General features: G+C 44.6%; 2 protein-coding genes across 4 annotated transcripts; one reads left to right on the top strand and one right to left on the bottom strand.

Moving 5' to 3' along the window:
• Window positions 1-44,528: 44,528 nt before the first annotated feature.
• Window positions 44,529-71,025, bottom strand: ACYP1 (acylphosphatase 1). Of its 3 annotated transcripts, none has more exons than XM_069208467.1 (4): window positions 70,900-71,008; window positions 65,288-65,342; window positions 61,327-61,419; window positions 44,529-44,985 (listed from the first exon to the last, which is right to left on the bottom strand). In XM_069208467.1, the coding sequence occupies exons 2-4, from the start codon at window positions 65,288-65,290 to the stop codon at window positions 44,770-44,772; spliced, it is 312 nt and encodes a 103-aa protein (XP_069064568.1). In that variant the 5' UTR covers window positions 65,291-65,342; window positions 70,900-71,008; the 3' UTR covers window positions 44,529-44,769. The 3 variants fall into 3 exon arrangements, with proteins under 3 accessions (XP_069064568.1, XP_069064569.1, XP_069064570.1); XM_069208468.1 differs by having other exon boundaries at window positions 65,288-65,430; window positions 70,900-70,996; XM_069208469.1 differs by lacking the exon at window positions 65,288-65,342 and having other exon boundaries at window positions 70,900-71,025.
• A 41-nt stretch (window positions 71,026-71,066) lies between these two features.
• ZC2HC1C (zinc finger C2HC-type containing 1C) lies at window positions 71,067-122,488 on the top strand. The gene is made up of 3 exons (XM_069208466.1): window positions 71,067-71,173; window positions 85,555-87,104; window positions 120,724-122,488. The coding sequence occupies exons 2-3, from the start codon at window positions 85,575-85,577 to the stop codon at window positions 120,991-120,993; spliced, it is 1,800 nt and encodes a 599-aa protein (XP_069064567.1). The 5' UTR covers window positions 71,067-71,173; window positions 85,555-85,574; the 3' UTR covers window positions 120,994-122,488.
• The last annotated feature ends 19,274 nt before the right edge of the window (window positions 122,489-141,762 follow it).

Below are 141,762 nucleotides of genomic sequence, written 5' to 3'. Positions count from 1 at the left end.
ACGACGTGGCATTCTAAACAATGGTAGATTGGCATGCCAGGGTAAAGAGGGATTCTTGGACAGGTAATTTGGAGTCTTCAAAGACATAAAAAGGAACTCTAAATTTTGTAGGATCAAGTTTAAGGTGGTGAGTTGACATCCATGTTTGATTTCTTACCAGGGTGTTGGACGGTAATATTATCCAGGAATGAGACCTTCAGGTAGATCACGATATTGTAACCTACAGGTGAAAGAGGATCCAATAGTTCCTACGGGGCTCATAACATGGCTCAAGATAAAGGTTAATTATGGTTGATGAAAGGATTGAGCTTTTAGAAACCCCTTGACTTCATTAGAGACAGAGCTCCCAGTTGTCACTGTTTTGGAACTGTTCATTAAGTAGTAGGTAAGACAGTCAAGAAACACCCCTTTGATGCACATTTGATTCCTCAGAATACCTATAAGACAATTGAAGTGAACGAGAGGACATGAGTTTCTTGTGTCAGCTGTAGAGTGAGTCATCAAGAATTGCAGTCTTGGTGCAGTAGCACTGTCTGAAGCCGGATGGGGGAGTGTCTAAGAGGGTATTTGTACGGATGTGAGATGACATTTGAAAGGCTTCCCAGCTTTTCATTACCTCACCTAAGAAGGGTACTAGACTAAATGGAAGTTGTTCAGGGCATTGGTGTCCAGAGACCTTATTTTTTGTTTTTCTTAAAGAGGAGAGATTTGGCTAACTTTTAGACAGTCTTGGATAGTACCTTGTTAAAGAAAATATTTGACCGGGGTGGGCCGAAAGGGGAAGAACTGTATGGCGAGATCTTTACTGATAGAACCAGGAATAGAGTCAGGGAGGTGGTTTGATGGTTTACCCTTAGTTATAGTCTCTGGTACTTTAGACACTGAAACTAGGCCAAAAAGAAACCAGAACGTTGCGCTTAGCAAGTTAAATCATCGTCGGCTATATTGTCAGAGGTGCCTTGTAGGCATTTACTTTTTTGTTGAAAAACTCCACAAAGTCATAGCACGGGACCTGAGAGGATAGGGTATGGTTTTACATGATACATTGTTTGCCTGCTTGATTACTTTGAATAGACATTTACATCCGTTCTTTGCCGTGTCTGGAAGGGATCTGATATTCATTGACTTGGCTGTAAAAATGTAGTCTTATAGCTTTCGTTCATAAGTCTAAGCCTAGCTGGACTCACCAGAGAGGGTCACTGACTCCATTCTTTGTGAAGCTTTCTGAGGTACTTCCTTTCCATATCAAGATCTTTTGAAAACTAAGGTTGAAAAGGTTTGTGTCTGTTGTGCTTGCTCTTGGGAAGCACATATTTATTTTTCAAGAATTCCATGCAGTTATTAAATTTTCTGTGATAGCATTGATGTCAAGCTTGGGAACTATAGAGATGAGATTTGGGCGAGCCTTGTTACCAGGGGCCTTAATATGTATGTTTCTTGTGTCCTTAAACCAGACTTTCTCACTCTTTGGTTAATCAGAGGTTTTAATGCCCATAAACATTACTGTGAAGGAGATTAGAAGGTGATCAGACCAGTGTACTGGGATGGGATGATCAGTTGTTAGGTGAAGACCTTTAGATTTGATCAGATCCACACTGGGTGCCTTGCAGGGTGTGGGTTTCTGGCACTGTTGCAGGAGATCATTATCGCTGAGAAAAGAGAAGAAAGTGTCCATTGGTTAGCTGCCCTTGATACCCCAGTGAACATTGACTTCACCTAGGAAGATAATGTTGTCAGTTCTAATCAATTGGGACCTGCTGTACTCCATTCTTCAACAAAAGTGTTATTTTTATCTATAGGTTGATAAATAAAGTTCACTTAGAGATTGAAAGTAGTGCAGGAGGAGATTTCTAGGGACATGCACTCAAAGGGGTGATAGCGATTCAAGGGAAGGAGCCTGCAACTTAGCCAGTTTTTGAGAATGTTTGCTAAACCTCCTCCATGCATTTTTTCCTGGTTGCAGCAAAGAATGGAGTAGAGTAGAGGCAGAAGGTTGAGTATATTTAGTTACGAAGTATGCATTGGACAGAAGAGCTGGAGCGTTGGGCACAGGGAGGTCAGGTTGTTCACTGGGCACTTGGATAAAGTTTGTGTGGATTTTTGTGGCTATATGAGGTGAGGTAACCTGTCTGCAGTCCCCCTAACTGAGCTCCTGGCGCAAATGGGAAGATGACTACAGGAGAATACTACATGATAAAGAATGGCTACAGGCCCTGGAGTTTCCCCAGTGAGTCTTGCAAACTTCTCACTTTAAAAACATACCGCAAGGTACCGCAAAGAAATTAAAAAGACTGTGTTATGTTTTAAAAGGCTTTGTTTGAGGCCGACTTTAACAACACAAAAGGATGATGGATGGAGTGCTGAAACTTTTCAAACACTCACCCCCAGTCACAGATCTAGGTTAAATCCATCTTTCATTTGCTCACCATGCCACCCCAATTTGGACCCATCCATATGCAAATCAGTCTTGACCCTGCTCCCATAGGAACAGTCCATCCTGAATTGCCAGGCCAGGTCCTCTCTGGACCGGAAACAAGCATCCTGGGACTAGTTTCGGGATATCACTCCTCATCAGCCAGGCTAGCTTGACTCCAGTGGCACAATGAGCAAGAGACCCACATCTGGGCATACCTAGGCCACTTGAAGTGACTTTAGCAACACAAAAGGATGATGGACTGAGTGCTGAAAGTTTTTAAACACTCACCCCCAGTCACGGATCTGGGTTAAATCCATTGTTCTTTTGCTCACCATGCCACCCCAGTTTGAGGCCGACCAGTCCCTGGAAAAGCACCTCTCACCCTAGGAGCCCACCACCAAGGATCCCTCACTTGGGAGAGAAACTCACCCATAGTTCCTGGAACCTCTGAACCTCAGAGGCTCAAGAGTGCCACAGTACAGCCCAAAGATGAGGTTAAGATGAAATAGGACGATCCCAATCACTTAGACATCTTTAAACAGCTCTGTGATGTCTTCCTGAATAATTATTGTGCCTCCCATGCCCTCTGCCCTGCGTCCAGGAGCCTGGCAAGGCAACTGACCGATCCATAAGGAAGAACTCTGACTTGTCACAGAAGGAATTAGGGCCAAGGTGTCCATGACATTTAGCCCAAGTAAATAAGTGCTCCCAAGTGGCCACCACAAACCCAGGGCGAAGTTCAGTCATGTTAGGACCGAAGGACTTTTTGCAGCCTCGGTCCTCGGAAAGGGCCCTGGCAAATAAGGTGGCTCAATATATGGGCAGCAGAATTCCATGAACCTCTTGACAAAGAAGTTAGGGGCCATCTGCAGGTCCACTATCATTGTCTCTCTCTAAAAGACAATATGGCACAGACACCTGAGCTTGATGGCAAAATAGCGACTTTCCTGTCAATATTTGTTAGTGACTCATGGAACAGCATTGACAGCTCTTGGAAATCTTGCCAAGATAAGCTATTAGATGTCACTGGGCCTTTCATGAAGACACTCAAAATGGCGAAGGTGGCCAGTGTGTCCTATAGCCTTATTTCACTGGATACTTTTTCAGGATGGAAGCAGCAGGCTGTTTGTTACCGAACAATGCCTGCTGAGTCCTGTCCATGAGACATACATATTCTTTATGCATCAGTGTGGCCCCATGTTATGGGCACCAGCCATGTGTAAAGCTAGAACAATTGCAGGGGTCATGAAGGAGGTCAGTTAATGTCTGTTATTACTTACATATATAACAATGCAGAGGAATTAGAAAAGCTTTTGTGGCCAAGTTTTTGCTGGGGCCAGGCGAGGCAAGGAGTGCTCAACTAGCCATCCTAACGTCCAAGACAACCAGAAGAACCAGGGCTTCAAACATAGTGGCCACTGTCAGAACCAGAAGATGTATGGGCAATAAACCAGAAGTTTAGGTGGTTCTTCCGCATTAGCTGCAGCTGTCGCAGAGGAGGCTGAAGCAGATGCAGAGGAGCAGATAATTTTTCAAGTGTTTTCTCAGTGAGGACTATACCTTTTTCACAACTAAAACTGGGTAACGGCTGGTGGAGTTCTTTTGTGCGTGGCACAAACTAAAGGGATGCCTCAGTGCTATAGATGGTGTTTGGGCTCCACTCAGAGGGCTACGGTCCACTAAAGCAGCTGCAGCAGCCATGCCCTTTGTCCTTTTCACAGGAGGAATGTAAGTTCATAGATTTAGAGGTTTGGTAGCTGGAAGCCAAAAGGGCTGTTTTTTACTTGGGGAATTGTGAGCTATTTGGTTTTGGTAGAGAAGAAAAAAAAAGGACTTCAGCTGTTGATCAGCCTCAGTGAATTGAAGGAGTGGCTACTCTACTACCATTTCAAGATGAAGGGGCTACATCTCCAAAGACGTGCTCTTCTCTCGAATAGCTGGACAGTCAGATTGGAACCTCAGGATGCCTACCTAATGGTGCTCATCATCGGGCCCTCACCTCTGTTTCGCGCTGTTTCAATGGCGGACCTGTAGGAGGCTGGCCTGGCTTGAAGTGGGTACCAGAGGTACTTACACCTTGTGCCAGGTCCAGTTATCCCTTATTAGTGTAGAAGAGGTGTTTCTAGCAGCTTAGGCTGATAGAAGGTAGCTATGGCAAAGCAGCTTAGGCTGAACTAGGAGACATGTAAAGCTCCTACTATACCACTGGTGTCATATGCACAATATCATAAGAAAACACAATACACAGAAGTACTAAAAATAAAGGTACTTTATTTTTATGACAATATGCCAAAAGTATCTCAGTGAGTACCCTCAGTATGAGGATAAGTTATATACACAAGATATATGTACACAAACCAAAATTATGCAAGTAATAGCAAGAAAAGTAATGCAAACAGTGTAGAATGACAATAGATTGCAATAGGAGCACATAGGTATAAGGGCAAAATAAACCATATACTCCAAAAGTGGAATGCGAACCACGAATGGACCCCAAACCTATGTGAGCTTGTAGAGGTCGCTGGGACTGTAAGAAAACAGTGAGGGTTAGAAAAATAGCCCACCCCAAGACCCTGAAAGGTAGGTGTAAGGTGCACCTACTACCCCCAGAGAGCACAGAAGTCGTGATAGGGGGATTCTGCAGGAAGAACAAACACCAGTAATGCAACAACAGTGGATTTCCAGACTTGAGTACCTGTAAGACAAGGGGACCAAGTCCAATAGTCGCGACAGTGTTGAGAGTGGGCAGGAGCCCAGGAAATGCCAGCTGAGGGTGCAAGGAAGCTGCCACCTGTTGGAAGAAGCTTGGAGTTCTGCAACAAAGAAGAGGACTAGGAACTTCCCCTTTGGAGGATGGATGTCCCACGTCGCGATGAAGCTTGCAGAGGTGTTCCCATGCAGAAAGACCGCAAACAAGCCTTGCTAGCTGCAAGGGTCGCGGTAGAGGTTTTTGGGTGCTTTTGTGGCCCAAGAGGGACCAGGATGTCGCCACTTGGAGGAGGAGACAGAGGGGGCGCCCAGCAAGTCAGGGAGCCCTCACAGAAGCAGGCAGCACCCGCAGAAGTACCTGAACAGGCACTTGGGAGAACAGTGAACCGGAGTCCACGCAAAGTCAAAAAAGGGAGTCCCACGACGCCGGAGGACAACTCAGAAGATTGTGCACTGCAGGTTAGAGTGTCGGGGACCCAGGCTTGGCTGTGCACGAAGGAAATCCTGGAAGAGTGCACAGGAGCCGGAGCAGCTGCAAATCACGCGGTACCCAGCAATGCAGTCTAGCGTGGGGAGGCAAGGACTTACCTCCACCAAACTTGGACAAAAGAGTCACTGGACTGTGGCAGTCACTTGGACAGGGTTGCTGAGTTCCAGGGACCACGCTCGTCGTGCTGAGAGGGGACCCAGAGGACCAGTGATGCAGTCTTTTGGTGCCTGCGGTTGCAGGGGGAACATTCCTTCGACCCACGGGAGATTTCTTCAGAGCTCCTGGTGCAGAGAGGAGGCAGGCTACCTCCAGAGCATGCACCACCTAGAAACAGTTGAGAAAGCCGGCAGGATGAAGCGATACAAGGTTGCTAGTAGCCGTCTTGCTACTTTGTTGCATTTTTGCAGGCGTCCTGAGCAGTCAGCAGTCGATCCTTTGGCAGAAGGTGAAGAGGGAGATGCAGAGGAACTTGGGTCAGCTCTTGCATTCGTTATCTGGTGAGATTCCCAAAGCAGAGACCCTAAATAGCCAGAAAAGGGAGGTTTGGCTACCTAGGAAGGAGGATTGGCTACCAAGAGAGGTAAGAGCCTATCAGAAGGAGCCTCTGACGTCACCTACTGGCTCTGGCCACTCAGAGCAGTCCAGTGTGCCACAGACACCTCTGTTTCCAAGATGGCAGAGGTCTGGGACACACTGGAGGAGCTCTGGGCACCTCCCCTGGGAGGTGCAGGTCAGGGGAGTGGTCACTCCCCTTTCCTTTGTCCAGTTTCAGCCAGAGCAGTGCTGGGGGATCCCTGAACCGGTGTAGACTGGCTTATGCAGAGATGGGCACCATCTGTGCCCATCAAAGCATTTCCAGAGGCAGGGGGAGGCTACTCCTCCCCAGCCCTCACACCTATTTCCAAAGGGAGAGGGTGTTACACCCTCTCTCAGAGGAAGTCCTTTGTTCTGCCTTCCTGGGCCAGGGCTGCCTAAACCCCAGGAGGGCAGAAACCTGTCTGAGGGGTTGGCAGCAGCAGCAGCTACAGTGGAGACCCCGGAAAGGCAGTTTGGCAGTACCCGGGTTCTGTGCTAGACACCCGGGGGATCATGGAATTGTCTGGCATTGGGGTGACAATTCCATGATCTTAAACATGTTACATGGCCATGTTCGGAGTTACCATTGTGACGCTGTACATAGGTGGTGACCTATGTACAGTGCACACGTGTAATGGTGTCCCTGCACTCACAAAGTCCGGGGAATTTGCCCTGAACGATGTGGGGGCACCTTGGCTAGTGCCAGGATGCCCACACACTAAGTAACTTTGCACTTAACCTTCACTAGGTGAAGGTTAGACATATAGGTGAGTTATAAGTTACTTAAGTGCAGTGGTAAATGGCTGTGAAATAACGTGGGTGTTATTTCACTCAGGCTGCACTGGCAGGCCTGTGTAAGAATTGTCAGAGCTCCCTATGGGTGGCAAAAGAAATGCTGCAGCCCATAGGGGTCTCCTGGAACCCCAATACCCTGGGTACCTCAGTACCATATACTAGGGAATTATATGGGTGTACCAATATGCCAATATGAATTGGTAAATTTAGTCACTAGCCTGTTAGTGACAAATTTGGAAAGCAGAGAGAGCATAACCACTGAAGTTCTGGTTAGCAGAGCATAAGTGAGACAGTTAGGCATCACACAGGGAACACATACAGGGCACATACTTATGAGCACTGGGGCCCTGCCTGGCAGGGTCCCAGTGACACATAGACTAAAACAACATATATACAGTGAAATATGGGGGTAACATGCCAGGAGAGATGGTACTTTCCTACAGTGTTCAGAGTTTAAAATCCTTCCATTTGGCTTCTTATGACGATGCTTTACAAAACTCTACAGTCCAATCTCAGAGTACCTCAGAACCACAGGTCAGAGATTGATAGTTTTTTAAATGATCTAGTATCGAAGGACCAATACACAGGTTGCTTGAAGCCACTACTGGTAAACTCAGTACACCTTCTTAAGGGTCTCAAGATCGTCATGAACCAGAGTTGGTGCTCCGTCAGTCCCTGATATTTCTAGGATTTGTGATAGCCTCTTACTCAGACACCTTTCATCCCCCTTGATAGAAGGAAGGAATGGAGGAAGTCTTTCTCAAGCACAAGATTCTGTTGCACCAGCTGTAGAGGCTTGTGTGCCAGCTTGCCAGGTAGGTGAACCTCATATGCTTGTCTACTGGTGATTTTCCCAGGCCCCTCCACCATCAGGCCATTCAGAAACTGAGGCCCACCCGTCTGCAAAAAGATCTCAGCAGAGCTCCAGTGGTAGCCAGACTACATAAAGGCCTGGTATTGATGGCAGTTTTTGGGAATGCTCTGGACCTCATCTTAGAGTCCGATGCATATTGAGGGGGTTGGTTTGCCCATTGTGGGAATGTCTCCACCAAAGGATATTGGTTCGCTGAAGAATTGAAGATACACAACAGGTGTCTGGAGCTATTGGTCTTTCATGTTGAACTGTTTGAAGAAAGACAAGCTGGCCACTTTCTGTTGAGTATAAAGAACTTCTTGATCAGGTACAGCAAGCACCTACGACAGACCAGCTCCAAGCAATACAGTTCTGCCTGGACAAGCAGATTTCAGTGGTAGCAGAAAACCTATCAAGCTCAAAGAATGCTGCAGCTGACTGAAGTTAGGACATTTACAGTATTCCAGTGAGTGGATGTCTGTTAATATTACACAGCCTTATGACTAGGTCGCTGCTCTGTGAGATGGACATCTTCCCAAGGCGCTTGACTCACTAGTTACACAAGTATTTTGGTAGATGACTGATCTGGAGGTCCTGGCAGTAGACACAAATAGCTCCAAAACTGAGGGAAGGGCTTCAAATATGCCTTCCCTCCATTTAGCAATGTAGTAATGATCTCAAGAATGGCAGCCGAACTGAGGAGATAGAGGATGCTGTGATCATTGTGAATCCATTCTGGAGAGCGCAAGGCTTTTTCCAGTTGTGCTGGAAATTTCTTTGGACTTTCCAGTCCTTGACTCCCAGTTCCAGGGCATCTGGATTGATTGTTGAGGGCAGTTCAAACCAGTTGGTTCTGAAAGGGAATATTTGTCTGGTGGTGCAGAGAATTACAGGGATCAATGGTTGTCCCGAAGGTTTTGAACCAGTGTGTGAGACACTTGTATAGTGGGTGTGGTGAAACCACATGTTTTGCTTTCCTTATCATATGACCGAGCTGACAAAACTTCTCTGGAATGCACTTCTTAGTTTAAAGAAGACATTTATTATTATTACTTTACCACGAGGTTCCTGAGAGATGAGATTAGTAGGTTGGAAGCATACGTTTAAAAGTAGTCACAGCAATGAAAGCAAAATATATCAAAGTACTTCTCAATTGCAATGTACACAGCAAATACATGTGATTATATTATAGCATAACTTCAAAGCAAAGAATAAAAGTAAAAATTCATCGCCGTAGGGCCTATCACTGCTCGTAATTTTTCTCATGCCTGCAAGTTGATGACTCCTGTTCAACTGCGAGAAAGAGATTTTCCACCCAAACGGGAGGGCAGGCAGCTGACGTCCGCTCCTGACTGAAGTCCTAGAAAATTCCCCCTTTCTGCTGCCCAGGGACACCGTAAAAAGCCTGCTAACAGGCCCCTTCCTCTCCGAGTTGGGAAATAAACAAGCCATTGGAGATTGGCCAGATCTCCTAAACCTCGCCTCTTCCCAAGGCTGAGTAGAAAGGAAAACACAAAATATACGCCCTCTTATCACGCTAGGGTTCGGTGTGAACACAATAAGAAAAACACAGCTTGGTCTATCATGTGGAAAAACACAGCTCATCTGCAATGTCTCAAATGTAATGTCTAATGCCACGTTAAAGCCAATAGGCAGCTAAACTGAATACAACATTTAATGTGCTACTGATGAACATTGAACAACTAATATGCGCAGTGGTGAAACACAAAGTCATTGGTCAAACACAATTAATGGCATAACATCTCCAACCTATGACCAACGACTTTTGTTTACCTTCCTCTTATTTCAAACAAAAACAAAAAAAACATTATAAGCAAATCAGATTTGAATGATAAAAACAATCACTATAAAGCAATGGAAGTGGATTAACACATTGATCTCATAACCTTTCAAATCAGATACACCTACAATGAAAAGACTGAAGCTTATATACTCTGATTGGGATAATAACTGATTGAATAGTGTCTCTAAAACAGCAAGTTGATGTAGCATGAGTTCTACTCATGTAAAGGTACACGGTCCACCTGAAAGGTTTGCTGGAATGTGAGTGAAGGTCAGGTTTACACACGAAAAACAGACAGTTAACTGGCAATGTTGCTTAGTTCCAGTGGAAGAAAGTAATCAAACAAGTTGACACACTATATATTGATCCCATGTAGAACTTGACCTGAAGGCGCCAGTTGCGCAAAATGGATCCATGGGGTTTGTACTTTAATCAATCAGGTTCAGGTTGAACCTTCCCCGACCCCACATTCAAACACCCAAAGGGAGACCACACAGCACACTCATGGTCAGTGACGAGTCGTGGTAGGATCTGCAAAAGAAAAAAGTATGACTTTTCTTGCAAATACCATTTGTCATCTGGAATATGTTCCCATTTTTCCTGTCCTGGTTTCATGATCAACAGAACATTGTTGGGACCCTTTGCTATAATTTCTGCAGGTTCTGAAGGGTCATTTGGGGATTCAACCCACACCTTAGCATTGAGGTTTTTATCTGCTGCACCACAGCTTCCCCTTCCTTGCACTGTCAGAAGGGCTGGGCCAGACTCCTTCCTTACCAAACCTCCATTCACTGCACTTATGACAAGTTTGGCAATGCTGTCTCCAACCTGTATGAATAAATCAGATTCTTTTCTAGTTATCAGAATAACTTTGATTTCGACTTGGTAATCTGCAACAATCACTCCCCCTAAAACCTGATCAATTTGCCATATCTGTCCTGGTAATTTTCCTCTCTCCAACTGATCTTTGTCTGTTTGTGGGACAGATCTCTGTTGCTTGTGCTGACAAATAGGACATTGCAAAATCACAGTTTTTATCAAATCTAGGGGAATGTGCATCCCTCTAATCTCTCCCCACCTGTAAGTGGTTTTTTTTCCCAGATGTCCACATTTCTGGTGCGCCCACTTAGTCATCCCCACCAAGTCAGAATTCTGAGTTGACACTTCTGTCTCTGAAATTTTGGCTTTATCACCATCCTCTGAATATATCAACCAGTTATGTACAAGCCATGTGGAAAACCAAATGGCTAATCCATTGGCAGTGAACCAAGAATCAGTGTAAAAATTACACGTCTCAAGCAGCTCTTGCTTTAAAGTCTGACACACATTGTACAACTCTGTATATTGGTTATTTATTTCCTTCTCCTGTGGTAGACAACAACTTTTCAGTAACTGGATTGTATAACACTGCTTTCCATTGTCTTTTAGTATCCATGCATTTCAATGAATCATTAGTCAAACAAACATGCTTTCTATCCTCAGGGGACAAGAATTCAAATGGTGCTCTCCATTTCACTGGTGTCTCTTTTACCTGTGGTACCTTTTGCACTCTCTCCTCATCCTGTAAAGGGGCTCGTGACACCTGTTCATGTAGGGCTGCAGTGACTCGAGCCCTGTTTTGTATGTACCAGATCCAGTGTATGATACTAGCCTCCTGTGCCTGTCCTATACTGAGAGATTTAGGTGAACTCATCACCCACTGCATGATTGATAGTTCAGGTTTCAGAATTACACTATCCTTTAATGTCATTTGCTCAGTATTCACTAGTGCCCAATAACAAGTCAAAAGCTGTTTTTCAAAAGGAGTACAGCGCTCCACAAAGTCAGATAGTTTTCTAATCCAAAGTTCCGGGGGCACCCTTGTCCTCCCCTGTTCCTGATTTACATGTAAATCAGTATTTCCCTCTTGCACTGCGCACAAATTAAAATCTGTTGAATTATTTAATTTGCCAAATCAAAAGCACACAGCTGCTTGTCACTCCCTTCAAACTCATGTTTTTTTCCTAGTTACTTTGTACCAAAGTGTTAAGATTTTACTCAGATGAGGGCTATACTGTTTCCAAAAATCAAACAATCTTGTGAAACTCGGTGTCTCTTGCTTAGTGCAAATAGTAAGAAACTCTAAAATCTTTTGTTTTACCCCTATTTTCTGGATTCCACTGAATTCCCAGAAACTGCACATTTTGCGACAGTACCTCTGCCTTGTCTGAATTAATTTTACACATCGTACTTTGCAAAAGCGGTCTGAATATAACATTCTCAATTTTGTGCTCAGTGCTTTTAAGGAATGCACTTCCACTGCCAAAAACTGTGGGCTTCTCTGCGCACGGGGATCTCCGCTCTGCTCATGAGACTCACACTGGCCCCCACCTTTTTTAACCTCCTCATTATTGGCATGGGAAAAGCCAGATTCCCCTGCAACAGCTTTATAAATTTCAGTTTTATCTTGCAACAATTTGTTCTGGCTAATTTGCTCATGTAAATTCAAATTTTCATGTTCTAACTGCTTACATCTCTCATGCATTTTTCTGTAAGCAGACAAAAGTATCCAAACCCTTCTGTCAAGAACAAAAGGGACATCATTTCTTTCAAAAAGCACGTTTTCTAAGTATGAAAACACTTTTGCTTTATCCAAGCACTCATCCCAAGATTCACAAAGTCCTGATAAACAAGAAAGCATGTTTCTCACAGCACCATAAGGCAGTTTAACTTCACATGCATTTCCAAACATGGTCTGCTGTGCTTCTTTAATTCTCTAAACAACAAAAACAATTACACTTTCAAATTGTGCACCTCCAATCTCCAATTCGACTCCCAGACTGACGACTAACGCCAAAATGTTTTGCTTTCCTTATCTTATGACCGAGCTGACAAAACTTCTCTGGAATGCACTTCTTAGTTTAAAGAAGACATTTATTATTATTACTTCACCACGAGGTTCCTGAGAGACGAGATTAGTAGGTTGGAAGCACACGTTTAAAAGTAGTCACAGCAATGAAAGCAAAATATATCAAAGTACTTCTCAGTTGCAATGTACACAGCAAATACATGTGATTATATTATAGCATAACTTAAAAGCAAAGAATAAAAGTAAAAATTCATCACCGTAGGGCCTATCACTGCTCGTCATCTTTCTCATGCCTTCAAGTTGATGACTCCTGTTCAACTGCGAGAAAGAGATTTTCTACCCAAACGGGAGGTCAGGCAGCTGACGTCCACGCTCCTGACTGAAGTCCTGGAAAATTCCCCCTTGCTGCTGCCCAGGGACACCGTAAAAAGCCTGCTAACAGGCCCCTTCCTCTCAGAGTTGGGAAATAAACAAGCCATTGGAGATTGGCCAGATCTCCTAAACCTCGCCTCTTCCCAAGGTTGAGTAGAAAGGAAAACACAAAATATACACTCTCTTATCACGCTAGGGTTCGGTGTGAACACAATGCGAAAAACACAGCTTGGTCTATCATGTGGAAAAACACAGCTCATATGCAATGTCTCAACTGCAATGTCGAACTCCACGATAAAGCTAATAGGCAGCTAAACTGAATACAGAATGTGATGTCTAGTACCACGTTAAAGCCAATAGGCAGCTAACCTAAATACCAATTGTAATGTCTAATGCCACGTTATAGCCAATAGGCAGCTAAACTGAATACAACATGTAATGTGCTACTGATGAACTTTGAACAACTAATATGCGCTGTGGTGAAACACAAAGTCATTGTTCAAACACAATTAATGGCATAACACCACATGATTAAACGATACAGGTCTACCTAGACACAGTGTTCCAGTTGATGTCTGGGATGATGTCTGGATCCTTTGGGGGTGCAGAGATTGTCCATATTGTGAATTTCTTGACAAAACTAGCAAAGCTGATTTGGCAGACAGATCCATCAGTGCCTTTTGCTTTACAATTTTGGCTGATCATCTTACCCTGGGAGGCTCCCTGGTGGGGTATCACCATCTGATTTGTAAGTTGTTATGAGAGATCAGACTCTCGAGACTGCCAGTACCTAAATATTCACACATTATTTTCATAGTCGATTTATTCATGTTGGGCACAAAACAAGTTTTTTGTTCAGAAAATACCTTTTGGCTAAATCAGCAGTGTTGTGCCTAGTCCCATTCAGTAGAGAGTCAGATGTAGTGATGATCGATTTGTCCAGCAGGATGTTTACCCTGGAAGGGGTAACATTTACTATTGCCAAACAGACCAAATAAAAATAGCCATGACATATCATATCCCTGTTTCATAGGTTTATCTAAACTTTGTGTGGTGTGGTGCATAAAGGCTTATTAGAACATGTCTGTGCCATTAGGAACATTTCCAGTTCAGCTTCTCATTTTGATTAAGAAGTCCTTCAGGTTACTGTCTTCCTCAGCATCGCTGATAGGTTCAATGGGCCATGGCTGATGCTGGAATGGATCCCTTGTCGGTGGGCCTCTATCGAGAGTGGCATTGTGGGTCAAACACAATGGATTTGAATGCAGTTCTGATCAATCCCCAATGGCTGAGTTTAAATCAAGCGTTCCATCAATCACAATGTTGTTGTTGCAGGAAATTCCAAGGAGCAAATATGATGACAACATTCTGATACTTACAGACACTTAGACCACCTTGTATCTAAATGTATTATGAGTGTTAATGTTTAATTCTAGGCCAGGCCCTCCCTGACCCGTAACACAACCAACCTAGGACCGGTTTCGCCCTGATTAGTGCTCATCAGCCAGGTGTAGCTTGGTTCCAATGGCACAGTGAGCATGGGACACATGTCTGGGCATTTCCGTCACGCTTAAGGCCTCAAATGCAACAACAACAAAGGTGATGGACGAAATGCTTGAATTAATCTCAGCCACTGACAATCGCTCGGGCTGTATCTCATGCCACAGTTTTTTGCCTACCATGCCACCTCAGTTTCGACCCAGCCACATGCAAATCAATCTTGATCTTGCGCCATTGGGAACAGTCCAGCCCAAACTGCCAGGCCAGGTCCTCCCTGATCCTGAACACAAGGAACCTAGGACCACTTTTGCCCTGATTAGGGCCCATCTGCCAGGTATAACTTGGCTCCAGTGACACAGTGTATACCTAAAACAATAGACTCCAGGGGGATGAATCAAACAACTGTTATCTCTACAATAATCATTTAATCATTATTGGCACAGTGTGTAAAAATTATATCAACTTTACTTTATTGTATGTCCAATGAACTTAAACATTTCTTATGGGGAGAGAAAACACACCTGTTGTCTCATTACACATGTTCATTCATAACAAGATGCCACAAAAACAAATAATTGTCCATACATATATGAAACACCAGTCCTTATATATTATTCATTTCATAATCGGACGTCCTTTGTAGATGATCCCATCGCCTAAGGTCCGTCGAGAAAAGGTAGTCCTTTTTAGAAAGAACTTTAGCACCTATGTCCCCATCCTTATCTAGCGGGAATTGTGGCTGCCAAACTTCCTATTTGAACATTTATGTAATACTTCCTGTTTTTAATGATGGACTCCAAGGGAAACAAAATGTTGACGGGTTTCAGTCTACTCATTAATGGCCTCTTCAGGACAATATAAGAAGCTTGTGTTCCCAAGCATCCAACTAAAATGAACAAAAACATATATACACCTAAATCGATGTAATTTCCTACAAAGCATCATTACAACACCAAATCAAATGTGCACTTAATATAATGGGATAGAAAAAGGTGCTAAAAATGATTAAAATGAAGCAAATACTTTGTATACTGTACATGCTTCATTGCTTTTAGAACCCATATAGAGAAATCAATATAACAAATGTTGTGCTGCACCACACTACGTAAAACATGTAGAGCATAAATAGTGGAGATTATGTACCACCCTCTGCACCCCCTCCATCACCAGGCCAAGATATACATTTGAGGGCAAATCTTACCTTTATTCTGTACGTGTTACGGCATCCTAAACGGAGGAAACAAACTCTCTGAGGTGTAGGGCAAACCCAAAAGATAACCCCAGGAAGGGTGAGCGCTAAGTAGTGGCGGGATACTGTGGCTAAATACACGTATCTCCAATAAACAAATGAAAGCATTACGTACTAGAAAGAAGATGGGAAGCTTAACTTATAAGCTTTTCCGGGGGGGCTTTCTTTCATAACCACCTCTCTCGATTGTTACAAAATGACCGGGTGCTTAATTGCCATGCCAAAATCACCAGGGACAACAGAATGCTGTTGAGGCCTCCAACTTTGTTAAATGAATGAGGAAAAACTCAAGAACCCACCGTGCCTGGCGTGTACGTCCTCCTGACCTGAATCGTACTTTGTGCCACTAAGGCCATGTCCTGGTTCTACGTGAAACCAGAAAGGATGTAATGCATTTCTCAGAGGAGGAAAAAAGACTGCACCGCTCAAGGAGAACCAAAGTAAATAAATACGTCTAACACCAGACCTGAGGCAATGATTGTCCGGAAATGTTATAGTCATACCCTCAGGGGAGGAAGGTTGCACCGCTAATCGATTAACTAACTCAACAAGGGGGACATATTGGCATGTATATGGTTGGAGCAGCACACATTTGAGTACAATTTCCCACTATCAGTCATCCACAACTGGAAAAATGAACAAATCCTCCGACAAAAAAATATAAATATACATACCAAATTATAAATCTATGCATTTTAGACATACATACAAGGTCTATAAATCCATCTTCATGTACCTTTTTAAATATATGCAAGATACCTGTGTGACAGGAAAATACAAATCTTAAACATTCAAATTTCAAAAAAGTAAGCATCACATATGCGTCACACCATCTAAAAAGAGAAAATCTATGCTTAAGGCACTTATGAGGGAGTTTACCAATCACTGTCCTCTATTTATATTACTTCTCACTCACTGATCAAGATCCCTATTCTTGTACATAATAGATCTTATGCCTAAGAAAGGTCTAGCCTTTGATATTCATCCTTAGATTCTTAATTCTCACACATAGGAGGACCACTATTGCTGTATTGTATGAATCTTATGTATATAATAATGACCAAGCTTCATCATGATCATTGAGGTCTTGTATTGCTGTGTGTAATTGTGCAATCAATCTAGCTTCAGCTCTTAGAATACTTCTTTCAACATGTGTTATAGTTACAGACTTGGAAAGGACATAAAAAACTGTCCGTTCAATGTCATTTTCACTATGTCCAGCCTCTTCAAAATGTTGCACCAGTGGGGCCCCTTGTACTTTGCATCTAATACAGGACCTGTGCTGCATGATCATATTTTTGAATGGCTGAGTCGTATGGCTAATATATGCCTTATGACAAGAGCACAATAAGGCACAGACCACATTCTTAGTATTGCAGTTAGAAAATTATTTTTGGTACCATTTCTGTCCATTAATCACTACATCTTTACTATTTGTAGTGAAATTGCATACCAAACATTTTGTGCATTAATAGTGTCCTCTCATCGGGTGTAATCCTAATAGTTGTGTGAGCCTTGGTTCCTTCTTTGTATGGGTGGCCCTTACTAAATGTTGGGGTAAGGTTTTGGCTTTTTTTAAATGCAAATAATGGTCAGGGAATCCCTAACAATTCAACCAATTTAAAGTTGGAACTAATCACTTTCTTAATTGTATTGGTTGTTGGAGAGTGTGTAGGAACGCATGTAAGCGTTTTTTCCTGAGGTTTCTCTTTGAGTGGTAATAGACATTCTCTCTGTGTAAACCATGCCCTTTTAAGTGACTGTCTCACAAGCTTTTTAGGGTACCCTCTTTGTTTCACTTTGTGTTCTAATCTTACACCATTCTCAAAGAAGTCTTCCTTACGTGTACAATTTCTGCGAATTCTAAGAAATTGCTCATAAGGAAGATTCTCCTTGAGGGCCCGGGGTGATTACTTTGAAAATGAAGAAGAGTGTTTCGATCTGTGGATTTAGTGAAAAGATTCACAGCAAGTTGATTGTTATCAGAATCCACAGATCCAGAAAGTTACATTTCTCTCGGTTCATAGACTTTGTGGAATTCAGATCACCACATCTGTTGTTCAACCATTGATGGAATTCAGTCAGATTCTCAGAAGAACCTTTCCAAATGAAAAAGATATCTTCAATATAGCCATGACATGTTCTAAGGTACTTGTATGGATTATTGGGACCATAGATCCACTTTTCCTAGAAATATGACTTATATATATTTGCTATTTGTGGTATAAAGGCACAACCTGTAGCTACTCCTTTATTTGTAAAAACAGATCCTTTTTTAACTGAAACAAATCTTTTTGAGACATAAAGTGGCAAGGTCAATCAAACATTCTGTAGGAACCTGATGGGGAGTGACTCTTTTATCCAGGATATCTCTCATGACTGCTATAGCTTCATCCTGCGGGATATTAGTAAAAAGTGACTCAATGTCCATGGAAACCATTATTTCTTCGTGAGGATCAAATGTTAGATTTTCTTACTTAACAATTAAATCCATTGAGTCACAGATATTTGCTTTAGTTTTCACTACAAAGGGTTTAAAAAAGAAATTGATATATCGAGCTCGTGGTTCCAAAACTGAGCCGCACCCTGAAATAATCGGGCGACCAGGGGGATTACAATGATTTTTTTTTTTAACCTTATGTAGTATATCAAATACTAGTGTCCTACTGTTAGTGGTATTAGGAAATGTAAATTATTTTTCTTGTATCCAGCCATTATCCAAAGCCTGTTTAGTGATAACACTAATCTCTTTTATAATATCTATTATCGAATTGTTTTTAATCTTCCGGTATTGGTTGATGTTATTAAGCTGGTTATTGACTTCCGTGTCATATTTTTCACAGTCCATTATTACTATCCAACCTCCTTTGTCTGCCAGTTTAATCACTATTTCAGATTCTCTGGTCAAAGTGCGTAGTGCTTGTTCTTCCTTTTTTAGAGGCATTTTTCTTTATAAATCACTCTATCTCACGTACCTGGTCAACCTCCCACAGTATGGTTTCTTCACATGTATTTGTGGAGGCAAAGAAACAGATGGAGGACAAAATGTAGATTTAATACTTAAGCCCGTAATACTATCTGTAGTAGTTTCTTTATTAGCTAAATAGATCTGTAATCTTATTTTGCGGAGAAATTGTAATTTTTTTATTTTGGATTCTACTAGATCTTGTTGTTTCGTAGGTACAACTGACAACTCTCGATTAAGTACAGATATTTCCATTGGGGTAAGCATTCTCCTAGAAAGATTTATATAGGTATCTCTGCCTGTTCTACCATTTGTAGGTTTTCATTTGCGTTTGGATCTCCCCCGAGAAGGGAAAGCATTTCACTTCAGATCGGGGGGGCAGAAAAGGCCTAAGAACAACTCCCCTTATCCACCCCCCCATTCCCCTCCCCGGGAGCAGCCCTTGCCCAAGGGGTTGCTCCTCTTATATGTAAATAAACAGACACTGACACAAACTCCCTGGTGTCTAGTGGGCCCTATTTTAATTAGGCCAATCTGCCGCCGGGGGGGCAGAACTCACTCGACACCAGGGATAATTTTCTTTTTAGTTTTTTACGTGTGGGGAGCGACCTCTTAGGCAAGGGTCATTCCCCTGGTGGCAAACTGTTTTTAGGCCATTTCTGCACCCATTGGGGGCAGATCGGCCTATTTTTCTTAGGCCAATCTGCCTCCAAGGAGGGCAGAAACCACTAGACACCAGGGATTTTTTTTTACATCAGTTTCACGCAAGGGGAACAACCCCTTAGGCAAGGGTCGCTCCCCTGGGGGCAAATTAATTTTAGGCCATTTAGCCTATTTTAATAAAGCCAATCTGCCCTCAAGGGGGGCAGAAACCACTAGGCACCAGGGATTTTTGTTTGCACCAATTTCACACAAGGGGTGTGACCCCTTACGCAAGGGTCGCTCCCCTGGGGGGGCAAATTTATTTTAGGCTATTTCTGCCCCCCTTGGGGACAGATCAGCCTATTTCTGGAAGAAACCACTTAGGCACCAGGGATTGGTGTGTGTGTATTGTTTTAGGGGGGGGGGCAGCCCCTTCGGCAAGGGTTGCTCCCCATGGGGGCACATACTGTTGGCCATTCGGCCTATTTTTGTAAGGCCCATCTGCCCCCGAAAGCCCACCAGACACAAGTGAAGAGTGTTTTTTAAAATAAAGAGGGTAGGGGTATGGCCATACCCCTACCCCAAATAAATGGGGGCAAAGGTGTCCTGCCCACCAGTGGGCAGATGGGGCAATTACCCCCGATCCACTCCCCAGGGGGGACGGACATCTGGGTGAGTACAGGGTGGTGTGGTTCACATGCACCCCGCACCATTTTCTTACCCACAATGTCCTGCAAACCTCCAACTTTGCTTGAAATCACAAATTATTCCCAAAATTTTTAGATGGAATCTTCCAGGATCCACAGAATTCCTACCATCCAGCATTGTCGCATCTGTACAGGTAAAATTCTGTCCTTCTTGTCAGCCTAAAAATGTTTTTTGCCAAACTGCCCTTTTGGACCCGCTTTGGTTCCACCTCAATTTTGACATGTTTTTTGCTCTTCCCTGTCACTGGCACTTGGCCCACCTACACAAGTGAGGTATCATTTTTATCAGAAGACTGAGGGTAATGCTGGGTCATAGGAAATTTGTGCTGGTGCGGTGAGCCCACACAGAAATGTGATTTTTTAGTTAATTTGAGGTGTGCTGACGATTCTGGGTAAGAATACACTGGGGGATCCACACAGGTCACACCTCCCTGAAATCCCTCAGGTGTCTAGTTTTCAGAAATGTCTGGGTTTGCTAGATTTCCCTAGATGGCTGCTGAGCCCCGGACAAAAAACCCAGGTGCCCCCGCAAAAACATGTTGTTTTATATTTGATAATTTTGATGTGTCCACGTAGTGTTTTGGGGCATTTCTTGTTGCAGGCACTAGGTCTACCCACACAAGTGAGGTACAATTTTTATTGGGAGATCTGGGGGAAATCCTAGGTGGAAGGAAGTTTGTCGCTTCCCTCAGATTCCAGAATGTTGCAGCACTGGAATGTCAGGAAAAAGTGTATTTTTGCCAAATTTTGAGGTTTGCTAAGGATTTTGGGTAACAGAACCTGGTAAACGTGCCACAAGTTACCCCATCCTGGGTTACCCTAGGTGTCTAGTTTTCAGAAATGTCCAGATTTGCTAGGTTTTCCTAGGTGCCGGATGAGCTAGAGGCCAAAATCCACAGCTAGGCGCTTTACAAAAAAACAGGTCAGTTTTCTTTAGGAAAATGTGATGTGTCAATGTTGTGTTTTGGGGCTTTCCTGTCGCGGCCACTAGGCCTACCCACAAATGTGAGGTACCATTTGTATTGGGAGATCAGGGGGAATCCTGGGTGGAAGGAAGTTTGTGGCTCCTGTCAGATTCCAAAAGGTGTTTTGGTTTTTATTCCCCAAATTTTGAGGTTTGCAAAGGATTCTGGATAACAGGACCTGGTGAGAGTGCCACAAGTTACCCCATTCTGGGTTCCCCTAGGTGTCTTTCACAAAATGCACAGGTTTGGTAGGTTTTTGTAGGTGCCAACTGAGCTAGAGACCAAAATCCACAGTCAGGCACTTTCCAAAAAACACGTAAGTTGTCAATGTAACAATTTAATGTGTCCCTGTTGCGTTTTGGGGTGTTTCCTGTTGTGGGCACTAGGCCTACCAACGCGTGTGAGGTACCATTTTTAGTGGGAGACTTGGGGGAATGCTGTGCGGAAGGAAATTTGTGGCTCCTCTCAGATTCCAGAACTTTCTACGCTGAAATGTGAGGAAAAAAGTTTTTTGGGGCCAAATGTTTAGGGTTGCAAAGGATTCTGGGTAACAGAACCTGGTGAGAACCCACAAGTGGCCCCATTCTGAATTTCCTTAGGTGTTTAGTTTTAAAAAATGTCCAGGTTTGCTAGGTTTTCTTAGGTGCCAGATGAGCTAGAGGCCAAAATCCACAGCTAAGCACTTTGCAAAAAAACAGGTCAGTTTTCTTTGGGAAAATGTGATGTGTCCATGTTGTGTTTTGGAGCATTTCCTGTCGTGGCCACTAGGCCTACCCACACAAGTGAGGTGCCATTTTTATCAAGAGACTTGGGGGAATGCTGGGTGTAAAGACATTTGTGGCTCCTCTCAGATTCCATAACTTTCTATCACCGAAATGTGAGGAAAAAGTGTTTTTCTTTTGTTGCCGAATTTTGAGGTTTGCAAAGGATTCTGGGTAACAGAACCTGGTGAGAGCCCCACAAGTCAACCCATCCTGGATTCACCTAGGTGTCTACTTTTCTAAACTGCACAGGTTTGGTAGGTTTCCCTAGGTGCCATCTCAGCAAGACGCCAAAATCCACAGCTAGGCACTTTCCAAAAAACACGTCAAATTTCAATGTAAAAATGTGATGGGTCCATGTTGCGTTTCCTGTCGGGGGCACTAGGCCTACTCACACAAGTGAGGTACCATTTTTATCGGGAGACTTGGGGGAACACAGAATAGAAGATCAAGTGTTATTACTCCTTGTCTTTCTCTACATTTTTGCCTTCCAAATGCAAGACAGTGTGTAAAAAAGACGTCTATATGAGAAATGCCCTGTAATTCACATGCTAGTATGGGGACCCCTGAATTCAGAGATGTGCAAACAACCACTGCTTCTCAACACCTTATCTTGTGCCCATTTTGGAAATACAAAGGTTTCCTGGATAGATATTTTTCACTCTATATTTCACCAAATGAATTTCTGTATACTCAGTATACAATGAAAACCCATTGCAAGGTGCAGCTCCTTTATTGGCTCTGGGTACCTAGAGGTCTTGATGAACCTACAAGCCCTATATATCCCCACAACCAGAAGAGTCCAGCAGATGTAACAGGATATTGCTTTTGAAAATTTGACGTCGCAGGAAAAAGTTAGAGAGTAAAATGTGGAGGGAAATGGCTGTTTTTTTACCTCAATATCAATATTTTTTATTTCAGCTGTTATTTTCTGTAGGAGAACCTTATAGGATCTACACAAATGACCCGTTGCTGAATTCAGAATGTTGTCTACTTTTCAGAAATGTTTAGCTGTCCGGGATCCAGCATTGGTTTCACAACCATTTTTGTCACTAACTGGAAGGAGGCTAAAAGCACAAAAATAGTAAAAATGGGGTATGTCCCAGTAGAAGACCAAAATTGTGTTGAAAAATGTGGTTATCTGATTCAGGTCTGCCTGTTCCTGAAAGCTGGGAAGATGGTGATTTTAGCACCGCAAACCCTCTGTTGATGCCATTTTCAGGAAAAAAAACACAAGCTTTTTTCTGCAGCCCTTTTTTCCCATTTTTTTAAAACAATATTTTTTGCTGTATTTTGGCTAATTTCTTGATCTCCTCCAGGGGAACCCACAATTTCTGGGTACCTCTAGAATCCCTAGGATGTTGGAAAAAAATGCAAAATTTGGCGTGTGTAGCTTATGTGGAAACTTTTATATGGTTGATAAGACTGTCTTGCACCTGATACCAGGTTCCAACCCTGCTGACATCTATCGTACAGTCTGTGTGTCTTGCGAGTATCTATGGTTGGAGCTGTTTAAGTGCCCTTTTTAATTAGTCTAATACATCTACTTGCAGGCCAAAAATATGCTTACCCTTTAATGGAATATTAAGCAAATGGTGTACTTAAAGTCTAAACCCCCAGAAATATAAGAAATAAAAGCAGAATATAGGCATTTATTTGTCTGCATGCATCATCTGCTACATCCACTGCACACTGATTGCCTGTTTTGAAGACTATTTTCCCCTAAGTAATTCATGAGCTTTTGTTTCATAACAAATGTTATTGTATTTTCTGCATGTACCAGCCAAGGCTGGTAGAAAATAACAAATGTAACATAAAAACCAAGCTTTAGCACCTGTGTCCCACCATCCCTGTCCCACCTCCCCCCAAAACCAGGAACTCTGATTAAAAATCATACACCTGGTTCTGACTGAGGGGTGAGTACTGGGGGTAATATTATGTCTCTGTAGTCTGCCCATCTCTGCCAAATTTTGGGATGTTTGTGGGGGCATCCCCTAGCTTGAAATACAGGTATCTCCAGTCCCTTACAGTAATCTAAGCCCTGCTTCCATCCATTTATTGAGGATGCAAGTTTGGATTTCCAAGCACGGGCTATGTCCCTCTTTGCAACTGTGAGACCCAAGAACAGAAGAGCTTGTTTGTATCTATTTCCCCCTAGGCCGTCAGAGATGTGAAGTAGAGCCAACCGGGGATCCAACAGACTAGTCCATGAGAGATCCACACTAAGGTAGACCGTGGCCTCCCCCCCTCCAGAAATAAACCAATGTAGGACAGTCCCATACAGTGTGCATGAAGGTGCTCTCTGTTACCTGGTAGCAGAGAAAAAAAAGGGGAGGTTATAACGCCCATTCGCCATAGGCGATATCTTGTGAAGTGGACCCTATGGAGGTATTTGAGCTGAATCAAGTGTAGGCGCGATAAAATGGCCGCTTCCCGGGGTGCTTGTAGTTCCTCGCTCCAATCGTCCTTATCTAAAACGTTGACATCTATTTCCCAGGACCTTCGAAGAGCTGTGAGCGTATGTGTGCTATTGATTACTTGGGAATTATATACTTTGGAAAATGTATGGTCTCCCAGGTCACCAAGCAGGAGTTTGCCCTCCAAGAGATTAAACTCAGGTAGTGCATCTAATTGTTTGATGTATGGAGTAATGGCATGTCTCATTTGTACGTATCGGTGGAATTGGCTGCAGTGGAATTGGTATTCTTGTTGAAGTCCTTGGAAGGACTTCATTTTAGTACCATTCATGACACCACCCAGAGATGATATGCCTATCATGTCCCACTTCCTGAACCCCTCTAGCTGGGTTACTTGTGTAGGACCATGCAATGCCATGAAAACTTCATCCTGGTAGGCTTCCCCCACCAACCCACACGTCGCAGTATATCTTGCCATGTTTGGATGACCACCTGTGTCGCTAGGGTTAGTGGATCAAGTTTCTTATTGCTATAGAGGTATTCTAATATTGGAGTGTTGCCCATGATCCATTTTTCTGTGGTATATGACGGGTCCCTGTACTGGCTGCTCCACCAGTCATTAAGAACCAATAAGTGTGACGCCACATAATACGAATATATGTCTGCAGCGGAAATGCTTCTCCCGAATGTGGATTGAAAGCTAGTGGTAAGGGCATAGGATGTCCTCCCATTCCAGAGTAACCCTGAAAGTAAAGAGTTAATTTGACAGAACCAACTTTGAGTTATTACGTGGGAGTAATTTATTTTGCAATTGGTATAACAAATGAGGGAGGGAGATCATCTTGAAGATAGACCAACTGCCCCTCAGTGATAGGGGGAGGAACAACCATGTCCTAGTTGCTTCCTGTGTTCTGACCACCACTGGTTCAAATGTTTCTGGCTCAAGACCTCTCTCTAGAAGGAGAAAAGTACAACCCAGTATTTAAGACCCATTCCCTCAATCCGAATACCTGGTGCCCACCCACAAGGTCCTGTGTACCCATTCAAGGGCATTAGTGGGGATTTGAAAACATTTACCTAGAGGCCTGATGTTTCTCCGAATACTTGCATGATCTGGAGAACGGTTGGCCCAGTAAAGTCGGAGTCGGTCATAAAGAACAGAATGTCATCCACAGTCCTATCTGAGAAATTCAAACTCCACTCAAGCCACGGATTTGGGCATCTATTGTAACCAACTCGGCTAAGGGCTGTATCGCCAGAGCAAATAGAATCAAGGAAAGAGGATACCCTTGGAGTGTACCCCGTAGAATTGGGAAGATCTCCGATACATGTCCAGCAATTTGGGTGGATGCTGACAGATTAATGTATGGCAGACGTACATAGGAGATGAACCTGGGTCCGAAGTTCAATCTCCGCAACAGGGCAAACAGATACTTCCAGCTCACTGATTCGAATGCCTTATCTAAGTTGACAGACAGGATAGCGGCAGGCCTTCTGAGGCGACCCGCACGTGCATTTGAGGCATGCCAGATATTGTGTCATGTAGCTCAGCCCGGCATAAAGCCAGCCTGGTCCGGGTATATAAGGTCTGTAATATGTGTATATAACCTATTAGTGAAGGCCTTGGCCAAGAGCATTGCCTTCACATTTAATAGAGAAATTGGATGGTAAGATGATGAGTCCTCCAGGGGGTGGCCCGGTTTGGGGAACACCAAGATCTTAGCATGGCACCAGTCTGGTGAGAGTGCCGCTTCTTGTGCAGAGGTGTGAATCGCCCTTACAATATGTTTTCCCAATTTGGACATAAAGGCTTTAAGAAATTCCCCGGGGAATCCATTAGGACCCCGTGCTTTACCTGTTCGAAGGCCAGCCATTGCCAGTGAAAGCTCTCCTTCTGTCAAGACCTCGTCCAGCCCCACACAAGAGTCATTCTCCTATGACCACAAAGGCAGTGTGTCTACAAAGTCTGTGATCAGATCATTTGATAGTGTATTTTGTTGTGCATATGTCCAATAAAATGTCGCAAACCGATGGGCCAACACATGTGGATTAGTAACCAGGGTGCCCCGCTCATCCCTAAGCAATAGGAGGGTCGCTCGGTCATCCGCCACCTGACACAGCCTATGTCATATTTTACGATTTGTCACCCCATTGGTATATTGTGCTCTGCATGGCTCGCCATGTTAATTTAGCCTCGTCCATGAGAAGGTGCCCATATCGCTGCTGCACAAATCCTTGCTGCCGTTGTGAGCTCTCCCCATCAGCCCTCCCACCACACTACTCGAGATTCTTGAGTAGCGTCTCAAGTTCTGTCAGGTCCTGGACCTTTCATCACTGCTCACCTGCGCAAAAGTCAACGTCTCTTCTGCGCAGGACTGGCTTAAACCCTCCCAAAGAGTATTGGCGCTTGATACCGAGCCTGTATTATGTGTAAAATATTCCTCAATGACTTTATTAAGGCCCAGCCGATAAGAGGGATTTTGTAACTGCCAAGGTGATAATCACCACCGAAGGGGAGGTCTCTCCGAGTCCCATGTCAAGCCCGACAAGCAGCGGGGAATGATCCAACAGCATTCCCCGCGCCGGAACCTTTACATCTGTAACTCGATGTGCCTGTGTTTAGGGGATCAGAAAATAATACAGGAGAGGCAGCCATGGACTGTTGTCAGGTATGTCAAACTGGGTCGCATTGGGTGGTGGGCTTTCCACACGTCTGTTAGTCCCAGGACCGTAATCATTAGAGATAGCTTAGTTCTGCTTGATGCAGGTATCCTATCATACATGCAACTTCTATCTATGTGGGGGTACATCACATCATTCCAGTCACCCCAAATCACTATTAGACCATTCGGGAACGAACCCCAAAGACATTATTACACTGTCTATTAATGACAAACCAAGTGGAGGGGGAGCATTTATGCAGCAGAGAGTGAGGGTTTTGCTATATAATGTTCTGTCACTACTGTACATGTGCCCAGGCGATCTGTCCATGTCTGTATCACTTGGAATGGTATGATTTGTTAAATTAATACACTGGTCCCCTGGGTCCCCTTGTAAAACCTGAATAAAAAACCTGGTTGTAGCCTTTGTGCCTATGAGATGTGTCCCTTACAACATCAGAATAGGAGCTCCTGTCTTTTTTGCATATTTTAGGAGTGCCACTCTCGTGATTCCATCTAGAACCCCCATACATTCCAAGACATTATTTGAATTTGCCCCAATGCGGTACAAGGACTATCCGTAGTCAGTATGTGGAAGAACATACATGTAGGTGGGAGCCATTTGGAGATGGTAGTAGACTTGGGAGGTGGGACCATGCCTAAGAACAAACCATATAAGATAAAAAAACATTCCCAACTAACCCCTACCCCTATACTTCGGCAAACCTGAAGTATCTGTGACGGAACACAAAACATGGGGCCCCAACATGGGGTGCCCACTGCTTGTGTCCAATGGATCCTCAGCACACATGGGAGATTGTGGCAGACTATCCATGCTATAATCCTTATTGTATCTCTCTTTATAGATATCAGTATAGAAAACTGCTGCTTTCCCCCTGGACCATCTCTGCGTAATAAAGGGGGGGAACTGTTAGCTCCACCAGTCTTTCCAGACCACAATTCATGTCTTCTGATCCCACTTACCACAGCACCAGGAGGAGCGAGACCTATTGCTTCTTCTTTTTGAGAGTCTTCAGGACACGATCTGTCAGGACCCTGAGAGGAGTCTAGGTCCATGTGCAGGGGTGTGAGGCTTTGTGGATATCTTCTCGTCAGTCCAGTGGAATACTTCTCTGGGGTCTCAACGAAATATGTTTGTGATTCAAGAACCACCTGTAGGTGAGCCGGGTATAGTAACATGTAGGGTAGTTTGAGATCCCTGAGCTTCTGATTGGCTGCTCTGAACGACTGACCCTACTGCTGGACCATCCTTGTGTATTCCAGGAAGATCACTATGGTGGAGTCTTGATATGTGAGCCTGGGCTGCATCTGTGCAAATATAAGAATGGCATCTCTGTCCATTTAATTCAGGATTCGAGCGATGATTGTATGCATGCGCAAAACCAGGAGCGGTTTCATAGACAATGCCTTGTGAGCTCTCTCCACCATGAAGCACACAGATAAAGACTGCTCGGGGACCACAGAGTGAAGCCATTTGGTTAAAAACGCATCAGTTGATCGTTCCTCACATCCCTTGGGGAATCCTACAAACCTCAGATTGTTTCGCCAGGATCTACCCTCTTCATCTTCCACTCGTAAGGCCAGTTCTTTAGTTGCAGCTTCTAGTTTCTGTACTTTGCAGATTACTCACAAGTCTTCTACCCCCGAAACCCTTGTCTCGGCTTCAGTGATCCATTCAACCGCCCTGCGCAAGGTCTGATGGAGCAGTGTGACATCTGAACCAACCGCGCCGATCTTAGCATCCAACATGTCACAGAATTGTGTGATGGCAGGCAGCAATTTTGCAGTGTCAAGATTCATTGCAGATAGATCACTGGGGTTAGGAGTCAGCTGCACACCACCTGGTTGTATGAATTAGTCCATTGTGCATTGCTTTGAGCCAGTCAGTGCTTTATCTTTGGTCATAGTGAAAGGATGATTGCGGGGTGTTTTATCTTTGGTCATAGTGAAAGGATGATTGCGGGGTATCCCGCCACATCCACACACAAATCGCCAGACCCCGGGAATCCTGGGCCGGCACGATCAATCAACCTTCCAATGCGGTGTCTGGCCTCACGGGCCGCGACGGTACCTCCAGCTGCCTCAGGACGCAGGCGAATGTTCCAGTGTTGCAAATTGCCTACGTACGCTGCAGGTGGAGAAGCGTCGCCCCCCACTGAGTCCTCCGCAGCTGTCTATGGGCCAACTTCTACCCGCCCTCATTAGAGGTGTTTCACCACCCAGGGGTAACAGATCTGTGGGCACTATCTTGGTCCTCTGGTTGTCTCCCCCAAGCCGGACGTGACGTGCCAGCCCCCAAGGGAAACTCCTAGGGTGGTACAAGCAGTCTGCCAACTGTATTGTGAAGCCCAACCAAAAGCAGAGTAGCCGGAGCGACCTTTGGTCTTCAGTCAAGCAGCAGGGCGATCAGCAGGATCTAGACAACATCTGTGATGCACGTAATATTTTAGATCCGATCCTTGTTTAGGGAAGAGTGCCAGGCCTGCAGAATTTGAATAAGATATGTAGCTGCCCTGTACTTCAATCCGTGCCTTCACTGGCACTTTGAACCGAGCAAACGTGATCAGCAGAGTAGGCTCTAAAAGTTGTTCAATATTCTTAAATAGATCTTCCCCCGCAGCCTCACCATCCTCTGGACATGCGCTGGCCCATTTAATTCTTGCAGCACAGTTCTTAGTGTCGAATCAGAAGAGTTGGGCAGCATGCAGCACCAACCAGAGGGGCACAGTAGAAAAGGGCAGACCGCAACAACAAATCTGATTCCTCTCCAACCACCCCTAGAGCTGCAGGCACACTCCACACAGTACAAGTCCTGGTCAGCGGGCTGTCAAACCCCTATCTGGGTCCCTAGGCGCAGCTGCTCCCCCTGCTCCAGCTTCAGTCTGACCTCTCGTCGATCCCGGCAGGGCCCTGAGGTTGGGCGAAGGCACGCACTGGCACCCTGTCACTGCCCCCCCTCACCCCCAGGCGCGTCATGCCACGCCTCCGTCCAGCTTAATCCGTGGGGATCGACGATGCTCCAAGGGTCCACTCATTGATCGTGGCCCAGGCACCACGGCTGCCTCTTCAACTCCTGTTTGCCTCAGAATTCCAGCTCTGCCATCTTTCCCGATCCGGCGGGCCTGTGTGAGCTGTCTGCTCAGGTTCAATATGTAGCTGCAGGTATGCTGTCCTTATGAATAGCGCCTGGTCCTCGGGTTGCCCACAGACAATGCGGGGCCTCTGAGAGAGTCTGATGCAGGAGGATAATATAGGATTATGTAGGGCTCTTAAAAACGACTGTCATGTTCAGCTGCTAAGCAACGCGCCACTTTCATTAACTTTTTAATGAAGTTCTTGAAGATATGGCATAAGTTCTTCCAGTGCCTACCACTGAGGTCCATCATATACGCTGAATAACAGAATTGGTGATGCATCAATTCATGGCAGCTCACATGACCGCTCCCTTCCCAGAAAAACAAGTTACTTGCCATAGGTAATGCTCTTTCTCTGATAGAAACTCTGTCTAACTGCAGATTCTTCACCCTTTGAATATTCCAGAGGCATCAGGCTGTATTTGGGAACTTTTTAGCAGAACCTCTGAATGCCAGTATGTGGCACCATGAAGCTCTACACTGACACCATTCAGCTCCAGAAATGATAAGAGGAGCCATTATAGGTGTCACTCGCACGTGCTAAAGTAAGTTGCTTTGGAGACTGTTCACGCCACCAGAGGCAGAGCTCCAACAGCAAATTAGCTCTGACCAGTGAGCAGATTCCTGGACTTAGGATCTTATTTATGAATAAATTCCAATTCACAGAATGGGCAGGATAGGAGGGTCGGTGAGGAATTTGCATTTAGCTAAAGTCTAAACCAGAAAGAGCAGTGCCGGAGGTAAATAACTTGTACTTCTGACAGAGACTTCTAACCTTAGATTCCTCACCTTTTGAGTAGCTACGAAAACCGTACCTATTTGGAGGTGGGTCTTTTAATGACTCAAACACAAAAGTCCTGTAGGACTGAGTGGGTGGAGCGCCCCTGTCAGCAAACCTGGCTTCCCAGACAGTAGTGCTGTGTGACTGTATAGAGTGAGGACCACATAGCTGCCTGCAGATGTCCAGGACAGGCACCCCACATGCCAATGCAGTGGTAGCAGCCTTGGCTCTGGTAATATGAGCTCTCAGTAATTCTGGAGGCTGCTTCTTGGCCAGTGCATAGCAGATCCTAAAGCAGAACATAAATTAGCTGGAGGAGGTCCTTTTCTGCACAGCCTTGTCTTTTTGAGCTCCAGTGAATCCCATAAAGAGCTGATCGTCAATTATATTTTGACCGATGTGAAAGTGTCCCAACTTTCAGCAATAAGGATGCTCATGTTCGCTGAACCAATTTGTCTGAGAAGAAGGAGGTATACAGCGGGTTAACACAGGGAGCCTGAAGCTCACTCAACTGCTGCGCCACAGTTACGGCATCGGAGAACACTGTTTTGAGAGTGAGAAGACATAAGGGACAGCTGTAAAGTGGCGCAAAGGGATTGCACATCAAATATGTGAGGATCAAAGTAGTATCCCACTGTGGCATGGGAAAGGAAGGAAATAGATGGTGCAGGCCTTTCAAAAACGCATAAAAACTGGGGATTTAAATGTGGGCTTGTCCGGCAACCATAAAAAGGCTGAAAGGTACTCTTTAACTGTTCCCAGAAAAAAAGCTTTGCCAGGTGAGGGACAAAGCAAACAACAAAATGTCAGATAACGTAGCCTGGAGGGGGCCAATCTGCTGTGTGACGCACCAAGCCACAAATTTGTCCCAACAAAAAGGGTATATCATCTTTGTCAAGGAACATCTGGCTGCCAAGATGACATCAACCATCTTCAGAGGAAGTTTGAAGGTGTTCAGCTGTTGCCGCTTAATCTCAAAGAATGAAGGTGGAGATTGTGAAGGCCGGGTTCAGACCCTGCTCCATCATTGCAACATCAAATCCTCCAAAGCAGCAGCCTGATTGGAGGACACATGCTCATGTTTTAGATGCCACAGTCTCCGTTCCTAATCTTGAGCCACTACGATGACTTGGTCCTGGCCAGTCCTGACCTTCTTCAGAACTCGGGCAGAAAAGGTATCGGCAGAAACGGATACAAGAGTCTCTAGTTCCATCTGAGGCGGAACACGTCTCCTAACAGGAGACATCTTGGAAACTCCAATGCACAGAACTTCTGAAATTGCACGTTCTTGGCAGTGGCAAATAGAGCAAGACAAGATTCTCCTCATTTGCAGAAGAGATCTTGTGCCATCTCCAGGTGCAACTGCCACTCATGATGCGCTAGGCATCGACTGCTGAGCTAATCAACCCTGGCATTTAAATATCCTGCCAGATGGTTTACCACCAGGAAACCTCCTTGATGGTCCAGCCATCTCCAGAGGTGTAGGGCCTCCTGCCACAGGTTCTATGACCCCCTCCGCCCTATTGCAGTACCACACGGCAGTGGTGTTATTCATAAGCATGAGTACCAGCTTCCTCTTGATGGATGGTAGGAAAACTATCAAGGCCATCCGGATACCCTCTGCTCCAGAAGGTTGATATGGATCAGGGACTTAGCTGGAGAGGCCTCTGATCTCCACATTTCCAAGTCAGCCACCCCATCCCAGAAGTAATGCATCGGTCACCACTGTCAGTCTGGGTGGGGTCGGGAAAGGGGTCTGTCAATGACCCAGTTGCTGTCCAGTAACCACCATTGCATACCTTTTGCAGCCTCCTGCTAAATGTGGGCATGGTCAGAGAGGTCCGCTTGATGTTGGACCCACTGAGACTTCAGATCCCACTGCCGAACCCACATACACCACCTGGCATGCTGCGCCAGCGGGATGCAAGAGGCAATCAGCAGCCTCAGATTTAACCTCATTATAATCCAGGACAGATGCTGAAAGATCAGGATCACAGCCTGAATTCCTTGGATTCTCCTTTCAGGGGAAAGGCACAAAACCAAACTATGTCCAGAATGACTCGGATGTAGGGGAGTGTATGAGGAGTCGTCATGTGTGACTTTGGCGTGTTCATAATGAACTCCAAAAATTGCAGGCGTTTTGCCGTAGTCTGGAGGTAGTTGATGACTGCCTAGGGCAAGTCTGCCTTCAATAGCCTTCGAGGTAGGGGATAACTGGGACCTGTAACCTCCGAAGGTGTGCTGCTGCCACCATCAGCAGTTTTGTGAACACCAGAGAGGCACTGGTGAGACCAAAATGGAGCACAGTGAACTGAAAATCCTCCCGTTTCACCATAACCCCATGTAGCGTTGATGGGCTTGCAGGGCGGGTATATGGAAATAGGTGCCCTGCAGGTCCAACAGCACCATTTAGTATTCAGTCTCCAGAATCAAGGGCAGATAAAGGCCTAGGCCAGGATGAGCATTTTGAATGTGTCCTTCGGCAGGAATGTATTATGAGGCTGCAGAACTAAAATACGACAAAGGCCTCTGTCCTTCTTTGGCACTGGAAAGCAGCGGGCAAAATGGCCACGACCCTTGTGGCTCAGGCACCTTCTCAATAGCACCTTTGGCCAAAAAGGCTTACACTTCCTTCCATAAGTGGAACAGATGATCCTCCACCAGACGTTTCAGGGATGGAAGGTGCAGAGGAGTGGGCATGAATGGTATGGTGTACCACTTTTAAGCAATTTGTAGGATCCACCTGTCCAATGTTATGCCTGCCAACCAAGTAAAGGTTTGTAGCATTCTGCCTCCAACCAGGTGGCTGTGCTCCACCAAGGGCACGCTAAAGGGCTTTGGCAAGTGGGGGCCGGTTGTGGACTGGCTGTCCCGCTGTCCCTGGGTCAGCGGGTGCCATGGCCTCAGCCACAAAGTGGCCAGGCCTCTTACTGAGGATGACTGTCTGTATTGGGGACCCCTGCCAAAGCTGTGAAAAAACAAAAGGGTTCATGTGCTTTGGAGTGATAGAGCGGACAGACCCAAGGATCGCACTGTGGTCCTGCTTTCTTTGAAATACTCCAGAGTGGAATCTGCTTTGTCTTTAAAGAGGCGAATCCCATTAAATGGCCTGTCCATAAAGGACGACCTGAAAAACCTGTTGACCGTAAATAGGTGTGGTGATGAATAGTAACACTAGTGCTGCCGTAACAAATATGTTCCCTGGTTCGCTCCGCACCTTCACTCTCTAAAGAAAGACTGTAAGCGTCTCGAGAGGAGATGGAGAAAATCGTATAACGCCTAGCTAAAGGTGGAATATAGAAAAGCAATTAGACATTTCCACCTGGAAAGTAAGTCAGCTCAGCCCACCTATTATACGTTAAGAATTTAACAGGCTTCGAATTCCCCTAAGGATATTTTTCAAATACTCAAAGAGGTGTCACAGCCCAATACCCAGCGTGAGGTCCTGGACGCCTCCCAAGAGCAAACTAACAATCTAGCTTTTTTTTCCAACAAAAGATAGCAAACATGTACTCCGCTTTACCTGGAAATTTAAACCTTTCCTTTAATCCTACAGCTCAGTGCATATCACATAGCATTTCCCTTTCACACTCTTCCCTCCTTACAGTAGAATTGGTCTCCAATTCATTAGCCACACTAAAATCAGGCTCCCCTCTTGATCCAGCCCCTCCCTATGTACTCGCTCTGGGGTCCTCTACTATAACCCTGGCGCTTACTGATCTCCTGAATTTCTCCCTTACTGAGAGTTTTGTCCCAGAACTTTGGAAAAAAGATATAGTTAAGCCTCTACTGAAAAAGCCCCATCTAGGCGCAGCCTTCCTGAATAACTACAGACCTATCGCCTTGCTGCCAGCAGTGTCCAAAATAATAGAAAAGCATGTGAACACCCAGCTTTCAGACTTCCTTGAAGAGAATAATCTTCACCATCCTGCCCAAATGGGCTTCAGGCCTCTACATAGCACTGAGTCAGCACTGTTAGCAGTTACAGAGGAGGCCAGAAAGCCTCTCGATCAAGGTGGTGCAACAGCCGTCATCCTTCTTGATCTAAGCACCGCCTTTGACACAGTTGATCACAGCACATTATTCTCAAGAATGGTGGAGCTTGGAATTACAGGTAGTGCCTTGCGATGGCTCTCCTCCTTTATGGAGGGAAGGACCTTCCAGGTACTGGATCGGTCTTTTTTTATCAAATCGTATATTGTTCAGCTGTGGGGTACCTCAGGGCTCCTCCCTTAGCCCCACATTGTTTAATATATCTCCATTGGCAGAGATCGTGAAAGCCTACGGTCTCTCAATAGTATCTTATGCAGATGACTCTCAGTTTGTATTCTCTTTCTTCACTAATTGCAACACTGAAGGCTTGGCTCTTCCATCTTGCATACAGGCAGTGACCAGATGGATGTCAGAATGCAAACTGAAGTTAAATGAAGACAAAACTGAAATAATGATACTAGGGCACTGTTCTCCTCTGGGGTGCATCCTTCTACTCTTGATCCCATAAGGAACCTGCCCCCTCCTAAAGAGAATATTAAGAGTCTAGGAATCTGGCTAGACACGTGACATACAATGGACCATCATTTAAAAAAGATCTCCGCAAGCAGTTTAAATCTGCTTAGGCTTCTGAGGAAAGTCCTCAGAGTCTTGCCATTTGTGGCTCAAAGACTAATTATTCAGTCCCTTATTATATCCCGACTGGACTATGGTAATGCCTTATACTTCGGCTTGCCAGAGTATGTAAGTAGAAGACTTCAGATGGTCCAGAACGCCGCTGCTCATCTTCTCCTAGACATACCTAGACATATGTCGGTCAAAGAGACCATCTCCTCCCTTCACTGGCTCCCGGTGGCACAGCGCATAAAGTTCAAAGCTCTGTGCTATATCCATAGGTCCTTACACAATAGAGGCCACACTCTGCTAAGGTCATTAGCCTCCTTCTATATGCCTTCCAGACAGCTTAGATCCTCATCAGCTGCATTAGCTAGACTTCCAGTTGTAAAAAAAGCTAGATGGGGAGGTATCTCTATGGCTTACTTGGGAGGTAGGATATGGAATTCTCATCCCCTCAACCTTCGGCTGACCAGGCACGAGCTTCCCTTTTGTCGACTACTTAAGACTTGGCTATTCAGAATATAAATCCCAGGCCGTATTTTGAGAGACTGCGTTCAGTGCTGGGAGGCCTTGGGATAGCATTGCGCTTTACAAATCCCTATAACATAACATAACAATTGCTCACCTGAGGGAATCCGTGCTATTCAGGCCACAACGAATTGTAAACGTGGCCGCTTCACGGCCATCTTGTATTAGTACAGGGCAAAGGTCTTTTAGGACATCTGGGAGAGCTTGAGCAACAGAATTCCGGAGGGCACAGAAATAGCAGCCAAGCAGACAACTGCCATTGAACCAACTGGCGGGCCAAACTAGTGTAAGAAAATATCCTCTTCCTAAAGGTCTCCACTCTTTTGACTCCATAACTAGGGGGAGTAGTTTGGAAAATATTGGAATTTTTCGTACTGGTGAGGGGTGTTGAGACAAAAAGGTGAGGTCGCTGGGGGCAGGTCATCGATGCTCAATGTCTGGCCCTGGCACCTAAAAGGGTGTCACTGAGTGCCTCATTGAAAGGTAGCAGGTGCTTTGTATTGGTTTGCCCCAGCTGAAGAACTGCTGTCAGGACATTAGTTTTGACCTCTGATGTGGGGAACTGGAGGCCGAGTAGTTTAGCCATCCTCTACATGATCATTACAAAGGAGGCACTTTCTTCTGTGGTAAGGCGTGGAGGTGGGATGGTGCTGATATCAAGAGAGGAGTCAGCCAGTGCCATCCTGGAGGCAATCACACCAGTTTTCTTCGTGGTAGGGTTGGTCAATTTCATCTTCCTCATCACAGCCAGTATGACAGTCTATCTGAATCAAGGAATGTAATGTATGTGGCCTGCCCTGCTGAGGTGGGATGCTGAGCGGCTCAGATAGAGAAGGGTGCAGTTCAATAGGTACCAAGCATGGCCTTGGTAGAGGTCAGAGTAGCACCAACTTGGAGTCATAGAGAAGTTGGTTGCACCTTGTCTTCTGGCATCAATGTTCCAGGAACTGGTGTTGAACACAGAGCCGGTGGTGGAATCAGCAAAGGCAGCAGTGGACCAGCGATGGTGTCAGAGGATCCCAGTAGTTCCGGGGGTGAACACATCAGCTGTATCCCAGATGGAGAACTAATTGGCTCTGTGGGGTCCACAGGTGCACCAGAGAGAGTCAGAAGGGATCCAAAGAGTAGGAGCATGTCCTCAAGGAAATCTTGAATCTGCCTTGGCGTTACATACAGCCCTGGAAACCCAGGTTACTCTGGAACAATTTGCGGGATGAGTTCCGATGTCAACTGACTTCAGGAGCACGATCGAGAGGTATTTTGAAGGCCTCAAAACTTCTCAGCTGTATAAGAGTGGTGGGAAAGGTCAGAGTCCCTCTTGGGGATTTTATGTTTTTTCTTCGACGTACTAGAAGATTTGGAGTTTAAGAACGGTCAGCCTCAGGATCGACTTCTGGACCAGGAACAGGACCGAACCGACCCTTAGACCTCGACCAGTCTCGTCATGGAGTCTTCTGATGCTTTGCCTCATGGTCCTTTATGAACTTAGGGTTTATCAGCGCTAAGTCACTGCAGGCCTTAGAGTCATGACTTGACACCCCAGGCACTACGGGGAAACCTGATGAGGATTTGTCCGTGACATTCTTTACAAGGTTTAAACTCTGTCATCTTGGGTGGGGCATGTCCCATGCACCGGTCTCGAAGAGATGAGATGTAGCTCCGAATCTGGTCTGGTGGCACAGAAAAAAAGAACTGATGTCAGCGTACACCTATATTGGCTTCCATGCCATTTCTGGAGTGGGACTGCGCCAATGCTGAGCTGCACAGCGCCACCTACTACAGCGCCATAAGCAGTGCTTTAAAGTCTTATGATACAACCTGAAGCCTAGTGAATATTCAAAAGGGGGAGGAATCTGCAGTTTGAAGTCTCTATTAGAAGCATCAATACTCTTGCTTTCTTTATCTGGTGAAAGACAGATTTCCGCTGTTTGTGGGTATGCTTTTTCACTAGCATTTGCACAACCGCGGAGCACCTAGCTTTCTGTACAGGTTGGATTTGGTGTTTTGTACAAATTGTATCTGGTGGAGACACCTTAAACGTTCCTTATACTGTTGGTGTAATGGCCCTAGTTTTAACTGAACACTTTAAAGACTATTTTGAGCAATGGAAAAAACTGTTTTTTCCAACCTAGATTGTGTTTCAATTAGAATATCCTCCCCTTCATCTTCTACCTGCAATTCTGAAAAGATGCTCTTTTGGTGCAGTGATCTGTGACATCTCATCAGAAGGAAAGCCTTTGCTTGTTTTGGTTCCAACTGCTTCTCATCATTAGACTCCATAATGTAACAGCCCTAAGCTGTGTGATGTGGAAGTGATGGTAAATATGGTGTGAAATCAGAATGACTTGGACTGTGACAGTTTAGGAATCTGGTATGATATAAGCAATAGTGAAATGACTTTCTTGAAGCAATTCTTCCTTTATTTATGTGGCTGAGTGGAAGTTATGCCTTGAAAAGGCTCTGGCGTAGTGCCCCCACTGTGCTCGGTATTGGGGTCAATATGTATTCATTTTGCTGCTATCCTATGCCACCGCTGTTGGTGCAGTAACAATAGTGGTGTGAACTGTGATTTGTTCCTACTGCAAGCATTGGGACGAGTCAGTGTCTGCTCTTTTGGCAGTATATTTTTGAGTTCTTGGTGAGGTTGCCAAATCTGTTCTCAGTGCCGAACCTGTTCGAGGCAGTAGGTTCTCTTGCCTCAAGTCCTCTTTTCAAGGTGGATCTTGCAACCATAGCTCAGTGCTTTGGAGTGTTATTAAAATGGACAGTAGTAACACCGGTTATGTGCAACACTTTGAAGCTTCAGATCTGTAGTAGCAAGTATTCTTCAAGAAACAAGTAATTATTCAGTGATTTATCTGAGTACACCCCTTACACACACACTATCTTGCCCCCCTCCCTAACCATAAACATCTGATAACATAGTGGGGTACTCACAGTAATGACATAGGGGAATATTTAAGAGCCCCTAGCGCCACCATCGTGTCATTTTTTTTTTTTACACTAAGGAAGCGCTAAAGTGGCTTTTTCCACGCGCCATATTTAGAATGTGGCGCAATGCATGCATTGCGCCACTTTGTATACCCTAGTTCTACATTATGACTGCGCCAGGCATAATGTATGCAATGGGGGCGTTCTGGCGCTAGCAGCTCCGCAAAAAGGCATAGTAGAATTTAACAGATTTCACTGTGCCATTTTTGGTGTCACTTTTAATGCCTGCTCAGAGCAGGCGTTAGAATGACGCTCCCATAGAAACCTATGAGTCTCCTTGCACTTTGCTACACTAGCATCAACATATTTGACGCTAGTGTAGCAAAAAGCCACAATAGTGTCAAAAATGTTGACGCTATTTTGCCAACGACCGCCATGGTGCGCCATATCATAAATACAGCCCAGCCATGGTGTTGTTAGGTGCCGGTAGTGGGGCGCAGAAAAAGTGGAGCTTCAGCTCTGATGCGCCACTTTTTCTTAACTAATGATCCATAGTGTCTTAAAATATTCAAGGCGGAGCTACACTACAGGGTTCATAAGGAGTAGGTAGTTTTTTTATTATGGAGTCATATATTTTTGAAACTTGACAGTGTGCTACCTTTTACCAATAATCAACAAGCTTTGAAATAAAAAGGGAGATTCCTCACAACCCTTTACACTACACCTCAGGGCTGCCTATTAATCCCCATTTTGCCCAGTATGCACATGGGCTCACAGATTCCCAGTCCAATACAGTGCTATTCAAAGCTCGTACTTTGACCTTCTAAGTGTTCATGCAACTTTCCACACCTAACATTACAATCCAGCTGTAACTCAGGGCTCACTAGGTTTCCATTCTGTGATTGGTCCCCAGCATCTAAACTTTCCCCATCTATGGAATGCACGCTCAGGGCCCTAAATATACTTCCTCCTGGGTCATCCACAACCAATTGCATAATAATGTCCTGGAAGGGGTGGGGGAAACGGGCAAACACACAGTTCTAACATTGTGGTGTTAAATCATCATAATCTGTATCAGCCTATCAGGAAGACCTATATTATGCTTATTTGCTTTCTTGGTTCCTCCATGTGCTGTGCCCGTATCCGAAGCCTGCCAGACTTTTGGACGTTTTTGTCAGTTTCAGCTGAATCTTGCTGCACTCCTGCTGAAGCCTGTTTGTCTGCCTAGTGTTTGATTGCTCGACTCTCTCTGCGATCCTCGGCTTGTCTCTTTGGTCACTTTTAAAAGGTTGCTGGCTCAGCCCTCGAGCCTTATCCAAAGCTTTCTCTGGTAGGCTTCTTTATTAGGTTGAGCTTGCAACAGCGCATGTGCTTCTGACGTTATTGTTTGCAATAAAGGGCTTGGAGCAAGCCAATTGTTTACTATTTGTTGGCTTCAGCATCACTCTTCCTTGCTGCTTCCATATTGGCCAGCGCAGACTAAGTATTACTTCCGTTTCTTTCTGTGTAGCTTTGCCCAATCACAGACTGATAAATTAATTAGTGACCGTCTGCTGCTTGTGCTGTGATTGAGTACTGTTTTTAGGTCGAGCGTGCAGGAGCTTTGACCTGTTGTAAGTACTGTGGGTTTTGAACCACACCCACATCACGCCCATCACTTTCACTCGTTTGTGGCCTTGTCTTTCAAAAATCCCTTGATGACATTGGTAAATGCTTTACGTTTGTCCCTCCTTGGGGCTGTTTTGTTACCACCTTGTAGACTGACCCTGTTACATGGATTATCACATGATTGCCGATATGATTTACTGTAAGGGAAGTACTTTTTTTTTTGTGTCTCTCCTTTGTGCTCATGGCAGCTATGGCACTTTGAATCTTCTTGCACTGCTGTCACCAGCACCTCCCGCCCGTCCCTCAGTTTCCAGTTCGTGTTTGCCTGTCCCCCACCCCCGCACATTGTGGCTTGTTTTCTATCTTTCCTTGAATAATCACAGTGGCTCCTTGAACAGTGAAAAATAACTGGAGCTGCTCGCCCTCACTACAAAACTCAACATCAACGTCATTTCCCCTCACAACCATTAGGTCTTAAGCAACATTATCGCTGGGGCACCGACGTACTCTCTCAAAATCTGTTTCCAGCGATTTTCTAAAGTGGATTAATCAAAGCAGCTGAGGGCGCATAAATGGCCGCGTCGCCCAGGTCAGCTGTCTTTAACAATAGAGGAAGAAAGTAGCTGGAAATCAAACTTTTCAAAACCACGCTATTTTCCTGGAAATTCAATTTACTGCAAGCGCTAGCCACATTAATCTTCCCCTGATGTGTAGATATCCTAACCCAGAAATGCACAGTTTCTCAATCGATGCATCTGAAAAGCCAATATCCCTTCTTTTTTGAGGGAGGAGCATTTTTGAAAGATTTGAACAGGGAAGACAGCTCAGCTGCTATGATGTTTTTTTTCTTGTTTTTTTCACGATGTTATTTTCTATCTCATGAAGTAACCTGGGAGCTGACGTAGATGCGCCAGCGGCTCTCTTTCAGAAATCTTTGTCTCGGATTTGCAGAATGAAGGATAGTTAGACCAGGGGTGTTCAGCGTTGGTCCACAAGGAAAAAACTGTACAAAATAAAAAAAATAACAAAAAAAGAATTTGCAAATTATTCTGACTTGGTTTCCTGAGGCATCATTCGAATTATCAACTGAAAAAGATTCTGAGGTGTGCATTAATTCCACATGCAGTATTCCAAAAACATATTCAGACTGGCAGATTGTGATCCATGGATGATAATTCATAATGGTGCAGTAGTTTTGCACCTACTAATCCCAACTGTAGTGGTAATATTAGGTGAAAAATTAAAAACATTCAGTAATACTGCAAAACTCTGAATGCCCCCTAAGTGTATTAGCACCACTTACAAACTCAAATGAATTATAAGTGCAGAATCATTTTTCTAATTGAAACAAGTGGCTTCAGATACAGGAATAAGGTAAATGGAAGAGCTTTAGTTTTATGCAGGGCCACTGGAATTATGTGGCAGGAAAAGAACAAATTATGAGGCAGGGTTGACCAATTTATGTGGCAAGAAAAATACAGTTATGAATTTACAATGCCAAAAGCTCTAACTCAAGCAAATGCGAGACCTATTGCATTGCAAATGCTTGTTTCTTTCTCCTACTTGCTAAGTTGGTAAGAGCAGGGCGTCATAATTAGTTTTACCTGACCGACTTTAAGACTACCCTTAAACTGTACATACCAGTCAAGTTGAACCTTGACCTTCAAGGAGATCCACTGCCATCTATGAGGTCACCCTGGCAACTTGAGACATTGTTGTTGGGCGAACACGGGAACCACTGACAGGACCTTCCAGGTTGACAGAGCCAATAGACTTACTAACTGCCAGTGATGGCAAAACCTAAGTCATATTGGAACTGCTGTTCACATACTATATAGAATCTGCAATTTAAAAACTCCTTAATGGCTGATGTGCCCCTTCCCTGTGTGTTACCAGAGCAGAGTTAGGAACTTGATAGCAACATCACACCCTTTAACATTAAGGAGGCTATCCGTGCCCTTGCCACTAGCAAGTCTCCCGGTCCAGGTGGGCTTCCGTCAGAATTCTATTACGCATACGCTCCCCTTCTAATTCCTCGCCTAAAGGCACTATATGACATTGCCCTGCTACTGCCTCCTGGCCGGCCACACTTTCCAAAGGGTTGCTTGTGTCTCTGCTGAAACCCAACAAGGATCCAACAGCATTAAGAGCTTACTGTCCACTGACATTTCTTGATACAAACTATAAAATTATCGCCAAGATAAGATCCTAGCAGATCGGTTAGCACCCTAGGTCCCAACTCTGGTGCACTCCGATCCAGTGCTTAATTTGTAAATAGAAACGTGCCGGTGCCCAAAGCCCTCCTCTTAAACATGCGGCTGCCGCATTTAAATGTGCGGGCACAGAGTACTGAGGCAGAGTAATCATGAAGCCATCTTGGGCCTCTTCAATCCATTTAAAGCCACTCCCTGCCCTTCAGATCACTCTGGCAGCTTTCTGGAAGGTGAGTCTGTTGTTGAGGTAGGCTGGGCCTGTGTCGTGGAGGGCCTTGTGTGCGTGGATGAGGAGTTTGAAGGTGATCCTCTTTGATACTGGTAGCCAGTGAAGGTCTCTGAGGTGGGGGGAAATGTGGTCGCGGCATGGGATGTCCAGAATGAGGCGGGCGGATGCATTCTGGATTCTTTGCAGCTTTGTTAGGAGTTTGGTTGTTATTCCTGCATATAGGGCGTTTCCATAATCCAGTCGGCTGCTGATCAGGGTGTGGGTGACAGTTTTCCTGGTTTCGACGGGAATCCACTTGAAGATTTTGTGGAGCATGCGGAGAGTGTTGTAGCATGAAGAGGAGATGGCATTGACCTGCTGAGTCATGCTGAGTGTGGAGTCCAAGATGAAGCCTAGGTTGCGTGCATGGGTGGTGGGTGAGGGCGCGGTTCCTAGGGAGGGGGGCTACACTCTTTGAACGGTAGGATGCTAACTCACAGGCCTATGAAAAACTTGTGCTCTCAAATATTAAGAACACTACTTTAGACTGTATATTTGTTTCAAAGGAACACTAAATAGTTGGTTCTCCAGGTTTGAAATTATACTAAGAATCATGAGTGGCCATGCAACTTCAATTACTCGATTCCAACCAATAAGACATTTAGGGGGTCATTCTGACCCCGGCCGGCGGCGGAAGCCGCCGGCCTGGCTGGGACCGCCAGAATACCGCTGCGCGGTCAAAAGACCGCCGCGGGTATTCTGGGTTTCCCGCTGGGCTGGCGGGCGACCGCCAGAAGGCCGCCCGCCAGCCCAGCGGGAAACACCCTTCCATGAGGATGCCGGCTCCGAATGGAGCCGGCGGAGTGGAAGGGGTGCGACGGGTGCAGTAGCACCCGTCGCGATTTTCAGTGTCTGCATGGCAGACACTGAAAATCTTGGTGGGGCCCTGTTACGGGGGCCCCTGCAGTGCCCATGCCATTGGCATGGGCACTGCAGGGGCCCCCAGGGGCCCCACGACACCCCATACCGCCATCCTCTGCCTGGCGGCCAAAACCGCCAGGAACAGGATGGCGGTATGGGGGTCGTAATCCCCATGGTGGCGCAGCAAGCTGCGCCGCCATGGAGGATTCCCCAGGGCAGCGGAGAACCGGCGGTACACCGCCGGTTTTCCGTTTCTGACCACGGCTGTACCGCCGCGGTCAGAATGCCCAAGGGAGCACCGCCAGCCTGTTGGGGGTGCTCCCGCGGTCGTTGGCCCTGGCGGATTTTACCGCCAGGGTCAGAATGACCCCCTTAATCTTCAAAGCAAAAGGTGACCACAATGCCTCACACCAGCTAAAGCACCCGTCGTGGTCCACGGCATCCGCCTTGTTAAAAAAAAAAAAATTGGTTTTCCACAGATGGCGGCTACAGCTTGATTAAAATTACAATAAATTAACTTTTAGCTTTTTATTTGGAGGTGGGGAAACTTAGTCATTTATGCTTTCTGGATGAAGGTTCTTTACCTTTAATACTTGAGCCACAGACCAACTTAGAGGCGATTTATACAGCTACCCGAGACCATACAATGACCCAAGGATTTTTGTAAGTGTCTTGTACCTTCGATAATAAAAGTTAAGAAGGAAAAAGAGGAAAGAAAATGGGTGGTGGTGTTTTATTGCAAGTAACACTTGCAGGCTCCATCTTCCCTTTCGCTCAATAGCACTTTCTGGTGCAAAAGTAGACCATTCAATTCTAAGACCCTCCAAAGAAATACAAGACTTTAAAGAGTTTCCAGTGTTAAACTGTATTACGGAGGATGAGTGGGCAAAACAGATACACATCCAGCAACTTGCTTCTAGCTCTCTAAATACAAACACTAGGAAACACAGTCATAATAACATACATAAATAAAAGAACATTCATAATGCAAAGAGTGGACAGATTATAGCTATGTTTCCTTCCAGAGGTGAGAATACAACTTCTGTGCCATAATGCAGATCTCGAAGGGTCCATATACTTGTGGAAATTACTTTACAATGCGGAAATCACTGTGCTCCAACTTGGTGATCTTCCTCTCATTGTTGAATTCAGCTCGGGTGATCTTGGACTTGGGACTCCCTTTTTTCTGTAGCCACGTCTGCATTTCACGGACCTGGGAGGTCGGCCCCTGCAACTGCCCTCGTACTGATTGCTGCTTTGTGTTCTGGACCCATCCAACCAATCCCAGTTTGTTTCCCTCGGCCTGCAAAACAAACAGATTGTATTCCATGATTTGGGATAAACACTGAGCAATTAAGGATTCCATGTTTGATCATTCACAGCTCTTTTTAAAATAAATAATGCAGGGGAAGCCACATAACCAAGGTAAACAGCTTTTACAAAGACATTATTTAATGTATTGTAGCACAGATAGGGACAAAAGCCCTTACATGACAAAGTAAGCAGTGCCATTCTGCAAAAAAAGTGACTTCCTGACCTTTACTGTGCTTTTCTATCAGTGGACACAACAATCTTCAGTCCACTGAGGGGGTCCTTGCTTTTCCTCACTTTCAACCACACAGCAACATACTGTATTGTTCTAAGAGCCTGCTTAAAGTGTAACTCAAGCATAACGATGGGTGCCTACTGCCGCCTAATACTGGGTATTGGAGTACTGGAAGGTAGGTGAAATAGTTCAGTGACAAATGGTTTTTTTTGTGCCCCTCGAAGAAAATTGCCCTAAAGACTGCCCTGTGTAACTCCTCCAGTCCCCATAACTCGTGTAGTTACTTTATCCCCAGAGGGAGATGGGCAGGGAGAGAGAGAACAGAGACAGAGTGTGCGGTCACATGTTCTGTGTGACTTGGGAAATAATGTTAAAGGTGCACAGTGTCCTACTGATGACCGATTGAGCGCATACACAAAATGACAGCTGCCTGTTTTGAGGTTGTCCTCATCATGGGCATGATTCCCAAATTGTTGCGGAGCTGGGGCTTTATCACAGACTTACAGTTGCGAGTTAAGGAAACACATGTGAATGTTTAACAGCAACATACATTGAATTTAGGTCAAATTTAATCTCAAAGAAATTGAATAACAACCAAACAGTTTCAAGAAATAACTGGAGAACACAGATTATTATTTTTCACGATCAAGAGAGAACCGGCATAAACTGAATTGAAGTTCTGAGGTCGCACAAGACAAAAAAAACAAAAAAAAACAGTGGTATAACCAGGGAAGAAACTATTTCCATGTTGGTATTGTGCTGCGATCATAAAGGTAGCTTGTAGTTGTCTGGTAGGGGGGATCTGAACACAGCTTTTCATTCCAGTACTTATGCCAATACTGGAAATAAAGACTCAATTTCCGCTATACTGAGGTGAGCGTTACCTATACATGGACAGGCTCTCATCGAAAGAATTAGATTTCACTCTTGCAAATCCACATTCCCTGATCAGCAGCTGCATTTGTTTGGAGATCATAGAAGTGATGAACATTTTAAGGTAGTCCGGACCGTGGTTAGTATTTGATTCACCCCAATATCCTCTAAAGGAGGAAAAATACTGGTCCTTTGATCAGTACGGCTTGTACTACATTTAAACTCGAGACAGGACTTCACCAGATCGGAATGGGATCATGCATGTGACTCTACTCTAGAGATAATGGACAAACCAGGGGTGAGTTATAATCCTGCTATTGTGATCTGGCCTGGCAAAGATTTCTGCTGAACTGACCAGCGAGCAGAGATTTCTGTTCCTGTCAACAGTTCAATGTGCTTGCGTTACAGAGACCCATTTAAATTCAGATGAAGAATGATACATGTAATATATCGTAAAAATACTTTGCAATCCCAAACATGGTCAGGACTATTCAACACAAGTGCATTGCTGCAATGTCCCAACTCTTACCCTACTAATCCCGTTTGTGGCAGCTCATATTTAACCCCAGAGGGAAACAGAATGGTTTCCTCTTTACCTTAACTCTTATGGTAGCATCACATGGAGAACTGGTAACTCTGATTCCAGAACTGTTGAATTTTTCCTCTAGCGATTATGGTTTCGGGGAAAACCCCCATCTGAAGTCACAGTTAAGCCTCACCCCTAAATCCTTTTTACCCAGTGCAAAACGGAAATCCGGTGGGCTCGCTTGGTACTTCTGGTTTTGTACGTACACCCCCTGCCCTCATCCCCCACCAATTGAAAATCGTAACTATGTAAAGCTTATGGCATCAGTAGTCCACTGAAATGCAATAACGTTTGAGGATTAGTTAGAAGCCATAGCTGGTGTCTCCGTTAGCTATGCCCAATTCCCAGAGTAATCTAGACATCGAAACTCAGAACAACTATTAACTTAGGTGGCACCCGTTTATTTTAGTAGGTGTTGGTTGTACTCGTCCACCTTTCCACATAAGCTAGGGAGGTGTCTGGGACTCCTTTCTTAGATATTTGAAGGCAGATCTGGAGGGGAGGAAAGTTCGTATTCACTGCAATTTGTAAGTGAGTATCCTTAACGCCTACCCTTCGAATAATGACAAAAAAAATTCTTTGAAAACCTACAGGACTTGTTGGCCACTTATGTAGATGTCCCCATAATGTGGGTGAGTGACTTCAATTGTGTCCTAGATGCCCCCCAAAATACACTGCCAAGCCAGGGACGACCATTGCTTGATGGAGGTGTGAGCAGCGTGGGGTGTGTAGATATATGGAGAGTTCTAAACCTGTCGTTCGTTAACTCGTAATACCCCCATTAGGCTGGACCATAGCTTATTCTCAGCTTCTCTCTGAATACACACTATACAAGCAGTGGCGTAACAAAAGCCCCGTGGTGTGGGGGAAGGGAAGAGGGCACAGATCCAGGGGTCCTCTTTAGCACAGCACCTACCCTGTGTGAGTCTGGGGGAGGGGGGACTCCATGTTCTTTGCATGGGGGCCCCCCTCCAGTTTAGTTATGCCACTGGCTACAAGGAACTTGGGCAAATTCGTTTTTGATCATTCCCCCTTGCTAACAGAATATGAGAGGCTTGTACACTATACAGAACTCCCTGTGTCTTCTGATTCCTGCTATTTTAAAGAAATTGAAAAGCCTACTGGTATCCCTATTATGGACTGGCAAATGGAGTACGGTAGGTCTAGAAACGCTGAAATGGACCAGGTCTCGCAGATACTCATCATGCTGCATGTATTCAATATACAGCTAGATGGGCTGTGGAGGAGGATAGCTGGGAGAGGCCTTTACTCAGTGAGACACTCCACTGTTGTAATTACTCACAAAAGAAGAAGGACCAAGTATCTGGGAAATACCCCCATGTTATACACATGGACCTGCAATAAGTTAGCAGGTATGTGGAAGGAGGAGGTTTAGAGATTATGCGTGGCAATTGGGATTCACTTGATGATAATTAGGCCCCAATGCCAGGGCTCTCTTCTTAAAGTATGATGCATATGAATTGGTATCGCCAATTGGCAAGGAATTCAACCCCCTTATAAATCACCGGTAAATGGTACCAAGGACATGGGAGTTAAAGGGGTCACCAGGGCTTGCAGCACAGATTGTGCCACCCTGAGTGACCCAAGCAAACAGATGACAGCAGTCCTGCCATTGCAGACTGCAATAGCAGTGCAAACTGCCCAAATTCGACTTTGCCCTCACCAAGCGTGGCAAAGTCAAGGCACTATTTTTAATATATGCCTGTTACCCCTATGGGTGGGCCTCCCGAGCCCAGGAGGCAGGGTGCATGATATTAAAAATGTGGACATAGAAGCCCAAGCTTATATGCCCCTTTAGTAGCCTTTTTCCATTAAGGGCTACTATTAGTATTCAGAGGGCCACAGGACAATATGAGCTGGCACCAGGCCTTCCCGGGGTTGCCAGCTGCATTATGAACCAGCTGAAAGGTGTCATGTTTGGTATCAAATAACTTGTATCATCAAACCGACTAGTTCCCAAAGTCATATTTAATGTGACATGCACTTAGGTGGCTACCTTAGGGGTTGCCCTAGCCCTTCCTTTGCCATCATCCCACCCCCCTAGTATTTAAGGGGCTCCCCTGGCATCAGAACCTCAGATGTGATGCACCTGCAACAACGGACAAAGAAGAAACCCTTAACTGCGACTTCTGTACCTGCACAAAGCAAAGGCATGACAATCTGCATCGGTGACAACCATCCTGCAACTGCACAACCACAACTTGTCGTGGAACAGAGACCAGCTCCAAAGGAAAGAGGAACCCTTCTGCAAGTCAAAGGCAGCTCCAACTCACATTCCCAGGGCCAAAGAATCACTGCCCATCGTCCCTACCGAGGGATTGCCCAAAAGTAAATGGTCCAGTGCATTGTGGGAAACGTGGTCCTGCCCTCCAGCAAGTTTCAGGTGTCCCCGTTTTCCCCTGGACTAGAGGACCTTGAAATAACTGAAAGCCGGATTTGCTCCTGCCAAGCCTTGTTGTTTAGCCAGTCGGGTTACCACTAACTTTGACGCTTGTCGAGGGAACCCAGCAACATCCTAAATCCGTTGCCCCAGTTGTTGAGATTTGCACCCCTTTCCTCGCAAACACTGTCCAAGCAGCAAAACCAGCACCAGCAGTTCCCAGGTTCAGCACCAAGGACAACTCTGCACCAGCCCTACAAGGGTAAAATTGTACTGACTGCTGTACCTTGGTCCAGAGAACCGCACCACCTTTACTCTCAGTAGGTTTGACTGAACTCGACCTGTAAGTGACAGATTGTCACTAGTACATTTCTCCATGGACTTAAGTGTTAAAGTTTTGCAAGAGTGAACTGCACTGATTTATTTTTTATTTAAAATTCTATAACTCCAGGTGGACGTATCAAGGACTGTATGTGGGATCATAATATTGTAGTTTTAATGGCTATGTGTCTATCGCATGGTGGTGTGCTTTTGTTTTACAGTATGTTGATATTGCTGAAAAAATCAATAAAAGTTGGTTATAACATTTTTTAGAACTCTGGTTATACTCATCCGATTGTCTTTGTCTTGGTGTCTAAAATTATATTAAAAAATTCTGCTTTATTTTTTATGAATTGGTGTCAGATTTCTTTTGAGTCATGTAATTTACTCATCGTCCATGTCGGTACTCTGAAACGCTTAACACATGTTCCTCTAGTAAAGCCTGACTGCTCTGTGCCCCACTACCAGGACTGAGCTATTTATTGGTGTGAATCTAAAAGACCCAGTTGGGAGTTACATGAGAGCAGTGCATAGTGAAGCCTAACCAGCCTCACTTCAAAATACTACACTTTCCTACGATCTTCAAAAAGCCAATTGCTTCCTTCACTGGAAGAACAAAATATCAAGATTAAGGATGCCTCTCTAACGGCTTTGGGGGTACACCTGCAAGAGATATCCATAAGCATCTTTTGGAGGTGTGAGGAAACCATTTTACATATAATCTGCTGGACCTGTAAAGCATCGGACTTTAATTCAAGTAAAAAATGCCCAGTTCTGCATAGGAACAGACAATATGACAAAACAAGTTTTACAAGCAAACAAGTGGCGCACAAGCAACTGCTTGGCGACCCTTAGCACTAACAACTGCTCGGCATCCCCGGACAATAAAGAACACTGATGCTCTATCAGCAGAGCTTGTAGGAGGAATCAGCAAAGAAAGAATGAATCAGCAGAATGAAGCTTGATCACAAACAACTGCTGCCAGTCTTCAACCAACGAGGGACTTTGCTGTGAGACTCGTTTATTATTTCCCATTACACTAGATGCCCATTCTTCACAAGTAGATGTTCGGGACATAAAGAGGCTTTATTATCAGTTGGTGCATCAACTTTACATATGCTTTTCCTAACATTCCTTTAATATCTCTAATGCTGTTCAAGTGCAAGATAAGAGTAGAACCATGCACCTTCATAATGATGGCACCAATATAGGCCAGGCAGTACTGGTATATGGTTCAGAGATATATGTTGATATAATTACTGACTACATAAGGGGACTTTCTTTCATTGTGATAGTGCCCCTTGCACTAATTTCTTACGGGCTGAGGACTTATAATTCAGTGCTCCTGGTATGACGGAGATTGTAGACACACTTTAGGAACAGCCATTTCAGGTTCCACTACACACACCTACAACATTTTGCTGACATGCTTTTCAACCTCAGCATGTCTAAAGCATTAAAACCACTCTCTGGGGATGTCCGTTCCAAGGAACTGAACATATATTTTCAGCCTTCATTAAAGCACCAGATAGAATCATAAGAATTTACTTGGAGTCTAGCAGACCACTGCCAGGTGAGGTTAAACCTCACTATACCAGAGGCATGGCTGCAACAACAGACGCCTCCTATAGTATCCTGCTGGTGGACGTTTATAATGCAGAGGACAACACATTCTTTCCGAAAACACTACTCTGGTGAGGAAAACCTCAGGAGGAGCAGTTGTGGGACAAGCAATGATGCATAATCTGCTTGAATAAGATAAGCATTGTTCCTGCCTGTTACAAATTAACTGCTGTACTGCTTTGGTAGTCCTAATTCAAGCTTGCAAAACTTTGAAAGATTCAATGCAGATGGAGGAAAAGTTACTTATCTAAAATTACAGCTTTGGCACCTTCATTTATATATGAGTTGAATTCATATACTAATAAGTTTCCCTCCACACTTCCATTTTTTTGGAGGTTATTGCTTCTGGTACTTTCCATGAAAGTCTGAGAGATGGAAGTGGACCTCTGAGCCTCTACCTCTTGTTGCCAGAGTTTGGGACAAAGAACAAACTGCACAGACAGCACAAGATACAATGTTAAATGTGTGTTCTGTTTACACTATTATTTTGATATTTATGTCTGGCAGTTCACAGGCTGAGAACAGGTAATATTTCAAGCATGGGTGTTGTGAAGAACAAGTTACTTACCTTCGGTAACGCTTTACTACACAATACATTCACAATACCATACAATAGCTACCTGTGGATTCCTCACCTTCTGAATTCGTCCTTGCGCCAGCATCTGACGGAAAGTCTTCTTCCCAGCTCTCCACGTCGACGTCACAATTGCACGGCTCCACGTGACTCCGTCTGATGTCACTGTGCCAATAAGAGGTCCTCACCAGAGTGCTGACGTCAGTTTCACCCATTTTTACGTGCCTTTGAGGCGAACAGGTGAGAACCGACCCACAATAACACCAATAGATGTATACATACAGAAAACCTTCATGATGCAACATAATCAAACGCATTATTAACAAATACGAGAAAAACATAAATATATACATATATATAAAATTCATATATACAAATACTACATATCCTAGTGCAATCAGGCAGGCAACGGGGAGGCGGGTGGGACTGTGAGGAATCCACAGGTAGCTATTGTATCCACCAGAAAAAGCGTTACCGAAGGTAAGTAACTTGTTCTTCTGATGGATACAAACTACCTGTGGATTCCTCACCTTATGAATAGAGTCCCAAAGCAGTACCGCACTCGGAGGAGGGTGCCTGCCCGATTACACTAAGAAATCCTGTAATACAGAACACGCAAAATGGCTGTCCCTCCTAACCTCCGAATCCAAACAGTAATGTTTTGCGAAGGTATGGAGGGATGCCCAAGTTGCCGCTTTACAAATGTCCACCACTGGAACACCCCTTGCCAGGGCCGAAGTGGTTGACTTAGCCCTGGTGGAATGGGCTCCGATACCCTCTGGGGGAACTTTCTTTGCCAACGAGTAGCAAACCTTGATACAAAGAATGACCCACCTGGAGAGAGTTCTTTTATGGACTGCTCTGCCATTTCGCTGTCCCACATATCCCACGAACACCTGATCCTTCAGGCGAAAGTCTTTTGTCCTCTCAATGTAAAAACTGAGAGCCCTTCTGGGGTCCAATCGATGGAGTCTCTCTTCCTCCTTTGAGGGGTGAGGAGGAGGGTAGAAGGATGGAAGGGTAATCGTTTGCCCCATATGAAAAGGAGTGACAACTTTTGGCAGGAAAGCCGCCCTGGTTTTCAGTACCACTTTATCGGGGAAAAACAAGGTAAAAGGGGGTTTCACAGAAAAGCTTGAAGCTCACTAACCCGCCTAGCTGAGGTTATTGCAACTAGAAAAACAGTCTTAAGAACTAACAACCTCAACGAACAAGAGTGCATGGGCTCGAAAGGCGAACCCATCAAGTAAGTTAAAATGAGATTTAGATCCCACTGAGGCATATGAAAAGGCGTGGGTGGAAACATATTAAGCAAACCCTTTAGAAACCTTATAGAATAGGTGACTTAAACAGAGAGGGCTGATCCAGGATGCAAAGAAAAGCTGATAGGGCAGCCAAATAACCCTTAACTGTAGCCACTGTACAACCATTCTTTGCTAGTTCTAAAGCAAATAATAGAATATCTGAAAGGTGGGCCTTCAAGGGATCAATCTGTCGCTCTCCGCACCAAACCACAAATTTTGCCCACCTACCGGCATAAATGGTCTTAGTGGAGTGTCACCTGGCCGATAAGATAACATCCACTACATCCGGTGGGAGAGAAAAGGAACTCAGGTTGCCCCGTTCAATCTCCAGGCATGAAGGTGCAGGCTCTGGAGGTGAGGGTGTAGAACCTGCCCCTGCTACTGCGAGAGGAGGTCTGCCCTGTGAGGGAGACGGATCGGTGGGCACAGTGAGAGTTGGAGAAGGTCTGTGTACCACACCCTTCTTGGCCAAACCGGAGCTATTAGGATGACTTGGGCCCAGTCTTGGCACTTCTTCCTCAGAACCCGAGGAATCAAGGGTATGGGGGGAAATGCGTAAAACAACTGGCCGTACCAGGAGATCTGAAACGCATCCCCCAACGCTCCTTGCACCGGATTCTGGAGGCTGCAGAATGACATGCAGTGCACGTTCTCCCGAGTGGCAAACAGATCTACCTGAGGAGATCCCCACATCTGAAAGATGTAAAGGACCAGGTCTGGATGGAGACGCCACTCGTAATTGGCCGAGAAGTTCCGACAGACTGTCCGCACGTACATTCAAAACTCCGGCCAAATGATTTGCCATTAAGCAAATCTGATGTTCCTGAGCCCAGGACCAGAGCCGCAGAGCCTCTCTGCAGAGAAGATACGACCCTACTCCTCCCTGCTTGTGATGTACCACATCGCGGTAGTGTTGTCTGTCAGGACTTGAACCGACCGACCGCGAAGGGAGGAAGGCCTTCAGAGCCAGACGTATTGCCCGCAATGATAACAGATTGATGTGAAACATCTGTTCCGCTGGAGAACAATAACCTTTGATCTCCAGGTCCCCCAGATGATCTCCCCACCCTAGAGTGGAAGCATCCGTTATAACCGTTGTCACCGGTTGTGGTAGCGAAAACGGCCTTCCTCAAAAAAGACTGCCATCCACAGCCCACCATTGGAGATCAGCTGCAACGTCCCTGGAGATCTTTACAGATTCCTCGAGATCTCCTCTGTGTTGAGACCACTGCCAGCAGAGGCACCACTGAAGAGCCCTCATATGCCAGCGTGCATGAGTGACCAACAGAATGCAAGAAGCAAACAGATCGAGCAGGCGTAAGACCTTGAGGACCGAAACAACCGCTCCATTTCGAAACATTAGAATCAACGCCTGAATGGCCTGAATCCGCTGAGGTGGAGGATATGCTTGATTCAATGATGTGTCCAGTACTGCCCCTATGAACAGAAGGCGTTGAGAAGGCTCCAGGTGAGATTTGGGCACGTTTACCGAAAAGCCCAGATCGAACAACAACTGGGTTGTCATTTGCAGATGATGCAGCACGAGCTCTGGAGACTTGGCTTTGATCAACCAATCATCCAGGTAAGGGAATACTGCTATTCCCTTCGTTCTGAGACTTGCTGCAACCACCGCCATCACCTTCGTGAAGACTCGAGGTGCGGAAGTAAGCCCAAACGGAAGCACCATTAATTGGTAGTGTTGCATTCCCACCACAAACCGGAGATACTTCCTGTGCGACTTGAGTATAAGGATATGAAAGTACGCATCCTGCAAGTCGACAGACACCATCCAATCCTCTTCACCCAACACCAGAAGTACCTGCGCTAGAGTCAGCATTTTGAATTTCTCCTGCTTGAGGAACCAATTGAAAATCCTCAGGTCCAGGATTGGTCTCAAATGACCGTCCTTCTTGGGGATCAGGAAATATCTTGAATAACATCCCTGACCCCTTTCCTGCTCTGGAACCAACTCCACCGCACCTTTTGACAATAGGGTTTGAACCTCCTGTTGCAACAACAGGAGATGGTCTTCTGAACAAAACGAGGGATGGGGAGTGATGGGAGGAGGAAACTCCTGAAAAGGGAGAGAATATCCCTTTCTCACAATATTCGGTACCCAAGAGTCTGATGTAATCGACTCCCACACATGAAGAAAAAGGCGTTTCCTCCCCCCTTCAGGAGAGGTATGGACGCTAAAGTGGGGAAAACTAGGACTGCTTCCCTTGCTGTTGTCCTCCAGAGGAAGAGGTTGACGAAGGGTGCTGCTGGGCAGCCCCTTGAGCCCTAGCCCTCCCCCACCCTCTAAAGGATCGATGTGGAGGATTGGCAGGCTGCTGGACTGAAGACTGGGGCCTTCGAAAGGCTGCCCCAGAACAGAACCCCCTAAACCTGCGAAAGGATCTAAGAGGGGTAGCAGAAGTGGCTTGCCAACCCTAAGGACTTTGCCGTGGCACGGCTGTCCTTAAAACGTTCGAGGGCAGAATCTGCTTTCTCGCCAAACAGCCTTTCTCCATCAAAGGGCAAGTCTAATAATGTGGTCTGCACATCAGCTGAGAAACCCGAAGACCTTAGCTAAGCGTGCCTTCTGGTAGCAACAGATGTTCCCATTGCCCTGACCACCGAGTCTGTGGAGTCCAAGCCAGACTGAATAATCTGCTTTGCCGCATCCTGTGCATCAGAAAGGAGCGCCCCAAATGGTATTTGAACCTCCTGAGGCAGATCTACAACCATAGCCTTTGCTGAATCCATGAGGGCTTAGACATACCTGCCCAGCACACAGGTAGGGTTTGCAGCCTTGAGCGCCATGCTGCAAGATGAAAAGGTATTTTTTGCAGATCACTCCATCCGCTTGGATTCCCTGTCAGATGGGTTCACAGGGAAAGACCCAGGAGCAGACTTTGTGGAGCAAGAGGCCTGAGCTACCAGACTCTCCAGGGTTGGATGGCCTGACAAAAACCCTGGGTCACCAGGCGCTCCTCTATGCCTCCTAGCCACAGCTCTATTAACCGCTGGAGACGAAACTGGCTTTCTCCACAGGAATAAGATGGGTTCTGTTAACGCCTCATTGAAAGGCAGCAAAGGGTCAGCAGAAGTCGTAGAGGGATGCAACTCTTTAGTTAACAAGTTGGTCTTTATCTCCGCTGCAGACAAAGGCAGTTCCAAAAGGTCTGCAGCCTTTCTAATCACAGAGTGAAATGTAGCCACCTCTTCTGTGAACTCCCCTGGCGAAGATAAGTCCCATTCCGGGGAAGTATCCAGCCCACTGGCCGACCCCCAAGCCCTCACTCTCCCAAGGGCTCGACCAGTTCACCTTCCTCCTGCTGTCTCCGGTATTCCTCCTCTTCCATGAGATGCAAGGCCTTCCTGCGTGATTTTAAACGTGACTCCAACCTCAGCGTCGACATTGAATTCGCTGACGCAGAAGACACCACCTCAAACTCCGACAAGGCACTGGAGAGGAAGGACGACTCCAAGACCTATCACTTGGACCAGGCGTCGCATGGACCCCAACGGCGCCTCCACCGAAGACGGCTGGCAAGGAGATTTCATCGGCACCGGCTGACGCGGCGATGGTAAAGGCCCAGTTGGCGACGCCATAGCCAAGTACCCAGAGGTGAAATCATCGGCGTCGGTCCAGTACCTTCAGCAGGGCAAAACAGCGCCGTCTTGTACGGAGCCGGGAAGCCCAAACCAAACGCCAACGGCCCAGTGGGACCAGCTGGTGCACCACCACCAGGGGCCAGTGTCTGAAAGACTGCATACATGGCATTTAAAGATGCCGCCAGATCCGCTCCCGGAGCTGGGAAGGCAGGATACCGCTGGTCTTGCTCCTGTTGCTGTCCATCTGTCTCCTGTGGAGCCGGAGAGAATCGAGGACTATGAAGAGCCACCTCATAGACGGACGGTCCCGGAGAAGCCTCCGGACTCTAGGGCTCCAGAGTCACTGTCGGGCTCACTTCCCACTTATCATGGCGCTGACGAGATGGAGATCTTGACCTCGAACTACGCCAAGCCAAACGTCATGCTCAGAGCTAAGGAACCAAAGGCAATCTTCATGCGGATCTGTAACCGACATCCGACCACGGCACTCTCTGCATGGCTTAAACCCAGATTTTCTCGGGGGAGACACTGTAACCACAAGAGTTACAGTAGCTACACCAACCGAAGCTAGCCAGGAAGAAACAGTTAGCGTCGAAGGCACGGAAAAAAGGAAACTGACGTCAGCATGCCGGCGAGGACCTCTTACTGGCACAGAGACGTCAGATGGAGTCACGTGGAGCCGTGCAATTGTGATGTCCTTGTCGACGTGGAGAGCTGGGAAGAAGACTTTCCGTCGGATGCTGGCGCAAGGACGAATTCATAAGGTGAGGAATCCACAGGTAGTTTGTATCCATCAGAAGTTCCCTTTTTGGTTGGTTACCCCTACTTTTTATTGCTGCTGGATGCTATTGTTTTGACCTGCTAACCAGACCTCAGCACCAGTGCTCTTTCCCTTAAACTGTATTGGGATGATTACCAATCGAATTGGCAAGGACTTTACCACCCCTGTAAGACCCTAGTAAATAGTACCAATGGTGCCCAGGGCAAGGGTGGTTAAGGGGTCACCAGGGCTGCAGCACTTTTTGTGCCACCCTGCCTGACCCGAGTAAAAGTAAACCTGCATGGTTGCCATGTAAGCCTGCATGAGCAGCTTGCCTGCTCGAGTGCAACTCAGTCCACTCACTGCCTTAGCACCAGTCAGTCACCCCTAAGGCAGGCCTCCTATAGCCCAGGAGGCAGTGTGCACTGTGCTACGAGTGTGGACATATATGCAGGAGCATATAGGGCTCTGTGGCAGCATTTTAAACTTAATGCTACTGCAAGTGACCGGCGGTCCATTGGATAACATGGGCTGGCACCGGGGCAATACCTAGCTGTCCAGCTACATGATGGCCCAGCCGATTCCCCTCATCTTTGGTATCAAACACTGTGCTTCTTAACCCTGGGCACGATTCCCGTGACCAAGATTAACTAGCATGTACCCTTGTGGCATACTTCGAGGATGCCCACCAAGTTGCCAGCTTTCTCTTGATTTGGTGGGCTCTCCTGAGCCACCTGCCGCCACAGACGAGCGTCTGCCCTCCTGCTGGTTGTGCTAGCCCTTCCGCAGGACAGAGAGAAAGGACCTAGGCAGACAGGAGGTCACACCTCCTCCCTCCCAGGATGGCTAGTGTTATAGTAATCAAAGCAGTGAGCCTCAAAGGCTTTCACCGCCCTTGATGTGTAATTTCTTGTCCCCCACTCGAGGACAAAGCCCTTCCTGCCCTGTACAGACCGACAGGCAGGAAAATTAACTATGCATGAGGCATACACCTCCAAAAGGCTAGCCACACCTTTAGGGTAGACTAGGTGGTCTGTACAGCTATGGGGAGGTTCTGCCATCTTGGCAAACCTTAGGAATAGTGGGTTCTGGGTAGAACAGTGACGTACTCCCACAGAAAGTAATCACTTCAGAGGCGGACTAGCCGCAGGGACCAGTAGCCCATTGGCCCCTGTCCCGCACACCCTTAACGCCCCCTAAACTAGGATTTAAGTGGCTCCCCTGACACCAGGCCCGAGTTCTGAGTTGCAACCGAGAAGAGGCACAAAAAAGTAGCCATCACCAAGAATAGGACCTAGGACTCTGCCATGGTGCAAAGAGGACACTTAGGTGCCCCGAGAGACTACTAGTGGAAATGAGTGATTGACGTGTGCCCATAGTGAAAAAGAAGAAGATTGGTGACCTGAACCCCAGGCATGGTAGTGAGGCTCTCACCAAGTTTCGAGCCACTAACCCTTTCCGGACAACCTCCAGCTGACGAAGTAACCATGGACTACTTTTGCAGCTGCCAGGGCTTGTCTGCGCCAGCCCGGTAAACCAACGGCTTCTTGGACCTCACAAACTCCCACGCAGTTTCCAGCATTGAGACAGATATCAACTATAGCCCTTCTCCTGAGATCCTGCATCTGGAAGGAGGCGACTTCGAGTGGAGCAGCAAAGCATCTTAGGCACAACCAGTCCTGTGATTGACTCCTGAAAGGCCACCTCTGCACCCAGAGCCACCAGGCGTCATAGTGATGTTCTAACTGTTGATTCAAGGCACCCCTCCCCCACAACTCAAAAAAGGCCTCTACTCCCCAAGGATAGATTGAGTCTACCCCAAAGTGTGCTTTTGTCAAGTGCTGCATTTAGACAGCGCCCGCAGATCAGGTCAGCACCATGGCCAACCAGAGCATCTTTGCAACCATACTCCATGGGCAGGGTATCTAGAAACTGACTGCTGAGACTTGGACTCTGGACCCGCAGCTTAACTGCTCTTTGCCACACTACCAGGGCTGAGCTAAGGTTTACTGATGTGAACCCAACGTCCACTTCTGCGTAACATGTTCGTATTACATGATAAGACACCCCCGTCAGACCACATAATACTGCCACCTTGCTACAATGTGAATCTGAGAAAGCTACCAAATCTGGAAAAACGTAGTTACAGGAAAGAACATTTTCTTCTGTGCTTGGAACTTAGTACAAACTGGTTCATGTCAGAAATAATTATTTCCATTTTTTATGGTTGATCATGACTCATGGCAGAAGAAAAAAAAAAAAATATGTTGAAGTTGTAGTCAAAGTGGTAATACGGATGATTGAACAACTGGCATTCTCAATTACTGTATGGATTTATCTCATCAATATGGCAGGTATTGCTAAGTTTTTGGTTAATACTGAAGCTTTGGTCAATCTAACTGCAAGTAACAAGAATTACTCTCACTCAGTGCTCACTACCTCACTAGGCTTTTCATCCAGCTGAAATGGTCTGCCACAAAGGTACAAACTTGTAAAACTTCATTATTCAGGTGGCTTGAAAGTCCCACATTCCATGTATTATCTTCTTAATCGGACACATTATGCCTCATACTTCTGTGTGCTGTCTACAGAGTGGCCTCATCTCATTTAGGAGCACCCTCTGGGTGTCAAATCAATGCAATGTGGAAAATAAACAAATGTGACAAAATTAATACAATTAGTTAAATGGTTACACTATGGAAGAGATTGGCATTAGATGTGGATCTTGTGCAACTAATGTTCACAATAAGTTCAGTGGACAGGAGCTAGGCCTGCCCCTTACACTTGAGAATAGTTTCAGGGAGATAATGGCTGCAACAAAACTAAGCTCGTTTGGCAATTTAGTTCCAAGTGGTAAATTATCACCCTTGGAAGAGATGAGGGTTTTACGATCTGTTCCAATACTTATCATATTATCATTTAAGCACAGCAAAGCGAGACTGGGTCAAAGATCTTCCTCAAATGTTATTGTAAAGGGAAAGGGGTATAAGACCTTCGGTGTGTTATTGTTTTATTGCAGCTGGGGTGGCAAGGAGGGGGGACGAGTCACCGAGTTTAGTCAAACAAAGTAAAGCAGCTGTTGCAAATCCTCCTAAGCTGATGAATCAATGAGTCTTTGCATTAAATTAGACCTTGTACACCAGACTTGGCATCCCGGACAGCAGTCTCTAATGTATAGAGTGCTATGACTGAATCTTGAATATAGAACTCATCTCTGTTGACTGTTCTAGGGTAAATGTGGCAAATTTCAAACTGCTCCCATGCAACTAGTAAGTGCCGTTTGTAGCGGAGCAAACAACTGCATTGGTCTTGTTTATCCCAACCCTGGTTTTAGATAATCGAAAACGGCTAGGAACTTAAAATAAACATAATGCGAGTCAGGTGTGCCATAGCAAGACCAAATATCATGCTGACAATCCTTCACTTTCATTGGGCTCTCACTATTGAAGGGGGTTATCAACAGCACATTCAAAACACAACAAAAAGCACAATAAACAAGGACCGACAACAGCACATCTGATAACCACTTTATAAAACAGTTGGACATTTTAGTACGTATAGGAGCATTGAATTACAACGTATGACTCCCAACAGTACAATTCATTATCTTATTTAAATTATTTCCAAACAGCCTTTAAAGATGTTGTACAATATGCATCTATAATAAAATCATGCAAAAAAATAATTTTGTGGAATCCCCGAAAAAGCACAAGTGACAATCAACATTTCAGCCACAACTCTTAATTTTGTGTTTTGTCATATTTTGTTCTGCTATTACCTTTACTAAAAAAAGCAATACAAATAAAACAAATCAAACAACAACAAAATGATGCTTTTCATCATGTGGAAGTACGGTGTTCTGAATATTGAATTCGTCCCTTAATGCGAAACTGGCAGACAAAACAAAAAACAATATGCTTTTAATGTTCTGTTAATTGTTGCCTGCCCTGGAATACGTTAAATCAATTCGATACTAGGCTACAGTTCAAGCAAAATACTCATTTTCAACGCAAGGAACAGAAAGAAACACAAATAAATAGATGATGGAACGCTGACCTGTGTATACTTCCGGAAAAACACACCTTGAACCCTTCCGAAGACTTCATAGTCCACTGAGAGCATGCCATCTCCCTCTGCCATTGCACTTTCCTGTCACACACAAAACAAAAGCAAACATGGTCACTGCTGGGCTTGACCCATTTGACATTAAAAGATACCATCAACGGAGACAGTGCTACGAGATAAAGAATTTCTGCATGACTCAAAACCCTATGCCCAATGAATGACATGATGGCCATACATATTTGCATGGTACCGTTTGAAGAAGATACCCTTATTATTCTCATGTCGCCCATACACTTCCCATCACAATCTTCTTGCAGATTCAGGTAAACGATCCACAGAGACAGCTCCATGTGTGGTTCATCATCGTTTTTGACAAATAACAAGCATGCTAGGATAACCAACAATCACTTGAAGCCCTATCAAAGTTCTAATATGGAAGATGTTTAAAGCTTAAGAAATCTGTCAAGAACAGTTTTGTTGTATATGCTTCCACTGGAAGTCATTAGCATTAATAACCGGATCTGAATCTGGTTGTTCGCTACAGTCCACCAAAATAGTTACCACTGCAGTGATGCCACCAAGGGGAAGCGTGCCCCCCTTTTGACCTGCTACCTCGCCCCAGTCTCTAAAGACTACGGTGGAAGACAGTGATAGAATGAGGGTCTCACCTGCCTTTTCCCGCCTCTTCACAAAACGGAAGAATCAGGGCAGCGATGGATCATATAAGCACAAGTTTCTGCAGATCCACACAGAGAGGGGAAATAATGCCACATTGAGAAGCAGCTTTTACAGAGCCATTGTCAGTGCGTTGCTGGCTCTCTCCTTTAAGTGCAAGAGTAGGTAGCACAGCTTTAGGCTGAGTGGCTGGCAGGGGCCAGGTTTCTTAAATTTGGGGTGAGGAAGGGAGTGTCAGGAGCAGTGGTTGAAGAGCATTAAAAAAAAAAAAGTATTGTAACATGCTGCATGCAATGGGGGGCGGGGTCACTGAGCGTGGGGGAATCAAAGGTGTGGCTAAATATATATATATATATATCCTATATGATTTTTTATTGCCTTTCACCGTCAGGTAGGTACATATAAAATAACGGGCAGCTGAAATGAGAAATAATTTTTAAAAGATGTTACTCAGTAGGAAATGTACTATAGTACTGTATGAAACCTCAATTAGTTAATGCACTGGAGAGGTCTGTGTGTAACCAGAGAGCCACAGAATTAAATGTTTGTTGATGCAGTGGAGAATAATGACTTGTTTAATTTTAGGACTACGAGGTCACGGCCTGTGACAGAAAGCACTGTGAATATGCAAGTCATTATTTTAAACTTGCATTACACACAGTATAATAGAGACTGCTAAAACATGTGTAAAACGTTTTACGATAAAACAGTGCTTCCAAATATAGATTTTAGTAATACCCAGACTGTACATAATGCAGTTTGTTTTGCATAACTGTCCTTTCAGCACCTCCAGGGGTAGTAAGCACTATATAAATACAATTACAATTAAAAGCACACACTTCGCTCAGTTGTTAACTCTTTTCACTACCAATCAAAAAGAATAAATCTTTGCCATGTCAAAAAGCTTCAGGTGATTTGATCATTTAAAGCCAGTACTGGCTCCCACGCATCCTTTACAGTTGCAGACTACCCTTTAAAGATGCAGATTAACTTGTTGCACACAGTTGCATTTCTTTCAGCCTACAAGGCACTCTGCAGGAAGGCTTGTTTGGCAGCCTGACTTCGGTTTCACAGTACAGGAGACTCACTGAATGACACTTCAACTGAAGCATTTAAATCATCGGAATTAACTGTCCCAGGGTGGTTGTCTTTTTACAAAAAGTAGAGGAACATTTTTTCATAAATCAAAAAAGTAGGGGCATGTTGTGTCCCTTCGATCCCACCCACTTCGACATCTGGTCAGTAGGCCAGGTATTTTGTGGGTATAGTTTTAATTAAATCGGGTGGGATATGAGCAAAGGGTGGTTTGGGTGCATGGCAGGAAGCCAGGTTTTCTATATACATTTACAGATGGGTGGGAAGGGGAATTTCAGAGGGTGGTGTGAGGAATTTTTTGTATTAACAGGTTACATATATGGCTTCCTCATTACTCATCTGCCACTACGTATATGTGGTAAACAAGGGCACATGGTCTGGAGGGGCCATATGCAACACAAAATTTCAAATAGTTATCAAGTAAATTATGGCGATATGTTTCACCTTGGGGGTCTGAGTGACATCAGACAACTCGACTTTCACTCTTGTTTATTTGATTTTACTCAGAGCCCCTCACCGAAAAAAAATCCAGTAATTTAAAGTTACACATCTATAATGCTACATATAAACAATAAGTAATTAGAGCTATGGTTCAGATATCAAATTAATTGCAGAAGCAGCACACTGATGGGATGTGTTCTCTAGAATAACAACGGAAGCAATTCTTATTATACGAGCTTTTAGAAATAACTACTCAAATGAAAACAATCAATATTTTTTTCACATATTTAGATCATGACATAGGCCATCACAAGTACAAATAAAATAAAAAGTCTTATAAAACATAGGATTCATTTTTTATCGTATACCTCAAGTGACGTTCCAATAACCAATAAGTATTTACTTAAAAAACGCTAACTCAAAATTCTGTAAATTACAGTGTCTGCCTGAGCACATCACGCAATTGTGGCGAACACAACATATGCATGCATTCAGCATTTAGGATTTTTTTTAACTTATGTGAGGAAAAAAACTTTCTAAATCGACTTCTAAATATTTTATTGCTGCAAACAGTAAACTATTTTGCTCTGCACCTTCTTTAAGCAGTAGATGGTGGTTGGTTAGCCTGGTATAAGAGAGAAAGAAACAGTTTTTGAGGGCAGCAGCGTAGCACACCACTTATCACATAAATGTGTCTTAAATGTAAAACAGTGGCAGGCATAGTTGCATTCGATGTTAAAACTAGTTAGAAATGCTAATCAAAATGTTACATTAAAAAAGTTGTTTGTATTTTTGTAACGTTCACATTCATTCAATGACACTGCTGTGCAGGGCTAGGATTAACTAGTCTTTTTATGCAAGTCACACAGTTGCCTCAACACGTGAAAATGCTCCAAGACCATCATACTGTTTTGCCATTGTGAAGTGCGGAGGCCATGGGAGATGGTATGGAAGCAGAATTTGTTGTAAGCACTGCTATCCCGTAAACACATTTTCTAAAGCCTGTCCATTCAACGCCCTTACCCTGTGACTCAGATCTGACACTAAGGTGATGTCAAGCCTTTATTCTTGGGCAGGAACGACTAATTTTGCCAAGACGTTGTCCCACAAGAGTGCATGAGCACCCCCAAAATGCCGCCAGATAGATGAGCAGGAAAGTAGGAAACGCAGACAAAAGAATTCCTGCAGTTATCATGCCTGCTACTGTAGTATAACTGTGTTATTGGTGTAGCATATAGAGACAACCACTGCACCAATTAGAGACCACTAATTTCACGGATCACATTTGGTCATTCAGCTTAGCAATGCCAACATGTATACCACTTGGAATAATGTTTTAGGGGTACTAATCTTCAAGACTGAAGTCGGTTGCATGAAATATCTTTGTCTTGACCACCGGAACATGTCTGAAATTCTTCCAAGCGTAGAACTGCCTAGCTGATAGATAATTCAAGTGTTTCGAAGACCTGCACTATAAAGTTTGGTAGCTGTGGTGCCCAATTTCTATACTCAAGAGTGAGGAGCTGCCAGCTTTGATCTGCCTTTTATCCAGTGCAATGTGACCAACCAATTTAATTGTTTTAACGAAACAGGGGCAAGGAGCAAATAGAAGCATGTTTTACTTTCATAACAACCATGATTTTAACTTTTAGAAAAAGCTCAAAAAAATGTCGAAGAGGTACAATTCTGCTCAGAGACAATTTCAAAGGATATAAGCAAGCATAAAAAGAAATCTTCTTACCATACATGCCTTTGTGAAGTGGAGGAAACCCAAGTCCCAGGGAGCATGAACATAGCTGAGAAGAGTGAATATGGTGTATCAACGTGTCTTTCATGAACTAAGGACCTTTCCCAAACACAGCATGATGCACAAGACATAGTAACCTTAAAATAGGAACATTGTAACTTGGCAGCCAGAAAAGACTGGTCAACAAGAAGTTACATTTTCAAAACGATACGCCCCACACAACAGGCACTCAACAGTTCTGAATTAATTACAATTTCGACATAATGTATTTTGTGGGCGCTCGAGTTACAAAGAGACCCCATAGTCACGGCCACAGTCTATAATGGCTATGTGCAACCAACCTCTGTAAGGTGGTGCACATTGTTTTCGGAGACCATTGAGAAGGAAAATACAGGAACTAAAAATTGAATGAATTTGAGGTTTAAGTGGTAGCTCAATAGCAAAATTAAAACCAAGGCTACAGCATTCTTTGGCTAAGAAAGATCCACGCCCACAGGCTAGAAAGTTGCAACCAGAAATTGTATGTGATCTCCATTTTATCCAAATTGAGTAAGAACCAATGGCTAGAAAATAGGCTGACTTTCCTCATGCAAAGTTAGAATCTACTGGCATTGACATTCATGTCTACCCACAAAATGTAAATGTCGAGGTCATTTAAAAGTGGAAGCTATGGGACCAGATAAGGGGAGTCAGAAGGCTCAAAACAGGAATTCAATATACTGAGTGAACAGTGTGCATCCCTGTTCACTTCATAGATGTTTAGTTGATCAACTACTATGAATGTTAAGTTCTGAAAATACTGCCTGAATCTCCACTTCCTTTTGTAAATGTACATTGACATGCCTATATACGTTTTATCTCATGTGGTTGCACATGGACAGAGTCAAATATACTTCACTGATTCAAATGAACATTGGTTAGAATGATAGGTGGGGTGAGTAGCAGGACATTTTTAAGTGCATTGGTTGAAAAGGGGGAACCAAGAGTGGCGAGGGAGAGGGGGTGGTTGAGGCACAGCTTCACTCTAGGTAACTATTTGATTTTACTATGAACCATTCAGCAGAGAATAGTTCCATTAATATCAGCTACCCAGCTAAATTATTACGTTTTTGCAACAGGAAAATGTGTACCGGAAGAACTACTACATAATGATGTTGTACAATGTAGATTGTTTTAACTTATTTGCTTCTCATTAGTTTAAATATGTAAAACATGAGATGTCATTTTGCAAACTAAGGTAAATAATTAATGGATACAACATAATTCTTATGAAGTCAAGGAATTGAAACCACTCCTTAATGGATTTTATAGCTCTGACACAAAACATATAACATACATTTTAGCTTGATTTAGTTAGATGTGCTACCACAGTACCACGTAATTCACTGGCTATATAGTTCAGATCGGCTATGTACTTGTTCACAATAAATACTTGGCATGAATGTTCCCAGCAGGCACTGGGCATGCCTTGGTGACCATCCAGCATGCTTAGTATCACTGCCTGCTGGGCAAAGCCTTTGGCTACATATTGTGAGTCTGAGAAGAGAGTTTCTCCATGGTGATGCGCAACCAATCAGAGTCTGCTGCCCTTCCCAGCTTCTCTGGCTGCTGCTGCCTCTGCCTTGCCTGGAAACGAACTGAGAGGCTGCCTGACTCTCAGTTCGAGGCCTCCTCCACCTGCGGGGTCCTGCCTGCGCCTCATCCCTGGTGGTCTAGTGGCCATCGACAAGTAAGTATCTCTTTCTATCTCTCCTTTACTCCTGCCTTTTCTTTCACTTGTTTTTACTTTTGGCTTCTTCCATCTCTTCTCTTTTTCTGTCCTTTCCTTGACCCTCCTGCGTCGCTCCCGCGGCCCTAGCCCCCTTACCCTGTGAAGTGCCTTTCCCACCCTCCCACCTGACCAGCACCCCGCCCCACTCCTCTTCTTAATGGCAACCTCAGCGCAGTGAGAGGGCAACTACACTGACCTCTTGGTCAGCGTCTACTGCCCTCCCCAGCTCCTCTGGCTACTGCTGCTGCCTCTGCCTTGCCTGGGAATGAACTGAGACTGCCTGACTCTCAGTTCGAGGCCCTCCGCAAGCTCCTGCCTGCGCCTCATCCCTGGTGGTCTAGTGGCCATCAACAAGTATCTCTCTCTATCTCTCCTTTACTCCTGCTGCTATACTTCTGCCTTTTCTTTCACTGGTTTTTACTTTTTGCTTCCTCATCTCTTTTTCTGTCCTTTCCTTGACCCTCTCCCTCCGGCGCCATTCCTGCACCCCTTTCTCCCCCTGCGAAGCGCCTTTCTCACCTCCCAGCTAACTGGACTCCCCGCCCCTCCCCTTCTTAATGGTGGTCGTGCAGCGGGTTTGCCAAAGGCGAGCCTGGACCACGCCCAGCGCCAGGAACCTTGGATTTCCAACAAGCCATCCCCTGGCCAGCATCCAATATGTTAATTATAATTAAGGCTTCCAGTTTTATATTTTTACTGATTTTTTTTTTTTTACAGATAAAGACAGAAAACGATTTCCTGTCTGTATTTATTTTTAAACATGGAAAAATACAGAAAATTGTGCTTCTTGTGAGTGACTCTCCTTGTTGAACTTCATGAATTCCAGGCCAACTGCTAAGCAGGTAGACACCATGGGGATTTAAAAACAGGATGAGATGCCCATAAATACAGGCATATATTAATGTATATTTGTATACAACACTGATAGTTAACTGTGTCGTTTTTTTAAATATTTAGCCTCACAGACTTCAAAGTATGACTGCATGTTTATCAGTTAAATAAATGTGGAAATATACCATTTTATGACTCCATTTATTCTCAAAACATAAAATAAATATGGATAAATACCAATTAAATTGCCAAAAAATAATATGGATAAATACAGATGGAAATGTTTAAAAAATAAATACCATAAAACCAGGAGTCCTAATAATAATACTGGTGGTGCCTGTAATAAACAATCAGATGGTAACCCTACAAGCCTGCAGAAATCCTAGCAAAGCCACTGCCAGTTTGTTCACCAGAAGCTCCTCGGGCCCATCACATCACTTGTTTTAACAACTTGGGGGGAAGGATGTGGTTTATGTCCAATGCCACCGACTTTTAAACTAGGAATCCAGGTTCAAGTCTCAGCTCAACGTCCTGTGATTTTGAAATCATTTACTCTCCCCATGCCTAAACACTGAATGTAGTAACCGTGGGTAAGGTAACTAGTGCTCATGTAAAACGCGACATTTCCTTCGAGTCAAGCTCGCTCTGTATAAGACGGCTTAAAGAAAATAAAACCACTACCGTCTTTCACCGGTGTCCGGGCCCACCACCCCTGCCTGTCATCCTTCGTGTCCTCCCTCTACACTCCCCCCTCGTAGTATGCAGCCCTTAGAAAAACGTGAATGATCAGTAGCTTCCCTGGAGGTCATTACCTTTTTCTTCCTCCCATTTAACCCACTGAGAAGCCCAGGGTTAAACATTGTCAACCGTGACCTGTCCCCCCTCTAGAGTGACCACCTGACATTGATGCAAGTTCTGGACAGGACTGTAAAAAATTCAGGACAAAGGGTCAAAATTCAGGACAAAAATTCAGGACAAAGGGTCAAAATTCAGGACAAATATTCAAGAACAAATGTCAGCTTTACAGACACACGCAAGAGAGGCCATGCCTCACTATGCTGTCAGTGGATTTATTCTTTTTTAACATAGCACTATTTATTCACTGGGGTCTTTTGTGATTGCCTCCTGGTATGCTACATTCAGGTGTCACATTACGTCCTTGTTCAGTACTAAATTAATGCCCCTCAGTACTGTGGCAAGGCCATCACCCCTAACCAAATCTACCCAATCTTTCTTTAAGAGAAAGTAACAGCAAATTTTTTATTATGTTTCTAAACATTTTAAAACCCCTGGCAAACAGTTTTGGAAACATCATGGTAATTAACCTTATGCTAGTTTAAACAAATTGAACAAAAACATCTGGCGTAGCTTAACTGCCCATTGACTTTCAACCTAAAAAAAAATTAAAGAGGCAGGGCAGATGGTGTGGGCAACAGTCTCACGCCTAATGTCAGGATGTGAGGTACCCACAACTTGTCTGTAGTCTTACAGCACTAAAGTGTATGTCTGGGACTCTACATTTATCTCACATGAGTCTACTCTGCACTCTATGACACTGCACCACTCTGCATTACTGCACTCCCTGCCACTCTATTGTATGCCACTCTACTCCACTGCACTCTATGCTACTCTACCCCATGCCAATGCACTCTGCCCCAATGCTCTCTAAACAACCGTACTGTACGCCACTGCCCTCTACTCTGCATCACTTTACTCTACACCACTGCTCTCTTTGCCACTCTACTCCACTCTACATCACTGCAGTGACACTCTACCCTGCAACATTGCACTCTCCGCCACTGCACTGTACACCAATCTATTATGTACTACTGCATTCTAGCCACTGCTCTCTATGCCACTGCACTCTAATCCACTCTACTCTGCATCACTCCACTCTACGCGACTGCACTCTACAGCACTATACTCTACTCTGCACTGCACCACTCTACACTACGCCACTGCACTCTCTGCCACACAAGTCTTCTCTGCACTCTATGCCACTTCACCACTCTACACTACTGCACTCTCTGCCACTCTATTGAATGCTACTCTACTCCACTGCACTCTATGCCACTCTACTCTGTCCCATGCCACTGCTCTCTAAACCACTGCACTCTACACCAATGCACTCTAAACAACTGCACTGTACCCTGCACTACAGGGCTCTCTGCCACTACTCCTATGCCGCTCTACTCCACTCCACACCACTATGCCACTAACTTTTAGCCATGAACACCAGCCACTCTGGTGTATAACATGGCTAAAACACATTGGCAAAGCCAATAACTCTTGTGTAGACTAGACCTATTGGCTTTGCCAATGTTTGTTAGTACTATGAAGTACTGAGGCCCCTGAAACAACTGTGAATGTGTAAGTCCTTATTTTAAACATGCATTCGGTGCCTAGTCAGGGATAGTGTGCTCTATGTAAATACAATTACATCATATATAGGCTGCTACAAAATGTGCAAATACTTTTTGGTTAAATAAAAAAAAATGCTTCTCAAATACAGATTTGAATAATATACAGTTTATACCTAGTACCAAAAAAATTTATAACACTCCATTAAAACCACACACTCCACAGATCACCTTGGAACACCATTGCAGTACCTCTCTAAAAGAAAATATCTTTGCCATCAGAAAGCTTCAAGAGACTCCTTTTGGTTCAAGTGGATGCAGGTTTTCAAGCCCCTTTACATTTGCAGATTTACCAGTTGCCCACATTTGCATTTCTTTAGGGGTAGGTGACACCCTGGACAAAGGTCTGTTTCTGTTCTGTCTGCCCCTCCCTCCTTCTGAGCACAAGAGACTCCCTGCCTTCCACTCCAGCTGGGGTAACTAATCTGCCCATAATTTGGCCCTGCCGTCCTCTGTCCTTTTGGTGAAAGGCTAAAATTAAGGGTCCGTTAACCCTTCCATCACGGGCGGCAGGGCGAAATTACGGACGGGTGGTCACCCTCATCTCCACCTTCTGAACTCCCTCCTGTTTTTGCCTCTCGCACCTGATGCTACCAGCAACCCTTGTTCCACCACAGAATCCAGGCAGGCTCCTGCATCGTACCGCCGGTCGCCTAGCTCAGAAACAGTTTCGCCTAGAAACAGGTCACGTGATCCACATTTGAACGTGCTGCACGCATTGACGTCACCGCACCCGGTTTCCTAGCAACGAGGTAAACATTCCCAACACGCCCAAGAAAGGTCTGGAGAGAGCAGTGATGGAGCTGGAAGTACCGTGACCGAACCCGAGAAGATCCGATGCATCTCGGAGAAAAAGGGGTAAGGGAAGCAGCCCTGACTACGCTCTCGGTGCCCGAGCTGTTCCGAGACCCGTAAATTACGGAACTGGGGCGAGAGGGGCAAACAAAACTGCATAGAGCACAGCGAGGCGTTGTGCCAGCTACCATCCGTTTATTTATCCGCCCGCCCAGTGGCGCAACGCACATCTTTGCCCCTTTTGCTACATTCAGTGCGAGCTCACTACAAGTTTACATATATGGATCACTACCATAAAGTTTAAAAGACATTCAAAGGTAATTGTCAGAGCAAGTTGCATCCCGCACCGTTAAGTGCCACGGTGTCCACTGTATGCCCCTATATTACTTAGGCTATCCACCTGTCTTCCTATTTGCATCTCCACCTGTCTGTCCCTGCCTGCACCCACCAGCACATACCATCATCTGTAAGTCCTTTCACATTCCCTTCTGCCCACCCACTCCCCATCCCCATGGCGTCGTGCATTCACATGCAGGAAAATCTGTCCATAGTTCTTCCTATTCAACCCCACCTCAGTCCATCAGTCTACCTGGCGCCTACATGAGAAATACTTTTAGATATTAAAATAGGAAACCATAGATATATTCCTGTTAGGAGAAAGAGAGTGTGATAAGAAAGAGTCCGAGAATAGCTTTCCGCAACATAGAACAGATGTACTGAGTAGACCCAGAGCAGTGGTGTATGTAGCAAGGGTGACAAGTACGGGAAATGCAGTGTCAGGCTTCTCCAACGAGTAGCTCGTAAGCTATTGGTCGGAGCCAGCCTTTGCCAAGATAGCGCCATGGGTTGGGCGGAGAGAAATCTGGCGCTCTTGCTGGTGAAAGTGAGTTAAAAAAGGCAGCAGGGGGTCCCTTTTATGTTCACGGGTCAGTACCTGGACAAGCACCAACTGGCCCTGAACACACACATCCCCGGACCTACCCCAGCTCACTTAAATCACCGATAGCTTAGCTGCCTCACACAGATGATGGTTTTGTTGATGTGAGTCAGCTGGGGGAGAGGGTGAAGGAAGGGCATGGAAGAGGGTAAAAGGTTTTTAAAAACATCCCCGTCGAATGATAATGAACGCCTAAAACCACTTTAAACTAGCAAATCAGACAGAAACCAACAAGCAGGGACAATGCTGGAGCAAGATGAGAAGGGCGCTGCGGTTGGTATGACCTTTATGCACACAGCTCCATGCGCCCCTCAGAATATTGGCACCCTGGGCATGGGCCCAGCTCACTCATGCTAAAGGCTGGCCCTGCTACTGGTAGCTCTACGTCTGCATCTGAGGAGCTCTGTGTGTAGCCCAGCCTAATAAATGAGAAACTTTTCTTTGGTTGAATTAATATATGTATACCAAAACTGAAAAGCACATATACAAGATAGAAGTGTGTGTATTTTCAGAACTCACATGGTGATGTTTCGACAAAAATGGTTGAATTTGCAAAATATATTTAAAGTTGATATTTGAGTTATAGTTTTGATGGCACTGGGAAGGCTCTCATTATTGCCTTGGAGTTGGTGCCAGGGAGATTGCAGATGTGGTTTTTATGTATAACATGTAGAGGCATTCCAAGCTCATAGAACCTTTTTAATATTGAAACCGTTAATCCCCGTGATGCACAGAGTTGCTCACTGCTGGTAATATTGCATAGGGTGGCTGCTAATGTAATCCAGTGTGGTGCGGTCACCATTTCAACAATATAGTATTAGTAGCTTGGGGGTGATTTTGATTGAGCTGAAGTATATCGTTATTAAGAAAAAACTGGAGACTCGTGCTCTAGAACACATTAGACATGTTTGAAAAACATGCATAGAGACAATCGACCAGTGCCTGCGGACAATAGGAAAAAGAGAAATAATGTCTCCAAATGAACATTACCTGTGCATAATCTTTTGATTTCAATCTGAGGAGGAGTGCTTTGCTAGAGCCAGATCAGCTTTTAGTGTCTTTTTTGTGTGGGAGTGGCTTTCCTCCCAAAAAATTATTCTTCCAAGGTGTGCACACCATCCTGTGAGTTGCATTGTAGTGTTCGATTTTTGTGGCTTTTATATATTAAAACATTTCACTGTTTGACTTAGGCACATAAGAAGACTGGAATAACTAGATGACAGAGTGGACAAAGTGGGAGGATAATATTTGAAACATAAAGAACAATGCCACTACAATACATATAATTCAAATCAAAATAAGCTTTATTTGATTTTTATATAAAATACAGAACATAATGCAATATCATTTCCGGGTTAAAAACAAGCATGCATAAATAAGTAACACAAATATAAACTCATCAGAAGTTGCAATATGGCGTACCAGTGCAATAATATTAATTAAAAATGCCAGGATCAAATTGGGGAAAAAAAGGGATTTCCTCATCCGAAAACTCTTCATAGGTAGTTCTTGCTAAAAATAGTACAGTAAATAAATGGAGTTGGCAGGGTTTGCAAGAGCAACTAAACCGTGCGACACTATGCACATTTTAGTTCTCTCAATACAGGTGCTAGTAAACTCCTCCTCAGATTCTTCATCATCACATAGGCAATAAGATCCCTGATGTGTTGGTGTGCCTGGGGGTGGGGTCTTTTTTAAAGGGAGACATAACTTGGCGGAATAGCGTACATTTTAAATTATTTATCTGATTTTATTTACAAAATTTTGGTTGAAAAAGGAAATTGGTAGTATTTTAAGCTTTTATCTGTGTACATTTTTAGCTTGTTTTGTTTATTATGTGTTATGTATTTATGTGATTTATGGTTCATATCATTTAACCGAATAAAGAAATGATGATGATAGGGAATAAGATCATAGACATACCATAAAAATAAAACAGAAGTAAGAGGAAATATAAAGACATAAACTAAGAAACAAAACTGCACAGTCATGGGATTGAAATGCAAAACCATATCCCAGAACCACCCCATTTCCCCACTGCTTGCCTAAGGCGTACCACTGTAGAGATATACTTATAAATCATCAAACATATGTACTCTGGTTTTAAAAGCTGCAAGTAAAACAGGGCTGGTCTGTATTGCCGAGTATTTAAAAGCTTTAGCAAAGGCAATAAAAAACATCTTCTCTGAATGACATAACGTTTACAAAAGAACATAAAATGTAGCAGAGACTGAGCAGTCGTCGAGTCATATGGACAGGGCTCTAGACAAGAATCATGAAAAGAGCAGCTGGGATAAGCTACCAGAAAATGTGCAATTGCAAATCTAAACTTGTTCAGATAAAAGCGCTGGGTATGAAATAATGGGAACAAAAGATATGGCTCCGTAGTGTTGGTAGTAACCGAGGAAAGATAGCTTGACACTCTGTTTTCCTATTTCTTTGGCTCGCCTATTCCTTTCTCTCATAGGAAAGAAGACTTCCCTTAGTCGTTTTGTTGGAGATGTTAGTTATTAACAGAAGATTATGATAGCAGTCCTCTCTCCCTTATAGGGAAAACTGCTTCTTCACATAGCTCAGCCATTTAAGTTTGGAAGCCAAGTCAGAAGACTTGCCATCGTTATTTATAGATTGGTTGAGCAAGATTTTTTACTTGACCCAGATCACTCTCCACAACAACAAAGACACTAATTTTACGTGATCCTCTAGTGGGACCAACCCCAGTTCAGAGGGGCATAGCGTAATAGGGAAGCTATTAGGGGCTAAAAAAGTCTTCCTTAAAAAGTTGTTTTCAGCCACTTGCAGATTGGAAGTTTCACAGTAACCCCATACTCCAGCACCAAACATTCCAGGTGAAAGGCATTTAGCACTGTAAATGTTCAACATTGCACCCAGTGGTTTTCCTCTCAATCTCTGAGCAAATCTAAAAAGGGCTGCAATAACTCGCTTGAATTTGAGCCTCCTACACCTAGTCAGATGGGTCCAAGAACTATTAAAATCAAAGGGAATACTAGGTACGTAAAAGTACTTACATTTGATAGTTTTCCCCATTTAAAATACAAGATTTAGGCACTTTGGAAGAAGACCAAATAACCATTACGTGGGATTGGAGTTTTTAAGCCCAAACCATCCATAAACAAAAATAACCCATTTAACAGTTTTTGTAAATTTACAACGTTCTAGATATTGAGACACAGTCATTAGCATACAGCAGACCAGGAAGTTTCTTGTGACCAACTTTTGGAGGGTCTACCTTTGCTATATGAAGATGCTTTTCTAGATCACTTGTATAGAGACAAAATAAAAACAGGGCCAAGACGCAACCTTGCCTAATGTTACGTTTGATATCAAAAGTATTAGTAAGCTCACTATTTTTCCTGTACTTTATCCTCGTTGTTACCCCATCGTGCATCTGAGCAAAAAAATTACCCAAAGCCGATTTAAAACCCATATCAAGCATGATAAACCACAGCTTCCCTCTGTCCACCCAATCGAAAGCCGTTGAAAGATCCATTAAAACCCAGATGGATATTCTCTCTACTGCCCACACTATACTTTGAAATCAAGAGATGAAGATTGAGACATTGTTCTACAGTGCCAAGACATTGCGTGAAAGATGAGACATGCAATCCAAGTGTAATATTTGTCTGATTCTCGTAACACAACTGGAGAGTAAGGGAGAGTTGAGGATATACAAAATATATATATATCCAAAGGGAACAACACGGTACTGATCTCCCAAAATACAAAACCAAAATCACACAAGAAAGTATGGGGTTCAAAGAGAGCTCTAAGCTGTGGAAAGTTTCCTAGTAGCTCTTAGACCCTATTAGGTAAGTTGATGCTGGTGGGTACTGTGGAGAGTCGAGATTAGGAGGTGGAGGAGGGGGAAGGTAAGTTTCCTTTACGGACTAAGTGGTCTCACACACTATATAGTGTCATGCTTGATCATATGACCACCTAGCCCCACCCAGGTAGGACAATGCCACCTGGGCGGACTCAACCTCACTGTTAAAGGAACAGGAGGGAGTGCGTAAATTATCACTGTTCTGGAAAAGTGTGGGATCCAGCTAACCTAGGGGTATACTTAAAAACACCTAAACAGTCACCTATGTGAAAGTACACTTTAATAGTGGAGACTGTTGGTGTGATTAAAAACAAAAATGGGGACACCTCTGTGAGAGCAAGGACTCCCAGGGTCGCCTATCTAAGAGTCAATGGCCAACATGTTTCTGCCCTCTCTGTTGAGCCAGGGAAGGTCTTGGGGCATTCGTCAGGGCCTAGGATCCCTATGTCTCATATAATATGAGGGAACTAGAACATACTCCATGCAATGAGACAGTAGATGGAAGAGGGTGCAGTGAACGTAAGGGGCCTACCTTAAGCAAGGAAATACCTTGTGTAGGCCCTAAACCTGAAGGCAACTAGCCCCAGGTGTCCAGGAGGGGGAGATTCCCCTTATTGTCACACAAACTCCAAAGGGGGCACTCACTGTGTACCTATACCGTCCCCTCGCATAGGTGACTGTTTAGGTGTTTAGTATACCCCTAGGTTAGCTGGATCCCACACTTTTCCAGAACAGTGATAATTTACGCACTCCCTCCTGTTCCTTTAACAGTGAGATTGAGTCCGCCCAGGTGGCATTGTCCTACCTGGGTGGGGCTAGGTGGTCATATATTATGAAGCATGACACTATATAGTGTGTGAGACCACCTAGTCCATAAAGGAAACTTTCCTTCCCCCTCCTCCACCTCCTAACCTCGACTCTCCACAGTACCCACCAGCATCAACTTACCTAATAGGGTCTAAGAGCTACTAGGAAACTGTCCACAGCTTAGAGCTCTCTTTGAACCCCGTACTATCTTGTGTGATTTTATATTTGTCTGATTGTCATAAACCAGGTTTTTTCTGCACAAGTGACTAGAGAGGAGACATAAAAAATACACTCATTGCAAAAGACAAAATGCTAGTCCCTGCCACAAATATGTATGCAGACGTCTTAGGGAAACATTGTTCTGTACTATTTCAATTACTTGGATTCACATTAGAATGTGGTTGATCAAATGACCCAAAACACAGAACAATTTCAATCCTTGAGAATATTTTTGAAAAAATATTGATGCTACTGCCTCCAAAAAATGACTGAAACGCCACGGAGTCTATTTCATATTTTGATTGTTTGCACAGTGAACCATTTTTTCCTGTAATGCTAATTGAACTTCATAGGCCCCTTATTATTCAAAGCTGACACCCTCAGACTTTGAGATCGGCTATTTCAGACTATATGAAAGTTCTGCCTGCTGCTCCTAGGCTACTTCCCTCTAAGAAAACTATTTTCCTTCCTGCAATAACTTAAAATGTATAATTGGCTTCTGCAAAATCATCCAGAGAGGAGACTTTTAAACAATGTTAAAATAAAAAGTAGAAATCCTCATTCCATCATCGATACCATCATTTGCAGAATACAGTCCAGTTGAGAGCTCCCGTTATGTCTCACTCCTGTGATATCAGTGTATGGTGCAGATCAGGAAAGGGTTCATTGTGAGAACCCTGTGAATGTCTCAGTAGTCACAAATTTGTGTGTGTGCTGCAGGGGACGAAAGAGGAAAACTGTAAGAGTGTCGTGAATGTCTTATGACTATGATAACGGTGATCAGGAGAGAGGTGCACTATAAGAACTTGTTAGATAGTTGAGGTCTGGGATTATGATACATGGGGTATGTAATACTAGGGTGATTTTTAAGATCGCGGGCATGCTGCAAATCAGTGTAACTTGCACTGTAAGAGATCAGTGGATGCCTCAGTACTGAAATACCAGCACATACTACTTTCATACTTTTCTGCAAAACCCATGCTTATATGCTGCAAAACACACAGCACGATGCGCCCACCTCACCATCAAACCATACACACCTCACTCACCATATCCATTATATAATCCAGTCCATAAACAGAAACTTTTCAACCATGACTTTGAGGACATCCAGGATCCTGATAGAAATTGGAAGGCTTCACAATTTCGCCAAGGGTATGAAGCAATATATAAATAAAGCAGCTGGAGAAAAGGAGGAACACCAGCAATCGCGCCAGTCGGGCCCAGCACGCCACAGGCCCAGTGCTATCAGTGGACGATCACATGGTCATGCGGTCTCACCATCCAGGGTGGAAGTTCTATATGCCATTTGAGAGGGAGGTCTGGAAGGTCGTAGGCATCCTGTGGATGATTGTCACGCACAGCTAGGGCAAACCACAGTGTCCAGGAATTTGTCCCAGTTCAAGCAAGTGTTACCTTCAGTCAAGGAGCAGAGTGACGATATGGTGAAACAGTATGAAAGGTTGGCTGAAGAGGAGGTGGTAGCCGTCCCCAGGACGGCTGGCACCAAATGTAACCCTTGCAACTAGCAGGGCATTACAGCAAGTGGCTGGCCTTGTCTCACTTGTGGTCATCAGCACCCAGGGGCCATGTTTGTGCCATCCACTTTGGCCACACCACTGGTTCGCGGTAGAGATGAAGGGGACCAGATCCAGAAGTATGGACTTCACCCTAACCCAGCACCGAGCCAGTTGCTCCAAGGCTATATGTGCATGGTATAAATGCAGTTTGATTTAATTTTAAATGCAAGTTGGATGAGATATAGATCAGCCCCTATGATAATTTGTAGCACCATTACACCCCAAAGGCTGGGCGCATCCCAAAAGCCTAAATAAAGGCTGGAGTGACTGCTTGTGGCACTCCAGAGACAATAACCAGCCAGTGTATGTGTCTCTGATTCCAGTGCGTTGGCTGCAGAGGTGTACCTACTTGTAGGGGTCACAAGGGCTCTACACCCTGGAGGATGGGACAGATTCATAGACTTCTAGAACAGAGCAAAGCCAAAGACTCAGAGAGCAGGTTCTAGACTCAATGGAAGGGGTGGAGCTAGATTGTTAGAGAAAGAGTCCTAGACTGAAAGGAACGGGAAGAGCCAGATTGCCAGAGAGACGATCCCAGACCCCATAGGAGGAGCATGGTGAGGTACTCTCAGATAGTCAGATACATGGTCCTAGAAACGTAGGAAGGCCAGAGTCAGGTAATGAGGGAGATAGCTCTAAACTCTTAGGAAAGGGCAGAGGTAGATAATCAGGGAGATGGCCCTAGACTCTCTAGAATGGACAGCCAGAAAAGCAGAGCCAGATACCCAGAGAGACAATCCTAGCTACATAGAAGTTGCATCGATGAGGTATTCTCAGATAGTCAGAGAGATGGCTGTAGACTCTTAGGAAAGGCCAAAGCCAGATTATCAGGGAGATGGCCCTGGCCTCTCAGGATTAGACAGAGGCAGATAACCAGAGAGAGTGTCTTAGTACTTCCAGACCAAGGTATAGTCAGATAGCCAGTGAGCGTGCCCTAGACTCTTAAAAAGGGCTAAAACCTGACAATCAGGGCAAGGACCATAGACTGTCCGGGAGGGGTAGAGATAGATAATCAGACACAGGGTCCTAGTCGCACATGGAGGGGTTGAGTCAGAGACTCCAGAAAGGGACAGAGCAGGATACTCAGAGAGAGGGTCCTCAAGGGACCATGTACATTCAGAACAATAGACTCCTAAGGAGGGAGAAGAAGGGCAGACTTTGATGATCACAGAGATGAGCCTAAGCTCCCAGAGAGGGCCATTTGGAGTGTTGTCTATAGGATGGCCTGTACTCAAGTAGGCATTGGGTTCTAGAGGGCTGGGAACTGCCAGTCTTTAAAATGACTGTGCTTTGCAAGGCCCATTGACCATATGCATCTTTTCCTTTTTTGCTCCTGAAGTAAATTTCCTTCCTGCCAGGGCAATTTTCTCAAGGAAGTAAACAGCGAATGCAATGGCAAATGACGCCACTGAGTTCAATGTACTTGGTGATTGATTATTAGATAAAACCCTTCTTCAGTTATAATTTGGGTAGCTGTGTGCCCTGGTTGCGAATAATTATGATCGATCAGAGGAATTTGGAGCATAGCTTGATGCTACAAAATCCCTTACTCAATAGACTCTCCCTCATTTCAAATGAGATCAGCTTTCACAAGGTCTTTGAGAAGTCAAGCGATTTTTCCACAAACCTGAACAACATATATATAAAACTGAAATGAGAGGCATCAGAAATTGCTGGCTTATATGTTGAACCCTAACAGCAAAACATACATAGCACATTAGGGGTCTTGAAGAGTAAGTATACAATGACCATGCCTAAAGCACACCAGACAACGTAATTGTTTTTTGTGCTAAATGATAGATTTTAATTACTGTCCAACTAAAAAGTACTGATTATGTCAACTTCATAACAATAGGAATTTGAGACAATCCTGTAGGGATTCAAGTATATGGTCTCTGTGTTGTATACAAGTTTTACAGCAGGTACTGAGCTACTTTACAACGTTTAGAACTTGTATCCTGCACATTAGACATGGACCTCTTCAATCGATACAGGAAGTCATTAGGCTCTCTTGCAACACATAAACGTGTGACCTACAAATTACATACAGTTCACACATTTTTTACAATGTGAACTAGCTTATCAATATCAGAAGCAGAGACCTCCTGAATACAAAGTGATCTCTGCAGATGGTTCATTTTCACTGTGATCTAGAGCAGGAAGTAGATTTTTGCAGATAAAGTGGAGTAATTCCAGCACATTTGAGCATATGTGTGACTTCACTGCACTGAAGAGAGGTATTAAAAAATGTGGTGATGGAAGAAGTGAGAAATGATGAAAAACGCTTCATGAGTGTAGTTCTAGGTTTCTTACAGCAATACTGCCTCATCAAAATTGATTAATTAATATGTTTTCAACTTTTCAAATTAGGAGACATCTGTGAATTTGATGGCACTTGGAGTGGCACTCGATGGAGCCACAGGAGATGGAAAGAAAGCTTTTATTCTACCTCTCGAAGTAACTATTTTGTCATGAAAGTGGGCTCTGAAGTTATCACATCATGGCTGGTGCAGCATAACATGTAGCTGAGTGGTAGGAAAGGTTGTCATTTCCTTCAAGGCCTTGAAGAACTTCATGGTTGCGTTATCCACTTCACTTCCACAGATTTACAATTGTTTTTGTAGAATAGATAAGATAATATGTGTATCCACTCTGATGAATGAGGTGACCGTCCCTCATAGTGAAAGTTTAATTTTCTCTATCACCTTTACAGAGTTGTCCAATTGAGGAGGAGTGAGTGGTTAGCGTACCATTAGTTGGTTACTGATTTTGATGATATAGCCTTTTGTTTGATATGAGGGGACACTTTGTCAATAGATGTATAGATGAATTCAAGATGTTTTCATGTATACCGGGGGGGGGAGGGCATACAGTATATCTACTCCTATAGCCCTAGAGGAGGGCTGTTCACTTGGGACACTCCAAGGGCTATAAACAAGGGTCCTTTGGAGATAGAAGTTCATACATCTGTGGACACACATAGGGATACCACAACTCATCCACTTTAAGCACTACGCAAAAATCACAAGGCATCTGTTTTCATCCAGTCTTACCTGGTGTTTCTGCTTTCATCATGCTCTGGGCTTCCCACTTGTCTATTTACTTTGCATCTGAATCCAACTCTGAAATCTGAAAATCCCAAAAGGTATTGGAAGTTACATGTTGAGGCTAAATAGAGCAATGCATGAACGTGATGCGAAGTTTCTTCCAGTCCTTTGGGTGATATCTGCCATCAAAACCCATTTGCCTTTCCATCTGCAACCTTAGGTGGAAATGCCTTGCCATTAGGATAAGGTTCTGTGTTTTGAGCGGGCCTGTGGGTCTGAAGTAGACGATAACGTTGGGAAGACAGCCGACCTGGGCAGTGACAGCCACATACACATATCTATTAAGGTATAATCTGATATAAAAATAGTCATTGTTCATAAAATGCACACAACCAACTGAAATACGCTATCAGTACCCACCTCAATAGATTACCATTTATCACCTTGGAAACCTGAAAGCCTGCGTTGGTCAAACATGAATTTGAACCTTTAATCTGCAGGTTGCACATATAAAGCTCAAGTAGATGTATTAATCAATTGAGCGATCTTACCTGCCAAAAAAAAAGAGAAACATGTTTTTCTTTGCAGACCTGCTGAATGCAGGGCGATGATTAACCATGAAACCCAAGCACAGCTGGTCCTGGAGGAGGGAGGGGCTGGGGTGTTTGAACCAGTAGGTGCTCTAATGGAGAATTAGCTGGGCGTACGAGCAGGTACTGGTGTGAACGCAGATGCAGAGGGTGTTAAACAGTGCACTTTTGGCTATGGGTATATGGATAGACAGTGTAGTAAATTGACATGGTCATAACTAGAAGCACAAGAGGAAAGGTTTAGAATCAAGCATGCAGCTTCATTCTGTACCTTTGGAGAAAATTGATAAAATATACAGGAAGGTCAAATTATAGACAGTTGCTATAGCCCAAGCAGGATAGAATGATGGAAATTGCAATGGATTCTGGCAGAGAAATGAAGGGAGATTTTACAGAACATTTGCATGTGGAAGAAGCAAGCAGAGGTCCTCCTACTTACTTGGTTGATGAAAGAGAGCAATAATGAACATACAGCCTTAGTTCTTAGCTCCAGTAACAGGTGTGGGAGTATATCCAAGTACAGAAGGCCACCACGGAAATCACCAGATGAGCTGAGGAGACCCAATGGTCAGGACTTTGATTCGCCTCCATTGAGTTTAAGACAATTTTCTTGTATCTACATGGCCACTGTAGACTTGCATAGGCACAATTCTCCGGCGTATGCCAAATGTTGTTTGCCATACTGACAATAACGTCTGTGTTTTCCACATTGGACATTAATGTTAATGTTGAAAAAGTGAATTAGTAGTGTAATGTAAACATTGAATTGTGTTGAGGTCAGTGAAAAGGCTTGGGGCATCTGCAGAAAATTTCCAGACCATTAGAGCCACACGGGGGAAGAATAACCATTTGCTTTTGGTCTGAATGGAAACATGTTTACCAATCAAGAACTTAAGTACAAATGCGTACTGACCCGAGGCATATAAATAGAATTCTGAGAGAAACCATACTGAATGCAGAGGAGAGATCGAAGAGTATCAGGATAGCAGAGCTGCCTGGTCCAGAAGACCACATAGATCACCAGTGATACACGCAGGTTCTCTACCATCAAAGGATCTAAAGCCCGATTGACCAATCTTGAGCAATGAGTGTTGCTCAATAAAAAGAGCCAGTAGTTTTTTCAGAGGGGGTAACTTGGGCATGTTTCCATTCATCAGGAACGGTGCTGAAAATAAGGGAGGCATTACAATCTTGGGGAATCAAGGGTGCTGCTGTGTAAGTGGCAAGAGGCAGAATGCATGGGTCTGATCGGGACCCCAATTTGATGGTTTTTAAAGATTTGCAGACCATGTCCTGGGAGAGCAGACTGAAGTACTCAAGACCAGAATGAGAGATCCATGGATTAGGATCAGTCACTGTTTTCAAACTCACAGCTGGAAGGCCAAAAGACTTAAAGATCTCATTCATTCTGTCATGGAAAATACTGCAAGCGAGGAGCAGAGTTCTATGGAGGCAGTATGGTAATTAGCAGTGGGTGGGGGTTCCCAGAGCTCTTTAGCAACTTTAGCTTCTATGGGCAAAAACTGATCCCTTGGCACTTCATCAGGACCGTAACAACTACTTCTCCTATTTATATAAGTAATAATAAGTGCTGGAAAGTCACTTTCTGAACGAGGACTACTTGTCACCGTCAATTGGTCAATAGGTCACCCAACCCATAGTAGAGAATAGGCATTATAGGAACGCGCAAGCATCAAACCAAAGGAGAATTATAGAGTCTCACTCTGGTCCCTCGGTGAACCTGACCCGAGTTGCGTGACACATGTTGACCAGATTGTGTTAGGACTAGGTACACTACCTTTTTCCTTCCATGGAGTTTAGTGGGACATTAGTCCCCGCATTTACTCCCCCTTTTCTCTTTTAATCTTGGCCTGATCCTTTTTCTGAATCATTAAATTATGATGCTTAAGGCTCAGAGCCAATTTTAATTTGTTTTTCTCTCCTACTTTTTTCTAATAGGTTTTTCTGCAGACCTAACCACACCTGCTATTACTATCTTCGGTTGAGTACCACCACTTTGATTGGGATGGCCCGCCAGACATTGCAGTACCGGTCTGACGAGGAGATTGCCCAATGATGCTGCTCAGCATCCTAGTGGATGTTTGAGGGCTCTCCTAAAAATACTGACATTTCCTGGCTCTGCATACATGTGTATTGGAACAGTGTACTATTTCTATTTAAAGTTTAAGGTCGTGGGAGACCGTACACTGGACCACAATTCTCCCAGTCCCTCTCTTTTTTGATAAAAGAGAGCACCATCAGATTGTTGCTGTTAAGTTTGGACCAGGGCCGATATGTAGCATAGATGTCCTTCTCAAGTGGGACCAAATGTAAACCAAAAAGTAATATCTTAGTGGTTGGAGCAAGTGAAAGGAATGGAGGGATCTGTGGTTGCCATGGAGCCTTATCATTCTCTGAAACCATATCAGCTGTTTGTGCTACAAACTCATAGATAAGGGAAGGAAGTATCCTCAATTTGTAGATTGGGATGTTAATCCTTTCTCTGTGGTAAAACCCTGACAGGTTCTGAAGCTTCTCCGTGTAATTTGGATTTTACAGTTTATTTGTTATGCGAGGAGTGGAGGTTTATTTAAAAAAAAAAATATTTGCAGGTTCGTAGAACTTTGATCTGACCAAAGCAAGTCACAGCATTTTACATAAGCTGCAAGGCTGCACACTTAGTATTAAATAAGGACAATTATCTTTATCAAAGAAGGAAGGGATACATTGGGTAAAATTAGCTCGAGGGGACAATATCTGTGGTTTGGAAAGCAAAAAGAAAAACGTAATGAGTATTTAAGCCTCAAGTACTATCCCCAAACTAATAATGTGCAAATTTCACATCGACTGGTTTACAAATTGGGATGTAATCTGTGACGCAATCAATGTAATCGGCCACTTCGCAAATTGTTTATTCTCAGGGGGTCACAAAACAATCTGCCTAATGAATATTAATCAGGCAGGTCAGAGTTTGCGATTCTGATGTGAATGGCTGCAAATGCAAGGATGATGGCCTGCAAGGAGAGCAGACCATCATCCTTGCATTTGCTATTCCAAACGTAAAACCTTTTGTATAAGGCAGCCATTTGTGCAGTGAAGGGCAGATGTTGCTTTAAAAAATGTTTCCCATTTGGGATCACATAGGATACCTTGTGATTTTGTGAATTGTGGGGATTGCTATAGCAATTGGGCTGTGTACATGTGACCTAAGGATACATATGTACATTTTTTTAAATCAAAAACAAGAGCCCATCGTAGGTTGCACAAGCTATATAACTTTGATTCGAATTTTGGCATAAAAAGTTGTTAAAGAACAGTAAAGTTGTGTTCCTGTTTACATGGTTCTTGTGTTTTCTGTACCTTTTTACTTTCACCTGGCAAGCTGCTATCCAGTGTTTTTTTCTTCCTATGTTTCACCAGGCTGGCGACAAAGACAGTAGATGGCTAGTCTGCAGATGGCTCCGCACCCCTGCCCGGACACCATGCCCTCATATGAGAAGATGGCTGCAGCCAAATTCCCCTCTCTGGGACAGGAGAAACATGCTGCCTCATCACCCAAGCACCAGTCCCGCCTGGAAGTCATGAGAAGTCAGTATCACGAGCAGCTATTGCGGGAGAAGGAGATGAAGATGGTGAATCGGTACACCCAACAGCAGCAGAGTGCACTGAACAAAGCCAGGAGCTACTCCTACCACCACCCACACTCAGCTCAACTCGACCCCCAGCCTGCCTCTGGGAGACAAGGCTTTCTCTCAGCAGGGTACAGCAGCAGGTACAACTCTGATCTCAACAATGAAACCAAGGCATCCAACTGGACAGCCAAGAAGAGCTCAGGAGTAGATCGAGCATATCCACTAAAACCTGTGTTCCACAAGAAGGCTGCCAGTCTCAATAACCTCACAGCAGATGAGGAGAGGAGAGTTCAGTCACTGAAGCCTTTGCTGCCTGCAGCACAGTCCAACTCTAGGACTAGCGGGAAGTCTCCATCCACCATGACACTGACTCCGATGAGTGACACAGCCTTCTCCCCAGGTTTGCTGGAACTTCAGAAACGATCGAGATCCAATCCAGGCAGAGCAGAGCATTGGCACAAGTTGGAGGCTGTTGGAGACAACCTTGAAGAGGAAATTCGCAGGAAAGAGGCCCAGTTGCGTGAGAAACTGCGTAGGACAGAGGAAGAGCTGCGGAGAATCCAGAGAGAGAAACAGCAAACCGAGCAAGCAGATAAAAAAAGAGAAGGCCGTGAAAGGAAAAGGTGGGACCAGGCAAGCAGGAATACAACAACAGCATTGCTACACCAAGGAAATGGCTTCAGAAACCAAGTCATGGAGGAGGACAGCTCTGATGATGGTGAGGATTACGAGAACAGCTACCTAACCAGAAACAATGTTTATACACAAGGTGATGTACCCTGGATAAACTCTACTAGGACCCCTGCCCACAGACCAAGCCCCTTGCCTGGGACTCATGAAGGTGGGGTAGAGAGACTGAAGAAAGAGAGGTTGGTGGCAAGTAACAGCAAGATCAGAGGCAAGGAACTGCCACCCACCTCTGACAGAGAGTCTTGGACTCCCTCATATCACTCCAACAACTCCTCCAGGAACAGAGCACCACCATCAGGCAATGTGGTCTATGTGAGTCCTTCCTTCAGGGAGGCTGACCATGGATCAGACTACAGACACTCTGCATCTGCAGCCAAGCCGCATACAGTCCCTATGAGTTCCTTAACACCAACAGGGCTCAATGAAGAGGAAGATGAGGGACTCTTAGAGGTGGAAAATAACACTGAACTGGTACCCTGCCACCTTTGTGGGCGTCGTTTTCTTGCACCACGCCTGGCAAAGCATCGGGAAGCCTGCAGAAAGATGCAGAATTCAAAGAGGAAAGTGTTTGACTCCTCAAAGGCGAGGGCCAAAGGCACCGACCTTGAGCCATATTTAAATCGGAGGAGCAAGACCACTCCAGCACAGGTAAAGTCCCTTGTGGCAGGAGGCCAGGCAAACATTCCCATATTCACCCTGTATGGTTTTTTACACTGTTCATTACACTGTATTTTCTAGATATTATTAACCTCTTTATCCAGGTCACCAAGATGTTCACTAACAATGTGGAAATGCTCTTTCTGTGGACACAATGCAAGCTACTTCATGTTCGCCAGGAGTAAGAAATTAATGTGGGGAGGAGGTACAGCAAGAAAACCTTGAAGACACATAAAAAATGAGGAATTCAAAAGGGGATAAGGGTCGTAGGGCAAACGCTGATGCTAATTAGAAAGTGCTGCAGGTCCTTGAAAGTACCTTTGGAAGTAATGATTAAAAAGGGAACTTTGTGGGAAGATACAATGAGGGAAAGGGTTCGGAATGCAGCTGGGTCATCATGCATGCCTTGGCATGGAGGAATTCCCTGCCAGGAATACACCACTCTCAGTTTACCTGTGGCCCCTCCCCTTGTAGTTAAGAAGAGGGAGCATATCCAAAAGTATAAAGTGGTATTGCCAACACTACATCATGGCCTTCAGAAAGGAAGCAAAGGTGGTAAAAAGGGAGGCAGGCCCCTGTATACACAACCTGGACTACTACTACTAGGATTGCCTTCATCGTGCAGTGCAAGGGTAGAAGAAGGCTGCTGTCACTGGCAAATGACAAAAAAGGGGCGTAAAGGGGAGCAGGACCGTGCTACCTGTTTTGATTTGTTAGTACAGGGTGGTTTGTATTGCTGGGGGAAATTGTGTGGAAGGGAATCCCATATGTTCAGTATTAAAAAAAAAACCACTATAGCAGGGAATTGATTGCATGGTGATCAGACAACGTCACTGACACAGTTCTGACCTTGATACTCTGAATTTAACTAGAACGATTTATGCATAGTGCCGCTACTAGGAATTATAGGATAGGAAACCTCTAACTTTAAGGCAATACGGATATTGCTGCAAAGTCAATAAAAACAACTGCTTATTAATTCCAATATGATGCCTTGGAAGCAATGAATAGGAATTAGATTTGCTCTTAGCCTCACCTTACTGTTTTCTAAGTAGATCAACATGACCAAGAGGGTGGTTCTTTTCTGGTAGGTAATACACTAGTGAAGAGATCAGCGACATTAACTGCCAAGCCCTCAACGAACAAGAAATACCTGACCTGCTTCAAAATAATTATTAGATCATTGTAATGTTGTAATTTTAGACAAATAATATCATGGGGAATAGTGAATAATGGGTTATTTTTTTCACCAAGGGGTTCTGAATGACATCAGTTAAGTGAAGAGTGAAGCTTGAGCGGTCTATGGTGTTCCTTTTGAAGGCACAGGGGAAAAAAAAGCGCTGTTATTCACTGTTTTCTCATGTATTATTTTATATTATGTATGGCCACCCAAATCATCACCCACTCCCTTCTACTGTTATATAGTGAGAGGGGAGTATTGGTGACGCTTACCTATCTTAGGGGCAGATGTATCAAAGGGTTTTACCCATTCTGTATCTATGGGAAATTGTGTTCATGCATATGGCGCCTGGGTTCCTCCTTTACCCATGTGTTAAAAAATAACTAACTGACTTCCAGCAACCCAGCCCATCATTCTGTATGCCATCCTGTCACCTAACCTCCCAAAGCTGTGCCCTTTGCCCTACATCGGAGTAGAGCAGGCTGGAATTCCTATATGACGTAGCAACAGTGGGCAACAAATGTGATGGAGTGGCTGAGGGCCAACAACGGCAAGAACAGCAGCTCTTTCTATCTCTCTCCTTTTTTAATTTACAGCATTCTACCCTTCGTGCATACAATGTCCTAAGCGCACTGTGGCCCTTCTGCCGCAGACTATACCCGTTGTTAAAGGCCTTCACCCTTATTATAGGCCTATAACTCAGGTTCAGGGCCTTTAACAGTTATTGGCCCTCAACAATGGGCTATAACGCTTATTATTATTTTACCCTAACTTGTTCGGATGAAACCAGCCAGGAATGCCAATGAAGCATACCACCTGTCAAGTTCCAAATTTGATTTGTAACCCAAGCATAGAACAAAACAGTTGACAGAAGAAAATTGTTACTCACCCATTCTCCTTATCTGTCACAATCCTGACAGAACCACCCCCACCCCTTAAAGAAGGGTGGATCAAAGACTGTCTGCTCTTTGTTTAGTATCGTTTGCTATGGTTTCCACCATAACTTTTATCAACGATTCAACCTTGGCAATTTTTTGTTTCATCTATCTTAGTTGAAAAAAATCTAGTTTACAGCATTTAAAATTCTACCTTCCTTAATGCCAAGAAAATCACTTCCAGTTTCCATAACACCAAATGGCAGGGGGAATTTGCTTAGTTCAATGCTATTTTGTAACAGACCTGATAATACCGGGTGCACCTTCCAGGTAATATTTCCATGCTGTGACTTCTAAAAACCATACGTTCCTCATCATCTTCATCTCAGTACATCTCGTACCTATCCTTCTGCCTCTGTTGCTGAACTTCTGCATCTTGGCAGATGTGCTCCATAACCAAAACAGTGTAAAATATTGTTTTCATATGTTTGCCATCTTCAAATTATTGTAACTAGTTGGATTCTTACCATGCACATTGAAGATGCAGCTTCCCGACCTTCCTGTTTTTCGAGCACACCCAAGGAGGCATCTTTTCATCTCTAAAGTCTATTGTGCATTTACACCATGTTGAGATTTTCTTCATTTTGCTCTGTCTGTCTTTAACTCTTTTTAAGAAAATATCTTTCAAGACTACTGGCCAGAAATATCTTGCCATATCCAACTTTGTTGTTAACTGTATTTAAATATTCTTTTCTTTGGCTTTCTGTTTGAAAGGTTCCCATGAGAAAACAGACCTCTTACACTGTATACGATTTCTGTAGAACAGTACGATTTCTGTAGCACAGGGAAATCCACAAGTGTCAATATTGGGTCAGCAACATTATTGTTAGATATTAGGACTATTATGCTAAATCTGAAGTAATAGGCTATCACCTATTTCTTTTACAAACCTTGATTTTGCAAGTTTTAGAATAAATTATTGAACCTTTGCAGGAAAAGGTTAGAGCTCGTAGTAGTGTTTGATTCTCTTCATGTTCTTTAACAGACTCAGTGATAAATGATAAAATCTGGCAGGGCCTACCCAAATTCAATAACTGATGTTTGCAGTTTTTTTGGCAAAATATTATCGGTTTATAACTTTTCTTATAAACCACTGTATCGTGAATTGGACGTTAGGAATTTCCCCTCGATCAAGTATGTCAGGTAGTTCTTAAACAAGGGTTTGTGGTAGAAGGATCATTTATGTTATGCCGATCTGGCCAATTAATGTTATTATCTGCCACTTGGCATATGTGGGGTTGGTATGACCTATTAATGTATTAGACAACATGGTCCATTTTACTCTGAGTAACATCCAGTTTATTTTTACCAGTTTCCCAACGTTTATGCTAAAAACAGCTTCTTGTTTTTTTTAATACCCGGGTATCTGATTTTCTGTTTCCTAAACCAATTTCGTCCTGTATTCCAATTCATTAATTCATTTGTGACTGTTCGAACACTAGCAGCACCTACCCCATTCCCCCCTTCCCCTCCCCCTCAGCACCTTGAGACCCTCACGGGTGAGTAGTGCGCTTTACAAATTTCTGATTGATTGATTTTTCAAATGTAACTTGTTTCCTGATATCATTCCATTTCTGTCTGTGATATCAATGTATTTTCATTACTATGGGGCATTGTTAAAAAATGATTTGGTACATTTCATGCAGAGCTACTTTTCCTGCCCAATCCCTAAAACTAAAAGGTGACATTTCTTGGGCTTCTTCACACATTTGAGCCGGTTTATCAACATAGAGAGGAAAAACTGCCCAATCCTGCAGAAGATCTTCTGCTACTGCTTGAAATCTTATCCTGCTGTTAGTAATTCTTCGTCATAAGCCCACTACCTTTTATGCATTGTGCTCTGTCCCCTTTGTTGTGAGCAGTGGTGTGCTGCCAGAGAAAATTTTCCATTAAACACATCTGGCTTGTATCGCACCTCCTGGCGTCCTTCTGGGTTACTTGTTATGTTGGTCCTCTTCTTGCCCCCCTAATTGTAACGTGCCTCCCATTGTCCATATAATAATGTTCTGGGGCAAGCAGAACAACCTGAGCCAGAGTGAAAACTGCTCTGCACATTGAAGTAGTAACTCAAAAGATTGACAAACAGCAAAATGTGATACATCATTGTAAGAGACCTACGTTATTCTTTGATACAATAAAATTGACTTGAGCAAGAACATAATCAGTCACTGTTAGCTCTTTTTTTTCTTCAAAAAGTTACCAATACCTCACACTGTAATTGTATTTATATAGCACTTACTACCTCTGATGAGGCGTTAAAACGCTTTTTGGCGAGTACCATACTACTCCGGCACCCAACGGATTAGTGGTGGATTAGTTTAGGAAAATATGAATATAGAAGTATTGTTAGTATAGGGAGGTATGAGTTAATTTGAGCGGAGGACATGTGATTCTGTGAGTTGGATTGAATAGAATAATGAAGGGATAGAAGAGGGAAGAATCCAGAAGTGTTTAATTAGGAGATTGTAGTAGTAAGTTGAGGTTTGGGGTGCGTAAAGGAGAGATGGAGGAGGGAAGTCTGTAGAAAAGGATTAGGGAGCTCATAGTAGTAAAATAAGGTTTGGGATGAGTCAAAGAGAGAGATAAATGGGGGAGAATTTTAGTAGGGTTGCTTGGTAGATCATAGTAGTAAACAGAAGTTTGGGGTGAGTCTGGAGGGGTAGAGGAGGGAAAGAGTCTAGGAAGGGTTATTTTGGGGATCGTAGCAGTAGAATGGGTTTGGGATGAGTCAGAGAGTGGAGATAGAGGGCAGATTGATAGAGGTATAGGGTGATGGTGACACAGAGTAAAGCTTTTGAGAAAGTATTTTTTTTCTCTTGTACAGTAGGACTAAAGTAATAAATATATAGATACATGATTACATAGTTAGGAATATAATATATTGAGATTTAAACTTGTATTGTATAAACACAGACTTTCAAGTGTTGCAGCATTTGAGGTTACTTTATTTGTGTACTTATATAACGTTATTTCATCTTTCCCCCAAATTTTAATAGTGAAATTCTTGTCGATAAATAGTTAAGATAATATTTACCTATTGTGATAAATAAAATAAAAACAGAGACTTGTGAGCATCTAATCAAAAAACGTGTATTGAAACTATGAATGACCTATGAACGTTAAGCATAGAATAATATACACATATATATATAGATATATATATATATATATATATATATACAAATATACATAAACATGCATACACCTACACATACATGCATATATACATTTAACCGTAAGTAATGTATACATTTGTTCAACAGGTCTAAAGAGTATGTATATATTTTAGGATAAAATAGTTATTATACATTTTTCTACAAGGAAATACACATATCTAGATATATACGTATAATCATAAATATTTACATACACAGGGATATGCAGTCCGTTGCTGTTTGAGTATGGTAGTTATGTAGGAAAGAGCCAACTCTTGAGTAGTCTTCTAAATGTAAGATCGTTATCTGTGGATCTTATGTTTGGGGGTAGTGCATTTCATAGTTTGGCTGCTTAATCAGAGAAAGATGTACCACCTGTTGTCTTCTTCTTGTATGGTGGGGTTTTAAGGCCGGGTGCCAATCTTGAGCGGAAGTTTCTTTGTTGAATGTATTTGGTGATTTTATTGCTGATAAAAAGCGGTCCTGTTCCATGTATTGCTTTGTGGGTGATACAAAGCAGCTTGAAGGTGGATCTTCTGGCAACCAGTAACCAATGTAGGGCCCTCAAGGTAGTGGAGATGTGGGCTTGTGGCTTTACATGTAGAAGTAGTCTGGAAGCTGAGTTCTGAATTTGTTGTAGTTTTTTCATATTAGATAGAGATGATCCATGGTAGAGACCATTGGTGTAATACAGTTTAGACAGTACAAGAGAGACAGTAGCCTGGACCTTGTGTGGAAATCTAAACTGGAGAAAGATGCATCACAGAGTTTTCATGGTGATGAAGCTTGATCTTGCTAATGTCTCCACTTGGACTTTCATTGTTAACTTGGAGTCCATGGTAAGTCCAAGGTTTATACTCCCCTAGAAACTTTAGGATGTGGTCCCAGATCGTCAGGCTAGGCGCAGAGTGGGTTATAATTTTTCCAATTGTCACACGAGTATCTCAGTTTTGGAAGCATTCAGTTTGAGATGGCTCCATGTCATCCACTGATCAACGTCTCTGAGGCAACTGAAGAGTTGTAAGTTTCCAATGTCTTTGGGGCATTCTAGTTTAAGGAGTAATTGTATGTCATCTTCATAGTTGTAGCACGTGAATTGAAATCCATTGATGATTGTCAGTAAAGACTTCATGTAGATGTTGAAAAGCATGGGTGAAATGATTGAGGCTTGAGGGGCCACTGCTTTTGTGAAGTAGGGTTTGATGAGAAAGTAGGAGTATGGATAACATTTGTTCTGTTTTGAAGGTAGGATGTGATCCAGTTGAGAGCAGACCCTACTAAGCCAGCTTTCTAGAGTCTTTGTATTAGGGTGTCATGGTCAAATGTGTCTATGGCAGCTGAGAGGTCAAAGAGAAGTAGTGCAGCAACTCCACTGCTGTCTACTGTGTTTTAAGATCATCCCATATGGCGATGAGGGCAGATTCAGTGCTTTTTCCTGGGTGGAATCTAATTTGGTAGTCTGAAAGTATGGAGTTACCTTCAGCCAATTGTGACATGTGGGTGAATGCTGCTCTTTCTATCAGTTTGCTCAGGAAAGGTCAATTTGTAATTGGTCTGTAGTTGTTGGGGATCATGCAGTTCCAGGTTTGTTTTCTTTAATAATGGGCATATGTGTGCCTTTTTAAGGTCTTCGGGAAAGATTCCCATACTTAAAGAATTATTGATCATGCTTCTTACTAGTGTGGCAGCAGAGGTAGATAAAAGAATGCTCTTGAAGATGTGTGGTGGACAAGGACCAGAAGGGCAGCTAGAAGGCCTGCTTGCTTTGACCAGATCCATAAATTCCTCTTTGTAATATTTGTTTGAAGGAGTGCAAAGGTTGGGTTGGCCTACAGTTGGAGGGGATTTTTGGAAACAGATTAGTGCTGGTGGTTTTCCTTTGTTTCAAATAGGAGTCCAATGTGTCTGCCTTGGTTGTGTAATGATTTGCCAGTTGAATTATTTCTTTCTGTTTGGAAACCAGAGCAGCACCACTTGTAAATTCAGCAATTGTTTCATCTTTAACCCTGTCCTGTTGCACAGCCCTGCATCCAACCCCTACAGGTAGTCACGACCCCATTAGTGAGCTACCACCCTCATACTCCCACCCACTGTTCTTCCATTTTATTTTTTCGATCCTGCTATACTTCCATGGGAGTACAGTTGTGCACGCTGGCTCCAACATGGAGACCACGCTAGGTCCTGAGCGATGATGTGGTGGGACTCTAGCGAGAGTCCTGTGAGACCAATGAGCTGAACAGTCTTTTTTTTATTATGGCCCCACAGGCAGTCTGGTGTCTACAACCCACCAATTAGGGCCATGGGTTAGGGTACATTTACCCTGCTCCCGACTAGCTCTTTTCTTTTGAAGTTTCAGGACACAGGGACCCCTTCCCTGTGCACTGTAATGGCGGCAGCAAAATCTTCTTTCATGTTGTGCCGGCCCCTCAAGACCAATGAAAAAACTTTTTAATTTTTTTTTGTGGTTTATGGGAACAACAGTCCAGATAGCTGTGTTTTTTTAAGCTTATTTCACAAAAACGGCTGAATGGGTTTACACCAACTCCCAAAAAGCTTTCTTTCTGTGTAAAAATCTAGCTTTTTGCCAAATATGGTGCAACTCTGTTTAGCAGTTTTTTTCTGTATTGTCTAACATTTCCTATGGAAATTGCATGTGGAAAAAGTGTTTTGGGGACCTCCCTTTTTATTAAAGTGTATTTGACGGATCACTCCGACACATACCAGGAAGAAGGTGAGATAGAATAACTTTATTTTGGATACGTTTATGAAGATTCGTCATATGGTTCCAAACATCAGCAAAACAAAAAGTGCTCTTACTATGAAAACCCTGACTCACGCATAATTACAGAGGGGCTATGGGAACTCACAAAGTAGTTATCGCCACTGTGTTTTATATATATATATATATATATACTGGGTAGTTATAGTTAGGTCAGCATTTCATAGGAAATGTCTTTTTTTTTTGCTCATATCTTTGGCTGCATGCCGCCCCCACCCCCCTGAGCTTTTAAAGGCCTTGGGGATCCCATCCTCCAGGGCCGGCTCACTAATTATGTCCCAGGTAGCCCAGCCCTGGGACTCAGTAGTTTCCCTGCCCGCACTAGCACAGACAGAGAGACAGGTTTGCACCCGCCTAGCGAATAATTTTTGGATCTCCCTCCAAACAGGAGCAATCACTTGGGGGGTCTATTTACTACGTTTTAGCGATGTGTCTGCGTCACAAAAGTGACGCAAAATTATGCTACATCTTTTTTCAGTAATTTACTTTCCAGCGCTAAATTTGTTTAGCGCTGGAAATTCGCTTGAAAGTAGTGCAAAGCAGTGCACAGCGCCAAGTGGGCAAACCATGGGTGGTGCATGGGTGTTCCCATGCAACCACCCAAAGTTTCTGACGCCAAGCCCTATTTACTTAAAAAAGTAAACAAGAATTAGCATCAGATAATAGTGCCCATTTCAGATAGGTGCTATTAAGGAGGATTGCTGTTTTTCTCCTTTATTTTCCGACTTTGCTTGTGTGCTGCACTGTACTGCACACATACAAAGTGGGAATTTTTTTAAAGTTAGTTTAAGCACATTATTCTGTACTGGAAGGGTATGCGTCCAGTACAAATCCTATGCTAGGCTGACAGAGACACCCTTTCACTATGTTGCAAAGATGTGCCTGTGGCGCATGGCTGCACATTTCTGAGCCAGCGTTGGGGAGAGGGGAAGAAAGTGACATATTTCTGTAAATATGCCGCTCTCCTGCTCTCTCCTAACGCAGCGCAGCATTTGTGGTTGTTGCAGTGCGCTGCATGATAAACTGGTAAATCTGGCCCTTAAGTCTGCTCGCAGCTCCTGTGAGATTTAAAAATGCTCGTACAGACTGGGAGCCCACTTTTGTTCTGTTTCCCTGCCAACACTGATGTGGGCAGTGAAACAAAAAACATATTTTTCCTGCCAGGAGGGGGCGTGCAAAAAGCAGGTGCTTTCTACGGGCGGGAGCAATGCATGCTCCTGCACCATGCAGGGGGCCAGCTGGGGCACGGGGGCTGTAGGTCTCGCCCAAAGTCATACTTGTTGGGTGCCCTGGGCGGGCACTGAGGCACTCTCCTAATAATGAAGGCCCTTTGGGAAGTGGTCCACAGGGCCAAAATAGGCTTGTGGAGGGGCACATGGCCCCTCCCCTTTTAGGTCGAGCTTGCGTGAGCATGTGCTTGCGCATGCGCTCTCGCTTGTGAGACTCTTGTATTCCAAGCCCATTCTGTAATGGGCTTGGAACCCGCCCACCACTTGCCATTTGTTTGTAGTGTGGTCACTTTTCTTTGCTGCCTTCCAACTGGGCAACACTTTCCATGCGTCACTTCCTTTTCTCTCAGTGGCGCACGGACCAGGCACAGATTAAATAAATTCAATTGGTGTCCATCCGCTAGTTATCTGCTGCTAGCCGCGTCATAGCACTTTTTTTTTTTACGTCGCCCTCACCTGCCCCATCCTCCCCCTGCCTTTCAGTCCCTGCTTTTTTAGGGTCAAGCCTGCGTAGCATGTGCTTGCGCATGCGTTTCGCTTGCGAGACGCTGTAGTAGTTAGACAAGGGCTCGGAGCCCCGTCCATGTCACGTCAGTGTCTTTCATTGGTTCGTGGGCTTGCCTTTTAAAATCTGCTTGCTTTCATTAGTGGAAGGCATGCATACGTCATGCCTTTTCCGGTGGTTAGCCCTCCTCGAGCGCCGCAACCAAGTACTGAAAACATACGAGGTTCGCTGTTTTCCGTCTGGTTTGTGGACTACTTTTTCTCTTTTTTCGCAGCGCAATCTCGCTTTTTTAGCAGCGCGATCGCGCTCGTATTTTTTCCATTTAATGAGGCAAGAAAAATCCGGTTGGGAGTTTGCGTCTGCTAATAGCTCTAACCCAGAGAAATACTCCAATCATCCTCCCCCCGGTCTGTGTTTCTTCTTCCCCTCCCAGAAATAAAAAAAAATAAAAGTGGCGTCCAATGCGCCGGATACCGTCTCGTAGCCTGTTTGTGAGCATGTGTATTACTAGATAGGCTTGTTAACAAACAGCAATATGCCCAGGGTCACACAGTTTGTGTACGTACTTCACCCCATGTTTAGCGTCCAGATCTTCAGTAACTACCATTTTTTTTTTTACAGTTCTCCACATTTACTTACTTAACTAAAGTGTGTGAGACTTTGAGTGGTGCACCCCCTAAATGTTCTTGTATTGTTGGGGCTCCTTCTGCCCCGTTGGCTCTTCTTTGCAGCAGGGGCCAGGGTGGAGTTGCACACCATATCTACTGAATTACTATTGTCTTACACTGGGTACTTTTAGGGTTTGATGCGTGTTCTTTCCAGGCCTGCTGCATTCTGTTCTTGTAATTTGTTGTGTGAGACTGGATCTCTTTGCACCTCTTGTCCGCTTCCTTTGAAAATTTGATGCGCTTGGAAGCACTTCTCCGCCGCTGTTAAGCTCTATACACAGACTGTTGGAAAGGACTCATTTATTTGGGTGTTTGTTTTATAGCTTAGAAGTTACATGGGAATACCTCTACCTAATAAGTGCTTTGCGTTTAAATGGCACAAGTGCTTAATTTGTAAATAAAAAGGTGCCGGTGCTCAAAGCCCTCCTCAAACATGCGGCTGCTGCAATTAAATGTGTGAACACGGAATACTCAGGAAGCGTAATCCTGAAGCCATTCGAGCCTCTTCAATCCATATAAAGCCACTCTCTGCCCCTTCAGCTCACTCTTGGAGCTTTCTACTATCTCTCTTTGTGACGCTTTTTAGTTTTTCTCTTCATCCGTCTTTCCCTTATGTGTATTTTACTCGCAGCAAAAGCTTGAGCCAGAAGAATAAGCCCTGGCCCTCAAAAATAAGTGGCGGTGCTCAGCACCGGAAACAACAAGCACAAATTAAGCACTGAATGGCACCCCCACCAGGTACGGCTTGACAGTATTTATTCTGTGCGAGAGGTGAATAAGTTACTTACCTTCGGTAACGCTTTTTCTGGTGGATACAATAACTACCTGTGGATTCCGCACCAAAAGAATTCTCCCCTCGCGCCAGCCTCGATGGAAATTTCTTCTAGCTCTGCACGTCGTCGATGACGTCACAATCGCCCGACTCCACGCTACACCGTATTACGTCATCCAGGCAATAAGAAGCCCTTGCAGACGTCAGTTATCACCATTTTTTACGTGCCATAGAGGCGAACAGGTTAAACCTAAAGAGTACATATTCATCTCGAATGAATGAAAATAGAACATTTATTATAAAACATATTATAACTAACAGTAATGAATGCTCAATACAAAAGAGAGAAAAAAAATAAATATATATATATATATATATATATATATATATATATATATATATATATATATATATATATATATATATATATATATATATATATATATATAAACCAAGTCCAAAAATGTCTTCTTTGAACTATCTTAATTTGTAAAGGAAATGTATATACAGTTATCACAACTATATACATGAATCAGTTATATACAAATATACAAGACCAAGGATGCTCACCCAAGGTTTGACCAGTCAGGCAACGGGTAGGCGGGTGGGACCGTGAGGAATCCACAGGTAGTTATTGTATCCACCAGAAAAAGCGTTACCGAAGGTAAGTAACTTATTCTTCTGATGGATACACCTACCTGTGGATTCCTTACCAAAAGAATAGAGTCCCAAAGCAGTACTACCTCCGGAGGTGGGTGCCCGAATGGTCAAACCAAGAAATCCTGCAGCACCGAGCGAGCAAAATGGCCATCCCTCCTAACCTCAGAATCCAAACAGTAATGTTTGGCAAAAGTATGGAGGGACGCCCAGGTCGCTGCCCTGCAGATGTCAGCCACAGAAACACCTCTAGCCAAAGCTGATGAAGCTGCTTTGGCCCTGGTGGAATGGGCACGAAGCACCACAGGTGGTTCTTTCTTCGCCAAAGAATAGCAAACCTTAATACATAGAAAGACCCACCTGGATAGCGTTCTCTTGTGGACTGCTCTACCTTTCCTCTTCCCCACGTATCCAACGAAGAGCTGATCATCTTGTCTGAACTTTCTCGTCCTGGCGACGTAGAAGCTCAGCGCTCTTCGTGGATCCAGCCGGTGGAGCCTCTCTTCCTCCTTGGATGGGTGAGGTGGAGGGTAAAAGGAAGAGAGAGTAATCGACTGCCCCAGGTGAAAGGGTGTAACAACCTTCGGTAGGAAAGCCGCCTTGGTCCCTAACACCACTTTGTCCTTGAAGAAAGAAAGGTATGGGGTTCTACACTGAGAGCCTGAAGCTCGCTAACCCTTCTGGCAGATGTTATGGCCACCAGGAAAACAGTCTTGAATACTATTAACCGTAAAGAACAAGAGTGCATCGGTTCAAAAGGGGACCCCGTTAGAAACGCTAAGGCTAAGTTAAGGTCCCACTGAGGCATAACGAATGGTGTTGGTGGAAATTTGTTAGTGAGTCCCTTTAGAAACCTTAAAACAATAGGAGATTTAAAGAAGGATGGCTGATCAGGAAGGCACAGAAAAGCGGATAGTGCAGACAAATAACCTTGACTGTGGCAATCGCACAACCCTTCTGTGCCAGGTAAAGTGCAAATGACAAAATGTCAGATAAACCAGCTTTTAAGGGATCAATTCTGTTCTCTCCACACCAGCATGCAAATTTAGCCCAACGATTAGCATAGATTGACTTGGTGGAGTGTCGCCTGGCCGATAAAATAACAACCACCACTTCTGGTGGGAGAGAAAAGGAACTCAGATTGCCCCGTTCAATCTCCACGCATGAAGGTGCAGGCTCAGTAGGTGGGGGTGTAGAATCTGCCCCTGCAACTGCGAGAGGAGGTCCACCCTGTAAGGGAGACGGAGCGGCGGGCACTGAGAGAGTTGGAGAAGGTCTGAACACCACACCCTTCTTGGCCAATCCAGAGCTATTAAGATGACTTGAGCTCGGTCCTAACTCGAGGAATCAAGGGTATGGGGGGAAACGTGTAAAGCAACTGACCCTTCCAGGACATCTGAAACGCGTCCCCCAAAGCTCCTTGCACCGGATACTGGAGGCTGCAAACTAGCGGGCACTGCGCATTCTCTTGAGTTGCAAACAGATCTATTTGTGGATATCCCCACATCCGGAAGATATACAGAACCAGATCTGGATTAAGACGCCACTCGTGGTCGACCGAGCTGCGTCGACTGAGAATATCCGCATGCATGTTCAGGACTCCGGCCAAATGATGTGCAACCAAGCAGATCTTGTGTTCCTGAAGCCAGGACCAGAGTCGAAGAGCTTCTCTGCAGAGAAGATACGACCCCACTCCTCCCTGTTTGTTTATATACCACATCGCAGTAGTGTTGTCCGTTAGAACCTGGACTGACTGACCGCGAATGGAAGGGAGGAGGGCCTTGAGAGCTAGACGTACTGCCCGCAATTCTAACAGATTGATGTGTAATCTCTGTTCTACCGGAGACCAAAGGCCTTTGATCTCCAGGTCCCCCAGATGAGCTCCCCACCCTAGAGTGGAAGCATCCGTTACTACTGTGGCCACTGGTGGTGGCAGCGAGAACGGCCTTCCTTGTGACAGGTTGTCGACCGCTGCCCACCATTGAAGATCCACTGCAGTGTCTCTGGAGATCTTTATCGACTCCTCGAGATCCCCTTTGTGTTGAAACCACTGCCTGCGGACGCACCACTGAAGAGCCCTCATGTGCCAGCGTGCATGAGTGACCAACAGTATACAAGAAGCGAACAGACCGAGCAGACGAAGGACCTCGAGGACTGGAACTACCGCTCCATTTCGAAACATTGGAATCAACCCCTGAATTTCCTGGACCCGCTGTGGCGGAGGAAAGGCCCGATTCAATGTCGTGTCCAATACTGCCCTTATGAACAGGAGGCGTTGAGAGGGCTCCAGGTGAGATTTGGGTACATTGACTGAAAAAACCCAGGTCGTACAACAACCGAGTTGTCGACTGGAGATGACGCTGCACAAGCTCTGGAGTCTTGGCTTTGATCAACCAATCGTCCAGATAGGGAAACACCGCTATCCCCCTTCTTCTGAGCTCTGCCGCTACCACCGCCATCACCTTTGTGAAGACTCGAGGTGCTGAAGTAAGACCAAACGGGAGGACCGCAAACTGATAATGCTGCGATCCCACCACAAACCGGAGATACTTCCTGTGCGATTTGAGGATCGGAATATGAAAATACGTGTCCTGCAAATCGACCGACACCATCCAGTCTCCTTCGTTCAACGCCAAAAGAACCTGTGAAAGGGTCAGCATTTTGAACTTTTCCTGTTTGAGGAACCAATTCAAAACCCTCAAGTCCAAAATCGGTCTCAACCGACCATCCTTTTTGGGGATCAGGAAGTATCTTGAATAACAGCCCTGACCCCTCTCCTGCTCGGGAACCAACTCTATCACGCCTTTTGCCAATAGGATCAATACTTCCTGCTGTAATAGGAGAAGATGGTCTTCCGAACAGAAGGATGGGCCGGGAGGGAAGGTAGGAGGGAATTCCCGAAAGGGAAGAGCGTACCCCTTCTTCACAATGTCGATGACCCAGGAGTCCGATGTTATAACCTCCCACATCGGAAGAAAATGGGCAAGTCTCCCCCCTACTGGAGACAAGTGGACAGGGAGTGGAGGAGGACTACGGCTGCTTTCCTTGCTGCACCCCTCCCGAGGAAGAGGAAGAGGCAGAGTGCTGCTGGGTGGCTCCTCTTGTGCGGACTCTGCCCCTGCCCCTGAAAGATCTGTATGGCAGGGTGGATGCAGACTGTTGTGGTCCTTGAAATCTGCCACGAAAGGAGGAGCCACGTCCAAAAACCTCTAAAGGAGGATGAGGCAGAAGATGAAAGCCCCAAAGATCTCGCAGTAGCTCTGCTCGCCTTAAAACGTTCCAGAGCAGAATCCGCCTTTGTACCAAAGATCCTCTCGCCATCAAAGGGTAGATCGAGAAGAGTTGCCTGCACGTCAGACGAGAAGCCATATGAACGTAGCCAAGACTGTCGCCTAGAAACTATGGTCGTGCCCATAGCTCTAGCCACCGAGTCTGAAGTGTCCAATCCCGACTGGATCACCTGAGTCGCTGCCGCTTGAGCATCCGCCAGTAGCTGCAACATTTCCTGGGACAAGTTCGGGTGGCCTTTCGCTTCCTCCATAAGAGCATGGATGTAACGTCCCAATATGCAGGTCGCATTGGATGACTTTAAGGCCATACTACAAGATGAAAAGGTCTTTTTAGCAGTATGGTCCATCTTCTTCGATTCCTTGTCCGCAGGTGTTCCGGGAAACGAGCCAGGAGAGGACCTGGACGAACACGAGGCCTGTACCACTAAACTCTCCGGTGTTGGTTGTTTGGAAAGAAACACCGGATCATCTGGTGCTGCCCGATAGCGACGAGCCACCGCCCTGTTGACAGCAGCGGTAGACACAGGTTTCATCCAGATGTCCTTAATGGGATCCAGTAGTGCCTCGTTAAAGGGCAAAAGAGGCTCAGCAGTTACAGAATCTGGGTGCAAAACCTCTGTCAACAGATTTCTCTTGACTTCTGCAGCTGGGAGGGGAAGGTCTAAAAAGTCTGCAGCCTTCCGAATAACAGCGTGGAATGATGCTGCTTCCTCGGTGAACTCTCCAGGGGAAGCTAGATCCCACTCCGGGGAGGTATCTAAGCCACTGGCTGTATCAAGACCCTGGAAGTCACCAGAAGGCTCCAAAACCTCACCCTCTTCCAGGTGCTGCCTTGCATACTCTTCCTCCTCCAATAGTCGCAGAGCCAGACGTCTGGATCGAAGCCTTGACTCCAGACCCAGCGTCGATAAAGCGTCGGCCGACGCCGAAGATCTCCGTCAGCGCCGAACCTCGGATCCATCCGATGCCGGACCCTCCGGCTCCACAGGAACCTTGACTGTGGATTGGATCCGAGGCGAATCCAACGGTGCCGTAGCAGGTGTAGCCGGTCTTCTGGGCAACGTCAAGGGCATCAGCGCCGCTTCAGGTGCAGCAGACAAAAATGGAGTGAAAGGCGTCGATTTATAAGACGCCGGAACACTCAAATTAAAGGCCAAAGGGCCAGACGGACCTGCTTGACTTCCACCCGGCGCCATGGAAGTAAAAATGTTAAACATGGCATTTAGGAACGCCGCAGGATCCGTTCCCGGAGTTGGGAAAGCCGGGTATTGTTGCTGCACTGGCGCCGGCATAGACGCCGAAGAAGGTCCAGGTAACTCCTGCCTAGGAGAACCTTCTGGCCTCTGGGGAGGCTCGACCTCAAAGACCGACCCGGCTGACGTCGGGGTCGTAGGAGGTGGAGGGGTAATGGTCGGCTAATATCCCACATCGGACAGCGCCGAGCTGACGGAGAAGCCGATCCCGATCTAGACCGTCCCTTGCTCGATCGTTGCCGAGATCCGTGACGGCGCCGAGAGTCACCATGATGGTGATGAGATCTCGAGGATCTCGAAGAGGACTCCCTCCGATGACGTCTCTCCTTCTTCTTCTTGGATCGAGCCAAGAACAATTTTGCCTCCCTCTCTTTAAGTGCCTTAGGGTTCATGCGCTGGCAGGAGCCGCATGACTCGACCTCATGGTCGGAGCTAAGGCACCAGAGGCAATTCTCATGGGGATCGGTAACCAACATCCGACCCCCGCACTGGTTACATGGGTTAAAGCCGGATTTCCTTGGCTGCGACATTGTATCCGTCGTCCGAAACAGTAGCTCCCTGTGAGCCTCGAAGAATTTACCGTTACTCGGGCACGGAAAAAAGGGAACTGATGTCTGCACGTCGACGAGGGCTTCTTATTGCCTGGATGACGTCATACGGCGTCGCATGGAGTCGGGCGATTGTGACGTCATCGTCGACGTGCAGAGCTAGAAGAAATTTCCGTCGAGGCTGGCGCGAGGGGAGAATTCTTTTGGTGAGGAATCCACAAGTAGGTGTATCCATCAGAAAAGTTTTTTTCTTCTCTGGCTTGTGTTACTGTGTAGCAGAGTTGAGTGTACAGCGTTGCCAAGTTCCGTGGTAGGTTACAGGATAAGCGCTCTGTTTTGAGAAGGCAGGCGCGTTAACCCGCAGAGCGTCCTGTCCCCACCCCAACCCCCTTAGAGCCTGTGACCAGTTAATACATGACAGACTGGCTTCAGTAACAAAGCGTGCCATCACCTACCCTAACGTGAGGTTCACAGAACCGTACATCACAATACAACAGATCCTGATGCACAAGGTCCTGTGTGCATGTCTTTGTAGCCAAACTAGCGCTGGAAAGAGCCCCTTGTGTGCATGCTTTGTGTGTCACAATTAGTATTTCACAGTATACTCCAGCGCCTTGCACCAGATGTCGGTCATCTGACACACAACACAGCGTCACAGCCACAGCACACCACACTGATAAAACATCACAACGCACAAACTAACAAGGGCTTAAGAATAACACAGTAACATATCGATAAAGTAATTTAGCATGACCGATACACAGCACTACGACACCATCACGCATCACTGGATGGAAATTATTAACACATGATTTAACATCATAACAGTAAAACACAACAATATATCACACCAGCTAACTGAATACATAATGTTATTACATGCTGTGTAAAGACAACTTTAGCATAACTTTATAACACACCATAACAGAGTGAGTGTCATAACAACTATGTAACACAGCAACATAGCATGACAAAACCACATCATAACAGCACATAACATAAAATAACACAACATAACGTCATTACATGCTAGCATTTGAGCCTAACAGTGGCATCACATCAGACCAGTAGAATAGCATGACCTTTCATCTAGAGTTGTAATTATGATGGGACGCGCTTCCTTTTTAAGTCGATCCTACATGCGCGAGCACATGTCAGCGCGTGTCCTCTCGCTTGTTAGCTCAAGTCTGCATGAGCATGTGCTAGCGCATGTCCTCTCGCTTGTTAGCTCAAGCCTGCATGGGCTAGCGCATGTCCTCTTGCTTGTTAGCTCAAGCCTGACTTGCGAGACTTGAATTCTGTAATGAGCTTGGAAACTGCCCATTACTTACCATTTGTTTGTAGAGTTGTCAGTCTTCTTCACTGCCTTTGAATTGGGTAGTGCTTTCCATGCATCACTTCCTTTTCTCTCAGTGGTGCATGGACCAAGCACAGATTAAATAAACATAATCAGTGTCCGTCCACTGGCCACCCGGGCTGGCTCTGTGATTTAGGTAATCGTTCCTAAGAAAAAAAGCATTATGACACAGTCCATGCTGGCTGTGTCATAGTGCATTTTTGATCTTCCTCGCCCACCCCGTCCTGATTATTCTCCCCCACCCTCCTGTCCCTGTTGCTTTTCCGCCAATGCCTCCCTCTCATCTTTCTTTCCCACTCCCAGAAGTAAAAAAAATAACAAAATAAAACTGCTATAAAAAGTGAGCAGCACCGGTCGCGTCATAGCACTTCTTGGGTATTGCTTGCCCAATGTCACTTGCTTTTCTCTCAGTGGCGCATGGGCCAAGCATAGATCAAATACATTTAATATTGTCCGTCCGTTGGCCACTTGCTGCTCGTGCTGTGATTCAGGTACTATTTCTTGGAAAAAAAAGCAATATGACGTGGTCAATGCAGGGTGCGTCATAGCGCTTTTTTAAACTTCCCCCACCCTTCTCCCCTGCCCTGCTCGCCGTCCCTGTTTCTTTTTCTCCTCACATCCTTCCTCCCATCCATGCTTCTCTTCCCTCTCCCAGAAGTAAGAAAAAAAATGCTATGAAGCGTCCAGGGCTGGCCCCTTCATAGCACTTTCTTTTAACAGTCCCATCACTTACCCATGTTCCTCCATTAACCAGCCCCACATGCCCCCCTGTTACCCACCCTACCCAGTTGACAAGGTCAACAGCTCGCCCATAGGTGAGACCTATTGGCTTTGCCAATACTTGGTAAAAAAACATTGGGCCCGGGGGATGGGGTCCCCAGGGACTAAGAAGGCTCGATTAGTATTTCTACTATGTTTAGCCCCAGACTGTGGGTTCGCTGGGGCCCAAGAAGGGTCAGGGATGGGAGCTAGACGGCTGCCTCCCCTTTCTCCAGGGCCAAGAAGGTTCAGGGAGGAGGTTGTGCAGCCCCTCCCCTTTTTTATTTTATTTGGCCATGGGGGATGGGGTCCCAGGGCTTGTTGAGGCTTAGGGAGGGGATATGCCTGCCATTGCTTAATTTGTAATTAAGTATGTGCCGGTGCCCAAAGCTCTCCTCTGAAACACGTGAATGCCGCAATTAAATGTGTGAGCACGGAATACGGAGGCAGCGAAAACCATGAAGCCTTCTCGGACCTCTTTATTCCATTTACAGCCCCTTCAGCTCACTCTTGCAACTTTCTTCTTTCTCCCATTGTGTCGCTTTTTCATTATTCTCTTCCTCCGTCTCTCCCATATGTGTCCCGCACAGGAAACCACCAGCTCAAATTAAGAACTGCCAGTTTTACCCCTCTTAGATTTTGGCCCTGGAGGATAGAGTTCTCAGGGCCCAAGAAGGCTCGGAGAGGGGGGCCGCACAGGCCCCCTCCCCTTTTGATATTGGCTTTGGCCCCGGGGATCTGGCCCCTCGAGCCTAATAAGGCTCCAAGGGGAGCCACACAGCCCCCTCCCCCTTTTCATTATATTTGTCCCCAGATGGTGGGTTTCCCTGGGCCTAAGAAGGCTCAGGGAGGGTGGCTGTGTGGCCACTTCCTCTTTGCTATTGTACTTGGCCCCAGGGGATGAGGTCCTCGGGCCTGTTAAGGCTCGTGGTGGGGTTCCAAGGGCCTTTCTAGGCTTGGGGATGGGGAACAGATGCTCCCCTCCTCTTTTTATTGGAACTCTCCCTGGGAAATGGAGTCCCTTGGGATAATTAGGGTTCAGGGAGGGTGGCTGTAGCCCCCTCCCCTTAATATACATGGGGATTGGGTCCCCGGGGCCTGAAGCCAACCCTGTGTGGAGTGGGGTTGGCAGTCTGCTGGGGGTTTGACCACAGGGCCTGGTGGCAGGCTAAGCCTTGTGTCCAACTCCAAGCTGCGGATGGCGTTGATATTGGAGTTGGTATTGGCTACTCCAACGTCGCTGTTGAAGTTGAAATATAGGTCTTGAATAGAGGCCCAGAGACATCTGGAAGAGGAGCAGTATTTGTTTGGAGAAAGAGACCCTGATCTGGAGGAGGGGGAAATTGTTTCTTTGGAATCAGAGTTTGAAGAGCTGCAGGTAACAAGTCTATTAGATACCTCTCCAGAGTGAGAACTGATGTCACCAAAAGGCATTCTTCCCCCTGAGGTGATTTTATACCATTCAGCGATTAGGAAGGCAGCTGATATGGTGGAATTGCCTCTTCCTTCAAGTGAACTCAAGTCTAATTTGCTGACTGAAGTGTTGCATTCTTCTACTCCTTTATCATAGCCTTTATCACATTTCAGTGAGGCACTGACTGAGCCTGTTTTGGAGATATGGCAGAAACCTGTGTCATCTTCTTCAGTATCTAGGCCAGCTGCAAGGAGATATAAGCCTGCTCCAGAAATCCTCTGTTTTTATCATCTCATCCTTCCCCTGAGAGTTTGGTGGTACAGGCTTCCTTTTCTTCAAAGTTAACTCCTGGGTCTTTTCTGACAATTCCTGGGGAAAGAGAATCGAAGAAAATGGAACAGTCTGCAAAGAAAGTGTTTTCCTCTGGTGCTTTGGCGTTAAAGTCAACCAACGCAACTTGTTTGTTGGAATGATACATTCATTCTCTGATGGAGTCGACAAAAACAGTTGTCCTAAAGTTGCCTCAGGATGTTCAGGGGCACTTTGCAGGGCTGTTGGGTGACTGTCAGGCCACTGCTCGACAGGTTATTCAGTCAGGCCTGGATATGGCTGATTTAGGGGCAAGAGCAATGGGGACGTTGCTCGCTACAAGGAGGCATGCATGGCTTAGAGGGTCTGGTTTCTCACTGGATGTGCAGGCTACCCTGATGGATTTGCCGTTTGATGAGCCAGGACTGTTTGGCGCCAAAGCTGATTCTGCCTTGGAGAAATTCAAGGATAGTAAGGCAATAGCAAGACCTTTGAGCCTTCAATCGCAGCCCAGAGATTACAGGCAGATTTGGAGGCTCCGGGAGTTGTCCAGAACTTCTCCTTTTGTGTAAGGCAGCAACAACAGCCATCCAATCCCCTCTACAGAAGTTATAGAGGGCATGGCAAGGGTAGATGACGAGGAACTGCCCATCAGTCATCCTCTTCCTCCTCCTTCTCTTCTTCCCCCGCCAACATCAAGGGAAAGCAGACCCAGTTTCCCCATCTTAGAGCATGCTTTGCCAGTTAGAGGACAGGTGTTCCATTTTCTACCATAGTGGAGATCTATAACATCGGATCAGTGGGTTTTGAATATAATAGGAAATTTTGCACTGGAGAAGGACTGGATGATCTCAATCCATTTGCAGGGTGCGCACATTCAAATTCCCATTCTGCAATCGCACAGGAAGTATTTCCCCTTCATGGTGCGGTCTCAGCAGTACCAGTTTGTGGTCGGAAGGTGATAGCAGTGGTCGCAGCCCATCTCAGAAGAAGGGTTGTACCAGTATTCCCTTACCTGGATGATTGGCTGATCAAAGCCAGTGCTCCTGAGTTGATGTTACAGCCCTCTTAGTGCACCCTGTTCAGAGGGGCAGAACTGGACACCACAGTGAAGCGAGCTTACCCTCTGTGGATTCAGGATATTCAGGCTATGATTCCGATATTTCAGAATGAAGCTATGGTTCCAGTCCTGAAGGTCTTATGCCTACTAGGTGTGATAGCCTCCTACGTTCTGTTGGTCACCTATACATGGTGTCACATGAAGGTTCTCATATCGCACCTATGAGGCAGTGGTTTTAACACAATGGGACGCTCAAGAAGGTGGTCAGGATCCCCAGAGACAATGCGGCGGATCTTCGATGGTGGGGTGTGTCCAGCAATTTGTCTCAGGGAAAGCCATTTTGCTCTCCACATCCGGTAGCCACAGTCATAATGGATGCTTCCACTCTAGGGTGGGGAGCTCTTCTGGGGGGATCTGGAGATCAAAGGACTTTGGTCTCCAGAAGAAATATTGTTTCCAGTAGCGGCTCACGGGCCGCTGAAGGGGTGGGTCGGGAAGGAGGCGCAGGGGTGGAGGGGGGACACCTAAAACAAAATTACATTAAAAAAAACAACACTTAGCTTTTTCGGCGGGGTCCTGTGCTGCTCCGCCCTTCTTCCCCTCTGTCTGCACAGGCACAGGCCCCCAGCCTGCCCTGCGGCCAGTCCTGACACTGCCAAAGCACAGTTGCCGGGCTGGAGACAGCCTACAGCGCATGTGTGTTTGGCCGGTTCGAGACAGCCAACCAATCACACATGCGCTCTGAGGGGGGGTGCTGTGCACTCCCCCTCAGTGCACATCACCCCATGGCCCCGTCCCTTTTAAAGAAAACAATAATAACTATAGTTTATTATCGTTTTCTTTAAAAGGATTAGCAACTGCCACTGCTGGCGGGGGACGACGCTCCTCTGCCCATACGAAAGAGCTGACACTGATTGTTTCATATAAATCTACTGGAATTGTGGCTGATACCTCCTGCTCTCAAGGCCTTCCTCCCTTCCATTTGTGATCAGTGGTGGAGGTCTTAACAGAAAATATTATCACAATGTGGTACATAAACAAACAGGGAGGAATAGGATTGTATCAACTCTGCAGAGAAGCTCTATGACTCTTTTCCTGGGTTCCGGACCATCAGATTTGCATCATGGCAAATCACTTGGCCGGAGTTCTGAACGTGCGTGTGGACAGTCACGAATGGTGTCTCCATCCGGAATTAGTTCTTCACATTTTTCGGTTATGGGGGACCCATCAGATAGACCTTTTTGCTACTCGAGAGAACACTGCTTGCCATTCTCCAGGTTCCAGCATCTGATGCAGGGAGCATTGGGGGGTGCGTTTCAGTTGGACTGAGGGTCCCAGATGTTTTACATGTTTACCCCTTAACCTTGATTCCTCGAGTTCTGAGGAAGATTTGTCAAGACCGAGCCCAAGTCATAGTAATAACCCCAAACTGGCCACGAAGGGGGTGGTACATAGACCTTCATCTCTCACTGCGCCCTCTGCTCCATCTCCCTCACAGGGCCGACCTCCTGTCACAGTCACAGGTTCTACACCCACATCTCCAGAGCCTGCACATACGTGCCTGGAGATTGAACAGGACAAACTGAGATGTCTGCCCTCTGGCTTTCCTTTGTTTACCCAATCAACCTTCCCTGTAAAAGTCCCCTGTGTGGTTGAGATTTCTTAAGGAACTTACTAACAAATATCCTCCCACTTCATTTATTATGCCTCCGTGGGATCTTAATTTGATACTAACCTACCTTATGGGTTCACAGTTTGAACCCTTATATTGTTGTCCTTTTAAAACTACTTACATTCAAGACCATTTTTCTGGTGGCCGTAATGTCAGCGACATATTATTGTGTTACAGGCGTTATGTGTGAAGCCCTCCTTAACAACTTTCCATGCAGATAAGTTGGTATTGAGAACCAATGCAGCTTTCCTACCAAAGGTGATTACTCCTTTCCACTTGGGACAGTCTATCACCCTTCCTACTTTCCATCCTCCTCCACATCCTTCTAAGGAGGAGGAATGACTTCATTGGCTGGACCCTAAAAGGGCTACTAGCATTTATGTGGACAGGACACATCTCCGGCTGGACGTTCAGCTATTTGTTGGCTACGTGGGCAAGATGAAAGGAAAAGCTGTGCATAAATGGACATTTTCCAGATGGATCATCCTGTGCATAAAGACCTGCTATTTCACGGCTAAAAAAAGAACCACAGGAAGGTATTAGAGCTCATTCCACTAGAGCTAAGTCGTCTACTTCTGCTTTAGCTAGGGTGTCCCTGTTGTTGGCATCTGTAAAGCAGCAACTTGGGCCTCCCTCCACACTTTTGCGTAACACTATTGCTTAGGCTCCGAAGTGATGAGGGATGGTCACCTTGCTTGTTTTGTTTTGCAAGATGTTTTGGTATAGACAGACAAGCATCCACCTCGGAGTGCAGGACTGCTTGTGGATTCTGTTCAACATGTGAGGGGGTGAGGAATCCACAGATAGTTGTATCCATCAGTAGAATAAGTTACTTACCTTTGGTAATGCTTTTTCTGGTGGATACAGTATCTCCCTGTGGATTCCTCACTGACCCACCTGCCTCCCTGCCTGCAAATACCAAAAAAGCATGTTTGTATATTTTATATGTACATATTTAACTTTATATATATATATATATATATATACATACATACATACATATAAAGTTAAATATGTACATATAAAATATACAAACACGCTTCTTCTTGGTATATGCAGATAGGAATATATGTGTGTGTGTATTCATTTAAAGTTTCCAACAAGCTATTTAATTTTTGATGTTGGTTTCACCTGTTCACCTCAAAGGCACGAAAAAAATGGGTGGAAACTGACGTCAGTACACCAACAAGGGTTTCCTATTGCTGCAAGATGTCACACAGAGTCACGTGTGGAACCATGGACATTGTGACGTCTTTGGCAACGTAGGATAGCTGTAAAGAAATGTTTCTGTGAAATTCTGGCACAGTGGGATATTCAAAAGGTAAGGAATCCACAGGCAGATACTGTCTCCACCAGAAAAAGAGTTACCAAACGTAAGTAACTTGTTCGTTAGGGTAACCCCCCCCCCTCCCCCCTCCCCCCCCCAACACCCATATGCATAAATCCCACCTCTCTCTGTCCACATCTACCACAAATAGAAACCCCTACCAGCTATATTTTAGCAAGAATTTGTGGTGTAAAATAGGCTTTATGCAGGTAATCCATTAGGTCAGTTCAAACCTAGCTTTAGTGGAGACCTTTTTCACCTCTTTGGAGACTTTCATCCATTCTCCTTTGGTCAGTTTTACCAGGACAGCCGGCAGCCCAGGGCTTTCTGTCTCTAGCCGCTTCTCCCTTCTAACCACTTTCTTTCACCTGTCGGATTGTGGTCATTGTGGACCTTTTGAATTATTGTTTCCCCACATCTTGACTACCTGCCATACACTGTAGTGATAGTCACCCATAGTGGCGCTCCCCTGCAACAACCCCACAGAGTACCCTGTCATAGAATAGCCTGCAACAAATTGGTTTCCCTGTTGGGTTCATCACAGAACTAACTCTCATCATGTTGTACCTGGGTCACATCATAATATAGGAACATTAAGAACATATCAAGGAGGCGCAAATTCCCCCTTCCCTGCTCCACTCCCAATGCAACTTCATACAAAATACAACATAATTGGCTTACATTAGATTTATTAACATTTCTTGTCAATGGTAGTCTATGGGGTCGCTGAACCTCATGCTTCAGTGTCCATTTTCCTTTATCTGGCAGAAGCTTATGTCTCATTTTAGCTACATAGCTTTTGCGATCCAAACCATATTCTCCTTCTGGAATTCCCCAGATCCTTAAATTCAGTTGTATTTGCCTTCCTGCGTTTTGCCTTTTTTAACATTGAGGCTTACCATCTCTTTTACCTATTTATTGGTGATTACATTTCAAGAAGGGTATGTTCCTCCCTAGTGCCCTGTCTTTACTTTATCATATTCGTTCTCTGGACAATTTTGCTCATGCATTCAGTGACATAGCTATCATTGGTGTAGCAGGTGCAGTTGCATAGAGGCTTACATCTATTACCCAAACAACTAGCGGTGTAACCAGTTTTCATCCTTACATTAGGGGCTGTGACACTTGATAGCCTACTGCATGCAGCAATTTAATTAATTTATTGACGCATTGTCTCAACTGATTTCCAGGCTTACCTTTTTAAGGCAGATTTCTTCAGCACTTGCGTGTGTCGAAACTCAGCCTGACACCCAGCTAATAAAGAGAACACATCAGTAAATGTAAGTTGCTGCCCCAGAGGTGAACTACTTGAGGGCATAGAGTGCTAACTGGGGAAATAGTTCCCACCATCATTAGTAACTAATGGTAGGCTGGTTTATTTCTTATTTTGCATAAATTCTTCTCTTTCTGTAATCTCGGGGGGGAGATCCTTTTTTCACTCCCATCGATTGCTTTGGGAGATGATGCCATTCTTTCTTAGAAGTGAAGAACACAAGTCAGATAGGGATGGAGAACTACTAATGTTGTAAACAAGAACACATTTCAAGCCGTCAACAAGTTTCAAGCTTTATTTGACCATCAACCTTTCACGACAGTTATTACGGTATCCCAGCTTAATGTTGATTCCACAATATAGTGCTATTAGAGTATCATGGATAAAATAGTTAGGGCCAAACTATCATGAATGTAAGTTCATATAGCTAAGAATGTGTTTACTTTACTTAAATTCACATATATGCAGTTTGACAATATATGTCTTGAAGGTATGTTGAAGTGGAGTTAAGAATAGTAAATCTGTACTTATCTTGATATTTAGGCAGCACAGTGTTTTTGTGTCAATAATTAAAAATACAGTGAGTTATTACTCGTTAACTTCTGGCTGATGATGGTCAAAGATTTGATTTGATCCCTTTACTAGAATCTCAAATTGCTTTCCTCGTTATTTTGAGCGTTTCATGTGCCAGGAGAAGTTGCAAAAAGGAACATTCAAAAGACTACAAAAGACCAGGACCCCACACCCTCCTGGAGCCACCGCGGTCTTGCATTACCCCGAACAACACATCGAGATCACAGAACCTTAGTGACCGCTTTGCTCTGTGTCTGTGTTACCAGTAACACTTTCTTTAAAGTAGTAATGTTTGCATATCCTTTCACACTTCTAGAGAGAAACTCAGGGAGCGCAGTTCACACCATATTTTATTCTGTTAACAATTCTGTGATTGGTAGGTATTTATGTATGCATGTGTGTGTGTGTATATATATAATATAATAATAATTTTATATATATATATATATATATATATATATATATATATATATATAAATATATATAAATATATATATATATATATATATATATATATATATATATATATATATATATATATCAATATTTCAGTTTGAATAGTGTTCTCCTTGTGATATGTATCAGTTGATCGCCTTGGAACCTCAGTGGCACTAGCTGTGACACGTGTGCATACACGAAGGACACGTACTAGGGACAGCACAGACTGAACCACCATAAGCTCAGCAAGAACATCCTAAGCCCCTGATTTGTAGTATCCACAGAATACAGCAGAAAACTCTGACCCTTTTCCCACGTAGGTGAAAAGCCACTGAAAAAGTGTCAGTTGTTGCTGAACTGCAGAGGTGGTTGCCGGAGAAGAGCTACATAAATTTTTGCAATCCTGATGATCCTCGCCAGAATGTTCATTACCAGTTTGATGCAGATCCTTGGGTCAAGCTATGAGTATAAGAACAGATACCTTGATAAGCTCAATGGTGTAGTAAATCAAAGCACAAACTGACAACACTCCTAAAATACGTCTGCCCCATCTAGACTCTATTTACTCCTGCTCTGGGGTCAGTGTGCACTTCCTCCATAAATTCTCAATTTTGATTAATGAATCACTTTCAGTAGATCAAGGTTTGGAAGAAGGCACAGCACAAAAGGCTGTTTTTCATTTCTTGAGAGGCTTTTTCATACTGGTGATTAAATCAAATCTTCCAAGACCTGAGGGATGCTCCGAAAAGGAACTGTAATGGGAGGCAAGTTATCACTAGGTTCCCACCTTACCCAGGAGGTTGCTTATACCATGGGATACTTGGGGCTGTGGCCTACTCGCATATTACCTCATTCTTCACCTTAACGGGTCACATATTTACTCTTCCACCGTGGAAAGGTGGTACATCTCAGCCTCCATTATTAACCAGGGTGTCTAAGCCTCTCCTCCAGATGCAATGTTTGTTCATCCCAAGAGTGGCTAAAATAGTTGCTTCAGGTTGGTCCATCTTTCATTTTCATATAAACATCAGTATTCACAAGCAGGTACCTTTAAGAACATTTTATTAATCATCATTTTCGACACCAACACATATACCTTTAAAATAATCTATCGTAAACTGGTTGCAGACAGTCTATTCATTACACAGTTACTCCATATTCCATCTGATGTATTGAGCTGCACAGTAGTTTGCCTCATTTTATGTGGTTATTAAAATATAAATCATAGAGCTTTCCCTTCTTCTCATATCAACCTTTAAAATACAGGTTTTAAACCACTTGCTCCAAAAATCATTGTAAAAAATCAAAAAATGTAATAGGTGCTACCTCACAAATCTAGAGGTACATTTCTGACTGTATCTATAATTCCCCCCCTCGATTACAGGGTTAATGTACACATGCACATTAAGGCCTGAATTTAAGAAAAGTGGTGCTGCATCTAATGCAGCACCACTTTTCTTGCATCCCTTAGCGCCCCCCCGCCACTATGTGTGCGCCGTATTTAATATACCTCGCATCATGGCCCAGGGTAGGGGCAATAGCGTCAAAATGTTTGATGCTATTGATGTCCTGTGCAGGATTAGCATCAAAATTTTGGAGCTAATACTGCAGAGTACATAGGGGCCTACTGAAAACAATGGCATGCCCCCTTTTAACGCCTGCTCTGTGCAGGCTCTAAAATAGCCACTGAAAATGGAGCAGTAAAATGCCTTACATTCCACTGCACCATTTTTGCAGTCCCCCTAATGGGGGAACACCCGCTTGCATACATTATGCCTGGCACAGGCATAATGTGGCGCAAGGGGTTACAAAGTGGCGCAATGAATGCATTGCACCGCCTCGTTGGGTCACATTAGCATCATAAAAAATAACCCTAATGTGGCGCAAGGAGGCGCTAGGCCCTCTTAAATCTGGGCCTAAATTTGTCATCGGTTTTCTAGCTGATTATTCAGATATATTTTTGTTTCTCCCCGGGTGAAGCACGTGTTGACGGTGGCAGATCTACGGGTATTTTTTCCAAATCCACTTTATTGTAACCATTCATCAATTTCCTTCAGCTTATCTCTCTGATTTGGCAAGAAATGACGGTCCCTACCAATTATTTTCTGTCATCTGTAGTCAAACCATGTGTATAAATCCCTTCAACCCGACCCTCTAATTTCAATTTTCCAGAACGGGTTTGGAACATCTTAATTATTGTTAGTTATAGTAATAGTCCTGTGGCAAACAAAAATATAGACCTTATTGGAATCACACGGAAAAAACTAATATATACTTTCACACGTCTTAACTAATACTTTAAAACATGTTCTTACTAATTCTACTTTCCAAGGCATTTCGTAGCCCCATTCTTCACTACCATGTAGAGACAGAAAATATTTTGGCACAGCTTCATGCAGTCATCAAGAATTTGTCTGTTTATAATAGACATTTTTTAACTCTCCAGTAGTAAGTAGGGCTTGTTTCGTAAATGCAGAAATACGCCGGAACCAGATCCCCTTTTTAGGTCAAAGCCTACAAGACAGCGCAGCTGTCTGATTTGCTAATAACTTCTTGTGGCCATTCTGGAAGCTTTTCTGGGAATGCATTTCACCCATTGCTTACTGTTGACTTTGTGATCTGTAACTCACAATTGGTTGCTTTCTATTTTCTGCCTTTTTGTTTTGGGCTGTCCAACTGAGTTTATTTCTCCTGTGGAGGATAGCTTGTTTATTGTATTCTTCTGAGTACTCACTTTTTGTAAACAGGCCTTTAAATATTGTTAATTTAACAGATTTTATTGACGGTTTTATAAATGACACACTACAGTTCTGACGTGGATGTTGGTCCTTATAGTGCATCACATGTAGTAATCAGTTCCAATATCCTGAAAAACAAGCAAACAATCCCAAGTTAACCACATCTCTCCCTCCTTTCTCCCCCCTTCCATTCCGTTTGAGTCGTTCCCACATCATATATAGATGAACTTTCTGCTGGCTGGCTGCTGGGTCTCTAGTAGGATAATTGCGAAGGACGGCTAGATGTGTTGAGGGGGGGATCAGGCCCAGGCCATATGCTGGAAGGAGCACCAGCAGGCAGCATCAGAGAAGCACCAGACTAGGAGCACCTTGATTTTTCAGTGTAATTCGGGCATAGGGGCTGGTGATGACCCCTGGGATCGCATCCTTCTGGCTTCCCGGAGAAGTACCTCACCTTTGTATCTGGCCTATCGTTCGAGTGGAGCACATTCGCTGTGTATTCAAAAACAGAGGTCAAATGTCAGGCTCTGTCTTTCAGGGAGCTTGGTGTTTACTTTTCTTTCTCTGACTTCAAAGTGAGAGAATTTATGTGACAATCCTGCTGGGTACCCATGTGAGAGGAGAGGCTGTAGGATGTAATTATTTCTAGCACACACCAAAAATGAACTGTTCTGATATTTTATAATATATCAGAATTAGGTAACTACAAATGAAGCAAATTTTTTGTAATTATGAAGTATGGTGGAAATAAATATTTGATTACAGTCAAAACACATCAATACACTAGGTGATGACATTTCCACACATTATCGTTTGTGTGCACTACAAATGTATGTCTGTGCAAATAAAATGGTCATTTCAAATAAAAATGTGTTATCTGTAATGGCAGTGCGCTACCACACCATGCACACTCCACCACATCACTTTACACCCTTCCACTCAGTCACACTCTACTCTATGCCCTTTCACTCTACACCACTCCATTCTGTGACACTCCACTTATCGACATGCCACACCACTCTTCTACTCCACTCCACACCACTTACCTCACTCCAATCTACTGACTCCATTCTACCCCACTCTTCTACTCCACTCCAGTCTACCCAACTCACTAAATCAATCCCAATCTACCCCACTCTACTCTTACCCAATCTACAACACTCCAATCCACCTAAATCTACTCTACTCAATTCCAATCTATCCCAATCTAACCCACTCTACTCCAATCTAACCCACTCCAATCTGTTCCACTCAATTCCAATTTACCCCCAATCCAATCTACCCCACTCCATTCCAATTTACCACACTCCACTCTATCCCACTCCACTCCAAAATATCCTGCTCCAATCTAATCTTCTGCACTCCACTTCAATCTAAATTCTATTCCACTCCATTCCAATCTACCCCACTTCATTCCAATTTACCCCACTCCAATCTGCTACAGTCTACCCCACTTCCCCATATCTACCCCCTCCAACCCTCCCAATTCCACTCCAGTCTACCCTACTCCACTCTACTGCAGTCTACCACACTAAGCTGTACCCCAATGTACCCCACTCCAATCCAGTCTACAGCAATCCACTCATATGTACCCTACTCCTCTCCAGTCTAACCTACTCTACCTCAGTCTACCCTACTCCAATCTACCCCCAATCGACTCCACTCCAATCTACTCCACTCTACCCCTTTCTACCCCAACCTGCCCCATTCAATCTACCCCACTCCTCCACTCCTATACTACCCCACTCTAATCTACCCTACTCCAATCTACCTAAATGCAACCTAACCCATTACAGTTTACCTTAGTCCAATCTACCCCACTTCGGTCTAGCCCACCCCATTCTAATCTACTCCACTCCGCCACACCCGATTCCACCATTCTTCACTCCAAACTACCCCACCATAATCCACTGAAATCTACCCTATTCCAATCTACCCCACCATAATCTACTAAAATGCATATGCAAGACCTATTGTCTCTGCCAAAGCCTGCTCAATGTAGCAACTGCAAGATAAATATAAGAAGTGACTGATTCATTAGCACTGTAATCCAACCCCATGATATTTAGCCATCCATCTGCCAAAACGCACAATTTTGGTTTAATGTGAATTAAGATGCAGATTGAGTATTTTAGGTGTTATTCGCATTCCTTTGAAGTCCTTTGGGCGTCTTTTAAATTTAAATAACGCAATAAGAGACATTTTGCATTCAGAATCAGTAGATAGCAAGCCATTACTACCACACTCTCAAAATCAGATGTTTGGGATAAAAAACATTAAAACACTCAAGTCCTGCTTTTCTGCTTGACAGACTTAGATTTCTTCTGTAGTTGTGATCGGTTGACCACATCGTGTGGAGACTGTGGAATCAGTGTTAATGGACCCCTTCTGGTTAAGCACCCTAAGATTTACTTCCAGAAACATACAAAGTTGGGAAAAAAGCTGGGCCAATTCGTACATATGGATAACCAATTCTCATTGTCTTCTACTTATTGTTCAATGTTAGAAGTACCATACAGCAATCCTGAATTTAACATGGTTGTCCTATAAGATATTTATCCTTATAGCCCAGTGAAGCACAAAGAAATGGTTTATTGAAAAAAATAGAGTTGAGGAGAGGAGTATTTCACAGTCACTTAGTAGCCATACCAGCCAGCTCCAATACCAATCGACAAGTTAATAATTCACTGTTTCAGCTTTACAATTAGTTTATTATTGATGCAAGGGGAGCAGAAATATTGTGCATGAAAGCAAGGCCAGCATATGGCATAAAGATAAAATATGTATAGTAATATAAATGAGAACAAATTGCAGAAAAGTTGTATGAAAGAGATGCATTGTGATGAGGAAACAGCAAATTGCTAAGCCACAGATACAATTACAAATGATATTCAACCACAATACAGTAGTGGAATTAATAATTCTTCTTTTCATAACATATTGTATTCATTTTCGGGGCAGGTTTAAACTCATTGAGTGAGGAACATTCAGCAGCCCTAGCGGGCAGGGAGTTCCATTGAAAGGGAGCTAGGAGTTAGGGGTCAGAATTAAGATGTTGCTAAGGAGGATTTAGGAGTCACTAAGAGGTTTAGACTGGCAGATCCTTGGAGGGGGGCCTTTTACATCAAAATGTCAGCCAGGTAGCCAGGAAAGATCCATTTAACTTTTTTAAATACACGCATAAATGATTTTAGAGTGCCTCTTTGTTTGACAACTATCTGGCTTAGTGTCTGAAGGAAATAATGGGTGTATGTTTAGGGAAGGTGAATAAGGTTTGAGCAGTGAGGAGGATTAGTAAGGTAGGCCAATGAACAGACTTTTACTGTAGTCCAGTTTGGAGAATACCCAGGCATTGATTAATTTGTTGGCAGTGTACAATGTATGGAAGAAATGACTGCATTTTTCTTTCTTAACCACCTGATACTGAGTTGCTGATGCAGAGGCGGTGATAAATTGTCCATATGCATCAATGGCCTGATACTAACTCTGTGGTTTCTAGTTGAGGAGAAGAAAGTCAAAGTGTCACAGGGTAGATGGAGGTGACAGGAGGAAATGGTCTCTGTGTGGCAGGATTTAGAAGGATTTCATTTTTTGAAAAGGGTAGCATTATAGATCGTAGAGCAACACACTTCAATACAATGTAGTCTTTGTTTATTGCTGTAAGGTAGTATTGCATGCAAAAGTCTCTTCTTATGCTCCTTTTTCTCCTCTTAAACCAGGAGCAGCAGATCCAGGCCAAGAAAACCACATGGAGGCAAAAGCATGAAACGTTCATCAGGAATATCCGCCAGGCCAGGGAGGTACAACAGGTCATCGCCAAGGGGGGGAAGCTGTCAGACCTGCCCCCGCCGCCTCCTGATGAAAATCCAGACTATGTTGCCTGCCCACACTGCAGCCGCCGCTTTGCTCCAAATGTAGCCGAGAGACACATTCCCAAGTGTGAGACTATTAAGAGCAAACCACGACCACCTCCACAGCGGAGGCGATAAGACCCCTTCTCTAGCAAGCTCGTGCTCTAGTCTCCCAAACATTAGGTAAAACAAAGACCTCATGGGCCGAACTGCCTGTGCCATTGATACCTTCTGTTTAGATCTGGTGTGAAGGGAGATAGTATCAAACAAGTGCTTTTACCTTCTGCATTCAAATGCTCATAATATTGTAAGATGGCAGTCTTTTGAGGTGGTGAAAAGGGAGCAAATTGACAGGACTGGAACTGGGATTGTCCTAGGTGCCTAAGTCTTGAAGCCTATGACCACATATAATCACATACCATTTTTCATGTAAATAATTAATTTCTGCAATGTAGAATCAAAGGCTTGGATAACAGAAAACATCCATAAGATAGATGTCAAATCCACGACATTTCAATCTCACCGTTTGTCTGCACCTTTAATTCTTTGTGGTTTTTGCATCTGAAAAAGACTGTGCCTTAGTGTTAAAGTGTTTTCCTATTGTCAGTCACCTTCCATCCCTAGAGTTATTTATGACACTTTGTGTCCTGTCTGCCCTCCTGTATGACAAGCTCAAAGTTGCAATAAATATGGATTGACTATAAACATTCCAACTTGATGTACCACCTTGGATAACCTGCGCTCCTAGATCCAGCTATATACTCCCCAGGCTTCCCATCTAGTTTTTAAGCACTGTCTCCTGACCTGAAATGTCTACAAGCATCTCCTAGGAATCAAGTGAACACTCAAAATCAAACCCGAGGCATCCATCACTGCTGCATTTATCAGAGAGGAGAACCTCCCAAGCTGAAAAGACAATTATACTGTGGTTAATCCAGTGTGTGTGTGTGTGTACGTATGTATATATATTTTTTCTACTTAATATGGTCTTCTTGATATCTTTGTGCCTTTGCTGATGAGGCCTGTCTTGTACCTATGAGGTCACCTGTCTTATGTTCATTTCCAATTAGCCATGTAGCTCTCTGACAGGGAACGTTAGGAACAGTCTGTTATGTGGGAGACACATAACCACAGCACACCTCCCCAGTTTCACAATTAAACGTTTTATTTGTGGTGGTGTAAGAACATTGCTCTAAGAAAGAGATCCTATTTGAGCCCTTCTGATATGAAGTTCTGAAGGTTTAATCAGGATGAGTTATGGGGAAGGTTTGGGGCAATGTCATGATGTTGGGGGAGACAAAAGCTGTGACTGACTCCTGAGAAGTACTGTATTTGCACTGGATCGTGTGTTGTTTTCTGCCATGCACACTGAGGGCCTCAATTAGGAAAGTTTATGACGCCTTGGCGTAATTTTTTTACATAAAAGCGGCGCAAATTTACAAAATATAATTGTATTTTGTAAATTTGTGCCACTTTTACTTCCGAAAATGATGCTAAGGCGGCGCAAATTTTTCTAAATCAGGCCCGTAATGTTTTAATGCTTCCTGATCAAGTATCTATGTAAATCTCAAAAGCTGAAATGATAAATTTAGTTTTTATATAAACATTCCGCGTGGTAGACTTTTGCTTAGTCAAAGGCTGTAAGACGTCCTTTACTTTAGGTTGAGTGTTTGAATGAATGTTATCTACCATGTAATTTTGCCAAGATCCATAACAATACTTTAGGATTTTCGAACAGCATAGCACACAGTGCTAATCAAATCACATGCAGATGCACGCATCTTACTACCATGAATTGAGAGACATTAGAGAATCCATTTTGACAGAGGGTTGGCATCTATTTCTGGAATTACGAATCATTTGATGGAGGGCAATTAAATAGAAAAAGGTTCTTGGATAGTAGACCCGACATCCACATCCTAAGATGTTAGAAAAGTAGAAAAAGAGGTTGGTGGAATGGTAAAACTAATCTCAGCCCCTGGTAATTACTCTGGGTCTTATTCCAGTCCATTGTTTTTTTGCTTACCCTACCTCCTCAGACAGGGTTCAACCTCATGAAAATCATTCTTGGCCATGCTTCAGTAGGAGCAGTGAACCCTTATCTCCTTAGAATGGGACCACAATCAACCCCATAAACAATTTTCAAATTTGTTGGCCAATATCAATGAGGTGCAGCTTGAATACCGAACCATATCAAGCATGAGACCAACTTCTAGCAAAAGCACAGTACTTAAGGTTTGTCACTAATAAAAACAAGATAGCAATAGGTGGAGTTAATCTCTGGCACAGCAAATTACCCTGTGCTGCATTCCAGTATATTATTTCTTTCATCAGTGTGCCATTTTGGACAGGAGCCAGCTTTATCCAAATCAGTCTTGGCGGGCACACAGCAGAAATAACTTAAGGACCTGCAGAAGCATGACACCTAGAGTGAATGATAGCCATGGGGGAGGAGGCTGTCATACAAGGCTAATAGCTGATTTAATATGCTGGTTGTATAGGAGTAGTGGCTGAGGACCAAGACTATGCTGAAGGAGGGAAATAAGCAGCTGGGCAGGTCTTCGCCCAGAAAGACCTCACGGCTTGCCTGTCCGAGATGAAAATGGATATTGGAAAATCCCTAACAGATAATCTGGCAAAGATAGGATCTGCAATAAGCATGAGCATTGCAGGAATCAAAATGGACTTGTCTGCACCTGAGGCTATGAACAACAGTCAGTTGGGGATAACAGCAGGATCCAATCAGCTCATCACTACATCTGTGTCACCTAGAGCCATAAACTAAGGGCCAGATTTATTAACATTTGACTCAGTGCAACACATTTTTAAATGCCATGTTTAGTATGTTTAATGCCATGGCCCCTGCTGGTGCACCGGCTGTTCCCACGGGTCCTTTGGCATTTACGTTGGGCTCCCCAGCTCCTTACAAGGTTGCCGTTTATGCCCTTTTATCCAGCTGAGGGTGCCATTTCAGGACCGGTGACGTCACCTCAAAGACTTGCGGCGCTGATGACATCACCTTATTAGTCAGCGTCGATGACGGAGCCTCAGGTGACCACGGCACCGATGGGATACGCTCCGACACCGGATGGCTCCGGAGTAGACCGTAGTCAGCCTTCGTCTCATGGCCCACGTCTTTCAGTTCTGAAGCCTGTCATCAACGTCGGCTAATTCTATGTCGACGCCAAGGTGAGAGGCCAGGCTGGGGTCGCGCAGAAAAGCTTTAAGGCTTTTGGAGGAGCAGGAGTACCAAAGACAGCTGCTGGAGCAAGGAGAGATTGTGGAGCCCTTGGGGGAATATCAAGGACTTGACTCAGCCAGTGGGCTAGACACTTCCCCGGAATGGGAAATTTTTTCTCCAGGGGAGTTTACGAAAGAAGCGACCTCGGTCTATACTGTGGTCAGGAAGGCGGCACATTTTTTGGAACTTCTGTTGCCTGCTGCGGTGGTCAAAACTAGTATTCTAACAGGTCCTGCATTATTCTTCGGCTTCAGCAGAACCATTGCTCCCATTTAATGAAGCTATTACGGAGTCTATCTTGGAGAGTCTAGTTGTTCAAGCCTCATGTTCCACATGGGTCTGCACCAGGCTCATTCCCTGTGATTCCGTCGGACAGGGAGTCCAAGAGGATGGAGCAGTCGGCGAAGAAGACTTTTTCTTCCTGTAGTATGGCCCGCAAAGCAGCAAACGCTACCTGTGTATTAGGTAGATATGTGCACGCTCTGATGGACACAACTAAGGCTATGGTGCCAGACCTGCCGCAGGAGATGCAAGGACAATTTGGTGAACTTCTGTCAGATGCTCAGGCAGCGGCTAAACAGATTATCCAGTCTGGTCTGGATTCTACAGATTCGGTGGCCAGGGCGATGGGTACCTCTATCGCTACCAGGAGGCATGCGTGGTTGAGGTCCTCTGGCTTTTCTTCGGATGTCAAGACTACTCTCTTGGATTTGCCTTTTGATGGGGAAAAGCTTTTTGGTGCTAAAGCTGACTCTGCCTTAGAGCGCTTTAAGGACAGTAGGGCCACAGCAAAGTCTTTGGGTCTGCATGCTTCCACTACTACCCCTTTCAGGTCCTTTCACAGGTTCAGGGGGTTTGGGCGTGGAGCCGTTTACCGTGGGAGACCTCAATCCACAGTCCAACAGGCTGCCAGCCTCCCATATAGGTCCTTTAGAGGGCGGTGGATGGTTCGGACAAGAGGGGCCACCCAGCAGCACCCTGCATCATCCTCTTCCTCTGGAGGACAACAACAAGGGAAAAAGCCCTAGTTTTCTGCCCATTTTCAGCCAGAATTCTCCGGTAGGGGGAAGATTACGTCTTTTTCTCCGTGAGTGGGGATTAATCACATCAGACTCCTGGGTTCTAAACATTGTGAGGAAAGGAAATGCTCTTCCGTTTCAGGAGTTTCCCCCTCCCATCCCTCGTTTTGTTCTGAACCCCATCTCCTGTTGTTGCTACAGGAGGTTCAAATCCTGTTATCAAAAGGTGCAGTGGAGTTGGTTCCAGAGCAGCAAAGGGGTCAGGGTTGTTATTAGAGATATTTTCCTGATTCCCAAGAAGAATGGTCGATTTGAGACCAATCTTGGACCTGAGGATTTTGAATTGGTTCCTCAAACAGGGGAAATTCAAGATGCTGACTCTAGTGCAGGTACTTCTGGCGTTGAACAAAGAGGATTGGATGGTGTCTGTCGACTTGCAGAATGCTTACTTTCATATCCCTATTCTCAAGTCACACAGGAAGTATCTTCGGTTTGTGGTGGGATCGCAACACTACCAGTTTGCGGTCCTTCCGTTTGGTCTTACTTCAGCACCTCGAGACTTCCTGAATGTGATGGCAGTGGTTGCACAAGTCTCAAAAGGAAGGGAATATCGGTATTCCCTTGCCTGGATGATTGGTTCATCAAAGCCAAGTCTCTGGAGCTTGTGCTGCATCACTTGCAAATGACAACTCAGTTGTTGTTCAGTCTGGGTTTTTCGATAAACGTGCCCAAGTCTCACCTAGAGCCCTTGCAGCGCCTCCTGTTCATAGGGGCAGTACTGAATACAACATTGAATCAAGCCTATCCTCCACCTCAGCGGATTCAGGACATCCAGACATTGATTCTAATGTTTCAAAATGGAGCAGCTGTTCCAGTCATCAAGGTCCTACGCCTGCTCGGTCTGTTCGCTTCTTGCATTCTGTTGGTCACTCATGCACGTTGGCACATGAGGGCTCTCCAATGGTGCCTCCGCAGGCAGTGGTTTCAACACAAAGGGGATCTCAAGGAATCGATCTCCAAAGACGCTGCAGCGGATCTACGATGGTGGGCTGTGGACGGCAACCCTTCTCAAGGAAGGTCATTTTCACTGCCTCCTCCGGTGGCCATGGTCATAACGGATGCTTCCTCTCTAGGGTGGGGAGCTCATCTGGGGGACCTGGAGATCAAAGGTCGTTGGTCTCCAGTGGAACAGGCTTTTCATATCAATCTGTTAGAATTGCAGGCGAAACGTCTGGCTCTCAAGGCCTTCCTCCCGTCCCTTCGCGGTCAGTCAGTTCAAGTCTTGACGGACAACACTACAGCGATGTGGTATATAAATAAGCAGGGAGGAGTCGGGTTGTACCTTCTCTGCAGAGAGGCTCTGCAGCTCTGGTCCTGGGTTCAGGACCATTGGATTTGCTTGGTAGTGAATCATCTGGCTCGAGTACTCAAAGTACGTTCAGACACTCTCAGTCGACATTTCTCGGCCGATCACGAGTGGCGTCTCCATCCGGATCTGGTCCGTCACATCTCTCAGATGTAGGGTTCTCTGCGGATAGATCAGTTTGCCACTCGGGAGAACGCGCACTGCCCTTCATTCAGCAGTCTCCGATATCCAGTGCAAGAAGCTTTGGGGGACGCGTTTCAGATCTCTTTGTGCAACCAGTTGCTTTACGTGTTTCCCCCCCATACCCTTGATTCCTCGTGTTCTGAGGAAGATTCGCCAAGATCGGGCTCATGTCATTTTAATAGCTCCAGATTGGCTGAGAAGGATGTGGTTCACGGACCTTCTCCAACTCTCACTGTGCCCTCCACTCCGTCTCCCTCTCAGGGCATATCTCCTCTAGCAGTCACAGGGCAGGTTCTACTCCCCCACCTCCAGAGCCTGCACCTACATGCCTAGAGATTGAACGGAGCAATCTGAGTGCTTTCTCTCTCCCACCAGAAGTAGTGGATGTTATTTTATCAGCCAGGCGACACTCCACTAAGTCTGTTTATGCTGGCAGGTGGGCAAAATTTGTGGCTTGGTGTGGAGAGAAACAAATTGATCCTTTGAGGGCTCATCTGTCTGATGTTCTGTTGTTTGCATTAGATTTAGCACAAAAGGGTTGTGCAGTTGCTGCTGTTAAAGGCTACTGGCAGCACTGTCAGCCTTCCTTTGCCTTCCGGATCAACCCTCCTTGTTTAAATCACCTATTGGTATTAGGTTCTTAAAGGGTTTAACTATTACATTTCCTCCCACTCCCTTCCTTATGCCTCAGTGGGATTTGAATCTGCTTTTAACTTTTTCAATGGGTTCACCATTTGACCCATGCATTCTTGTCTGTTAAGATTTTTAGTTCTTAAGACGGTTTTCCTGATAGCTATTACATCGGCTAGGCGTGTCGTTGGGCTTCAGGCTCTTAGTGTTAAACCTCCCTTTACTTTATTCTTTCCTGATAAAGTGGTGCTAAGAACCAGGGTGGCTTTCCTACTTAAAGTTGTCACTCCTTTCCATATGGGGCAGACCATTACCCTTCCATCTTTCTACCGTTCTCCTCACCCCTCAAAGGAGTAAGAGAGGCTCCATCGTTTGGACCCCAGAAGGGCTCTCCGTTTTTATATTGAGAGGACAAAGGACTTTCGTTTGGAAGACCAGCTATTTGTGGGATATGTAGGAAAGAGGAAGGGCAGAGCAGTCCATAAAAGAACTATATCCAGGTGGGTCATCCTTTGTATCAATGTTTGTTACTCGTTGGCAAAGAAGGTTCCCACTGAGGGTATTAGAGCCCATTCAACCAGGGCTAAGTCTACCCATTCGGCCCTGGCTAGAGGGGTTCCGGTGGTGGATATTTGCAAGGCAGCAACTTGGGCATCCCTCCACACCTTCGCAAAGCATTATTGCTTGGACTCGGAGGTTAGGAGGGACGGCCATTTTGCACGTTCTGTATTGTAGGATTTCTTGGTGTAACCAGTCAGGCACCCACCTCCGAGTGCGGTACTGCTTTGGGACTCTATTCATAAGGTGAGGAATCCACAGGTAGTTGTATCCATCAGAAGAACAAGTTACTTACCTTCGGTAACGCTTTTTCTGGTGGATACATTAGCTACCTGTGGAGTCCCACCCTCTTCCCCGTTGCCTGTCTGGTCATACCAAGGCTTGTGTTTTACAAGTGTATATATGTTTTGGTAATTATATGTATATATAAACAATGGTTATAATTGTATTACATCATTATGGTTTTATGTGTGTATTTGCTTGAACTATTGTGAAGTCGGTTTTCACCTGTTCGCCTCAGAGGCACGTAAAAAATGGGTGAAACTGACGTCAGCACGGTGGTGAGGACCTCTTATTGGCACAGTGATGTCAGAGGGAGTCACGTGGAGCTGTGCGATTGTGACGTCCTCGTCGACATGGAGAGCTGGGAAGAAGATTTTCCGTCGGATGCTGGCGCATTGGGAGAATTCATAAGGTGAGGAATCCACAGGTAGCTATTGTATCCACTAGAAAAAGCGTTACCGAAGGTAAGTAACTTGTTCATATGGCACATTCCTGCTCCCTCTTTGCACTGGTGCACTTGTAGCTGTCAAGCGCCTACGCAGGCACCCGTGCCCCATGGTGCAAGAATGCCTGCGTTACAGCCAGGCTAGTTTGTGTGCAGGAAGGTGCACCTTCCTGCACAAAAACAATCCTCTGAGGTGTTTTCCTCTTTAGGAGGGTGCTGAGGTACACTACCCTTTTCCCCCACTGATGCGAAGGGGTCTCCTGATAAGGGTGAGTGCACACTGGCTCATCATATGTATATATGTGCATCGTCACATGTTCTTTTGTTTTTTTTCTTCTAGGGACCACAAACAACTGAGTTTCACATTCAATTACAGGTGAGTTAAGACTGACGCCTTACACACGTTTTTAATACATTATGCATGCGATGTCTTACACTAGTGAGATGTTTTGACACTAACAGGAATTATATTTGAGAATCATTGTCCTGAAGAAAGCCCAGGATCTTGAAGGCCTTTGAAGGCTGAAACATGTTGGCACAGTAGTTGAGGGTCATAGGAGCATAAAACCTAGAGTACCCCACATTTTCTGTTGTTTTTAATTATACCTACTGACACAGATAATAAAGGGACACCTTTGTGATCAGTAAAGTATTTTTAATCGTTAGACCGCCGGTAGGATCTGTATAAGTGCTCCTGCAAGTTGGTTGAGCCCACCGTGGCTTTTAGGGGCTGCAGTGAACCCAATGATGAAACATGGAACTACTGGTGGGTGAAGGTCAATAACAGAACAGAAATCTTTCCTAGTAAGAAATAACCAAGAAAACCAAGTGTCAAGACTGTTGACTGCTTGATTTACTTTTGGGTCTAAGAATACTCTGCAGTGATCATGGTTAAAATTGGGAGTGTGTATCCTCCGATTACCCCTGGGCTTGTTCACCTAGATAATCCTTCCTACCCCCTGGGGTGATGTGACTGAGATTTTGATGTCTCAAAGCCGCTTCACCTTTTTGTTGGATCTAGCGAAAAGGAATCCCAGCTCTCTTTATGTTCTTAGATGCAAAGAAAGAATTTGACTGGGTGAGCAGGGAATGCCTGGGAACAGTATTGCTGAGAGTGGGACTGGGCACAAAAATGAAGTGACAATCACTCACTCTGACATATTTCAGCTCCAGAGAGGAATGAGTCAGCAGTACTCCTTATCTCCAATTTTTATTTAACTATAGAGCCACTGGTTGCTTACATATGCACAACCCCAACAGCAAAAGGTGTCCCATTTGGGGACATGGAACACAAAAATCAGCCTTTTTACTGATGATATACTCATCTCACTCATGAAACCTGAATACTCATTACCACTGATCCTAGACTCTCAAAGGAAATTTGGGCCAGATGTACGACCATTTTATTTTGCATTTGTTTGCGAGTTGCAAAACAAAATTTACAACAGTGTCAACCACTCTGTTTGCGATTCGCAAATGGCTCACAAGGGACTTGCCTCATCAATATTCATGAAGCTGGTTGCAAATTGCGACCCTTTTGTGAATGGCAATCACAGGGATGGTAGCCTGCTGGAGTCAGCAGACCATCATGTCTGTGATTGCTTTGTCAATAATGCAATTTTTTTTTAAAATGCAGCTCGTTTTCCTCAAAGGGAAACGGGCAACATTTAAAAAACAAAAATGAAAAGTTACCTTTTCCTTTTTTTCCAGAGTAGGCAGTGGTCTGAGTGACCACTGCCTGCCCTGAAAAAATGTCGGCACCCACATTCACAAAGGGAAAGTGGCCACTTTGGGTCCCTTTCCCGTTTGCGAATGGGTTACCACCAATTTGAAATTGGTGGTAACTGTGATTGTTTTGCGACCGCATTCATGGTCACAAAACAATCATACTTGGGCCTGCGAGTCGCAATTAGGAAGGGACACACTTGGAACACTCCTTCCTAATTGCGATCTGCAATCCCTATGCGAGTCGGTAACAGGATACTGACTCGCAAAATAGGGATGGTACATCCAACAAGGACATTTTGCTGTTGCAAAAGGTGATTTTTGCAATTTGCAACCGCAAAATCGCATCGTACATCTGGCCCTTAGAGAGTCTATTCATCTTCGAAATAAAAATAGGTTTGAAATCCTAAAAGGCATATATACAAGCCCATTGTGCCTCCTTGTGCTGCCCTAGTGTAAAGAAATGGCTCCCTGTTGAAGTTACCCCCCACTTTTTGCCTGATACTGATGCTGACTTGACTGAGAAGTGTGCTGGGACCCTGCTAACCAGGCCCCAGCACCAGTGTTCTTTCACCTAAAATGTACCATTGTTTCCACAATTGGCACAACCCTGGCACCTAGGTAAGTCCCTTGTAACTGGTACCCCTGGTACCAAGGGCCCTGATGCCAGGGAAGGTCTCTAAGGGCTGCAGCATGTCTTATGCCACCCTAGGGACCCCTCACTCAGCACAGACACACTGCTTGCCAGCTTGTGTGTGCTGATGGGGAGAAAATAACTAAGTCGACATGGCACTCCCCTCAGGGTGCCATGCCAACCTCCCACTGCCTATGGCATAGGTAAGCCACCCCTCTAGTAGGCCTTACAGCCCTAAGGCAGGGTGCACTATACCACAGGTGAGGGCATATGTGCATGAGCACTATGCCCCTACAGTGTCTAAGCAAAACCTTAGACATTGTAAGTGCAGGGTAGCCATAAGAGTATATGGGCTGGGAGTCTGTCAAAAACGAACTCCACAGCTCCATAATGGCTACACTGAATACTGGGAAGTTTAGTATCAAACTTCTCAGAATAATAAACCCACACTGATGCCAGTGTTGGATTTATTAAAAAATGCACACAGAGGGCATCTTAGAGATACCCCCTGTATTTTACCCAATTGTTCAGTGCAGGACTGACTGGTCTGTGCCAGCCTGCTGCTGAGAGACGAGTGTCTGACCTCATGCGGTGAGAGCCTTTGTGCTCTCTGAGGACAGAAACAAAGCCTGCTCTGGGTGGAGGTGCTTCACACCTCCCCCCTGCAGGAACTGTAACACCTAGCAGTGAGCTTCAAAGGCTCAAGCTTCGTGTTACAATGCCCCAGGGCACTCCAGCTAGTGGAGATGCCCGCCTCCTGGACCCAGCCCCCACTTTTGGCGGCAAGTCCAGGAGAGATAATGAGAAAAACAAGGAGGAGTCACTGGCCAGTCAGGACAGCCCCTAAGGTGTCCTGAGCTGAGGTGACTCTAACTTTTAGAAATCCTCCATCTTGCAGATGGAGGATTCCCCCAATAGGATTAGGGATGTGACCCCCTCCCCTCGGGAGGAGGCACAAAGAGGGTGTACCCACCCTCAGGGCTAGTAGCCATTGGCTACTAACCCCCCAGACCTAAACACGCCCTTAAATTTAGTATTTAAGGGCTCTCCCTGAACCTAGAAATTAGATTCCTGCAACTACAAGAAGAAGGACTGCCCAGCTGAAAACCCCTGCAGCGGAAGACCAGAAGACGACAACTGCCTTGGCTCCAGAAACTCACCGGCCTGTCTCCTGCCTTCCAAAGATCCTGCTCCAGCGACGCCTTCCAAAGGGACCAGCGACCTCGACATCCTCTGAGGACTGCCCCTGCTTCGAAAAGACAAGAAACTCCCGAGGACAGCGGACCTGCTCCAAGAAAAGCTGCAACTTTGTTTCCAGCAACTTTAAAGAACCCTGCAAGCTCCCCGCAAGAAGCGTGAGACTTGCAACACTGCACCCGGCGACCCCGACTCGGCTGGTGGCGATCCAACACCTCAGGAGGGACCCCAGGACTACTCTAAGACTGTGAGTACAAAAACCTGTCCCCCCTGAGCCCCCACAGCGCCGCCTGCAGAGGGAATCCCGAGGCTTCCCCTGACCGCGACTCTTTGAGTCCTAAGTCCCGACACCTGGGAGAGACCCTGCACCCGCAGCCCCCAGGACCTGAAGGACCGGACTTTCACTGGAGGAGTGACCCCCAGGAGTCCCTCTCCCTTGACCAAGTGGAGGTTTCCCCGAGGAACCCCCCCCTTGCCTGCCTGCAGCGCTGAAGAGATCCCGAGATCTCCCATTGACTTCCATTACAAACCCGACGCTTGTTTCTACACTGCACCCGGCCGCCCCCGCGCTGCTGAGGGTGAAATTTCTGTGTGGACTTGTGTCCCCCCCGGTGCCCTACAAAACCCCCCTGGTCTGCCCTCCGAAGACGCGGGTACTTACCTGCAAGCAGACCGGAACCGGGGCACCCCCTTCTCTCCATTCTAGCCTATGTGTTTTGGGCACCACTTTGAACTCTGCACCTGACCGGCCCTGAGCTGCTGGTGTGGTGACTTTGGGGTTGCTCTGAACCCCCAACGGTGGGCTACCTTGGACCAAGAACTAAGCCCTGTAAGTGTCTTACTTACCTGGTTAACCTAACAAATACTTACCTCCCCTAGGAACTGTGAAAATTGCACTAAGTGTCCACTTTTAAAACAGCTATTTGTGAATAACTTGAAAAGTATACATGCAATTTTGATGATTTGAAGTTCCTAAAGTACTTACCTGCAATACCTTTCGAATGAGATATTACATGTAGAATTTGAACCTGTGGTTCTTAAAATAAACTAAGAAAAGATATTTTTCTATACAAAAACCTATTGGCTGGATTTGTCTCTGAGTGTGTGTACCTCATTTATTGTCTATGTGTATGTACAACAAATGCTTAACACTACTCCTTGGATAAGCCTACTGCTCGACCACACTACCACAAAATAGAGCATTAGTATTATCTCTTTTTGCCACTATCTTACCTCTAAGGGGAACCCTTGGACTCTGTGCATGCTATTCCTTACTTTGAAATAGCACATACAGAGCCAACTTCCTACACCTAGCATCATATATATATGTATTTTTTTTTACGCTAAGGAGGCCCCCACCGTGTGCCACAATTCAAAAGTGGTGCAATGCATGCATTGCACCACTTTGTAACCCCTTGCGTCCCATTATACCTGCACCAGGTATAATGTATGCAAGGGTGTGTCCCCACGCAGGGAGGCCCAAAAATATGGTGCAGTGAAATTTACAAGATTTCACTGCACCATTGTTTCTGTAATTTTTAACGCCTTCTCAGGGCAGGCTCCCATAATCGCCTATGGCTCTGCCTGTGCTTTGCTGGACTAGCACCATAATTTATGGCACTAATAAATAAAAAAGCGCCACAATCACATCATAAATTATGACTCTATGGTGCTAATGTGCGCCATGGTGCGCTGTATAGTATATACAGTACTACCATTGTTAGGGGGGTGCAGATCGATGCAATAAAAGTGGTGCATCAGAGCTGATGTGCCACTTTCATGTAAATATGCCCCTAAATGTCTCAATATCAAAAGCAGGAAATAGCCCTGAAAATGTTAGTCCAATGAAATAGGCTAAAACATTGATTAGATAACTAGTGTTCAATATCACTAAGGCAGTGGAGATGGGAGGGGGAGTTGGTTGGTTAATGATGAACAGCCAGCACCTGGACTAAGATAACTGCAGACCTGGTCAAATGGAAGAATATACGGCCCAAATTTAAGAAGATCTAGAGCCACATTAGCAGCATTTTTTTTAACGTTAATGTAGCATTAGGCTTGCAAAATCGCTGCGCCATATCTACAAAATGGCGCAATGCATGCATTGCGCCACTTTGCGACCCTTTGCGTCACATTAGGCATGCGCCATGCATAACGTATGCAAAGGGGACGTTCTGACACAAGGAGACCCGCAAAATGGCACAATAAAATCTACAAGATTTCCTTGGACCGTTTTTGGTGTAATTTTTAACGCCTGCTGAAAGCAGTCGTTAAAAGGACGCACCCATTGTATTCATTGGACCTCCTTGCACTTTGCTCCACTAGTGTCAACATTTTTAAAGCTAGTGGAGCAAAGTGCCACAATAGCATAAAATATTTTGATGCTATTGTTCCTAATACCGCCATGGTGCACCGTATCATAAATACGGCGCACACATTGTGGCATTAGTAGGCGGAGGGAGCGCCAGAAAGTGGCGCTGCATTGGGTGCAGCGCCACTTTTCTTAAATTCTGCCCTATGTCTCATGGCTAGGGTGTATTAATGTAATAAAAATGATTATCCTGCCTAGGCTGTATAGCACTTTGACAAAGGCACGCACATGCAGTTTTCTTGGACCACAGCAAACTCTCCAGGAGAGCACTTTCTTCTTTGGGTTACATATAATCATTAGACATACATACACACACTTCAATCAGTCTTCTTGGTGCTTTGATCATCCGACCCAACGTAGTAACTGGTAGCTGTAAACTGTCATCTTCAGTGTCAGAGATTGCTAAAGATGGTAAGGAATCAGCAACAGTGACTGAGCTTCCAGTCAGCCATGTTTTAACCATTTCAAGTTGGAGACCGATGAAACACAGACCTAAAGTGAGAAGAATCTGTGGTAATAGACTTCCAAGGGTGCTGGGGATCACCACGTGTCCTTTGGTAGACATTACTTGGAAAGGTTCAGCATCATAAGGAGCATCAGAATTTATTTTGCGCATCCATCTAGTGATCACTGAATCTCCTTTTCTTTTTTTTTATATATCTTTTTATTGAACCATAAAGAAACAGGGTTCTCACTGTCAAGTACAATGGAGCATAGGTGATACACATTAATCATTCAAACATAAATTTCTTGGCATCATACAGTTTACCGATGAATAACACCAGTGGCGCCTTTATGGCCATTTTGTTATTGAAAGATCAACTTAGTCCAACCTCTGATCTCAACTCTCTGAGCTCTGTCCTAGCTCCAGCTCTGTGTCCTGGATTCTGACCGACGCCAATGCCTTTTTTTGGGGGCATTCCCTCTTTGTATGTACAACCTTCACAGCTCTCTGGCACCAATCCAGGTCAACCTGGGGGGGGGGGGTCAGGGGGGATTGGACTTCCCCAGGCTCTCGCTATGTTGCGCTTGGCCACTCCTGCTGCCAGTCTCAAGCAAATCCCTTGGTACCTGGGCCATATGTTGTCTCCCATGATACCCCAACAGGAACCATTGGGGGTCTAGTGGTATCGCTAGTACAGTGACTTCGCGAATCTCCTTTTCTGAACAAGAAGTCTTTCGCATGTTGCCTCTTGTCTGCATAAACATTCATCTTTTGTTTGCTAACCAAGTTCCTTGTACGAATCATGTTTTCACTTTTATCCCTCTGAGTGGTCCATTGAGGTAACTTGGGTGTCATTGCTCTTCTGAACATCAAAGTTGCAGGCCTTTCACCTGTGGTTGAGTGGGGTGCCGAACGATGAGCTCATACAGTAGAATTCAATAATGTTTTCAAATTGAGCGTCTCAAGAGTTGCACACTGCACTGCTTACTTTAGTGTACTCATAAAATGCTCAACAAGTCCATTGGTCTGTGGCCATGAAGGTGTGATCTTTTGATGATTTATGTTCAGATGCTCTAGAAATTATTTAAATTATTTACTGTTGAAGGATGGACCATTGTCAGACCATACAGTGGCTGGGATGCTCCATATTGCAACAATGCCATCAAGTTTTTTTTTGTTACTCATCCGTGAGTCATGGATGAGAAATCTTCAACCAGAGGAAAATGTGAATATTTGTCTACAATCACCATTAAAGTATTCCCATTAACAAGTGGACCAAATAAATTGATGGCTATTCTCTCCCAGGCACGTTTCGGTATTTCTGACATGTTCAGAATATGTTGAGTAGCTTTGGATGACAGGCAATTGAAAAAGTATAAATATGGGCCTTTCTTTCTCAGGCTGTGAGTAAGCATCTTCTGTTTGAGACAAACTTATATTAGCATAGGCCTTAATATGCCTTCTAGCTTTTGGGCATCCTCTTTGCTGTGCCAGGATCGCGCCTAACACGACTGGGCTTGCATTGACCACAACGTCGGTTTGAAGCTTTGGATTAAAGCCCACCACTTCCATAGCATTTTCAATGGCACGTTTGATTCTCTTGAAACTTTGCTCACATTCGTGTGACCATTGAAAAGAAACATTTTAACTTGTTAGCTCTTGTATTAGAGCACTCACAGTGGCAAAGTCTTGTATGTATCTTGAACAGTAACTGGCCATGCCAAGAAAAGAACATACCATTGAAACATCTTGTGGGGTGCCAGCGTTTGACAAAGCTTGTACTTTTGCAGGATCAGGCATCATACCCTCATCAGAAAAGATATGGCCAAATAGTTTCAGTTTTGTCCTGTTGAACTCACACTTGTCTGCATTTAAGGTCAACCCCTGCATCACTGAGTAACTGACATACATGTGTGAGATCTCTGTCAAGCTCCTTCTGTGTAGCTCCAAAAACAAATATGTCATTTCTATAATTAATTGCATTCACAACAGGCTGTATGATGCGTCAAATGATGTCTCGGAAAAGTTCTGCAGCCAATTCACACCAAAACTAAGGGTCCGCTTTAGATACTGTTGGCGGGAATACTCCGCCACAACATGACAGATATCCCATCCACCATATAATGATCCCCATAGACTATAAAAGTGTTCGTAATACAGCGGACGGGATGTCCATCACATTTATGATGGAGTTATCCCCTCCTCCAGGATCTAAATCAGGCCCTAAGTCTTTTATATCTTAACAAACCAACATATGGAGATCAGGTTGTAATATACCTACAGCTTTATCCAAATTCCAACTGATGATAACCTTTATTTAAATCAAGTTGAGAAAGGACATTTATTTGCGTTATGTCAGCAATGTGCCGCCCTGGATGTCTTTCTCGTTCAACTGCTTTGTTTGCCTAGAGCATGTCACTGCATATGTGCACAGCTCCTTCACTGTCCTTCTTGGGCACTACTACTATGGGAGAAAACCATGATGCTGGACCAGTGGAATGCTCAATAATATCATGCTTAAATAATGATTCAAGTTATTTTTCAACAGTGTCTTGTACATGAAAAGCAACTCTTCTATGTTTCTGAGCAACAGAACGGACATCTTAGTTAGTATGGATCTTTACTTTCATAGGGGGTTATTACAACTTTGGAGGAGGTGTTAATCTGTCCCAAATGTGACGGATATACCACAAGCCGTATTACGAGTTCCATAGGATATAATGGACTCGTAATACGGCTGGTGGTATATCCGTCACTTTACCGTCACTTTTGGGACGGATTAACACCTCCTCCAAAGTTGTAATAACCCCCATAGTCTTTAACTTTCCTGAACCATAAAACAACAAAGGAAATTGATTAACTATTTTGTGATGAGCATTCATGTTCTAAGTCACACATCACATCAGTTCCATATCAGTAGCCAGTTGATATTGAGCAGGCACTTGCCGCTGTACAATGAAGCACATGGGCCAGTGCTTGTACCTTCATTTTCCTATGTTTCACTGTTGCTACAAATGAACCTTGATTCTTCATGGGCATCGATGCAGCCACGTACACACTTTGGTCTTAGATGGCGTAGACCACGGTAATGGAGACAGTTCGTTGTACTTCACGCATCAAATGTTTCAGGAACATTCTGGAGGCCATTTTGTTGTTGTGACACACTTCTTTTTTCCCTCGCTCTACACATATCACAAAATAGTTTCACCACAGCCTTTGCATATTTGTCCGATGGCAGGACATTTTCCTTTGTGTGGAAATAAAAATCCTGGTGCTAAAAAATGGTGCAAGCCGGTGCAAAACTGCGTTAGTGCAGTTTTGCACCAAAAAGTATAAATAAGGCCCTAAGTTTTTTTCTCAGCATTCGTCATCTGAATGAATTGGACAAGCATCCAATGATAACTCTAAGCCGCATGTTTTTTTCATTGTTAAATTCATTGAACTAACAGTGTCCAATAAGTGTGTCAAGTCTTTCCACAAATTCATTGATTGTTTCACCAACTCTTTGACGTTCTTCACTGAAAATGTATCTTTCATAACCAATGTTTGGTTTAGTTCGAACTTGACATTCAACACTTTCTTCATCTGAAGGTTTGTGACTACTTCTTCGTCGGTTCTCAGCATTTTCTTTGTGACTTCTTTCACACCATCACCAGCAAGATTTTTGAGATATTTGATGATATTTCTGTAATCAGTCTCTTCAAGTGCATCAATGAAACCTTCAAATGTCTCTATCCAGGCAGTCCATCTATTGCCAATATTTGTTTTGTGGCAGTATTGAAAGGTGGTGGTGGTTTCAGAAAGGCGGCAGCATTGTAGACCAGTGTGGAAATTACTGATGTTGAGAGCAGTGTGCTCCCTGCTACTGTTGGATGATCATGTTTGTACAAGCCCTCTTTAAAGTCTTTTGACGTGTGAGCCTCAGGATCATCTTTAATATTAAATGGAATGTTATCTTCTTTCTTAGCCGCCATCTTCAAGTTTCACAAATCCAACTATTGCCTTCAACTTTTTGTTCTTGGAAGACCTATGAAGTTGCTCCGAGCTCCACTTGGCAGCTTGATGAGCAACCACTTCAGGTATGGTCAGCTCCGTAAGCACAACCTGGAGCACTTCTCCTTGAGCCACTTTGTTGACTTCTGTGGCACGATGATTCTCTTTAACGCCTTGGTAAGTCAGTTATTTCATCCTTTATACACTTCAGTTTGCATTTTCTAACACCTGGTGGATCTCTATCTTGCTGTGCTTCTGTTCACAGCGTTATTTAATAAATAATTGTCTTTAGGTGCGCTTTGTAGACCTGGCTGAATCTGCCTTCAGCGTTAAAGCTGCGTACACTGTATAACTATATTTTGCGTGTCAGCGCAGTACTTTTTTTGTATGAGCTTGGTCATAGTTTCTTAACCAAAGACGCGTAGACTTCTTAGTGAAGCTCTTTTTCCATTCACACACTTCATACCGGCTGGAGTTGTGCTTTGACTCCACATATGCTAACCGTCTAGTTGGCAGTTCGACAAAGGCACACATGGCATGCACAAGCAGTTTGTCTGGACCACAGGAAACTTTCCAGGAGAGCACTTTCTGCTTTGGGTTACTCGTCCGGTATCTCATTGCCAGTTGTAGAGTCTTCCTCAGCCTTTGTACCCTCAAATGACTAGGCCACACACTGAGCTGTACATCATACGTCTTAATTCCTTTGCTTGTAGTTGTGAAGTCTAACATTCTAAATCAAGCGTTCATTATATTCTATTCTACTGATTACGTCACACTGATGTGGAGTCCGCTGGGAGCCAGAAAGGTTCCATTCTAAATCATGCAAGACACTACAGGGTACACTACATCTTTCATGCCCTACTCACAAGCATGGACATGTGAGTGAGCTGACATGCTCAGATATCCTGCAATAATATTATGCAGCATATATTTGTATTCTGGTTAACTGGCCAAAGAAAGGGTGGCTCCACATGGAGTAGACTATGTCACACTGCCTTCCCCTCTCTGTACCCCCTCAAATTATTTCAACCAGCACTGGGAGGGATAGGGTTGAGAGGTGGCGTGAAGAAGAATGCCTCACATTGAGGGATATGTTCAACAGAGAGCACATCAAGTAATATCTTGACTGTCAAAGGGAGTTAAGGGCCATGGTACAGGCAGAGTAGACTTCATTACATCCATATCAGAAACTGGGTCTTATAACCATTGTAACAAGGAAGCAGCCACCAGGCAGCTCATGCCCTTGGAAAAATACAGTTAAATGTTTGAAAATACAAAGCTGTATTCTCAATTTCCGCTGTGGAGCAGTGAAAGAGTAGACTGGCCTACCAAATGCAATCAGAGAGACAGCTGAAGAAAGAGATTCCTAAGGCAACATAGGAAAAGAGTTGGAGGGACTTGCAAAAGAACTTCCAGTGTCTGCAGCACAAGGAATCAGACTGTAAGTTTATGATGCATTGGTATCTTACTCTTGTGAGCTTGCAGCAGTCATTCCCAAACACAATAGGCTTCTGTTCGGGATGAGGGGAGATGGAGGGATCAGAGATGCACATGTGGTGTGAATGTGGTGGGATACAAACGTTCTGAAAAGAAGAACTAAGCCATGTAGATGAAGTTTTGGGTAGAAAAGTATACAGAAACCCTGAGATGATTGATATAAACATGAGGGACCAGGGCAGGAGAGGAGGTATGAAGGTGTAGAAAAGCATACTCCATCAGTTTCTAGGAACAGGTAAGAGATGCACAGCTACACATTAGAAAGCAATAGAAGCACCAATGGGATCTTAATGGATCTACAATTTGTGGAAAACGTTAGCCTTTGAGAAGCTCACACTTGACATTCATCAAATGGCTGGAATATACGAAGGGTGAATGCACGCCTGCCAAGGTAGGGAGTTTGGGTTTCACTTTCTCTTATAAATGGCAATGCTAGAGTAGGTGATTTTGAGGAGCGGGGTGGGAAAGGAGTGCAGGTTTTCAGGGAGATCTGCAAGTTGCAAGAAAACAATATATATGTTAGCTCTGCAAATACATTTTCCTAAAGCCTCTATAATTATGGGGTTTGATTGTTGCTCTTTTATTTGTAAATGAATAAAAAGTTTCATGTAAAATTAGACTTGGCCATTTTCCAATAGGAATAGTCCAGTCCAAACTGCTAGGCCACGTTCACTCTGAATGGTCAATGGCTGTAGTGGCACATACAAGCTAAGAAAATTTATGGAATATGACCAGGAGCAGTCACTGGTGGATTAAATTAATTCAAGCATACCATCCAATGTGCTTTGCGGTCTTAGTGAGTCTCCCTAATTAGCATTAATATGTTGAGTTTTGGGCCCCATAGTATTAATGCTACATGTCACTGATGAGGCCCAACAAGGTTAAACCCGGTCTGGGGCTACTTGTGCTCTGTTAGAAATGGGGTCTATAGTTGGCAGTCAGTTTGCACCCTGTCCAAGTAGGGACCCTCACTCTAGTCAGGATAAGGGAGATACTCAGCTCAGATAAACCCTGCTCACCCCCCTTGGTTGCTTTGCACGAGCAGTCAGGCTTATCTCAGAAGCAATGTGTAAAGTACACACAATAATACAGTGAAAACACTACAAAAGGACACCACACCAGTTTCAGAAAAATAGCCAAAATGTATTTATGTAAAACGACTGAAACGAGAAAAACCCAACATACAGTAATAAAGATATGAATTTTGCAAGAATTAACTCAAAAATAGAGTTCCTTGAAGTCAATAGCTCCGTCTGGGGCTATCAGGGGATTGTGAACAACAAAATCAACAGTTCAGGCTGGCGGAAGCTTTGGGAACCAG

Source organism: Pleurodeles waltl, chromosome 9 (assembly GCF_031143425.1).
Source record: "Pleurodeles waltl isolate 20211129_DDA chromosome 9, aPleWal1.hap1.20221129, whole genome shotgun sequence".
Classification (NCBI taxonomy): domain Eukaryota; kingdom Metazoa; phylum Chordata; class Amphibia; order Caudata; family Salamandridae; genus Pleurodeles; species Pleurodeles waltl.
Note: the sequence above shows the minus strand (reverse complement) of the source record. Positions and strands in the feature narration are given on the sequence as shown.

Bases quoted from the DNA above. Each gene is read 5' to 3' on its own strand.
- ZC2HC1C (XM_069208466.1), top strand. From the start codon at position 85,575: ATGGCTAGTCTGCAGATGGCTCCGCACCCCTGCCCGGACACCATGCCC. The intron at 87,105-120,723 runs GTAAAGTCCCTT...CTCTTAAACCAG, and splicing joins GCAAGACCACTCCAGCACAG to GAGCAGCAGATCCAGGCCAA.
- ACYP1 (XM_069208467.1), bottom strand. The intron at 44,986-61,326 runs GTCAGCGTTCCA...TTTGTTTTGCAG, and splicing joins TTTTCCGGAAGTATACACAG to GCCGAGGGAAACAAACTGGG.